The sequence below is a fragment of the Carettochelys insculpta genome, chromosome 8, assembly GCF_033958435.1.
Source record: "Carettochelys insculpta isolate YL-2023 chromosome 8, ASM3395843v1, whole genome shotgun sequence".
NCBI lineage: Eukaryota > Metazoa > Chordata > Testudines > Carettochelyidae > Carettochelys > Carettochelys insculpta.
Genome location: NC_134144.1, coordinates 45,939,239 through 46,083,417, shown reverse-complemented (window position 1 = coordinate 46,083,417; position 144,179 = coordinate 45,939,239). Strand labels below are relative to the sequence as shown.

The 144,179-nt window shown below is 40.7% G+C and overlaps 1 long non-coding RNA gene across 3 annotated transcripts; it reads left to right on the top strand.

The window, feature by feature from the left end:
- Positions 1 to 78,948: 78,948 nt before the first annotated feature.
- Positions 78,949 to 136,502, top strand: LOC142017089 (uncharacterized). 3 transcript variants are annotated; one of them, XR_012646435.1, is made up of 7 exons: positions 78,952 to 78,998; positions 85,935 to 86,002; positions 103,299 to 103,406; positions 130,996 to 131,129; positions 133,408 to 133,467; positions 135,683 to 135,720; positions 135,856 to 136,502. It is a non-coding gene; the product is annotated as an uncharacterized LOC142017089 (long non-coding RNA). The 3 variants fall into 3 exon arrangements; XR_012646434.1 differs by lacking the exon at positions 135,683 to 135,720; XR_012646436.1 differs by lacking the exons at positions 85,935 to 86,002; positions 135,683 to 135,720 and having other exon boundaries at positions 78,949 to 78,998.
- The last annotated feature ends 7,677 nt before the right edge of the window (positions 136,503 to 144,179 follow it).

The following is a 144,179-nucleotide window of genomic DNA, read 5'->3' as shown; positions in this document are numbered from 1 at the left end:
GTGTTGACAGGAGTTTTGTCTACAGAAGCCTGTGGTCTAGACACAGCCCTGGAAACAGCCAGCATATCTCTGCAGCCCCTATGAGAGATGCAACCAGGCAGCTTTGCACACTGCTTTATCCACTGTCCCCACCCCCATGGCTCCCTTTGGCCATAGTTCCTGGCAAATGATAGCTGCAGAGCCAGCAACATTCACAGTAAGGCTCAAAGCAGCACATGGATCCTCCAGGGCTACAGAGACATGCCAGCTGCTTCTGGGAGCCATGCAGAGGCAGGGCAGGCAGGGAAGCTGCCTTAGCTCCACTGCACTTCTGACCAGACTTTTAACATCCCATTCAGTGGTGCTGACCAGATCTGCAAGGGGCCCTTTTGACCTGGAACAACATCTGGCAACCTTAAGGGAAAGTCTGTTCTAGTTTGTTCAATAACAGACATGTATTAAACGGGAAGAGTCACCTTATGTTGCTTAGCCACTAGTCATTGATATCTTACTTCTACTGCCTACTGGTTTGAATTTTACAGTGTTTTCATAGTTTATGCCTTCTGCCCATTGACTCTTTCCTTTATATCTTTATGGCCTTGCCCCCATCCCTGGATGGAACTCATGTGGTAACTTCACTCTCATGGGTAAGCAAGGTAGTTCCTGTGGACAAAGCCAACTTCATCATGTGGAGGTACCTGCTAAGCTCTGTCTAACAAGTTATGGCAATGTCAAGCCAGACCCACATGTGGGGTTAATAGGAGACAGCAAATGCTGTGGTGAGTGACCTAAAAGTCAAACTGGACAGTGAAGGGGCCTGTAGAAAGGACAGCAGTCCCTCCAGAAGACTTGGTGATATTCTGCCATGGAAGTAGCAGTGCCACACATCTGCAAGACCAGAATCCTCAAGCACATAGCTTAATTCCTGTGAAGGAACAGAACTGCCACAAAGGGACCCATCATTGCTGATTTCACTACAGTACTCGGCCAGGATTGCCTGAATAGGGACATTATTATATGCTGTCGCTGTATAAATAAAGTTGTGACCATTTAAATGTCAAAACACATTTGTCCTTCCACTCTACTTTGGCACTTTGCAAGGAACAAGAATTTTAGCCAGACTAGGGTGAAAATAATCCAAGTCTGGACTGCTTTGGGGTAGTAGTAACTGGCTTGTCATGTTCCTATTATATGTGGTGTTCATCAAGAATAGTGCCTTTTTAGCATCTTAGCAAATTTGAGTATCCAGTACACATGGTATATTCTGTCCATTCTTTTGATGCACACATTGCCTTCTCAAAAACACACAAGTGAATGAATGTCATATGAATTTCTTTATTTTACATAATATTCAAGCTAAATATATTCATTTACCAAATAGCTGTACAAAATGACAGAATGCAAGGCACAAATTGTTTAAATGCTGGAAAATGTCCTCAGGGTACCCTCATACTGTGAAACCGAGATAAGAACATCTCTTCATGACAACCCTCTTGCCCACCCTGTTGTGAAGACTATGATTTGCAAACAAATGATGTGACTTATAAAATACTACAATTTTAAGATGTATATTAGTTAGTTAATATCTTCCAAGTTCCAAATTCTAAATTATTATTCTAACCTGGTCTAAAGATCAACTACCTGTACATGGGTAATATCTAGACCCTCTTTGCTAGATATTCAAAAAAAAAAGCTTAAATATTTATGGATTGAGAGGCGAGATCGCGTTACTTGAAAACATTTCTTAATGGAGCTTCTCCCTCCTATCTCACACATAAAATAATTGAGATTGTCATTTTTCTACTGTTTTGTTTTTTGAGAAAGAAACAATCAAGCACTTCTGCACATCATTTTCTCACTGCCATATTTTAAATGTTTCCTTAGAGTCCTTCCTGGCATAATGGCATAAAATTTCAGTTCATGCAGGCTGCATGAGGAAAACACAAAAACAAAAATAACCAACCCTAGAACAAGCTGGCATTCTGCATAAGACATTGAAAACTATGTAAATAAAGGAGTTGCACAATATCACTTTAAAATCATATAGGATTTAAGGATCTCAAAAAAGGAAAGTTTAATGAACACATACTCATTACTACTTCTGCCACACAGTAGTAGATCATTAATTAAATCACAAATCTGGAAACAGAGAGATATAAAGATCAAGGGACAGATGGTGACTGGGCCTACGTGAGTGGAGAAGGTTGGAGGAGGATGTAGAGAGCACTGCAGGGATTTTCCACTGTAATTTCTCTTGTTGAATCAGAGCAGGTCCTATATTTTGGTCTCCTTCCTACCAGCAGCACCACCTTTCATGTGCACATGCAGCAGCTCTAGAAATCAGGGCTTAGATGTCTCATAGTGTTACCAGGCATCCAGTTTTTGACCAGGCATCCAGTCCAGCTGGGCAGCACAGTGGGAGCCTGGAGGTAAAGCAGGCTCCCCGCTTGCCCTGGGTCTGTGAGGCTCCCAGAATATCCACCAGTAACCTGTGACCCCTAGGTACAGCGGAAGCTATGCCTGCAACAGCCCCAACCCTGAGTGCTGGCTCCACACCTTTCATTGGCCAGGAAAAACGACCAATGGGAGCTGCAGGCCAACATCCAGGCCTGCCAAATGGTGGTGAAGAAAAGGGGACAACAAAGGGGGCAACTGCCTTTGCGCCTGGAGCTTCAGTGTCCTTTGAAATCCTGCCAGAATGCTGTGCCGGGTGTTCCATGTGGCTCATAGGGCTGGGAGTGGTGAGACTGTACCACAGGCTGGGCGGTGCTGTCCCCAGCTCTGCCACTTCCACTTAAGGCCTGCCCCTTCCACTTGAGGCCCTGCCCCTTTGGGGGCCATGGAGCCACCCCCATCTGGCCCTGGGGTGCATGGTGGCTGATGGCTTCACTGCCCATGCCAGTGGGTATCAGAGTGTGTTGACATTCCTGGGCTGCAAACATGCCTAGAAGCTGCTGGGACATGGCTGCCACTTTCTGGGAGCCCTGGTAAGTGCCAGTCAGTCCCAGCAGCCCCTCGCATTCTCCCCACGCCCCCCACCAGCCTGGATTCTCCTTCCACATCCAAACTCTCTTTTGGATCCCAAATCCTACACACAACCCCATATCCAAACCTTGCGCCCTAGCGGGGAGCTTCCTGCTGCACCCTAAACCCCTCATCCCCAGTACTACCCCAGAACCCACACCCCCAGCCAAAGTCCTTACTTCTCTCCCGCTACCCAACCCTCTGCCCAAGCCCTATGAAAGTGAGGTAGGGAGGTGCAGAGTCAGACACAGAGGGAGTGGGAATGGAGCAGGCAGGAGTGTTCAGTTCAGTTAGAAAGTTTGCAACCCTAGTGTCTCTAGCTGATAATCTAAACCACAGGGCTCCAAAATTAGCAAACATTTAAAAATCTGGGCTTAGTTCAAGTTACTCTCATAATCTTACTCTGCCTTTGCCTTACACAGAATGCCATTTTCCCCCCTACACTCCGCTGGAAGAAATACAAATAGTTATAATTGGTACTGATAACTCATGTGAAGCTAGTATGGACACTATTCACTAGAAGTCTTAATGCAATGGCTGGCACATATACTATGTACAAACAGAAAAGGGCTAGATTTGAGCTGGTGCTGAGCATAAACACATAGAAAATCCCAAAGAAAGCAGCAAGAACGTGGAACAAGGGTTAGTCATTACCTATAGTTCCTCTACAACAGAAGTCACAGATATTAATGATGAGAAGACATCAATGTTTGTGTTTAGGTGCACACAATCAGTAATACAACAATGGCTTCTACAGAGAGCAAATTACTCCAACTCTCAAGTAGTATTTGATTATGAAACAAAGCTGTATGAGCTCTTGCATTATTTATCGTGGGGTATGTCTAGAAATAAAGTCAAAATTGTAACACTGGATTTTATAAAGTCCAAGTTGAGTGTCTGCAACTGCCCACAAAGTCAGCTCAGTGTGTCCCCACTAATCGCCGAAGTTTGACAGTTGCAGCAGTGCACTGTGGGAACCTATCCCACAGTCCACTGAGCCCCATTGCATTCTAGGTGTTTTGCTGCTACATTATGTGAAAAAATCTCTGCAACTGATTGTAGGAGTATTATGTTATCTTCCCACACTGCACTGCCCTCAAAACAAGTCAGTCAATCTCACCTGTTCAAGTGTCTGTGCCATGCTAACAGGAACCTAAGTGAACCCCTCTGGTGAAAGAACACCTTTCATGGAGCAGGGCAACAAGTCAAGGAGCTGTCAGTCCCACATATTAGGGTGTCTGTTCTCCAAGTGTCTGTGCCATGCTCACAGGAACCTCAGTCCACCAAGGAAAAGAACACCGATACATTTTCTGTGTTCAGTATGGCTGTGCACCTGTGTTCCCTCCTCAAGGAATATTTTCCCTGCAAATAGGAACGATGCCTTTCCCTGTTCTGACTGTGCCATGCTAACAGGAACCTCACTGGTCCCCTGTGGAAAGAACACCAATGTGTTGTGATGTGTTGAGTAGCTGCCTTGAATTCAGGTCAGCACCCAAACAGACCGGCAAAGGGGCTCAGGCTACAATAATCTATGAGCCCTCCCCAGTTCTCACTGTGCCATGCTAACAGGTACCTCATTCTCCCCTGAGAAAAGAACACATTTCACAGGGCAGGGCAGCAGGTTTCAACCTGTGAAAACGCGGCAAACAGGACATTGCAAAGACTGTGCAGCTCTCCCGAACCACACTTTTTGGGAAGTGGGGAGGGGCAGGCCACAAAATGACTATTTGTGGGGCCAGCCCCCCAAACCTTGGGAACCAGGGGCCCTTCAGAGGCTCCCGTTAGCATGGTACAGACACCATTATGAAGGGGAGTTAGCCCACAATGTATCTATGGCCAGAGCCAGCCCTCCAAACTATGGGAATTAGGGGTCCTTCAGAGGCTCCTATTAGCATGGTGCAGGCACCAGGGTCTAGGGGAGCCAGCCCACAATTCCATATTGGCCAGGGCCAGCCCCCAAACCTACAGAGCCATGGGGATTAAGAGGGTTGCAAGGGAGTCTCCCATTAGCACGGTGCAGGCACCAGGGTCTAGGGGCCCCCAACAACAGCCAGCCCTCAAAAATCTTTGATGAGTCGGGAAACTTCCCTCAGTGACAGCCAGCCCCTGAAAATCTCTGCTGCATGGGGAGACTTCCCCCAGTGACACCCAGCCCCAAAATCTTTCCCACCTTTGAAGCCTTCATCATGCACAAGCTAGGACATGCTGCTGTCTGGCAGCATGGACTACAATGCACAGCAGACACATGTTTTTATTGGGTGGAGGGCTAGCCACATGGTGTGGTTGGGCAAGGGATAGACCCCAGACTGCATGGCATCTGTGGGGGAGAGCAAGCTGCCCCCGTACAAACATGACCCACAGAAAAGAAGTTTCTTGGCCTCTCATACAAGCATGACCCCCATAGCCAAGCCTCCACTTGCTGCAATGGGGTTGGGGATAGTCTGCAAGAAAAAAAATGAGCCCCTGGCTCTCCTGATGGCTCTATGCTGGAACTCTCTAAAGTAGCTACATGTGATCAACACACTGATGATAAACAAATGAATTCAAAACACTGGGCTTCTCATTTCCTACTTCCTGCTTACCTGGAATGATGACGTGAAAGGACACCTCAAAGGATACTGTGGGACAGTGTCTGGGGCTAATAGGACTTTTAACCATCATTAATCTACACTACTTTAGCTCATTGTAAATTCGATTTTTTTAGTAACTTTGTTGGGAAGTCAGCAGTACAGAAGACGGCATTACAGCTGCTTAGAATTGACTTATGGACCACTGGGATAGAGATGAAGAGTTTATAAAATAGACCACAGACCCTTAAATTCAACTTTATCGCCTGCTATAGACAAGGCCTTTGAATCTGCCTGTGGTGTACATTGTACCTTTTTCAGATACCAGGCAGAGTGTCCCTCCATGCATTATAGAGGACAATAAAGCAATCACATTGTAATTATAATAATTATATTAATAATTATGCATTTCAAAATTTCTATGTGCAAGTTATATTTTGAATTATCTCTGTAATCACTGGGGTGAGGGGAAAGACTTAGCAAGTGGTCCTACGGAGCTGGTAGAGTGTGGTCAAAACAGCAGGTCTGAGGTGGGGGAATCACAAATATTTTCCAGCTTCTCATAGTAAAAATTGCTTGAAGAGAAAAAATTTCTCACTGGTGTTCAGCATCATCACTAATTAGCATAGATCCACTTTAAAAGATTTGGTCCAGAATCTATGAGTATGAGCTCGGTTGGGGTCACTGAAAACTGTTGCAAAGGCCCTGAAAAAGAGGTCTCCAGTTGACCAGCATGGCATGATCCTGATTCGGAAGAGGATATCCCCTTCAGGGCTTTACCTGTTAGAAAGCTGATGACCTTTCCCACCTTTGCCTGGTCAATCTGGTATGTGTTCATCTATAGCGGGAAGGAGAGACTACACTTTTTCATGAAACTGGCTATGAGTTCTATTGTGGCTCTCTGGTAAATATACAGTGGACATTGACAAAGATTGTGAAGCTACATAAGATTTTTCATTTGGTAAGTTCTTGCAAGGTGTGGTTTTCTGCCTGAATCTGATCCATGGTGGCTTGTATGGCTTGGTTTTCTTCCCACAAGCAAATGATCTGCTGCCGAAGTCTAAAGGGTTCTGAAGCCAATGAAAAGACTCATATTGTCTTCAAAAAGTTTTGTATCAGATCTTTAGATTGTAAACTCTTCAAAAAAGATTATCAAAATACATATATAACAGAGTAAGATTAAGATGCATATTATGAAATTTTCACAACGTGACCCCACCCTTGTTGGGGCCTCTAGATGCTAGCAGAAGACAAATAAATAAGAGTAACTAACGGAAAGAAATTTGAATTAATAATAAATTAGTTCCATTTAGGGAAAAAATTGAAAAAATGCATCTGCTCCAAATTTTTTTCCAAATATATTTTAAGTGCATATTGCCTCAAGTAGCCTCAATAAGAAAAAAATCAACTCTGTCTCGATAAAGTACACAACAAATCTTAAATACGGCTGCACTTATCAACTCTTTAGCAAAAGTTCAGGCAAATCATAAAAAATGATTTTGACATGTCTGTATGTCTCTCACTCTCTGACAGTCATGTTTTTTAAGAAATGATACTGCAGCATTTCTCATTGCACCTTCTGAAAATCCCCCACATTCTAAACACAATTATATTTAACCTGTTTATCAAAAATTCATTACATGTAAATTTGATGGATAGTACTCAATCTAGCAATGAAAGAGCTAAGGTAAATTAACAACCCAGTAAGATTTGATGTAAATTATATAATCATTCAAAGTAAAAATTACATGCAGAACACGTTTTCTTTTTAAAAATTTGATGTGGATTAGATTGCAGATAGATAAGACTGGACAAACTGTAATCCTGATGTATTGTATAAAAATAGGAGGAGGAGGAGAACTTATGCGATAGTAAGTAATATTAGGGAGCGGCCATAACTCAGAATGTAAGAAGCACTGAGGAGGGAGGGATAGCTTAGTGGTTTGAGCATTGACCTGCTAAACCCAGGGCTATGAGCTCAATCCTTGAGGGGGCCATTTAGGGGTCTGGGGCAAATTGTTTTGTTTGTGTGTTTTGTTTTTAATCTATCTGTCAGGGATGGTGATAGGTCCTGCTATGAGTGCAGGGGACTGGACTTGATGACCTCTCAAGATCCCTTCCAGTTCTATGAAATAGGTATAGGAATGAACTATAATGACCCCTTGTGCAGCAATCAGTATAAAAATGGTATCTACTACTGACTCTAACAATGTCTGATCCCATCAACTGAGGTTGACATCCATACAGCCCTATGCACATACAAATTTTGTATCTGCAAAAATGAGCCACAGATGCCTATGGCTATAAAGCAGAGAGCCACAAATTTAAAGGGTTCTAGATACAAAATCTGCATTCACACCTGAACCCATATCCACAAAAGGAGCTGTGAATATCCACATCCGCTGATGTGGACACCTGTGGATATAAAGCGGACATCCATGGATTTGCAAAGCTCTAGACATCCTTGTTTAAAATAAGTAGAGAGCTCTGGAGAAGGAGAAAGGATAAACTCTCAAGGAAATCTGGTCAACCTTTCACTATCTGAATTGCCATTGTTTTGTACCTGTAATTGTGAAATCAACCAATTAGTTGACAATCAGAATGGGGGAAATCAGAAAGTAATGATGCACTGTTGGGTCCAGAGGATGGTTTCAGGGGTGCTCAAACATTCCCTCTCATACATAGGGTGCCACCAGAAGTGGAGATGACTAGACAGAGGAGAATTTAGCCTCTAGTTCCCCTTCATGCCACTGCTACAGACCCCAGGGCAGCTCATAGGTGTTCCCAGTATTGTGCATGGTATTGCTTTACTGGTGACCTGAACCTTTGTCTTTAGAATGTTCATATTCAGTTATTACTTTGTTATGCTGCCAACATTTGCCAAGCTAGAGAAGGGAAACAGTAATGTTTAAGTATATAACTCAGCCAAACCTAAACAGAATTTCACGAGACACAAAAGTCAGTTCTCTGTTCCGTAAATTCTATCCTTTCTAAATTCCAAAAGCCGGCTACAAAAGGGGCAGCAAGAATTACTTGTGACAAAAATTGTTAGAGATCTTAAATACAGTGGTTGCTATTTCTACAGTGGCTTTTATCCAAAGCTTACGGGTGCTTAACAGACAGTGAATTAATCCACAACTGAAAGGAAGGCAGGAAAGTATTAATCATGCTCATTTTTCTGGGGAAATCAGGAGACAAAGAAAGTCTTTGCAACTGTCCAAAGTCACACAAATGGTGTGAAAGCACAACTCAGATGAGATAAAAATGATGCTTGTTGTCACAGTAAGCAAATAGAGAAATAATATTCTACCCTCTTTTGAATTCGCCCAAGTATTTCTGGACTGGTCTACACTAATACTCTAAGTAAACCAATGTTATGTTACTGCAGTTATGTAATGAAGTCAAGTTAACTTAGGTCAACTTACAGCACTGTCCACGCTGCATTCAGCAGCCAGGAGATGCGCTCTCCTCAACTGACGGGGAGGGTGGAGTACAGACATCAATAGGAGAATGCTGTGCCATTGACTTAGTTTGTCTTCGACAGACCACTAAATCAATTGCAGCACTGCTGATTTCTCAAGAACATGTACAGTTCCTCAGCCTCAGGACCTTAAGGGAATCCCAGACTGTTAAGATGGGCAACAGAAAATTTTATCAGCAAAAAGAATGGACTTCGACACTACAAATAATCACCTCTTTCGCAGATTTCTTAGCATTCATCCATGCCTTTGTCAGCCCCCTGATAAACTACTAAAAGACGTTTGTGAGGTAGTACACTTAAACTGCTCCTGCACTCCATGCAGCATATGAAGATTATTATTTCCAGGGTCATTCATTTTAGGTGTGCCTCTGTGAGCATAAAAAGCCTAAAACTCAAAGGTTTGCAACAGTCACTTCCACAATCTTCAGGTCAAATTCTTCTCTCATTTCCTCCCATTTACACCCATTTAACACCATTTAACCACTCTGACATCAGAGGAAATTACGCATGTCTGGATCTTCATGCTCAAGGCTCTCCTTAACAGTTTGCTGCTCCTGTAACATAACCAAGCTTCAGAGCTTAATGACATATATATTTTAATGTGCCATCTATTACATGGACAAGAGCACTTATTCATTGACCATGATATACAATGGCACAGAAAAGCATTCCTAGTGTATATTCCACTGTGAATTGGCAAAAATGTCTTACTAACTGAATGACTATGGAAAGCTTACATATTCTATCTTTCTGTTTTTGATAATTTTCAGTTGCAGCCATTTTTCATTTGCGTCTGGATGTGAATAATGCTGAAAATCTCTCTCAAAATGTATGCAAATACATTATTTTCAGAATATGCTAGCTAGACAAAACTAATCTGCACTTTTCAGGGAATTTTCATGATCATATCCTTTGTTACTAAATGCTTACTCTTCCCCTGAAAATACTTATCTACTACATGCAAAATATTCTTAAAATAGTTCAATAGATTTGCCTTCGAGACATACTCAAGCTCATGGTCCAATCTTCATGATGATACCTACAGTACTTTGTAAAATTCAAATCTCTCTTCTTCATATGCTAAATATTCACTTTTATTTTACCTGTACATGTATTATGCAAAACTAGACAAAAGATAATAAATCTCATTGTGTCAATATATTTGCACTTACTCTTCTTGGTCAGCCTCAGTCCAGACTGATATTTACAGAACTCAATCCCATGCAGCTGCAGTATACCTAATATAACTAAATTGTCAACTACTGGTGTTTTTAACAAGAAAGCTGCAATGTTGCCTGAATTCTAGTGAAATGTGTCAATATTCTAGCTGTTGGGATGATATTTGCCAGCTGAAAAAAAACAAATGCATGAAAGAGCCAAAATGAAATCATACGCACCGGCACTGGTCCTCCCTCAGTGCTATCCACAATCACAGTAAACAAGTAAGTAAATGTCCTAAAGCAATGATTCTCAAGCAGGAATAGGCATGTCACAGGGGTATCCATGAGTCTTGCAGAACACACATCAACTTATCTAGATTTGCCTAGTTTTATAACGTTACATAAAAGCCTTAGTGAAGACAGTACAAACTAAAATTTCATACGACTTGTTTTTGCTACTTTCTGTAATATACTCTGGAATGTAAGTATAAAATTTATTTTTCAACTGACTTACTTTACAATTATAATGGTAAAAGGAGAAAGTAAGCAATTTTTCAGTAATCATGTACTGTGACATTTGTATTTTTCTTTCTAATTTTTCAGAAAAGTGGTTTTTAAATAAGGTTTTTAAATAATGCAACACAAATCGGATTCCTGAACAGGATGATGTAGTCTGGTAAGATTAAGTGCCACTGTCTTAGCAAGCTAGACCCCTTCTCACATCCAACAAAAGTGAAGTCTCTTCCCATCTCTGTGAGCATGAGCTTTAGAATGGAAGTTGGCAGATTGCCTGATTAATGTGAAAATTAGAGACAAGAGAAACTTTGAGTGAGGGTGAATATAACCTTTATCTCTTTGGAAAACTGCATAATGGGGAATCTAAAAGTAGGGCTTCAAAATGCCCATCCCTCTGGCCACTGAAATGGCCACTGAAAAGGCTACAATCCTAAGGAGGTGAAGCAGAACTGAGATGCAAAGTGTTTGAAGGATAATCCCATCAATTTTTTCCTAGAACTGAGTTCATATCCCAGGGAGTGATGGGATCTCGTATGTGTGAATGCATCCTGACCAAATCCTTTAAGGATCTGGTGATGATGGGATTGGAAAAACGGTCATGGCAAGTCAAAACAGCTGCCAGATGCACTCTTACAGAGTGACTAGACAAACTGTTTTAGTTATAGAAGATGGCTCAGTAAAAGGCCCAGGAGAGCCTTGTGTGAAACTGTATCTTTCTGATGGAGCCAAATGATGAAGTGTTTCCACTTAGCCAGGTAGGTGATCTTGGCTCAAAATTCTCTTCTAATCAGAAGCATTTTTTGGATGATGTTCAAACGTGATCTTTTGAGGGGGCGTATAAGCCATGAAATATCCACACTGTCAGATGATGTGTTCAGAGATTGAGTAGGAGAAGGCAGCCATAGTACTAGTAAATCACATCTGGGCTAAATATGTGAGAGAGTGAAGGCTCACTTAGTAGAGCTGAGTACCAATGTTGACAGAGTCATGCTGGTGCTCAAAGGAAGAGACAAGCTTGCATGGGCAAGATCTCAAATACTCTGAAAGGGATGTATGTTCTTCATTCTGAATGCAACACAAACTCACTTTCAAGCCCAAAGAAGAATATGACACTTCTGACAATAAAAGGATATGTGCAGCTGAAGCCCAGAGATGGCAGTACTGAGGAAGAATCAGGGATGGCTCCACTCTCTTATTCCAGCATCCAGTTGGCAAGTCAACAGATACAACTGAGGGAAAAATTCTACAACTGTGCAGAAAGTCCCCCCCCGTCCCCCCCCCCCACACACACACAGAGTGGAATGAATATGAGCAAGTACCCAAAGGAATACCAAAGTTCTGATATTCATATGACCTAGCCACAATCCTGGAGCAATTCGCACCAATAAGGAAATCTGACGAGTTCAGTGTCAGAATGAGATTTCCTGTGTGTTCTGCTCAATATTATGCCAGAACTACTACCAAATGAGTTCAATTCACAGTATCCAAGTGTAACCCCAGAGGCACTGAGACCATTGATAATGTAGAGTGTTGCAGAAGTACAGAAGGCCAAATAACAACTTGTCTGATATACAATGCAAATATTCATGGCCCAAGTTATTTGCAACAAATAACTAGTCATCTCTGTCTGCTAGGAGCACTTAAAATGCTACTACAGGTTGAATCTCTCTAGTCTGGCACACACTCATCTGGTAACTTCCATAATCCAGCATGATTTTAGTTAGCCGGACAACCACTTATGTGTGGTCAGATTTCCCACAAAGTTTCTTTACAGCTACCAGTCCTGGATCTCAGTGTTTGGTGATGTTATTTAGCTGTAGCTTACCCTTTGTAAGAGCCCAGAAAGCAGTTTAAGTATTGGTAATGCTGCTAGACAATGTTGACCTCCCATAGTCCGGCAAATTCTCTCATTCAGCAGTGGTCAGGTCCCATGGGTGTCAGACGAGAGAGGTTCAACCTGTAACAATCCTTGACCTTCATATTTATGCTAACAAACCCTGCAAAGAACAACTTTCCACAGCATGAAGCTACAGAAAAGAAATATATGCTTATTTCTCATATATACAAATACATTAAACACTATACTGGGGCTTCCTTTGGGGCTACAATTACTGCCACACATCCCTAGGAATAAAGTATTCTCTCTGTTGTCTTCCAAGGACCGCTCTTTATCTTACTGGCTGCCACTGTCTTACTCAAAGCCTGTGTGTTCAGTTCCCATGCCTCCCTATTGTCTTCAGCTCAGTCAACTTCCCACAATTTCTGTTTCTACTTACCAAACTTACTCATCTCCAAAACCTACCTGAAACTGTCTCCGCCTTTCCCATACCCTGCTTGCTCACCAACTGTTATCTGACTGGGGAAGGAAGACCGAATGACAAGTCAAACTTTCTCACTTTACCCGAACAATAAAAGGCACGGAAAAGCAAAATACCTAGTGGCACACTTGCATCAAACAATGCTGAAAGAGAGCTCATGTTTGTTAGTTTGGTGAGCCAAGAAGGAGTATTTCAAAGCATCCAAAGAATGGGGAGAAACCGAGTTGCAAAAAAAAAAAAAAAAAAAAAAAAGAAAGAAAAAGAAAAAAGTCCAAGGAGAAATCAGAGGGTCATCAATGATACACGTGATGAGATACATGAAGCATAGGAAATGACACATCCTGCTCATCCATTCCTTTAATGCACTAGAAATGGACTATTCACATTTCAACATCTGCTGCTCACTATTGGCAAGAAACAACAAAATATTGTCCGAAGTACTGATACTGGATGTGTCCAATAACATTTCCACCCTTCAATTCTGCCCCTTTTGTGCTACCTAAAGCACACTTTTTAAAAAAATAAAATCTCCTAGTTCCTATTTTCACCTTCCTTGCAACAAATAGTTTACATCATGAAATGGGACAGGTAGTATCTTAGGCATACCGACAAGGAAATGGGGCTATCACCCTAATGTAGGCCTGCAGGTATTAAGACAATACCAAAAGATAATATTAATAAATAAATAAATAAATAAATACAGCAGTTCATCTTATTGTTAAAGGGCTCAATCACATGCAAGTTACTTTAATATAATTACTTCATGAGTAGTTGCACAGAAAGATTTTTTCCTCAGAAAGGAAAGTGGTGGGGAGAGAGGCAAGTGAAGATTGCTGTTGGTATTTCATATACCATAGGCTTTGCAATAACAGGAGAGGGTTCCATGTTTCTAAAACTAATGGGTGTTTACTAAGAAAAATCTTTACAGAGGTGCTACAAATAAAGCTCTTCCCTCTTGCAACCTGTGCTCCTCTCTTTAGGTTCCACGGAGGTTACCACAACTGGTACCTTTCAAAAAATATCACTGACAGATTATGTCAAAAGGGCATTTATCAATCCTAGCAAATTGGGAAAGTCTTCTTTCCTTTTGCTTTAAAGCAAAATGAGTGATGCTGTGAAAGAAGGCCACTGAAATACCAAAGGATTTCATGACAGAGATGGTTCTGTCCTTGGATAGCTAGAATAGAATAGTTTGTATCAATAAGTGATTTAGCAGCTCTAAAGAGGATATTCACTAAATAACAAGATAAAGCAAGGTTAATTAATGCCATATGGTCTCCCTCCATAGATCACTAAGACTAACTGTTAATTAATTTGACCACTGTCATGGCGATACTTCAGTGCAGGATGTAAAAATCTGTATGTGTAGTTTTGCATGTCTGTAAAAGCACTTTTAGATCTTTCAAGAGAGAGACACAATATAAAGGTAAGATATTTATTAAATGTGATATATTACTAAACATTCCCAACCAATTCTATTCACATGTACTCAGACAAATAACAGTAATTCTGATAAATCTGGATAGATATTACTTAAAATATATATTCTTTACAGCTCATAGTAAATACAATTGTATCTACAACACATACACATAGCATAAATATACATGTATGCCTGTCCCTTTAAGATTGCAGCATACTATAACTTTTCATTCTTTATACAGTATAGCCTCAAAAATGATTCTGAGATGTTATCCAATCCCCCATTTATCTAAAGTTTGAATCAGAGTGTAACGGTGTTGCACTCACTTTTCATGAGTACCCCCTGGCTGAGTGTGTGCACCAGCACTCTCACTTATGATGGCTCTCTGGTGACTAATTTTTCTGGAAGAGTAACACACAGCCTATGTACAAAATACAACAAAGCCTCACTGGAGTAGAAATCTAACAGGAGCATCTCTTGGCATCCTCTGTAATATGTCTCAAATTTTCTCTCTCTGGAACAGAGTGGTACCTCAGCGTTAAGCAGGCCTGCTGACGGGGAGACAGGAGCAAGAGGCAACTGCCCCCAAAACCTGGCATTTCAAAGGGGCTCCTGTGGCTAATAGGAGTTGGAACAGCCCCACTTTTTACTCTGGGCCACAGACCAGGGACCCTGTAGGTAGCAGCTGTCTGTCTGTTGTGCCCTTTACAATGCTTCTCTAATTCCCTGGGCCAATTCCCCATAGCCCTGAACCATTATTGACCTTACCTCAGGGCTCTGTCCTCTTTTTTGTGAGCTCTTTCAGCCAGCCACTCAGTCTTCACTCCTTGAGCTCCACACAGCAAATAATTGCTGCTTTGTTCTGCAGCTCCTTTTATATGGCGCTCTTGGGCCTCTGATTGGCTGTTTGCTCTGCAGCCACCCTAGCCTGCTTGAAGAACCACTCTACTGCCCTGTTTCTGGGTTGGGGTGTGGCAGTACCACAAGACCTCCATCAGTAAGGACTCATGGCCTAGTCCCCTCCATCACACAGGGGAAGCAACATGGTAAACATTTCAAGAAAAAAGTGGATTAGCCGTAATTCAGATGAGAGGGAGTATTGATTAAGTGAAAGCTAAATGAACAGAATAATACTGAGGTATGTTTTCTACAATGTTGTAGCTATGAAATGCAAAGATGTTTAACAAAAATTAAATCATAAAAACATAAGCTGATATGCCTACTGGGTTTTGCAACTTCACCTCACATTAATTAAAAAACACCAAAGAACCCTTCCTCCCTCCTTCAATTCACACACATTCTAATATATTGCCATGGGCACACCTGGCCAAATTAATCCCTCGTATAACTCCAGCAAGGTCAATGAAGTTACACAAGTGATGACTTCATTTGATCACCTCTACAAAGGTGTTTTGATCTTTTTGAAAATTAGAGGGTCAAAAATTCTCAGTGGTTTCATTGCTCTCCCTTCTGCATTTTATGGAAAACAAAAACACAGCTCTCTATTACTTTCAGCTTCATAAATTAAACCACCTTCCATCTACACCTCCCTGTCAAACTGTGATCTTAGCTAGAAGAACTCTGACATAAATCCAAAATGATATCCGATAAATGACTGATGTCAATGAAGCTAGTCCAGATTTATGCAGTGTAAATGAAAGCAACATTTGACCTTTTTCCTCTCTCTGCCCTTAGTCATCTTAATGATTTTTGAATGAAAGGAATACCATAGAAAAAACAAACTTCAAATATCACAGAGTTTTATCTCCTATTTTTTCCAAGATTCTTGAAACCACGTGGTGTCCCTTTGAACTCTAGTTCTGTGCATTACTCCTCATCCTATCCTCTCTGTCTCACAGAGGCAGTCACCCAAGTTCACCTCACGAAATATCCCCCCCTCTACGACAAAAGCCCATATTCAGAACAAGATTAAGACCTATGGATCTCTCTCACTATCTGACTTTACATTTCATCGGTTCTCTTCATGCTAGCGTTGTCTGGACATACCGAAAGGAGAGCTGACATAGATTTAATCAGGCCTCAACTTTATTAGTAGAGCCACTTGCAGACAATAGTGCATAGTGCAGGAAACCCCCATGTTTATTCCATAATTACTTGTGGAACTTTTACAAGCTCCCCCTCTTTTCAATCCCTGTCTTTCCAGCAAATGCATTACCAAGTTCATACCATACCTGGAGTGAGGGGCTTTCACCCAGTGTCCTTTTTCCATCCTAGTCACTCCAGAAGATGTTGCTTGGACTGTTATCATCCACTCCCACTTTTTAGGAGGGGTTAAGATGGGCTATAAAAATGAGGGGCTTCCTGCCATATCAGTCAGAGGAGTCCCCCACTGCAAATCATTCACTCCTTTACTGAACACAATTTTTAGCTCCTTTTCTGAGGCATTTATCTGGTCACTGTGCACCTTTCCTATGGAGTACCTGCATTGGACATACACCCTACACTTAAATAATGAGCTGTGACAGATGGCCTACCATACATTACACCATGCGCGAACAAAGCCCTTCCTTTAATATGTTGGGGGAAATGTGAAAAAACTACAACCCAGACAATATGGCAGTAACGGAAAAATTCCTTTCCAGTCCCCCTCAAAAGGGGCAGATAACATAATGCCCACACCAGGTGTTGACCAAACCTGGTATTTTACCATCTAAAAAGGGGGGAGGAGGTGGGTCCTGCATCAGCCTTAGTCTGTGTAAAATGGAGGCTCCACTCCCTGAGGTAAGAACCCCAAAGACAACCCAATAAATAAGGTGCCAGGCCAGATTTATCGTCAATGAAGCACAGTTCTAATTCCCTGTATCAGATGTTACACATGTATACCCACCATTGTGATGGACCAGCTCAGTCAGTGGCAGGTCTTTCCACTGCCCTCCCTGTAGACCAGACAAAAGGTGACGTTGAAGTTTCCCAATATTTATAGACTGAGACAACCAATATGGGATGAATAATTTATATATCATTTTGTTTGTTTCATGACATGTTTGTTGCCTCCCCTTGAATTGTCCTCCTGATACTTCAGACTAAACATTCCTATTCACCACCTTAATTGTACTTTTACTCCAGCCATTTCAGACAAAACATCACTTTTGTCAAACAATAATGAATTGGAGTTGTTCTTGTGCAGTCCTATTGGAATGTGTTTACATGTCCCGTGTGTGTTTTAGCAGTGCTAGCAGTACTGGTAGAGTCTGTATTCCAGACACTGACTTACAAGCAAGCATCTGCTTTTAATAGGGCCTGACTGTTACTCACAGTATAACTTTTGCTTACACCAGACCAAAGCTTCAGATTGTCTTTACCATACAAACCACTTGGCATTTTCATTATCAACATAAAGAGCTAGGAGGAAAAAGGTGGGAAGTTAATGTTAATGAACTCAAAGGGGCTTGTTCACATGAGGTCAAATTACGCACTGTGACTCTAGCTTTGGTTAAAATTTGAGTCCAAACACCACAGCCATTGTGCTTTGTTTTTACTCACAGTTAACTTTGTTCAAATTAAACTCCTGTTCTTAAGTCAGTATGGTGCATGTACCTCTTCATTCAGATTATCTCCAATTCTGCCAGAATTTCATGGGGGGATTTTTTTAATCAATGTATTAATTGTATTGGTATAGTTTTAGATTTAATTGTTATATATTTTTCAAAGATCCACTTCTTTTGATATTTAAGTAGCAAACAAAACTCTTCTCAAGAGAGAAGAAAATAACAATAAGGATTTTATTTTTACTTTCTAGCCTTGCATCAAGTGTTTCTGCTGAAGCAAAAAAAAAAAAAAAGACCACTTTTTATTTGGATTTTTTTATAAACTGGTAAGCAACAAAAAACAGCATTACTAACTTTTGAGTCATCTACAGCACAAACAAAGCTTTCATGGCTTGCAATACTTTCTCATTACATTGATGCAGCCCACCCAACTGTCCAGAAACCAGATTAACACTCCACAATGACATTCATTGAAAAAGAAAAAGGCTGCAGCTTTCTTACAGCATATTTGTGAGGACAAGAAGGGACTCAGGGGGAAGGCTTTTTTAAAAATTACAACTAATACAGTATACCAGGATACAACGGGTCATTCTAGAAAGCTTTCCTACTCTGTATCTATCTCTGGATAGATACAGCACAGAATAGCCTCAGCAAAAGCTCCATAAGTAACAGAGAAGAGCAACCATGTAGTCTGAGTCATATAGCTATCCAAAGCTGTCTTCTCCTCAGGACAGGGTCTGTGGCTCCATTCCATTGGACATTTTAAACATGTATATGGTTCTGCTATGCATGCGCACATATAGCTCTTCTGACTCATCCTGGCAGTCTGACCAAGAGGGCCTCAATAGTTCCAAGCTCAGGTAAAGAAAAGTGGTTTTTGTGTCTCAAAGGACTTGGTGACAACACAGGAAACCTGGCAAAGTAAATCCCTATAAACAGCCATACCAGAAAGAAAGTTCAGGCTAATGTTTATGATGTCTTGTTCTTAAATTAAAAACTAAGGAGAACCTGAATGTGACATGAATTTGGATACTAAACCTGTATGCTCTCGTTTGAGGCAGCGTGATGTGTCTGCATGACATCTTGGTAGCAGCCCTGAAAAACCAGGGACTATTGTGGAGTGGCATTTCCAGGTGCCCAGTTTTCTACCATACAGGCCAGTCAAAATGGGGAATTGACCATGTCCAATCCAAAATACTGACTGCACACCAAAAGCCTGGTAATTGCAGAGCAGTGGGAGGCCCTGAGTCATTAAACCACACTAGCCCTACTAAGCCAAACATGCTCCTTGTCAGTCTGCAACAGCTCCCATCCCAGTTCCAGAGCACAGGGAGCCCAGCAGGGCTGGGAGGAAAAAAGGAGACAGAAATGATCCCATGAGTGACAGGGAGAGGAATGAAAGACAGGTTAGGGCCTTGGGACAAGAGACAGGGCTGAGGTGTAGCCTTGGGCATCCTGTTACCACCATTTAGAAAGGTAGCAATCCTAATGCTCTCTAGCTCAGAGATGGGGGAGCAGAAAATGGGTGGTTCTCCACACGACAATCTTCAAGGAACTGTATAGTCCAAAATGAGCCTCCCTCGCTGAAAGGGGGAGAATGTATTTGGGGCCGAAAGCAATGGCAAGCAGGGGAAAGCTGAAGAGGGTGCCCTTTGCACTTTCTGGCAGTGATGAGTGCACCTCTTCCCTTACTACCAGAGCATTTTGGGCAAAAACTGATACTTAGTCATGAGTGTACTGGGTGGGAGAGGTCACCCAACAACAGTATGCACCTGCCACATCAACCATATGCAAATGGAGACTGACATTCATGATTCCCAGGGAACCCTTAATGGACCTTTTTAAACTGAGGGAGGAATTTCCCTGAACACGTCATTCAAAACAAACCAAGAAATGCCAGCCCTGTTTCTTTTTCCCTTCCACTAAAAATACCCATAAAATTTAATAAGTGTGCCTACTTCATACGCTTGTGTAACCACAGCAAATTAGGAAGCGTACAGCACAGAAAACAGAGTAGGGCTGCTCTGAAAGTAACGAGCTTTTTAAATTGGACTCCTTGCCATCAGAGCCTTTCAGCTACTTTTACCATGGAGTAAACCTATATTGTTTGTTGGTTTGTCTTTGCCTACCACACCAAATTGATCTTGTCCCTGAATAGGTCATCCTCAACCTATTTTTATTAGGATTTACTGAGCCACATATGCCTTAAAGCAGTCTCGTATATCTACTAGCTAATGCCCAATTACTTGTAAGTACCCCACTTGTAAAAATAATCCAAGTAGCCAGCAGCAAACATACATGAATAACCTACATCCACAACAATTTCTAAATTATTCTGCCTTGAATGGGGTTTCTTAAATTCATCTATTTACCAACCCACTTGTTGATCATTACTTGACCCACAGATATTGGCATGAAAACTACAGTAAAGACATAGATTCTTCAATAAATCAATTTTCACAGAATAAGGATTCTGCAAAGTTTAACTGTTTACTTTCCATCCACCCCAACTTTATTACAAGACTGACAGAATTTGATTTTTACATAATTTTGATGAATAACATTGACCTTTAAGCATTTTATTTATCAATTTGAATTTTTACAACTAAGCAAAATTATGGGTTTAAAGATATTTTTTAAAATTTATCTATTTAAATTTTCACAGTTGTGGCAAATTCTGGAAGACTGGACAATAATTAGGCAATGACAATAGATGCTGAGATTCAAAAAAGCAGAAGTGATAGAACTGTTAAAACACAAATTATCAACACCACACGTCAAAATAGACAACATAAATATCCCTAAATCAAACTCTAAGAAGTCCTCAAGCAGAATTTTTCCTTACTTTGCCAATCTGTAAATTTCAGTGATTATTGACGGAAATACTTTTTCATCCATTTGTGTGTGTACGGTGAAATCGATGTTTACTGACATTTACCAATAAAAATCTAATCCTTCCAAGCCTAGTTATTGGCTAGTTATTGCAAGTCACTCAACAAAAACTGTCATGTACATATGTAGCTCCCCAATACCGACAAGTCCTCCATCCCAACACAATTAGACACTAAAATGAAGTCTAATGGTGACGATTTGCAGACTATAAGCTGTTTGCACTAATAGCTGGCTATTCTGTTATTTGCCTCTAGCTGATAATGCTTCCCAACGCTGGACACTTGATAGCTCTGCTCCTACTAGTGTGTGAAAAATATTAGTGGCCATGGTTGTATAAGTGGCTGCCTGGGTCACCACCTAAGTACAATGGAATCTTCAACCTCGCCTGGTGTTCATAGGTGTGATAATTAATTAATTAATTGGTCTTACTATATATTTTAGAAATGTGTTTCTGTCTGCCTGTCCACCTGTGACTTCTTTGTTCAAGAACTCCTCCTAAACAATAAGAGCTAGGACCACCAAATGTAGTATGCAGCTTCCTCTTCCCATAACTTCAAGCAAGGTTAAGGTTGTGCCAGAATAATGGAATGTGCCTGGAATGTTATTGTTTCTCATTAAATTGAAAGGGAGGGGTTCTGGTAGCTGGGACAGTTATGCTCTGCATGACCACAAGGGAGCAGCAAGAACAGGGGACAGTTGTACTGCAGCATGACCCTGGGTGGTGGCGGGGTGGCAGCCCCCATCAGACAGTGGCCAACTGGGGCCAGGGCTCTGCATGTTGCAGGCAATTAGGTATAGGTAAGTGCCCCTGTACTCCAAAGCTGCAGCCCAAACCACTCCTTCCCCACAGCTCTTTGGCCCCAGTGCCAGATATGGAGGAGGAGTCCCACCAGACAGCAGCTGTACCACTGTCTGTCTACCAGTGTTTGGAAGCATTATTCCAGCTGCTATATGTCTTTGAAATCTTGACTCCCCTATCTCTGATCTCAGTTGCTTAACAACCCAAGGAGCTTGGCTGGACCCAATAAAACCCTCATTTAAGTGACTGTCTTCCTGATTTTTCAGAAGAGTCAACAGATCACCATTTAAGCCCTGTAGCACAGCAGCACAATGGCTGCTCAATTCATTCTATGCCTGCCTCATCAGTTCCTTGCTCCCATTTGCACGTGCTCCACTCCAGCCCCAGGGCAGGTCTACACTGCAGGGGAAGGTCAAATTAAGGCACTCAATTTCATCTGCATTAATTACATAGCTGGAGTCGTCATTCTTTAATTCAGGTTTCTGCACTGTCTCCACTAAGGGATGTTGATGGGCGCATTCTCTCCCATAGGCAGGAACGCAGACACAGGCACGGGTGCCTTATAAGTTCAACTGAGTGCATCCCCACTAGGGGCGCTAAATTGCATTCTGGAAAATTGGCTGCAGCAGGGTTGATCTTCCCTCTAGTGAAGACGTACCACCAGTCTCTGCCTACCCCAGAGCTCCTGATTCCTGAATCCTGTCTCTAACCACGTGTCTGTCTGCATTCAGCAACTCTGGCTCTGTCGTCTGATTCTGCTGACTCCTGTATTGTACCGCCTACACCCTGGTGTGTGACTAAAGCCTCAGGTTCTCAATTCATAAAACAAGATCGCAGAACTGACTTGTGAGTGTCACTCTGAAGCCTCAAATGTTTAATGTGAAGCAATGGAAGCATCTATAAGCAGAATATCAGCAGGCTTAATAATCACTATTTTTTGCAGTTTGGTACTGCGCAATTTTTAGGTTCTCGGCCATTTCATTTTATCAATTACATCCATATGGTGTACAGCTACGGGAAGGCATTTATTTCTGTCTCATGAAGAGTATTAGATCTTTGTGATATCGGGGTGGCGCCACTAACCACCATCCTAACGCTGTAGATAATTTTGCATGTAACAGCTTCATTTGTTGCACGAGGGAGCTTGCACACATACTAGGCTATGTGGCCCAATGACAGATCAGTGCACCCAACTCTCTCTCCTACAAATCATAACAGTTATCCACACAATACACAACCAGTGTAGAGGCTCCAGATACACACAGCCCCTCACCAGCCCCCATTCACCACATGCATAAATCAACACATCTTCTGGGATAGCTTTACTACGTGCTGCTCTGGAGCCTCAGGAGTCTATTGAGCCAGTTTAAAGGGGTAGAAGCAGCTGCAGAATATCACCAGGTTCAGTCATCACTGTATCTGAGGAGAACCAAATGGAATGTTGGAGTCTACAGGTTTTATGGCAGTTGGAATGTGACAGTTGACCAGAGACGGTAGAAGTAACAGATATGTGGAGTAACAAAGAAAACGATTTTGCCTGCAATCAAGGGGCAGCTTTGTCAACAACATTGGGGGAACGTATACAAACAGCAACACTGCTCACTATAACATAGACTACAGAACAAGAATCCCAATTATTGGCTACTCTTAATTTTTTTAAATGAACAAATGATTTTATATATTACATGCATGGAATAACAACAGTTTTCAGGTACTAGTTCAAACTTAAATGTCACACAAGCTTTCTCCTGGCTGCATGTTGGATTTTATTCACTCTCTAGACTGGGAGTTGGCTCCAATCTGGGCTTTGTGTCATCATAACAGGACACATATATCAAATACAGTGTGTCATTTTAAATTTCAAGTCCAACCAATTATTCAAATATTGGGTAGGTGGCAGAATTAGTGGCACTGGAAATGGTTGGATAACCAAAGACAGCAGAAGGAATTCCCAATGGGAACACGATCCCATTTCAGATAACAGATCACCAAAGCTCAGATAATCAAAGCTCTGCTATATATTGGTAGCTCTTGCTAAATATTAGATACCATACTGGTTGTTGAATATTGTTAAGCTTAGCTTTATCCACAGGACCATACTAGTTGCAAATCTAGCAATTTGTTCCCTTGTTATTTTTCCATGGATGTTTTATGGCTAACATCTCTCATGCTTTTGGATGGAGTCACCTATATGCATGCACCACTCAGTTAACTAGGTTTCAGAAGTTAATTTTTAATCCCTTAGTTTAGCTCTTATCCAGTGCTTTTCAATGGTACTTTAAACAGTACCACTATCCCAATGTTAAAGATTGTGAAACCAATACACAGAGCAAGAAAGCAATTTATGCAGTGACAGCAGCAGAGCAGAAAGAAGCTCTCATGACTTGCAGGCCAGTGCTTTTATCACTTGACATTGTACCCATAGTATCTACTTTGAAGTGTCATGCTGTGGGGCTATTTCAAACATGCAGCTATGATATGCAAATTTACTCCCCACAGAATCCAGAAGCACAGGTACTAATCTGCCTTACTCCAGTGCACAAAATTCCTGTAAACTACCTTGTACAATTATTCTGACACAGGGGGCATTTTTCCCACACACAGCTGCTTCTGGGGATTTTATAGCATTCCAAGCTTACCTGCTCTGAAGAGAATTATCCAAGCTGAAAATTCGCAACCTGCTTCCTTTCTTCTACAGAAAGACCAGAACAGCTAATGGTTGTGCACACACAGATTTGTTTGGCTAGATATTTTAAAACACACAGTTACACTCTTCTTTATGACAAGCTTCCATCATTGCTCAACTGCTGCTCCCAACTTTTGATACACTTTCTCATTTTTTGCATGGCCTAAATTCTTCTGGAAACAATGGTGCTGGAGTCCAGGATGATCATAAGATACTGCTGATTCCATGAAGTGATCCAGAGAAAAGGCAGATTTGTCATTAACATGTGATGGATATTTTTAAATGACCTACTTAAAAATTATACCAAGCCCATCACTGTGGTATGTGAAAATGGTACAGGGAGAGCATTTTCAAAAGGCTTTCAAAATGCTACCATTAGTTTGAACATGCAATAGTGTAGGTTCCAGTCTTGCAAATACTCACTTGCTGAACTTTAAAATCATGTATGTACATTGTTGCAGGATTATTCCCTTAGGGAGCAATTTTGTGAGCCAGATTTGAAGATTTGGCACGATAAGGGCAATTTAAAATGAAAGAATACAGGAAGAGTAGTGATGGCATGTAAATCCTAACACATCACACAATGTTCTGGTAATTCCCCTGCAACTACATTTAGGCTGCGTCTACACTACCTCCCTACTTCGAAGCGGGGATGGTAAGTAGGGTGTTGGGAGTTTACTAATGAAGTGTCACGCTGCGTATGCTGCACTTCATTAAGCAAATTACCCCCCACGACAATTTCAAAGTGTTAAACTTTGAAGTGCCGGCTCACATGTAGCCACGACTCACCCACCGGTAGTTGGAAGTGCCGGGGCAACTTCGAAATCCCCACTTCAAAGTTGCCCGGGGGGGCGGGGGGGAATTTGCTTAATGAAGTGCTGCATACGCAGCATGGCACTTCATTAATAAACTCCCATCACCCTACTTACCACACATTTTGCAATAAATTATGCTCCCAAGGGGCATGCGGTAGGGATGTAAAAGGTTACCCAGTTAACCAGTAAGCATTTGGCTTACCAGAATGCTCACCAGGTAACCAGACCTTGTCCAGCCCCAGGAAGATGACCAGCCGTGGCAGAGCAGAGCAGCTCTAACTCCAATGAGTTGGCCTCAGCTGCATGCATGTTAGGCCAGCCAGCTGGACCCCAGTCATGTTGGGCAACAGACAGGGCCAAGTCAGGCAGATGAGGTTCTAACTGTACAGGAAGCAAGTATTACTCCAACCACTGCCATGCCATCTGGTGGGACTCCAACCATGGCCACCCCAGAGCAGCCATGAGGACTCTTTCCACAGCAGCACCTGAGTGGCCCCAGCTCCATCCACATGGGCAGGCTGGCTGGGAGCAACCCCTGCCATGCCTGACAGCCAGGACCACTGCCCCACAGATCCAATGGGATTGCAGCCTGGGGAGACCCCAGCCACAGCTGCCTTGCACCTGCCCACTAATGGTTAACAGGTTAAACCATATAATTTTAATTATTTAACCAGTTAACTGTTTCCATTGATATTTATATCCCTAGCAAGGAGTGTATTTTATATTTAATCTCCTAGGATACATAACATAAAGGTGGTGTAGTCTGGGTCAACTACACAATATTTAGTCTCTATTTCCATGACACATTAGTTAGTCCATACTTTCAATGGTACTGCTCAACTCTGTTCCTCTAATCCACTCTTCATGTTTTTGGATGTTGGACTATTTAGATTTTTTAAAATCTATCTACTTACTCTGCTTCTCCACCCTAGGTCTTTCCTGTGCTCCTTCTTTACAACTTTCCCGGAGTGGAGGTCCCCACATTTTGTTGGGCTGCTTTGTCTAGAACTTTCCAATTATTTTCATCATAACACAAATGATTCATCTCTACTATCCCACACATAGGTATTTTTGATATATATAGAATGTGTGCAGTATTCACTAGTTTCAAATTATTGATATTCTTTACTGGGATAGAACAGTGCTGGACGAACACTGATCTGAGGTAAGAGCTACTGTTAAACATTGATTCAAAGCCCTATAACAGATCATTAGATTTCTTTGTGAAAATTACAATGCATCTATATTTCTGTGGTTGAGATGTTTATTTCTGCTTTCCTATTAGCACAATTTAAAACATGAGGTATTTTTATATGCTAGAAAAGTATATCTTTGTATTCAAATGAACATTATTTTACACTCCAAGTCTAAAATTTCACCATATCCAGAAGAAAAATTTTCACATGTGATCTAAAATATAGATGAAAATGGTCTATTTTTAACATGGTTTACATTGCTGTAGGTCCAAACACAACAGCACTGTGGTAGCATATGAAGTACAAGAAAGGAAACTGTCTATAAAAGGAAAGTAAAATAAACAAGGCCGTTTATTTTCACTATCTAGAATGAGAGAATTGAAGAAGATAAACATCAGCGGTTCAAAATAAATTAGACTCTTAGAATTATTTTAGTATTAACCATTTCAGGTATTAATACCAAGGTTTAAGAATTTTTAATTATTATTTTACTTGACAATATTGCTTTAACAATTAATATAGATTCCAACAATCTACAATCATATATAGAACTAAAAATCCTAAGAAACATTCAGTTTTCAATCAACGTTAATGAAGTTTTCAAAGTGTTAATTATGAGAATAAGTTAAAGCAGGAGGAATCCAGATGTGTAAATAGATTGGGATGAATTCTTCCTAAACATTAATTCCACAGACCTCCCCTAACATCCTCCAAACACAAACCAAATTTCTTTTGTGAGAGTTTTCCAAATCTGTATATGAGATATTGTTAGAGATTGTTCTCAGTTGTTCCAAACACAACACTGATGTTCTGTTTGATGTCCTAGATTTTATTCTCAATCTACACAAGAGGATCTTCTAAAAGCAAAGCTAACAAATAAAGGTTTATATATACACACCGTACTGTAGATTCTCAATAGCTCACAGTAATTTTGCACACTGGTGAGTAAATGTCTACACACAACTAAAAGCAAGCAATATGCACTGCAAAATGAACTTTGCTCATTTACACAGTGATGGTTTAGTTTTACGTAAGCTAACACTTCACATTATACTAGCAGATAGGCTTGCTTGCAAATGGTTGCTGGGGGATGGACACTAACTACCAGTTTTTTTATGCACTTCAGTGAAATCCTACTGTATATTTAGAAATATTCTTTTTCTTTGTGTGTAAGTCTACAAAATACTAATGTATATGCATGTATACACAACATATGTATAGACAACATACAATGTATATGTAGTCCAAAGTCTTTACAAATGTCTCAAATTAGAAATTTTTACAAATAATATGGCTCAAAACCTTACCCAGGTTCTGCACAAACATAGATATTAAATTGCTTTTAATACCAGACAAATGAAATAAACTTAAAGAAAAGCATTATCACCTTTAAATTCCAATCTCTATTTTTTCTTCACATACATCAGTTGTCGGGAGCACAGGCAGTGACATACAGACAGGGAAGGGGTATGACATACATAAAGCAAACAGAAACTGAACAAAATACAAGACAACAGCATTTACAATCTAGCTGACAAAGGAAGTCACTTCATTTTAAATAATGTGGCAGGCAGCAAAAATATAGTAATTATGAGAATTTCATTTTCATTAACTAATAAAATGAAGGAAAATAATTTAAGTATTTGAATGTCATTTTTCAGAAGAAAATAAAGTGTAAACATTTGAATAACATCACAGCAGGGATAATATACCTAAGGAAACCTACTGAAATATGCTAGTGAATTCATCCTCTTCTATCACATTAAAACTGCAATTGACTGTAAACCTCCTACCACTCTCCACTGAGACTTTAATTGTAAAGATTCCTGTTACATATCATATTAGAATTTAGTTAAAATTGTAGAACACATTATTTCCAATCAGACAGCCAACCATCACTCATAAAGATTTTTAAAAAGGTGATTAATAATTCATCTCAGATAAGGAAAAGATCTATATTTATACCATCTTCTCAGCCACCATAAACTACCTGACAATTGTTCAGTAATGATGCCCAGTAAATTCTTTAAAATGGTAATTTGTCATTCTGTCACTTCATTTGTGACCTAAAATTCCTCACTTGAGGCATCATCAAATAAATTAATCACTTTCCAGGATCCATTTCTCTGTTCTGCACGTTATTATGCCCAGGCTCTCTTGTGTTTCTCTTCATTTACATATATTTAATGGCTCAGCAGTGGTTCACTATGGCACATAACGCACACATCTCATTACAGGTGAAATATTCTAACTGCCACTATCACTGGGAAAGAAAATAACTCTCCCAATTTAATTTTCCTGATGTAACAAAACCATGATTCTTCACTGTGAAATGTTGATGCCATCCATCAGTCACAATCAATAAAATCATCATAGAAGTACGCCTTCTTTAGCATCATTCCTTCATGCCGGTATTATTTGAGAGAGGTAATTAAACTCATAATATGTAATGAATGTAAATGAAGAAAAAACCCTCATGTTCTCCCTTTAACTACGCTTATTTTACTACTTTGATTTGAAGTATTTTTACACCTTACAATCTGTGAAATACACAAAGCCCTGAAGGAAAGCCATCAAAAGTACAGTGGGCATCAATCATTATATAATGACTAATTAAAAAGGAACATATTTTAACATTAAAAATATCAAATACTGTTATTTATAGATTTTTTCACTTAAAATGATGCACTCCCTTTGGGCTAATATATTTTCTATCTAAGTAAAATATAGATTATAGAAAATGAGTTTTTGATACTGTTGTTACGTATGTCAAAAAGGTGATTTTGTCTTCAATGCGGACCACCACATTTGCAATGTGTAATCTGCTCTAATTCTAAAACAAGATACAGCAATATTTTCAACCTAGCATTTATATGCCTCTTATGCTGGTGTCATTTAGCTAAATAATAAAATAGTTTAGTAGACATACTAACCTCTATGTTTAGAAATCCTTAGATACCTATGGAAGCCTATTAAAATATGCAGCACTGCAAAATGCATTTCTATAAACAGCAAAGGATATTATCTGTTTAAGCTGCTTCTACCAGCTACAAATATCCACGCAAAATTGCTTTTAACTTACATTTAAAAAGGTCAGTGGAGACCGGCTATTTTTTGGTTTGGTTTTGTTTTTTGCCTTTTTTTACGTAAACCTGAATGATATAAATATTGTCCATCTGAGCCTACAGCCCACTGACTACCCGCCCTTCCCATCTTTGGAGCCAGCCCTTATTCATATAGAGCTCAAATGATTATTCTGATTGTTTTATGGCATGCTGCTGCATGTCTACAGGGCGTGAGGTGCCCCTTCGCTGGATGTACATTATGTCCTACCCATCACTATGACAATTTTCTCTGAATGAGAAATAGTCTCTATCAGCCTTTCAAAATGATTCATTTTAGGTACTGTTTAAATATAAAAGAAAACACAACAAAAACATTAACTCAGACGGTCAAAAGTAGGTGGGGGAAGAAAATAATTGAATATAATTGTGGTACAAGATGACCAATATATCTAAGTTACTGACAGACCAACCACGCTACTCTATCTTCCTACCAATAACTGTTATACTATGATTTTTAATGGAAGCTTCCTTTGAAAAGAGGTTTGGTGGTGGCTGTTTTTTCAATACAGCTGCAGCTGGCCGTTAATCTAGAGCAATTCCAAAATGAAAACCAAGCCCTGCAACTTTCCCTAAAATACATGTATACCACTCAGTTTACAATTAGGATTACACGTGAAACAGCTTATCTCAGTTACTGAGATGAAATTTATACAAAGATGTGATAGTTTGGATGAGATTCAGTGGCTACAGCATGCATAAGATTGCTCTGAGATGAGACTGAAATGAAGAATAAGATATGAGAAAGAGAGAGAAAGGGAAGGCAAAGGGAAAAAACTATATTTATTTTACTTTTGTGGGTCTAAAAAGGACTGGATGATATTCTCCAAGGTGCGGAAGGAGCAGAGAGAGGCTTTTTATTTTGAAGGCAGTTTGCTATCAGAAAGGTTGTGTCAAACAGCTCTGGGATGGAATTCCAAAACTGGGAGGTGTGAATGCAAAGAAGCATGAAACCAAACAAGCTGGTGTGAATGTCTCATTGTAGAAGTAGAATTCTCTCCTGCCTGGACACACTGAAATAAGCAACAGAGGCCTCTTGAAGCAGCAGTGAAGTAAGAGTGAGTGTCTTTTAAAGTGAAAGCAAATCACTTTAATTATTTGTAGGCTTGAAAATTTCAGAACATCTTTACAAAACAGGGTGTGTTTTTAATGAGTTCTGTTTGACAGCCTAAATAAGATTCTATTCGGCATTTGTACAGCCCGATAATGTACAAGGCACCATATTCCAAAATACCTATCCTGGCTTTTCTTTCCCCCTCTTTCTCACCCACATCTTTTGATTTTGTTTTTTGTTCTTGTCTAACTGCATCCCCATTATGTGTAATTAGTGTACAGCAGACCCCTCCCTGAGTACTATATTCTCTTTGTGGAAATTTACAAAAGGAAGGAAACTGTCTGCTGTGAATGCCATTTTAGTTCATCTGGTCAGTCAGCTATGTGTGCTTCAGCATTTTTCTTCTGAGCAGTGTCCAGTAAATGTATGAGCATTGTACCACCTCTGTATATTTTGCCAAAAATGGATTGAGTGGAACTGACAAGCACAACTAACTCATTTTCGATTTCCTCAATATTTAGCAATACTAGCATTGCTGAAAAAGACAAAACCTTGAAATACTTTTCTTACCTGGATTTATTGTGCAATCAAATTTGTTTATTAAAATACAATTTGAATATTACTCAGCAGTCTTTTCTAAGCAAGATGATTGCTAGTTGATCTTGAGTTACTCTCATTAACTCCTTGAAGCTGGATGCTTTCATTACACATTCTATTCTCAGCTATGGGTCACAGCACAAGCACTCAGGAATAAAATAAGGTATGAGCTATGTTAAAAGAAAGGCAAATATAATATTCTATTGGGTAACGGCAATCTTTCTTCCTAAAATTCTCCTATAGTTATCACCTGATAAGTCATCCTATACTTTCTGTTCTTAACTCATATTATTTTGCTGCATGTTGTTACAAAGCTGTCACATTTCTCTCCAGAGGTGGGTGTATTTTGCAGGGTGAAGGGAACCCTTGTATATCTAGGTGCCTTCTGCAAAGGTAGAAACCAAGTTTACAAGCTAGACAAGAGCTAAACCCAACCCATACCCCTACCCCCTGATATAACACAAGACCTGACTATGGCCACAAAACCCATCTGTGGAGTCCCTTCTGTGCACAGCTGTTCCCACTCATGAGTTCCCACTCACCAGGGCTGCAGTGGCCGTATTCTCTCAGACCCTTCTGCTCTCTACAGGTCTGACAATCCATGAGTAAGTAGCAGGAGGGTGAGCGGCTCAGGAAGAGTGAATGTTAATCCATGATCACAACATAGTGCTCAGATTTCTATGGCGACGGTTGGTCATTTAAAATCCTAAAATAGACGGAAGCCTGGACTGGACTGGACTTCTGCAACCGCTCCCTGAGGTGGTGATCTCTCCTTACAAGTGTGGAAGCTAAGAGAGATCCTAGTGGCTGCTACTAACTGCATAAAATCTATTGGTGTAGTTTCACACAGCATGCAGATAGAAAAGGGGAAAAGCCCTAGAGTCAGTCAATGGCCCTGGTCACAGAGAAACCATACGACTAATACTTGACTCTCATAACAGGTACATCACAAGGTTATGCCCCTAGCTCTGACACTCACTGCTCTGTGGACTTGGGCAAGTTACTTAGGCCCAAATTTTCCAATGCATCCTCTAATTTTTACACCCAATTTGAGATATAAGTTTGACCTCTGTGGTCCAGGCTGCTATAGCCTGGCACTACCTATGGCCCAGCATCTCCATGGGTGTTCCTGGGCTGGAGCGTTCATGGTGAAAAGTTAGTCTCTGTTCAGCAACTCCTCCCTTGACTTTACAGAGCTTCTGGTGTGCTGCAAGCACAGGGAGGGAAAAAGGGAGCCATGATAGAAGCAGGGAAAAGGGACTCTCAGGGAAAGAGGCAGGATGGCTGTGCAGCCCCACCACTAGAGGCCAGGAGTGCAGCTCTGCAGCTGGTGATGAGGACTATGCAGGTCTCTGCTCCCCAGTCAGGCTGCACTCCTGGGGCTCCACACCCATCCTGCCTCTTTTTCTGGGTGCCACCACCCATTCACACCTTGGTCAATGATGGCATCTCTGCTGCCACTAGAGTGGAGCCCACAGCCTGGTGGCAGCAGGAGGGACCTACCCTTAAGTGCAGCAAAATTCCTGCTTCAGGATCAGTCATGGCCTGAGGGTGCCAGACCAGGGAGGTACAACTTGTATGTAGTAGCTAATGTTTAGAGGTATTAACTCAAGTAATATAAAGCTGAGAATGCTCACCTCTAGAGTTCACTATCTCAAAATGTAAGCACTCAAAATATTTAAAACATTTTGATAATGTGCCTAACCTCCCTTCACCTTTTTCTTCACAGACTGGATTGCATAGACATCAAGGTAGGATTCAGAATGCCTGAATTCAGTGGTTGGTTGTCTGACTATTTTGATAGTGAAGTCAAGGGATCTTCAGCGCTTGTTTATATACAGGCTTGTAGCACAGTGGAAGTCAAGTTGCCTAGTCATGCCAGAATAAAGAGTGGGACTGTGGTATGGAGTTTTGTGAGTCTGCAACTTTATTCACTTAGGCTATGTCTACACTAGCGTGATCTGTCAACAGAAGTTTCTGTCAGAAAATGTCTTCCAACAAAACTTCTGTTGATAAATCACAGCCTGAGCGGATCGAAAGAGCGATCCACTCTGTTGACAGAGAGCAGCTGGACTGGCTGGATGCTCTCTCAACAGAACAGCCAACCAACCAGAAGCACAGCAGATAGGGCTGCCGATGACTTGGAAGCCCTGTCTGTCAACAGATAGCCCCCCAGAATGTCCAGACCGGCTTTCTGATGACAGAGGCATTCCGCCTCATGGGGGAGCGGCAGAACGCTGCTGACAGAAGTGCTACTTTCGGTCAATTTACTGAACACATTGGGAATGCGGATGCTCTGTGGGTTTTGTCGGGACTAAGCTATAGTGTAGACATAGCCTTAGAACAGATGGAAGCACATGGCAAGAAAACTGTACACTGAAGGTCATCATTTCTCTAATTGCTTCCCCCCACTTGAGACAGCTGCTTCAGCCTTTCCAGTTCACATTCTGGTTCCAGCCAGCCCATGCTACCTTCCCCCTTGTACGAGAGATAAGGAAGCTGGCTCCCTACTACAGCAGAGATTAGGAGCCCCAAACCCTGCTCCTCCAGTTTCTTCAAAACTTCTCTAAACTCCCACTCAATCCATTTACCAGATCACACCACAAGAAGGCACCTGCAACTACCTTAGATGAATCCTTCCCAACACCCGCCAGATTCCCAGATCTTCACTGAGTTCTTCCCTAATATCAGACAAAAATATCCGCCCTTCATATGGACCATGTACACGATCCTCCCTTATGCGTAATAATATATTTCCAGATTAGTAATTACCAGCCCACTTCTCTATTCACATACCTCCTAGCCTTATTGACCAACCAAGGCTTCCCATTTCTTCACTATACCCTGCAGGGTAACATTGCAGGCCAAACAATAATCACTCCCAGAAAAAAATCCATTGTCTACCCAAAATCTCTCTTTGCTCTAATCATCCAGTTGGTCCCCCTTCACATTCCTAAATTATTTTCATTCATGTAAAAAATAATCATAGCCAGTACCTCCTCCCAATCTGCCAGAGCATACAAGAGCAGCAGCTCTTGCCAGAAATTCTCTTCCTTATATGTGAGCTCAAATCTATTGACGACTTAACAGACTGCCTCTGAATGCATCCAGCGTATAATACAGAGTCCACAGACTCACGCTATCACTTGCTTGACTTACTTGCATGATCCTGAAATTGGAAAAGGTAAAATTAGCTCTGATCCTCTACCTGGGATCTCGTGTACATCCTACATGCATATGAATGCCATCATCCAATTGCTTGAATTGTCTTTGCTATAGTTGGGACCTGATACTCCAGCAATGGTAACTGACTGGCACACAATGCCCACTTTAGGGGTTCAGCTTAGCATGCAAAGTCAAGACTACTACTACTATGTTGCAGCTCCCACACTTTAATGTTGATACTCGAGCCCTACCAGCTTCTGCAGTTTATCCTCAGGAAGTCTAAATATGCCACCCTGACTCTAACTCACTCTGTGGGTAAGTCGCCTTACTAGATTGCGCCCTTTGTGTTTCCATCTCTCAGGAGATACTACTAACCTAGCAGACACTCCTTAGCATCTGCCTTTCCTCCAATCAAGATGACATCCAAACAGCACACTGCCTGCTGTGAAACAGGTTCATGCACCAATGCACGTTCCAGCATTGTGCTGAATTTTTGAAATGCTGAGTGCACAATGTTAAAGTTTTGCTGCCGTGAAACTCGTGGTCTTAATCACTCACCAACGTTAAACCAAACAATGTTCCTGAATGTAGCATCTGCCTGCTGGATTTGAACAATGCTGGGCCTCTCTTTGGGTATTTCTGTGAAATCATAACCTCAGATTAAAAAATAAAAAGACTTCAAAGTTTTCCCAGATTCCAGCCAACCCTGTTGTTTTGGATTTCTCAGTCCCTTGCTTTTTCTGTCTTGGCTCACTTTTGTCAGCGCTTCCCTGCGCAGCAGTGATAATACATCTTTATATTCACATCTCCATATCTAATCCTTAGAAGTATAAATAAATGCACTACCATTGGGTCTGACACATCTGCATATTATAATCATACTCCTGACTAACAGCCCTGGAGTCCTTAATCCCCTGAGGCTCCCCTTGAGCACATCCCCCAGACATTGACCCTATCCCATGGATTCACATTTGCTGATGGGGAGGGGCTGCACTGAAAATAAAAGCACCTCCTGACTCATACACAGAGAAATATCTAGGTTCTCGAGCTTCACTCACCTCATCAATTCTCTTCACATGTATAATACGTAAACTAACAGTAGGAAACAAAGACCAGTTCTGATGCACTAAAGTTGGAGGGAAGCTGATTCTAGCAACAAGCGGTCTCTACTGAGAACATATTGCCTCCAACAGTTCCTCACACAAATCACTGGGGATTTTAGTTTAAGTTTCCTGCATGAATTTGCAAATACCAGGATAACGCATGCATAGAGCACTGCACCTGCTACACAACAGCGACATTATTGGGGACTTCACAGCTCAAAACCAACATTCTGAACTGTACCCAGAAACCAGTATAAACCAGGAGTCAGTATAAACTCTGGAGTATTCATGTAAAATAGTCTATAAAACAAAATAGCTAAGTATATGGGAAGTTGCATTCTGCAAGGTGTGAAATCTTTGATTGGTCGTCAGGTGTATTCCTGAGTAGACCACATGACAGCAATCCTGTTAACAAGTCAATGACACAGCACTCAAAAGAGGTCTTGCTAAAAAGACCTTTGTAGTCCTCTGAACGTGGGAGATCTCACAATAATCCAACAGCTGCCAAATTCTATCCCCTTCTTGGTCCTCTCATGGGTCAGAAAGATGTCACACAAACACAGCTGTGCAACACCATGTTGTCAATGGTAACAAGCTTCAGACAGACAGCCAGGGGATCACCAGATAGCCTAGATACCAAAAAGGTAGCCTAATAGTGAAACCTCTTATTGCATCCTAGCTCTTCCCATTATAAGTCCCTGTTTACAGTTGCTTACCATATCACCAACATTCAACTGCTCGGTCTGAAACTTTTCATGTTTGTTCTCTGCTACAGACTGAAGATGATTTGGTGGGTTCATTGTTTCATGTGTGTTTGTTTTGTTCTAGTTTTCTTGCTGATTCTTTCCTTGTTTTTTTTAAATTCCAGGAAAAAAAAAGGCCAGTGTAGTCATTTATTAAAATAACACAAGGGGAAAATGGGCAGTTTTAGTAAAGCTAAGTATTTTTTCCAGTTATTTTGAAGAGCTCTAGTGCCTGCAAAGTATGGACCAAGAGCATGAATTCAGACAGCAGACCATCCTGTCTTTTCTGCTCCTGAAAGTCCACTGATATTACCATTTACACGTTCTCTTTAACAGATCTTGTTAAAGGCTTGCTGCTAAAATCTCTAAACCTGCACTCACAATGAACTTGCTCCCAAACACAGAGCTCGGACTTTTGATCGGGAGATGATACAGCTGGAATAGCTTCCCCTTAAACCTAGGCAAAGTTTATCCAGGTGCCATAAGCCTAGACTCAGGTCTTCCACTGCCTAGTGCTAACAATTGTGTTCTGTGTGCCACTCCCGTACAAGGGCCATCACTGGTATTCAGTCCAAGTCTTATCTGTTTAATCATACTGCCTTTCAGAATGAACATGTAAAATATATGCTTTGCAATCAGCAATCATCAAACCACAATTCCCTCTCCTCTCTCAATAGCCAGGAAAAGAACTCAAGATTACTAATTTCCTATATTCCTCTGCTGTGTTGTAAATACTTGTGGTTATTCAAGACACAAAGGAGATATATTAATGTTACTCCAGCAGCTTAATTCTGAAATTTCCATACATTTAAGTGTGACTTTGCACCTTTGAGAGTCTTTCAATAATGTAGTGTGATACATAGGATTTGCTAGAATATGTAACTGTCTGACCCAGCACGATAAGTTGTACATTTCTAAGTATATTAGAAGGTGACTTCCTCTAAAATGTTGGCAACATCAACATCTAATCGATATGCATGTTCACTAGCAAAGCTGACTAGTACATCTGTTCCATGAAAAAAATACATATTGCCTCTAGTACACTCAGTGTAATTAAAAATTAACATGCATTAATTGTTAGAGCTGAGGTAAATAGCTGATGTTCCACTTAGCCCTGTCTTCTGTACATATCATTAGGCAAAGCCAAATATTGTTAAGTAAACAAGCAACTCTTACAAAAAGAAATAGAAAACTAACTCCAAGTAAATAAATTGACAATATAATTCAAGTTGTATTAAAACAGTTGAGATAATCATTAGGCCTAACAGAGGGAAAATGATACAAGACAATTCCTTGAATGTCATTCTGTAAATGTATTTAGGCATTGTATGAAATATAATTTGATTTGTGTGTGTTTGTTTGGCTACACCAAAAGAAGAGGAGGAGACATTTGATATGGGTGTAACCAAGCTGCAATTTTATTACTGGATATCTGGGACTACCTGGCAGATAACATGTACACATGTACAGTGCATGTAACCCTCCTTTGTCTTCTCCCATAATTAACCAGGGGAGGGGCATGCTTATACTAGCTTCCCCACCCCACTTTTTCCACCCAATCGCTCAACAGCAGATCCATTGTCGGGACTTTACAATCCTGGGGGGTGGGAGGGAGCTTCAACCAACTCCTCCCACACACACCCTTCCTACTTAGACTCCTCAGCAACTCCATTGTCAGGGCCTTACCAACACAGGAGGGGTAAGGTGGACTGAAATGATGGGAGTTGGCTCCCTGCTGTATCAATCACAGGTGTCTCCAACCACCCCTGATCACTCACTGGACTCTGGGGAACTCTTGGCAAAAGATATGCAAATTGCACACTGCAATTTGCATATCTGTTGCCAAAAGTTCTGTTGGGAGAGACTTTTCTGACATTTGGCCTTGTGTGGATGGGCCTAATATCAGAAAAAGCCCCTCCGTCAAGACATTCCTTCTTCCTCGTGGAACAAGGGGTCGATGGAATGCTCCCATCTGGCAGATCTCTTCAGAAAGATCTGCAGTCTGGATGTGTGCTCTCTTGACAAAACTTCTGCTGACATAACCCTTCTGTCTAGACACAGCCTGAGGTACTGGGCACCCTTCCATTAACTCCTTTTCCCAACACATTTATCCATTATTGTATGCCTTCTTTTATGGAGTATCTGCACTGGTCATCCACTATACACTTAAAAAATGAGTCTTATCACTTGTCATGGTCTGCATGAACACGGCTCATCTGAACCTGCTGTGAGGAAGGTGAAAAAACCCCACCTGCACCTGGGCCAATCGGTGATAAGGGAAAAATTCCTTCCTAGCCCTCCTCAACAGGGCAGGTAGCATGATGCTCACAGCAGATATAGCCAATAACCTAGTACATTTATCACCAGAATAGGGAAGGAGGGTCCCATCACAGAGTGACCTTTGTAAACCCCTCACTCCTGGGTGATGAGTCAGCCATCATTCTGGCCTCTCTTCCAGAAGTTTTATGTCTCCCTGCCCCTCCCCCTAAGCCATCAAGAATCACTCTCTTCTTCAGGCCAGTGTGACAAACAGCCCCCTCCCACCAAGCTTAAAATGCAGAGCTAGGTGGATTGTAAACTACACTTCCAGAAGTGGAAAGGGCAGCGCAATAGAGCTGAAATAAAAGTATAAATAAAAGTTTGTTATACAGGTGAAGCAAATGACTTTTAATACACATCACTCTCCGCCAAATTCCAGGGGATCCTCAGGAGAAATCCTGACACGATATGTTATGTGAAGAGATTTATTCTTCCCCAGATGTGTCTGCATAATTCCTGTTAATACCAGCAAGAGTTATATGCCCACAACAAGGGGAGAATATATTACTTAGGAGTTAAATTCTACTTTCTTTCATCATTGTTATTTAAATGTCATAGCAAAATGATTTCTCCATTTTGTATACAAAACAGCAAATCTGCTCAGTACTGTACATTTCAAAGTTGTTGTTTCAGATCACAGAGGTGTAGCCACAGATTGCCTGGGGGTTGTCAGCTGCCTGTACCCCCAGGCTCTTCTTCCCTCTGTTGAGACATGCGGTGCTTAGTGCTTCGACTGTCAATCTAATACTTCCTTCCTGAAACTAACTGAAAACTGAAGTTTGTGGACTTTCCCAGGTAAGTGCTGGGTACTCTGAAAGCACTGTCTAATGACCAGGCCCTACTAACTCTGCTATACTGCCATTTAATTTTTTAAAAAATATACTTGTGCCATTCAGGGGAGGAGGGAAGGAAGAAAGAAGAGCACTATATACAAAGGAAGATTCGTCAGCAAGAGGAGGTAGAGGACCTCTCAAATTTCTGTTAAGGAACTGTATAGAATGAAAGTAATTAACCTTTTTTAAAAGAGATGTTGCAGTGTCACTTTACAGTACAGGAGATAAACAAACAACTTCTAATTCTATAACCACAAAATAAGTATATATGAATCACATGAATCTTTTATATCTTTCAATGACATAGTAAATTATTGCTGAGAGTAATTACAGGTTCCTTGGTAGTTTCTTGTCATCTAAATCAGTGATAAATTAGTCAAATTAATTTAGGTTCTAAATTCAGGCTTGATATCAATTTTTTTTCAAAATGTAGTATGAGATTTAATTTTCTAAAGAAGAAAAATAATTTTCTCTGTGGGTTATTACTGCTTACAGATCATGAAATCCTCCCTATATGAACATGTTTCTGCATGACTCCTCCGATAGAAAAGCTGGGATTCTCCTCCACCTTAGCGAAAAGGGTAAAGAGTTTGCTCCCTTAAGTCTTAAATCTTTTGAGATATCTTGGGAGCCCCAGACTTCTGCTTCATAGTTCAAACCTGGCTTCCACCGCAGTGTGACTTGACCTGTATTGCCATGGGATCTTTCAGCACCTAGTGACCTTGAAGGAAAGTAATGCACACTGGAAAACAAACCCAAGTATCTATTTGGACTCATTGTCAATAGTTCTCTGAAAACATCCACTCAGTGAGTAGCAGCAGTCAAAAAAGCCAACAGAATGTTAGGAATCATTAGGAAAGGACAGATAAGATAGAAAATATCATATTGGTTCTATGATAAACCCATGGTATGCCCACATCCTGAATACAACATGAAGATTTGGTTGCCCCAGTTCATATTACACACACACACACAGATATTGGAACTGGGAAAAGTACAAAAAAGAACAGAAAGGATTAGGAGTATGAAACAGCTTCCTTAAGAGGAGAGATTAATAAAACTGGGAGTTTGCAGATAGGAAAAGACAATAAAGGAGAGATATGACTGAAGTCTATAAAATCATGACTGCTGATGGAGAAAGTGAAAAAGGGAGTCACCAAATGAAAGTAATGGATGTAGATTTAAAACAAAAGGGAGCATTTCTTCATACAAGGTACAGTAAATCTGTGGAACTCTTTGGCAGAGAATGTTGCAAAGGCCAGGACTATAAAGGGTTCAAACAAGAACTAGATAAGCTCACGTAGGATAGATCCAGCAGTGGCTATTAGCCAGGATGAGCAGGGATGCAAAAATATTCTCTGAATTGTCCCTAGCCTCTGTTTGTCAGATGCTGGATATGGATGGCAGGATGGTTCACCCAATAATTATCTGTTCTGTTCATTCCTCTGAATCACCTGCCACTGGCCATTGTCAAAAGACAAGATACTGGGTAGAGGGATCATTGGTCTGACCATTCTTTCTTCAGGAAGTTTTTCAGAATACTATTCTGCAACTATTCTTGGAACTTTGAAGTAATCCCAAGAGATATCTGTACTATCTGCTATTTACCAAATTACCATTTGTGAAAATATTTTAGAGGCAAGGACAACTCATCATCAATTTCAGTCATGTCTGTGGTAAAATTATTTGTGAAGATTTCTGAAGCAAATGTACAAATTTGCTAGCAGCACCTGTACGTTAGAGAACTACAAATGATATGAGTTAAATTACACAATAAATTTCATTTAGGTTTTGTTTTGAATGAACATTAACTTTAAAATCAACCAGCATAAGATATAGAACACAGGCTGAAGATGATGGAGATTCATGTCCAAACTATATTTTAGCTTTCAAAAAGTATGCTGTTTGGTCTGGGTTTGGAGATTTTACATGCAGTACATCCACATCGGCACTCAACCTAATAAAAGTGTGGGACATTAATAAATGACCTGGAGAGTTTATGGCACCACTGTTTTAACTTAGACCTGCTTTAATTAGACTGAAGTCATCTGAATCATTATAATTTTAAAGAACAGAACACCTCGGAGAGGAAAGTTGCTGTCTGACTCTATTCCTTCAGAATTCCAATAAAGGCTCACAAGCACTGCTCAGCTGTTTCATAACAATATCAGTCTAGCAATGAACAAAATGAGTTCTGATTTGTGCTATTTCATATCCTAATGGCTTGACTAGTTAGCTAGATAATTACAGCGTATGATTTATCCAACTCATTTATAAATATTTATAATAATGGATAAATTAACCTTTGGGATTTCTTTCCTGCAATCCCATTGGGTAAAGCAGGATCACTTGACAAAGAGAGTCCAGTGACCCAAACAGTGCCTGCTGTTGCTTGCAAACAAACAATAGAGCATGTAGCAGAAACATTATTCAGCTCTGGGCAACAATGGTGATGTCCACAGTGGACAATTGACGGGGGCTCTCCTGCCAGCTTCTCACTAGGTTCTCCTCAACAATTAATGAGGCTAATCCTCTCACTTTGCCAAAGCCAATTCCTCCAGGAGGAAAATGGCTCTCTCCTTATTTGTTACTTCCTACTTATGAACCCAGAAAAATTGAAAACATCAGCCTTTCAGAACCGCAGCACTTCCAAGTCCAACTGAAAAAAAAAAGATACACAAAAACAACAAAAAAGGGGAAACTGAAAATTCATTTAAAGTTTCCACATCTCCAAAAATGTTGAGGATTCACTGAAGATTTTCATGCAGGTTTGGGTTAGCCCAAGATTTGTCTGAATAAGGTGTTCATCCCAGCCAGAAGACAGTCACAACTTGAAGAAAATTTGCACCTTGCTATAGGTCTAGAAATGTCTCCTATGCATGACTGTGTCTGAAAAATGCCCAGCATTCGAGTACACATAAGCAATGCACTGGGGTCAGCAATATATTTAATCATTGCCTATACAGACCAAGATTTAGGGAGTCTGGGAGGCACAGAAAACTACTACATCAGTATTTCTGCCTACCTCAACATGTGAGTGTCATATTTACATATATTTTGATTAAGATTAAGCTCCTCATGATATGCAGATTTTATATCCCAATAGTATAAGGGAAAAAATGAGTGTTCTAACCAATGATCTGTTCTAGTGAAAAATCTCTGAAAATCAGGCATTAGCTCACTGTATATTTGTAGCTATTTTTGGAAATTTCACCCACCATCACTACAGTGCTTTTAAACTGATGTTTATTAAGTCCTATAGCAGCTAAATTCCTTTATTAATATCTCCATTGGACCTGCGTGAAAGCATTATGTTTAGCAAGATTAGAACATATTTATTTTCTTCTTTTATTATATTAAATACATTCTCATACAACTACTGTTTGTTACACAAAAGAAAATGTGTAACAATATCAATTTTAACACAACAAAGAATTTTAGCTCTAAAAATGTCATGTTTTCCAAGTAAAAGAAAAGTGCTTCTATTTTCCAAGAATAAATCATGTCACTTAAATTCAGGTTTGTTTCCAATTCTGTACTTATTGTAAGTGGATCTGCACTGAAGTAATGCATGAACATTTCATTCTAATGTCTGCTTATCCATCTAATGATACTTATTATCTCAAAACCTATGTTGCCACCCTTTTCCATTCAAGTGGTTCCATGTTCTGTGAAAATTTTCAATTTTGGTAAAGAAATCAAAAATGAACATTTTCTGCCAAAAATGAAAGTTTCTTTTTGGAAATTTAGTGCCCTTCAAATCTGATGAGCACAATCCCACCTCTTGCTGAGTTGCTACAGTACATGCTGAGAGCAAATCACACTGCAAAGCTTTCTGTGTTAGGGTGGTTGGTGTTTTGACAAAAAGTTGGATGTTTTCTGCAGAAATAAGGAATTTCCTACAAAACGTTTTCTGTTAAGTCAAAATCTCAGCAGTAACTTAGAGAGAAAATAATATGTTGTGGCTAATTATTCTTCTAGTGGGAGAGCTTCTAAGGAGACACTCAGAAAAGTCTAGCACACCCCAAAGTTTCAAGGTAGCCTGTTTGATAAACTACAAGTTTGTTTACATTTTTTCCTTCAGTTACTTCAGTAATCTACCAACCTTAATGAACTAGTTGAAGCTTGTAAAACAAAGTGTCATATTATCCAGTATAATGAAGCTCCTCAACATAAATATTGTCTTATTCCTTGAGACTACGCTTAATTGGCAAGTAAGTGTGTACATGTGTATATAATTCTTCCTTCTATTGGTTGGAATCAGAACTGCTCAGCTGTGCCATTGGCCCCATTGTTCTAAGAGCTAAGGCTGGTTCCCTTGTAGCCTAAAAAGCTTTGATGCAAAAGGGCACACCCCCACTTGTAATGGAGTTGAGCGATCATGGCCTCCAAAATAATGACAACCAGGAGGTTCCTATCTAGCCATTGATTTGTCATAATGAAACAGTCTGCTGCATCAGTTCTATATGACAATTTTAGAATTACTTATGTTGCACAGTTATTTGTTATAAAATGATGTTCTTACCATTTTGCATAGGTTCCCCTCACCACTATAGTATTTCATTAACTCACAATGGGATCCCACAAATACCTCTGCATTTATGTTAACTTTGGATTAAGTACAACAGGAATTCACATATTTAGCCTTCATGGAATCAGTTCAGATCCTGAAAACAAAAATCATCAGCACATAAAATCCAGCTCTCATAATTTATAATGCTTCCAGCTCTGCACATTCGCTCAGTCTAGGCACCTCATGAGTCGGAGTAACAATGTGAGGAGATCTACATATAAATGAACAAGTCTGTTATAACACAATTCTGCCTGAATGCAATATATAGGGTGTGTATCAAGAATAACACAGAACTGGTTTGTTTTTTTTTTAAATCTCCTATTGCTCTGTCTCTGCACACTGGCAGCCTTAACATACATCATAATTTTTCAGGCTGCTCATGATGTTGGAATCGGGTAAGGACATGTACAGTGATCCTGAAGCAATCTTTGCGGTTTCCATTGCACAGCTACCAGGTACACTAACCTCTAGGCTCGGCATCATTACTGTGACATTACTTGTACACCAAAGACAGGCTCAACCCCTAGGGACAGTAGAGATGGAATAGACTTACAAATGAGCCTTTCGAGACCTCAGCCAGCTGTACTGAACATTTGCAAGGGTAGATCGTGTATTGCTCTGAATTGCTGCTTCTGATTTGTTGAGACTGCTCTAGGCAAAAGTGCACTCTCAGGTATCAGAATCAGGAGAGATAGAAGTGTGACTGAGTAAAGGAAGTAGTGACTGTGGAAAGAAGTTAATTCAAAAATTGATCCTTAAGCACATTAATGCAAAACTGTGCATCTGGACCAGCCTAAAGCATACATTTACCAAAAAATGGATATTAATCAAGTGTGCACTGTGCCACTACTCCCATCGTAAACCTTGTTACTGTTCTACCCCCAACAAAGTGATTAAACCACTATAAAGTGGAAGCATTACTATTTGAAAAAAAAAAACCAAACATATGTAGGTGTTTGTTAGCTGTCTACTGTCAAACAGGGAGGAAACAGCTAGTGGGGTTCCATAAAAGTCTGTCTAGGTATTAATACTATTCATTGTCGCCACTAACGACTTGAAGATTAGAGTGGAGAGCGTGCTTTTAAAATCTGCAGATGACACCAAGCTGGGAGGTAGTGCAAGGAGTTTGTAGCAGAGGATTGGAATCCACAGGGACCTTGGTAAATTGGAAAAATGGCCTGAAATCTAAGAAAGAGAAGTGCAAAATACTACAGTCAGGAAGGAAAAAATAAACACACATCTACAGAAAACTGAATAGGAGCCAACATGGTACAGTTGAAGATAAGGCTAATGTAATTCTGGGATGTATTAGCAGGAGTGTTGTATATAAAACAGAGGAGGTAAATGTTCTGCTCTACTCAGCACTGGAGTTAGCTTTGTCTAGAATAGCATGTCCAGTTTTGTGCAACTCCCTTAGAAATACGCAGACAAAATGGAAGAGTCCAGAGGAAGGCAGCAAAAATGACTGAAGGTTTAGCAACTTGGGGAAAAGAAAAAAAAATGGCAGATCATCTTGAGAAAATAAGATGGAGAGGGAACCTGATAATCTTCAAATATATGAAGGGCTGTTTTAAAGAGGACACTGATCAATTGTACTCCATAAATATTGATAATATGACAAGCAGCTTATTTTATATTCGATATTAGGCAAATCTTTCTAAATATAACGTTAGATAAATATTTGAATAGGTTGCCAAGGAAGGTTGTGAAATTACCATCCTTTGAGATTTTTTAATAGCAGGTTAAACAAGCATCAGGGATGGTCCTGCAATTCGGTGGAGAGGGATGGACTGAATGAATTCTTGAGGCCCCTTCCAACCCTATATTTCTACGATTTGTATGAAAATGTGGCAGCAGTTGAACGATAGACGAACTAAATTATACTGAATTCCTATATATTATTCATGCATTGAGAACGTAGTGCACCTGTTAACTAACACCCCAACTCTAAAAGCCATACAAACAGTTAAAGATCACTCTAAAATCCCTTCAGGAAGCATTCAAAGAATACTGCAAAGAGAGGTTTTTCCCTCACATACTTGTAAGAACGCAGGTCATACAGTTAGGGCACATCTCCACTACGGGCTGTACCGAGGGGCAGTGATTCATCCAACAAAAGTTGATTTATTGTATCTAGTACACAGATGTGATAAACTGACCACCAAACACTCTTCTGTTAACTCCTGTATTCCATCAGAACAAGAACAGCGAGAGGAGTCAATGGGGAAGCCTTAGCTGTCAACTTATTATGATGAAGATACCACAATAAGCAAACCTAGGTACGTTGACTTCAGCGACTTCATTCACATAGCTGAAATTGGGTAACTTAAGTCAATGGCCGTACTGTGAACAGTGCCTTAAAGATGTTCCTTTGAACTATTCTCAATCACCAACAACATGGCTGCATCGAGTATCATGCTGCTGTCCCATGGCAACTACACGTACATTTCCTGCCAGGTGCTGATGATGATTTGAAGAGCATTAACTTCTGCTACTTATTCTGGCAAATATCATTGAAATCAGAGAGGTGCACATAGCACATATTTCCTCTCTCTCCCACAGACACACACACAAAGCCCAACAGTCATGAGTTAGTGTAGACAGACTTCTGTGCGCTCTTAGAAAGGAGAAACCATTATGCAGAGCTGCTCATCCACGCCTCCACAAAGCTTTGATGAAAATTTACATCCCTTTTAACTGCATTTGCTCTCCACGGAATGGAAGGGAGAATATAAGACTTAAATGAGATCTGTGGCCTTTTAAAATAAATAAATCCTTGAAAATGTAATAGCCTCCAATGTGGCTATATTCGCAGGTAAAACATTTAATGAAATATGCCATTCCCAGTACAAATAATTGTCTTTGTTTTCATCATTTTGCTAGCAGGCTACAGCAGAGTAAAAGATTTTTTTGATCTATCAGACAGTTCATAAAATCCTAATGGAAATGAAGATTTTTGCTATTTGGAATGGTCAAATTTCCATTTTCAAACATATCACATTTTAAAACTGAGGGTGGCATTTTGGTTTGCTCTGAGTTTTAGGATAATAGCAAATTACACAGAAAATCTACCAATTCTTTGTCAAGTGAACTATGCAAAAAAGAACTATTAGTTCATAGTTCATCGCTGAGAGGGGAAAGACATCCTGAATAATAATTTTTTTAGACTACAAGGACCATTTATTTGCAAACATCTCTACTATTATTAGATTTAAGTATATCACAGTTATTTAATTAATTGTTGTTCTTGCAATTAAAGATGTTGCTGTTTGTGTTTTCCTTAACATATCCATCATTTCTACAGAGAAAAAAATTTAGAGCTCCAGTACACAACATGTACTTTAACTTATAAGAATGGCTTTACTATCTGAAGTCAAAGGAGATGAAGACTGTGGAGACAGATTCTCTTCTCATTTACACTGGTGTAACTCTATTCAAACCAATGGAATTCCCATAGGAACAAGATCAGAATTTGGCCTCACTGAGCACATAAAATGCTTAGTTTTTGTTTGCAACTCTTTGTAATTAGTTGTAATTGATGTCAGGATTCCTGCTTCCAACCTTGTACTTACAGATGAAGACTTAAAATCTGTTTTTTTCTTGATAAAGGTCCTAATCTTATTATATACACTAATATGTATGAATTGCTCCCACCTCTCCCCAAAACATAATTTTACATTTTTTAAAATTATTTTAAATATATTTCTTGTTACGTTGTTGTTTTATTTTTCTTTTGTTGAGATGATAGTTGGTAGAGGAAGTTTCTTTATTTTGTGGGGCGGGGGGGTTTGTAGGAAAGTAAACACTTAATCGTATTAAGTTGCACTGAAAGGCAGAGTTTCAGGCATTGTTGTTTAGAGGCTGAAGTCCGTCAGGCACATATATATAGTGAAAAAAAAATGCATTAAGCAAAGATTGGTTGGCTAAATTAATCTACTATTCCATTTTTTAATGCCAAGGCCCTGAGGCGTAACCCATACAGGAAATTATCTGTGAATCAAGCTTTGAATCAAATGAGGAAAAGAAATTCCATTGAGAATTCACCACATTGGTTACAGCAAAAGGACATACCCATCCGTAAATAAATGTATTTTGGCTTTTGAGTCCTGCTTACATTATGTTAAATTTGGTGTTTGCAATGATGCATAAAGCCGTGTGTACTTCTATAATACAACACTATTAATCATTTCCTATTATAATTTTTTTGAAAAGATGGAATTATCTCCTGTATATACGCCTTATCTTTAAATTTTGTTTTGTTTCAATGACGATCTGGAATCTGTTTTTGCTATTTAAATTCTGAATAAAATTGTGGTTTGCAGTGACTAATCAAAAGTATTGGCATCAGCTAATTGCAGTCAGATATTGCGGAAGCTTCTTCCCAAAACTCACCCAATATATTTTGCTAACCTATGCTTCCAGGCCCACGTGGAGAACACAGTTGTCCATTGTGATTAATTATACTAAATTATGCGATGATGTTGTGATGTTCATAAACAGAAGCTAGTGGAAGACCTATTCATTATCAAGTGTAATGCTAGCAATTTAAATTCTCGGAAGTGAAAGTCTATTATACTAATCCAGAAAACAACCCAGACCCCTCTTCTGGCCTTGTCACTTTGGGGACTTGTCTGTTTATTTCAGGGATGGGCTCACACCAAAACACAAAGCACAGCATACCAAATTTTGTAGGCTGAGTTGTAAAGATCATAATCCAAATCAAAATTTTTGCAGACAGGCGCTCTTTCTAGGTCATTTTTAATGGAAAATACAATTATAGGTACAATTCTGAATGGAATTTGGATTGAGTGAAACGAAAAAAGATAACCATGGATGCCTCCATGACTAGCCCAGAAATAGGGTGACCAGATGTCCCAATTTGAGGGGAGCAGTCCTGATATTTGGAAGTTTGTCTTATACAGGTGCCTATTACTCCTCATGATGTGTCCTGATTTTTCACACTTGCTATCTGGGCACCCTACCCAGGAAGCAAGCGTATTTTTGTACCCACACTAGAGTACAGTCTCCTATAGGGCCAAATCCTCAGTGCTGCTGATTGTCAACTTATGTTAATTTCAATGGCTGACAAGAGCACTCAAAATTTCCCATAAAGCCCACACCACCCCCGGAGTACATCATCCCTAAAAGCCCTCTGGAAAATGGAAGATGCCATATGAGCATCCAGTAAAATGATTTATTAGAAGATGGAGTCTTGTGTTACTACAAGGCCAGTATTAGCTCATAGAATCCTAGGTCTGGAAGGGACCTCAGGAGGTTATCGAGTCCAGCTTCCTGCCCAAAAGCAGGATCAACCTTAACAAAATGATTCCAACCAGGACTTTGTCAAGCCTGGTCTTGAAAACCCTTAGGGATGGAGACTCCACCACCTCTCCAGGTAATACATTCCAGTGCTTCATCACCCTCCTACTGAAACAGTTTTTCCTAATATTCAACCTACACCACTTGTTTTTTAACTTGAGATCACTGCCCCTTGTTCTGCCATCCATCACTACTAACAGCTTCTCTCCATCCTTCTTAGAGCCCTCCTTCAGGAAGGTGACGGCTGCTATCAAATTGCACCTCACTCTTCTCTTCTGCAAACTAAGTAAATCCAAATCCCTCAGTCTCTTCTCATCAGTCATGTGCTCCAGCCCCCTAATTATTTTGATCGCCCTCCGCTAGACCCTGTCTAATGCATTCACATCCTTTTTATACTGGAGCCCCAGAATTCTCCTAATAGAGGGAAATAATAACTACTCTAGATCTGCTGGAAATGCTTCTCCCAATGCACCCCAATATACCATTAGCCTTCTTGGCTACAAGGGCACACGGTTAATTCATATCCAGCCTCTCATCCACTGTTGTCCTTAAGTCCTTTTCTGCTGCACTGCTACGTAGCCTGTCAGTCTCCAGCCTGTAACAATGCTTGGGATTCTTCCGTTCTAAGTTCAGGACTCTGCACTTGTCTTTGTTGAACTTTATCAGATTTATTTTGGCCCAATCCTCCAGTTTATCTAGGTCACTCTGGACCCTATCCCTACCCTTCAACATATCTACCTTTCTCCATTGCTTAGTTTCATCCACAAATTTGCTGAGAATGCAATCCATTCTATCGTTGAGGTCATTAGTAAAGCTGTTGAACAATACGGGCCCTAGAACCAATCCTTGCGGCACTCCAGTTGAAACCGACCACCAATCAGACATCAAGCCATTGACCTCTACCCATTGTGCCCGACCATCTAGCCATGTTTCTATACACCTTTACAGTCCATTTATCCAATCTATAGGTCTTTAATCTCCTTAATTCAGAAATTCAACTTCCGTAATACAGACCTAAAAGGCACGTTTTGTAAAACAGAGCAAGCTAGCATACCTAAAGTATCCATCAACACAGTAATTGGTTTTCACAAAACACACAATTTAAAGAACTGTGTCATTCATTTAAATTTGTTTTATAAGAACAAGTTCATAGATATTAAATAATAAAATAATGATAATAAGAGTCAGCACAGAGCAAGTATCTCACAAAATTCATTACAATTTACAAAGATGGCTGAACCTCATTATTCCCGTTCTACCAATGGTGAAACAGGGACATATTTTATGGTTTGCTTAAGATTAGTTAGTAAGACAATAGCACAATGAGAAAAACAAACCACAGCTCATCAGCTCATCTTTCTCTAAGCAACCTTTTATCTATTTCACAGTAGTCAAAGTAAAACCAATATGAAAGTGATTTCTCTCTTTTACTTAGTTAAAGCTGAATGAAACAGAGGATTTAAACAGCGTCAGTTTTAAATATTAGATTTTTATTTTTTCCATTTTAATAAAGAATATCTAATTAAAATAAAAGTTTTAAATCAACAGTACCTTTTTAAAAAATAGAACTGTGAACAACCCAGAGATGTTTTATGAAAAAATATCATCTGTCATCATTCAGACAAATCTGTACAGAACAGCTACTTCCTGACATTTCTTACAGTTGCCACTACTTTTGCCTCTGTGAGGGTCATTCAGCTGCTCCCTAGAAATCAGAGGCATTTATCTCAAGGATCAGTAGTAAATTGGACCTGATACCTCACATGCACAGATTTAGCAAAACAAGGGTGCAAAGAAAGCAGGAAGGAACTTCCAGATCTTATAGATCTGCCTTTCCCATAAGAAAACATAGCAACTTCACTGACATGCATTGATACCTCAGTGAAATATTTTCAAGCTTTTATAAGGTTTAGAAATAGTGACACTAACTGCTCACTTTAGACTGAGATCCATTAAGCAGGGTCTTTTATATTGCACATACACATCTGTAAATCACCAAAATCACATCTGGCGACATATGTCTAGTTATCATAAATCATCCTCCTAGATTTTATTTTGCAACATAAAGGAAACTTCCACCACTACTCAGAAAGAGTTTTTGACCTAGATTCCAATGAACCAAAGCTTTAAAATGATACGCCATTCTCATGGGCAGGGAGTACCCACTTCTATTTGCAGAAGATAACTAGGACAATATTTCTCTTTTTTGCAATGTGACCCTAGCTGAAGCAAATCCTTTAACAATTACACATAATACGATGAATAAATACTAACACATAAGAAGCCAAATTATGACCCACTGCAATAACCATTAAGGAATAAGATCACCTTTGCCAAGGCAAAATCCAGTGCCAAAGTGTTATGCCAGCGGGCTTGGGTAGGGGCTTGCTGAATCTTTTATCTTCTTAAATTTGTTATGACTCTGTGTTTTACATATTCCATTAAACAATCTGCACTATATTTTATTATAAATAAAGCTGTGACATTTGGAGGTTTTTCATTTCCAAATGGTCAAAACTATCAGTGGTAGGAATGTGAAAGTCTCAAGACAATAGTTTCTTTCAGCTAGGTAAAGGGATTCTGTAAACACGGTTTATATCTTGCATTCATTTATTAGAATTAATTCTAAAATAGGCACATTACTTATTTCACAGTCATCTCATCTGGTTCTGCACTAAATTTTGGTCCCAGTTATCTAAAAGTTAACTTGCCCCCCAAACCATTGCAAATCCTGTATCTTGATTTGTGACCAGGTCAACATATGGTCAAGACTTCATCTGTAAATTGTTCTCTCTCTCTCTCTCTTTCTTCCTTAAGTGAACTTACTACGCATGAAGCATGTTGGAAGGTGCACCCTGGAGACTGAAGCTCTTCATTTATGCACAGAACAGCTACAGCATAGGCAGCAGCAGTGCAAATTTCTCTGTACTGATCTAAGTATAAGAGGGCAGTTCGGTATCCAAGTTTATTTTAACTCTAGTCTCTTTGATGAGATTGCTAATTACTGACACTTATAAAAGATGACTGTTCCCGGGGACCTGGACTAAGACCACCAGACCTCATTCTACAGGACCACAAAACAACCTTCAGATGATTAAAAACTTCAAAGCCTTCTCTACAATGGGATTTCAGTCACTTGCATGACCGCAAGCTTGTGCAAATCGGGTACAGTAAAAGTCCAGAGCCTTCTCATCTATCCCCTTGAATTAAATATTCATCCACCTTGCATTAAATTAACCTGTTTTGCTGGTAGATACTTGCTGGTTTTTAGGCTTTAAATGATACCATTACTATCATTTATAAGGATAACATCACAATTAAGAATGTATGAATAATTTAAAAATGAGTAACAGTTAGCTTCACACTCTGCCTGATGAAGAGATTTTAAAATGCAAGGTCTTTATTTTATTACAAAACGCCAGCTTGTCTTGGTAAAGGGAGATGAAAAGTTACTAATTTCAGGCTTTAGTTCAAACCCTTTAATCTTACAAATAAGTGCCTTCAGTGAGCACTTTGTTATCTCCTAAAACCACGATAGAGTTGTTCATATCTTTGTCTTATTCTCAGATTCCTACCTGATCCTAGGTGAACCAAATGAGACAAGGGGAATGTCACTTGAGAAAATCATTATTTAATGGAGCTGTTCTTTTCAAATCCTAACTTGTACTGTTGGCAAATATTATGAAACATGCTCATTTTGTTGTACTAAACAATGGTATATAATTAAATTTCCATTCTGTTGTTGAGAACAGTGTGATAAACTGTTTGTGAACTGGTAATTCTATTGATTAAAAACAGAGGCATGAATTTTGACACACTGAATTATAGTGCAGACAAACAGATCTTGCATTTTAATTAAATGCTTCTATTTGATGAGAGTTTTTTAATATTAAGATTTAATACCAGATTCTTCAATTCATGCATTATGTGGTGGGGTATAATTTCAGCAGGAAGCCCAGGGATTTAGGCTCATAACTCCTTTTTGTATTCATCAGGGTAATCAGCAGAATGCCCCATGCACCCACTAAATGGGTATCCCCTTTGCTTGTCAAAGAGGGATGAAACCGACCTTGTTCTACCAGTCCCTTCACCTGATTCTCATTCTTTTCCAATGCTTAGGTGATATTTTTAGTTAGCTGCTGCATTTTTAGTTGCTAATGCTAAAGCAGAGATGAATATTAAAAAAAATAAAAAATAAACAACCATACTGCTTTGAGCTTTCTTTCACATTAAGCTACATTTAATATTCATTTCACATTTTTTTTCTATTAATTAAAAGTAAACCGTGTATTGTATGGTACATTATCCCTCTAACAGCCCCATGTGGAGATCATGAAGTGGAAGACTAATGGTGTAGACTTTAGCATTTAGTTTTAACCAGAATAATTTACATATCTGTGAGAAGAGTCCAAGGCATGTGTAAATAAGCAGAACTCTAAGATATCAAGACCCTTGCTTAGTTTACTATGGACTGGAGAGCCATAGGCTGTGTATTTATTCCATCAGTCAGCTAATTTAATGAGACTTTATACAGCATCTATTTCTGCAGAAAAGACAAAACTTATTATTAAGGAGAGGCATGTGGCAGTAAGAAAAATGTGTTTGTTTGCTTTTTTATTCTATTACCCCAAGTAGTAAAGGTGATCCTATTCACTGTTCATTAAAGTTTACCTTTATAATTCATCAAATGAGACCCATATCAACAGTTCTATGCTGAGATTTCAAAATTCAAGACTGATTAAAATTCAATACAAAAGGCCAAGGATTTGGGGTGGATTTTCCAGAAAAATAGCTTCACAACTTCAAGCTATGTATTTCATTACTGTACATCTCTATTAGAAAGCACTATCAACTACATTAAGAGGCAAGACATTAGCACTGAAATGGCATTTTCACATCAAAGTCTTTTAGCACAACTTCAGTTAAAAAAAATACATTGTTTGAGAATGGAGAAAATTACAGAATAATAAACTGTGCTGGCAAATCCATAGCCCAGACTCTCCTCTCATTTACACCTGTGCAATCCCACTGATCTTAGTAGGTATAATTGAAGACAGAAAATTTTCTTAGCTATCTCACGTTTGTACTTCTTATCATATGGGGCCCAATCCAAAGCCCACTGAAGTCAAGGGGTATATAGCCACTGGCTTTGGATTGGGCCCCTACTGCACACAGAGTGTAACCTTGCAGTGCTTACGCAAAATCTGACAAGGGGAGCTATCCAATGGGAGTTTATATTACATAGATATCACGGCTTGTTCTTATCCAGCAAACATGCATGCACTTGCTCTGAGCAGGGCTACTTGGATGTGTAAAGGTATAGTCATGCATGTGTGTTTATAGGACCTGGGCCTAAGAGATGAATGATACCAACTAGACTACACTTTTGGACAAAATATTGTAATTACTACAGAACCTAAAAATTATGAGCTTCATGGGAATTGTTTGGAACTCTGAAATGTTTGTAATGCTGAACAAAATATTATGATGGTTCTTTCAAAAGTTTAAACACAGCTTTGAAAATTTACTATGTGGAAGAAAAATTCTGCTCTCTCTTTAGTTTGTTACTATTTTACATTTAACCACCGTACAATTTTTTTTCCTCTGCTGCTGCCTTCTAGTTCCAAATGAGGTGTATTACTGCCTTGTCAGTTCGTAACTCTGATGTATGTAATTCTAAGGGTCTACTGTAAATGAAAACATACCCTCCTGCACACATTGTGACAGACACATTAACATATATACAGCCCGAATCTTATGCTTACAAAGTACAGCCTACTTTCTTCTTGTAACAAAGTTGCCCTCAAAAATGTTGGCCAAAGCCCTCAGCAGCACAGCAGCAACTACAAACAGCTAACTTGAGGGAAGGGAAAACTCCAGAGGCTGAATAACTGCCAAAGCAGGGAAAATAATTTCTCACAGAAATTCACATGGAGGAGAAGGATGAGCAGATAACCTGCAAGGCTAAGAGGCAGAGAACACAAATAAAGGTGGAAACTTCCAGTCCTGAGCTTCTCCACCACACAAGAGAATCAGAGTGCTGAAAAGTTGGAAATGCTACCTCTGCCACAGCCCTGAGCCACAACCCTGCCCCAAAAGGAAATGGGAGGAGACAGCACAGTGTGGATCAGAATTGACTAAAACAACCACTGCAGGAACTAATAATAAAATTTAAAAACACAAAGAATTCTGACCACCTAAGCATACACTCTTCTTTTTAAGACTGCCATACCTGCAGGCACAGCTAGGGCATAGCTACATCTTTTCAGAACCCTTTGCTGTGTCCCCGTAAATCAGGCGTGTCCAACCCGCGGCCCGTGGGCCACATGCGGCCCTGGACAGCTAGTAATGCGGCCCCACTAGATCGTAAACTTTTAACATTATTATGTGATTTATATACATTAACTATATTATATTATATATTTTATATGCGGCCCAAGACAATTCCTCTTCACCCAGTGCGGCCCAGGCAAGCCAAAAGGTTGGATACCCATGCTGTAAATAGACTCCAGATGCAAAATTAGAATATCCAGTTCCATGCGATTTCTATATCTCTTTATCCTTGTCTTCGTATGGCCAGCTGAATTTGTGACAAATCCATAGAAGCCTCAGATTCTTGTGACATTTTATTCTCTTTTCATAGAGAAAAGTCACAAATCTTCATAGACCTAAATCAAATGCTTCTGCAGCCAAATTCAGAAAAATGTCACCCACAAACATTAATGGATGGTGGGAACTGATGGGGCCAGCAGTGAAAGGGGAACAGTCTCAGCAGCAAGGAAGGGACACGGTCACTAAAGGTAATAGGTAGTACCTCCTCCTGGAAGAAGTGCTGACAGGCCAGTACTTCCCAAATCCCCAGACTTAACCCAGCACAGAAACCATGTGGAACTTCTTTCATCTCTCTTCCAGCAGCTCACCCTACCTACCTGAACTAGGAATGTGAACCTGGCCTGACAGATGTTGCTGGATTTAGCCAATCACCTGTTAGAGAATCAGGAAGGATTTTTGATTCCGTGGGCCACCTGATTGAGGAACTTCAGGGTCAAGCAGGAATGTGAATGGTGTGTAATTTAGGTTCTGGTCATGTTGTTTACCCATAGTAACTTGCACGCAGCTTCCAGTGAGGTTAAGAGATTAAAATTAACAGTCCTGAGTGGTAAAAGATGGTGATAGGTCTTAGGCTCATGTGAGAGGGTGACACGTGTTTGACCGAGATCAGACCCCATAGCCCTCATCAACTGAGGTTCCCTCCTACTATAGCTTCTGTCCCCCCAGGGGGCGGGAGAAAAGTACAAGGACTCAGATTTGAGAGAGCTGAGTCTTACAGGATAGACTGAGGAGAGTCTATTCTGTGTTATGGATTATATGATGAAGAGATTTGTAACCTCCACACTGGAATCACTTAAATACCTAATATAGGACAATATAGGAATGGGAAGATAACGTCCTTCCCTGTTGTTAAATTTTAATAAAAGTTGTGCCTGCCATTTAATCCCATACTTGTGTCTGTCCACATTTTGCCACTGTGCCAAAAGCAAATCCCTTTTACCTGTGACTTAGAAAAGCAGAACATGTACAACAGGCCCATGCTCCCCAAAGACTGGTTTAAGAACAAGCAGATCTTTCTTCTTTGCATTTACCCTAAAAAGAATGAATCCGTCTATACTCAGGCTGATTTTTTGATTATTTGTTTACTTGCCAGACCATTTTCTGTGCTAGAAGTTCAAGGTGAGTAAGTCTGAAAAACAAGAGGAGAGGAAAGCCCTTGAATAACTGAAAACTTCCAACATATGAAATTCTATTAGTTTACCTTAATGCTGTTCTCAGCAGAGTTTTTTCCCCTTATTCTCCCATATATTTAAACAATGTAACAGATGCCGTACAGAAAGTATATTTTAGTCAATAATTTCCACCAACCAAAAATATAAAGTAATCTTGGATTGAAGAATGAGAGAGAGAGAGATGACAATTTGTCATCAGAGTAAGGACTGATCAGATATGAGAGGTCACTTTAATTCTGCTTCCCAGATCAAACTGATTATTATATACCAGTGATGGCGGCAGGGCTGAACTGACACTTCTGGGGTCCCTGGGTTACTAGATATGATGGGAACTCCCAAGACTTTCGGGTGGGCCCAAAATTAGGGGATCAGTGTGCAGGAGACAGCTGCAGAATGAGGCAGGAGGGTGGGCAGGGTGAGAGAGGGGATTAGGGCTCCAACTGGGGTGGGGATGAAGCATTCTGGGTGCAAGGGGCTCTAGGCTGCAGCCAAGGGATTGGATAGTGGAAGGGGGCTCAGGGTAGAAAGTTGGGGTGAGGGTGCAGGATCTGGGCAGGAGTCTGGGTGTAGGAAGGGGCTCCAGGCTGGAGTGTGGATCTGGGAAGGATTTAGGTGATTTAGGATGTGGAGGGCTGGGGGTGCAGGGTCTGGGCAGGAGGTAGGTAAGGTGAGGAGCTGGGGCAGTGAGTTGGGGTGTAGGGCACTGAACTGGAAATTAACCAGTCTGTTAGTAATAGCGCGTTGTTACACTTCTGTATTGTTGTGTCTGGTTCTGTAAGCCAGTAGTCTTTAAGTGAGGCAAAATTTGGAGGGTGAAAGACAAATTAAGACTCCTGAGAAGGATACTGTAGTGTGGACAGTTGAGAGCCACTGCTCTTCAAGAGACAAAGAGGGGTGAATGAATGCTGACTGCTTAAAAGGGCACCATCCACACTGTCTTACAGTCATGAGTGGACATAATTACTGTGCATGCCTTTTTCCCTTTCAGTTTTGTACAGCTAGCAACACGCAGTCCACAGGCAGCACTGGAGACATTTTTAAGTGTGTATGTTAGTACATATTAGATACTCACATAGGACCAATTGTTTTACCAAATATATAATAGAAATAAATCTGATGTATCGAATGCAGTAATACTTTTCTTCATGTAAGAACACAGAAATCATCCCACTGGATCAGATCGGAAGTCCACTTAAGTCAGGAGTTCCTTCTCCAATAGCAGCCAACACCAGCGGCTTCAGAGAAAGACATCAGAACGTTTCCATAAGTAGATGCGTAAGAAAATCTTCCCCATGTTAAGTCTCATACTAATCTTTAGTAAATCGAGATCAACTTCTACCCTGAAGCATGAGGTTCAATTTCCTTTCCCTTAAGTTTGGTAGTATTAATTGTGACAACTCTGGACATCCTTGTTATCTGTATAACTATCTAATCTTTTTTGAATCCTGCTAAATGATTTGCCTCAATGGTTTCCTGTGTTAATGAGTTCCACAGTCAAACTCCACAGTGTGCAAAAAAGCATTTCTTTTCAGCAGTTTTGAATTTCCCGCTTTTCCATTTCATTCAAAGCAATTTTGTTCTCATGGTAAGAGATGCTCCCAAACTACCTTCATTATTTGATTAGCCCTTCACATCTATTACCATAAAAACACTGGCTGTATTTTCAAACATATGGCTTCAATGAGCATTCTCCTGAGAGATAAGTGAAGAAGGCGTGCAGAACCTATCCTGTTTGTCAAATGTGACCACCAGAGCCTTTTTTTTGCAGCCACAGCCTCTTGGGGGGATCGCTAGGGCAAAACAGTGGAGACACGAATGTTGGAAGAATGGCAGCACGTGAGTGCCTCACCTTTGCAGAGATAGTGAGTTAGACATCAGCCCTAAGGCAGTGGGCAGCAGGTTCCAGTTGTGGGGCTCAGGCTCTGACTGTGCAGTGGCAGGCTCTGTCCCCAGCCACAGAGCTTTGGGCTCAGGTCCTGGGCTACAGACTATGATCCCTTGAGGCTTTGGGCTTTATTCCCTTTATCCATACCCCATCACACCCGGCCTCTGCTTCCTGCCTACCCACCTCCCCATCTGGAGCGGACATGAAAAGTGGTATATGCACGTTTATTAATATCATGTTTTACAGCAGATTTAAAAGTTAGCTTGGAGACTGTGAAAAGTATTAACATACAAGTATCATGTTTCTTAACAGCAGGACTTACTAGCTAGAAGTCTTTAAAAAAAAAAAACACATCCAAAGAGCAAAAGAAACAACAAAGAGTACAAGATTGTGCAAAATGCCTTGTGTTTCTATTCTGGTTGTGTTCAGTAAATTATAATAGAGACAACTATACATTATTTTTATTACTCAGTCTGTAAAAAACACATAAGCAAATTACAATTCGAACATATGTATGCAGATATTTGTTTGATTTTCTTAACATTAATTATTTTAGGGAAAATGTTCAGAGTGCCAACCAACAAGTGTTGGTGGCCACACTCTGAAGACAACAAAAATTTGCTATGAGAATTCCTAGTGTAGGCAATGACTATAATGAAGAGTCAGACCCTACACGTGTTGCTCACACAAGAATTCCACTGACGTGAATAGAACCATTTCAATGGGGAAAAAAACAAGCAGAAGTAGACTCTATGGTCCAAACACTTACTAAGGCACTCGCTGATCCAACAGGAATTTTCATTGTTAAAGGACATAGGCTGTTAAAATGTAATTATTCTTTTATACGTACTATAAACATAGATAATTTAAAACAGCTCAGGACATAGATTTTATAAACGTTTTCTAAGAATAACAAAATATGCTAATTTATTAATTAATTACTAATTAATGTTCCTACCCAGCATGTACCCCAGATACAGTCCCCTCCCCAAAGAGTTTAAAATCTAAATAACCCAGAACAAACAAGACATGGGATAAATTTGGGAGACAAAAGATATTCTACTGAATGACAAGAAAAAGTTCAAATTTCATTAACAGATACAAAGCTACTGATAATTTAAAAAAAAAAAGCGAGAAACTAACAGTGATATTATTTATGATCTTTGGAGACAAGACAATGGTACAACATCATCTACTGCATTTCTCTGTTTACTTATAACAGCTTCTGAGTATGTTTTTTCAATTTCAGATTTTTAAGCAATTAATTTGAAGATGTCACTAAATAAATGGCATTCATTCCTTAAGCAGGAACCATACCTGTTAACCATCTCAGCGTATTCTAGCTTTAAAGCCAGGCTTGATGTGCACAGCATGCTCAAAAACTGTACTCACAGTTCAAATGAGCTGGATTACAGACCATGACCACTGAGACCCTCACATGACAAAGCCTTTGTGTAATTAATATGCAGGGTAAAATGCTCCCTGGACGGCTGCTAAAGCGATTTAAATCATGCACATAAAAAATGTAATCACAAATTTAGCATGGTGGACATTGTAGTCACACTGTGCTTGATTGCATAGAAGGTTCCAAGTGTGTTTTAAATGTCCTTTAAGATTGAGATTAGGACTTGTACTTACAAGATGCATATTAATCTAAAACTCAACATTTTTCAGTGTGGGATCACAGTAGGAGAACATTATAGGCAATAGAGGTTCATTCTAATCCCAGTAGGTAATTACACTTTGAAATAATATTCTTTAATTAAATCTTGTTTGCAGTTGATTGATTTAAACACTAAATCTAAAAACCTAAATTTGAGTTTTTTATCAATTTTTGATGCTTATTGCACAGGACTTGGACTTTAATTGATGTTTCTGAAGTTTTTAAAGCTCTTGTCCACCGTATCCTAGCTGAATTTAGTGTAATTACCAATATCATTCTTTCTCACTGTAGACAAATTCTATTAGGATTACAATACTTTTAAATACTTTTGAAACTATAGTATGTACAATATATATTTGTGATGTATGAATGCAGTATTTTACTGGGGTTCTTTTGCGAAGTATACGAAGTGCAGAATGTGAACAGTTTGGGGAGGTCTTGAACACAATACTCTATTTTCTTGAGTGCACCATAGTACAACATTGAAGTTACACAGCTAACAAAATAGTAAAAGTGAACATAACAAAACAAAAATATTTTGCTTAAAATGTTTAGGTGCAATACAAAGTATCCACATATATATGGCACCTAAACAGATCAGCTCATGCTCTCAGAAATACTCATACTAGCCCCAATTGGCCCAAATTAAAACCCGACAGACAAATCCCCAGTAAGTGTAGCCGGTTACAGATGGGTAAACCAAGACTCAAAAAAGGTATGTGATTTGTCTGGGATCACAAAGCATATGAATATAGACCTGGGAATAGAATGCTAGGATACCTGGCTCTCAGTTCCTTACTGTAATCACTAAACAACTTTGTCCACAAGGACAAAAATGATAGCTTCACCTCTCCTGGCTTCCTACAATAACTATTGAGAGGGTTTTTTTTCCTCTCACTTCCTCCCATTCCCTTCTTTTGGCCCTTTCTAGCTGATTTGTCAGTTTTTTCTTCCATTTTTTTCTCTCTCTCAATTATCAGCATTCTCCAGATCTGAAGAAGTGTGTCTGTCCCAAGAAAGCTCATCACCTAACAAATAATATTGTTAGTCTATAAGGTGCTATAGGACTGGTTTTTTTTTTCTTTTTTGTGAAGATACAGACTAACATGGCTACCTCAGACTACTGAGAGAGGGGGGTTAGGTTAGCTCTTGCCAGCAAGCCAGAAATTTAAATATCAGGGAGCTGGAGGCCTGGAGTTCTCAGAAATCAGAACTCTGTTCTAGAATTCACTCTGCATTGTCCCACCAATGCCTGAATTTGTCATCTTTCAGGATAGAGTGTATCTATCTCTTCAGGCTTTGTTCACACAGGGTGAGTTTGAGGAAAGTACATGGGTACGTTCTGTCACGGCGTTTATCTATGAATATGGTTGTCAATATGTTGTGTACTGTATATTATGCTATATGTTTGTAAATGCACTCAGTCACCGTGAGATGGCAACATTTTGTTGTCTGTAAACAAACTAATTCCATGACTAATGAGAAGGTGTTGTACTGTGTCTTCAATCAGGTGTTTATTGTAATATGAGCAGTAGTGACATATATTGCATTTTACTGGGGTAATGTTCTTGCCCTGTGACATACTTTACTAACACAGTATTTTAAAGAAAGCTATTACATTTTAATACAGATGTACTTAATATTATAGTAAACTACTGAAAAGGTAGCAAATATGTTTAAAATATGCTTAAAAACTACAGAGGGGCCCAGAAATATAGTCTCTCAATATATTGGTCATGAATTGAGAGCAGCATTCAGATGACCAACACAAAGCCTATGCAAATTTAAGTCGTACCTAACCCTAACATTAAAGGGATGCATAAGCTTTCAGAACAGGGGTGGATTTCACACTTAAGGCTTGATAATCAGCTGTGAGTGCTCAGCACCCTGAGGATCAGGCATTTACAACAGGACTTTCACTGTGTAATATAATCGTCAATACACAATTCAAAAAGCTACACTCATCTGAGAGTAGCAGCCTAATTTCCACTTCACCTCTCATTATACTGTGTTTGTTTTATTTACAAACATGTACAATTGAATTCTGTTCTTCCACTTTCAATTCCACATATTACAAATTTCTTATAAATGAAAAAGTCGTATGAATAGGTACACGGCCAGTACAAATACAAACCTGTTACTAAACAAAACAGAAAATAAGAATAAAGTGCTGAAAATCTGTACATCATTACTACCTGGCAGGGATGATCAAGTAATTACACATATCCTATTTAAAATTTCATGTTTGTAATTTGCAATACCTCTACAAAGCTGAACCTTTTGCACAGTTTACAATTTCATATCCAAAGATACAGAATTATTATTCTGAAAACTGAACTTTAAATGTACTGTTTTGCCACAATCTACTTTTCAACACTCACAAGCTAGAAGAAATGGGTTTGTATTCAGATTTGTACAATTTGTATGCTGTATAATGTTATCATGTACATGCAGTATCGTAAATTCTATTTATGATGCTATATATTTAACAATAGAAATTTCACATCTTACTACAGTTGCATTTGTCATTTGTGGAAAAACAAACTGATATGTGGAATGTTTTATTAAGATGAGTTTGCAGCTGTGAGAAATGATTAAGTCACTATAAGAGCAAAGTAGGACCACAAGATCTCATTCACTTTAACACTAATATTAATCACACAAATAATATAGGTGTCTTGCCATAACCCACATTCTCTTAAAATATATATTACATATCCTGGGGGGCAAAAAATAGCACAACTGACTTTCCACATATCCCTCAAGTTATGGTGGCCAGAAGAAAATCATTTATATACTGACAGATCAATGTACATTTTTGTTATACTTAATAGATGAAAAAACATTTACAACAATATCAGAGAGATAAAATTAAAATTAAATCTCATTAATCAACCTGCTCCAACAAGGATTTTAAATTTCTGTACAAATTTTTGTGTCATCAAAATTCTTGGCAAAAACAGACATTTTTCCATACATTCAACTACGGCAACTCATCATTCTATATGTTTCTAAATTATCTGATGTCAGCTACAATAAAATCACCCTCTTGGTATGTAGGTGAAAAAGAAGCAAATCTGCTAGGCTTAGTCTTGGACAATCAAATGTTTTCTGGACTGAGCAAACTGATCAAAAAGGCACATGGGAAAAGCAACCAGTCTGGAAATTGGGACACATGATCTCAGCCTATAGCATGACACAGTTTAGTGCCCCGGCTCAAATACAGAACTTTTGTTTGTGAACACTAATATACTAAGGGGGTGATGCTCTTGATTTTTAAAAGTGTGTGTAGAGGCAGGTTCCTGATTGTCTGATGTCAGACAATCCATTTCGCTAACCAAGTAATGTAACAGTGAAAATGTCCGCTTGACTTTAAACCAACATAGCAGGAATGTTACCCCAATATCAAATACAGATCAATGGTCAGCTGAAATAGCAGAAACATAAAAATATTTTCATCTTATATTAGTATTCTTAGGGAACCTGAGAGCACTGGTTGTAAAGTCAAGTTCTACAACAATGCAGTTAATAAATAACTGCATAAGTACCCAGTGACAAAATTAAACAGCACATTTTGCTACCAACTGTGGGCCTAATCCTGAATTCTCTGTTCATAAAAAACCCAGATTTCTATATGCAGGGAGCAGAGGCACAGGTTCTTTTGCAGCATGTTACAGGTATATTTCAGAATATGGGTTCTTTCTCTCACCTGATGCCCATTCACAAAGACATCATTTAGCACAATATGTGACAGTGGACAGACAAAACATTTTTGTATTCATTATATGATCAATTTGCGACTTTCTAACATTCCGCTATGTTTCATACTCCTGTCTCGGAAATGTTTCAGTCGATATCAAGAGGTACAGATATGTGCATGCACTATTTTTTTTAAAAAGAGATGTATTAATTCAAGCACCACTCTGAGTCTTCTATTTACAAGCCCCTTTTTCCCTTTTCTGGTAGATCTACACGGTAGAATTGGCACATACTATGCATGTCACTCAGACTTTGGTCACAGAAAATACCTAAAAGTATTCTGACATACTGTAAAATTTAGACAGCTGTGTAAAAAAACAGGAACACGTTGTATTAGGCAAAAATAATGCTAGTGAAAAAGCACAAGGTTCACTGCAGTATTTAGCACTAAACAAGCAGACTCCACTTTTGAATAATGCATGGAGATTGTTTAGGTACCTAGGCAAATGGCAGTAGAGGCAATCACCCCCTGCCCCCTAAAATTGATTTTTGATGCTGACTCTTCTGTCTCCAAAGCTGCTGTTTTCACATTTGTTCCTAATATCTGCACACACAGATGGCTGAAAGATGAGACATGGGGAGTTTGGGATGGGCATCAGTGGGCAGGATGACATGCCGGATACTGGGACTGCTGGCTGGGATCCCAGCTCTGAAGGAAATTCAGAAGCGAAGGTAGGCTCTGAAAGCGGCGTAGTTGCAGTAAGTTCTGCAGCTGCAAGAGGTTTGCAGAGATGGATCTGATTGCCACTGCAAGTAGCTCTGCAGGAAAAGAGGAAGTCCTGTCCCTCCCTACTCAGCCAGAACTAGCAGCTGGAGCCCAGTATATAGTAGGAGCCTCCCTGTCCAATGACCAGATTACACAAGGGAGGTCAGATTTCACTGTCTGTGACATGATTTTCATAGCTGTGAATGATGTTAAGGCCCCACTTATCTGTCTTCTCACTGAAGAGGTAAGATCTGTCAAAAGTAGTAACACTCCCTCAGCAGTTTGGACACTGAAAGTTCTAACCCAGACCATGCAGCACTTTGAAGGAACCATCAAGTGAGTCAGGGCACATGCCTGGGAACCATTTTCAAACTCTCCAACTCTGGGTGCTTGTGGCAAGTGTAACCCCAACAGAATGCAAGAGGGAATATCACTTGACATATGCCTGGTTTTAGCAAGCAAACGTCAGAATAATCACCTTTTTTTTTTTTTTTTTTATAACACATCCCTGCTTCAAAAAGAAGAAAAAATACAATGAAAACATATAACAAATACATACCACCAGTTTGTTCTACGGCATTAGAGGCCTGTAGAGATTCTCCGCAATAAGGTAGGAACCGCTCCATGTAAGAGAAGTATGAAAACATTCACAAATGGAAAATGGAACTCTTGGCAACTGAGGTCAAATTCAGCTCCCTTTGAAGTAAATGGCTCAGGTCTTCAATTAAGGAAAGAAAGGCAGTAAACACACATTAAAGCATTTTTGTGTCTTCTGTGTTGGGTGGTTGCCTAAGTGAAAGTTGAGTCAGAATTTTGCCCCTTATCAGGACACATTTGTAGACTGTACTTCAAAACGATATGGATAAATTGGAGAAATGGTCTGAGGTAAACAGGATGAAGTTTAATAAGGACAAATGCAAAGTGTTCCACTTGGGAAGGAACAATCAATCAGTTTCACACATACAGAATGGCAAGAGACTGTCTAGGAACGACTACACCAAAAAGGGATCTAGGGATTATAGTGAACCACAAGCTAAATATGAGTCAACAGTGTGATGCTGTTGCAAAAAAAGCGAACATGATTCTGGGATGCATTAAGAGGTGTGTTGTGAACAAGACATGAGAAGTCATTCTTCCACTCTACTCTGCACTGGTTAGGCCTCAGCTGGATTATTGTGTCCAGTTCTGGGCACCGCACTTCAAAAAAGATGTGGAGAAACTAGAGAGGGTCCAGAAAAGAGCGACAAGAGTGATTAAAGGTCTAGAGAATGCAACCTATGAAAAAAGGTTGAAAGAATTGGGCTTGTTTAGTTTGGGAAAAGAGAAGATTGAGGGGAGACATGATTGTGGTTTTCAGGTATCTAAAAGGGAGCCATAAGGAGGAAGGAGAAAACTTGTTCTTCTTGGCCTCTGAGGATAGAACAAGAGGCAATGAGCTTAAACTGCAGCAAGAGAGGTTTAGGTTGGACATTAGGAAAAAGTTCCAAACTGTCAGGGCGGTCAAACAGTGGAATAAATTGCCAAGGGAGGTTGTGGAATCTCCATCGCTGGAGATATTTAAGAATAGGTTAGACAGACATCTATCGGGGATGGTTTAGATAGTACTTGGTCCTGCCATTGGGGCAGGTGGCTGGACTCGATGGCCTCTCGAGGTCCCTTCCAGTCCTAGTGTTCTATGATACTCTCAATTCAATACTCTTTTAGCATTTCACATTCCTTTTGATTCAGAACTTTTGCATGTCTTCACTCATTTTCTCTTTGATTCAGTAACACAGGAAGAAGGACAAGATACAATCATTGTAAGTTAATTATGCCACACTTTATCTTCACTGGGAACATTCAGTCCAGGCCATCTTTCTTTTCTTAATCATTTTCAATTATTTGGGAGGGCCACTGTCATCCCTCCCCTTCCCAATTCAGTGCTAGGATCCCACCATTTTTCTTTACTGTGATGATTAAGGGGAAGGTGGATAAAAAGGGGTCTGTCTCTGCTACGCCAGGCATTAGGAATCACAGCCTTTTCACAGCTTCCTTAAAGCATGCCTTGCTCTAAGATCACTTCCACCTCTGCTTGTCAGGGAACAATATCACCTTTGTAACAAATATCTGCACCAGATACCTGTGACAAGAAAGTGCCTGCGATTAAATTGGCTGCCTCTCCCACCCCGCAGCTGAGTTCCCAGGTAATTAAGAGTTCCCTACTAAATCATCCAGGAATATATCTAATCTCTGACAGTCCCTGGATAGCAAGTATCAAATACAATTTTTTGGTGAATAAATACCAGTCCTCTCCATTCCAGATACTTCTTACATCTTCTGGCCTTTGTAGTCCAGGGAGGACTGGTGGTTTCCTGCCATATGCTCCACAACACCATTTCAGGTAGCTTACACTCACCCCAGGGCAAAAGTCCTGGATCTGTCCTAAGCACCTCTGTGCCACGATGATTACACCAACCCACTAACAAAATTCAAATAGCTGTACACCATTTCAGGTGGCAGTTTCCTGGGTGAATAACAGGGGCATCAGAGGGTACTCCAGCACGCTCCTCTTGTCATGCCAACTCAGATTCACCTCACTCCTGAGGCTCAGCTGTGACCTTCCAGAGGAATTTGCTACTCATGTAAGAACTCAGTGCCTGGAGTTTCAAACAACTACCCTCATGACCTGTTTCTTTGATTCCTTTAGAATGCTCCTCATCTATACCAAGTCAAAGCTGCCTCACCTTTAAGCCCCAGCAATTACCTTCCACAGGGAACTCACCAGCTGTCTATATGTCAACTCTTCCAGTTATCAGTAGGACCTTTAAAGGAGCCTCAACCCCTTTCAGTCCAGCTAGCCAGATGCAGACCCTCTCAAAGCTTCTTTATATCAAACGTGCATATTAGCTGAGTGGCAAAGGTGAGCATTTAAAGAATGCTCAACACTGACCTAACTCTGATCCCATTGAAGTCAATGTGAGGTTTATCATTGACTTTAATGGGATTAGATTTAGGCCAAATTAAAAACACTTCTGAAAATCCTGCACATTCTATCCTCTCCCCTATTATAGATCTGGCAAAAACTTAGAGAGTTATTACTGTAAGTTCCACTACACTTGGAGAAGCACCAATTAACCAATAAAGCAGTGTTATCATGGTACCATGTGCTTCATGTTCCTGCCCACATCCCAATATAAAAATCCCTTTTCTCTTTTTTCTCTGCTTTTAGGCCCATTTTGTGCTTACATGCCATTTTCTCTTCCCACCCCAGCTCACCCATTTAACTCCACATTAGTCTTTCTGAATCCATGCACACAAGTTCTCACATAGTATTTCTGATGCCAGCTAACAACATAGAAGTACATAAGTGGGGCTAATGGAGCCCTGCCTTTATATGACAGTGAAGCTCAGCATGATTGGATGAAAAAATTATCAATCAAAGATGTTTAAACAAGTATGATTTTTTTCTAAACAAGTTCTGCCATCCCTTGCACTTTGGATTCCCAAAAAGCTGGTGTTCAATATCCTCTATATTATGTGCAGCTCCTAAATTTTCAGTATTCATTATAAATGTTGACAGTCTGCTTGTAACTCATACATAAGAGTTACTAAATGATTCATCATTTTTAAAGAAAATCACACAGGAAAGCTGCCAAACTTACTGAGACTTTTTTCATTGATTAAGTGTCACTGTCATGACTTTCAGGTGCACAAAGGCAGATTTCACTGTTTGTGTCTATAACTTTTTAAAACGTTGCCTGACATAATTGGTCGTGTACTACAGCTTGCCATGTCTATTATGTTTCTCTCTGGCTATGTCTGCACTTGCCCCCTTTGAATCAGGATGATGGAAGATTACTAACGAAGTGCTGTGATGCATATGCAGCACTTTATCAGGCAAACTGTCCCCCGCAACAACTTCAAAGTGTCAGACTTCAAAGTGCCAGCATGCTGTGTAGCCGCGGGAACTTCAAAGTGCCTACACTACGTCAAAGTGACTTTACTCCCCAAGTCAAGTCACTTGGAAGTGCCTGTGGCTACACGGCATGCCGGCACTTCGAAGTTTGACACTTCAAAGTTGTTGTAAGGGAGAATTTGCCTAATGAAGTGTTACATATGCACCGCAGCACTTTATTACTAATCTCCCATCAACCTGACTACCATGCCCCCTACGAAGGAGGGGCCAAGTGTAGACATGGACTCTGTGTCCCAAGTCATCAAGTCAGGACTAAGGCTTTGAAGAATGTGATATACTTTTTTACTGGTTTAATATTGTTAAATTAAATAGAAACTTGTCCAAATGAGTTATATGATGACAAGTTATGTGGAGCTCTTCGAATTGTTAAACTTCTTTCACATTTTCCTATGGTTTATTTTTCCCATTCTTAGAAAAGATGCAGAATGCATTACACTTCTTGTAGCTAAGTTGACCTAATGCAGGAATATTTTCTAGCTTTTCTGGCACACGTATCCCTATGATGAATGCTATGACAGCTCAAAATTCCATACAGAAAACGTTGAGATATTTTGCTACATGAATAACAAGGCGATAACAAAAAGGTACCCTTTGTCACACGGGATATAAATCTTAAGGACTGCCTCATATTCATAGCACCAGTAAAGCAAAAAGATGAATTTTTAAAATAAGCATAATATCTACACAAGGCAGTCATCTCCATAACCTTTTGCCAACAAAAAAAAAAGCAGATTTTAACCCAGCACTGTGAAGTTGGAGCTAATTTTGATGCTGCTTTAAAGAATCACTTGGTGATGGTCAGACACATGAAGCCATACAGAAATGTTTGCTAAGAAAGATTGACCTGACATATTCCCAAGATACAGACACTTCATAGAGAATGCAACACAGCACACACAGCAACTGTCCCAAAGTGAGGATGATGCACATTAAATTAATGTTACGTTCAGCAAATACTGGACTGAGCAAACAAATTTTAAATATTCTCACTCCAGGCAGACAAACCTATAACCACACCACTACTGTTTCAAGGGAAGACTGCATCTAAAGTCCTGTAAAACAGGACATGTATATATGTTGTATGTGAAAATCTGTGATAATTTCATCAGAAAGAACAAAAGAATTAAAATTTCGAATCAAGATCCTGCGAAAGTCACTATAAATATCCAAGGATATCATTTGGGGTGAACTTCAAATGGCTGAGAACTCTTTGCAACTGGAACAGGACATGATCTGCAGTTGCCATTACCTTCTTCAGGATTACTGAGTTATTCAGAGCCATGCTAAATATTAGAGTATCTTCAGATGTACAGACAGAAGAAAGAGTTGATGGCAATCTTGCATGCTGACATTGGAAAAAGCATAATCTGTTTATGGCTATTTGCTATAGTGGTGGGTTGTCATTCACTATGCATGACACTAAAAAATGAGTACAACTTACACTTGCCAATCATGGAAATGACTTAACTAAGACTCCCAGGAAAAGCTGTTAGAGATTTAAATGGTTGTGTGGATCAGTTAGTAACATTAGAAGTTGTGTGCCAGCTAAACTTTAAGACAGCCCATCCATTTCAACACGCTCTCAGGTCAAAAGGTGAAACACCAATAGAGAAGTTAGAGCTCGAAAGAACCAGCAACAAAGAAAATCACAGTTAATGTGTTTGTCAATTGCAGCTATGCCCAAGAAGAAAGGGGCTGTAGAGATCTGTGCTTCTCCCAAATTAATGTTTGATTCTATTTTAAAAGTAGGCAAATACTTCTTATCACATAGAGAGAGAGGTATTTTTCCCATAAATTGTATGTTAGCAGGTGGGTAGCCATGGACTTGGTTCATGTTAATTTACAGATCAAATTAAATCTGAATCTCAAGCATGCCTAATGTGTACACCCATAATAGAGGCTTTCTATCTAATAAAATGCTTCAGAGTAGCAGTAGCTTCTGTGTTATAACAAAAATCCACTGCTAGGGATCCCTAGAACTTTTTTTGTTGCTGAGGCTAGTCGTGCTATGGGGTTAGAGTGAATAAGTTTAAATGTAAAGAAAATTGAGAACTATTGCCAGGCGGTCGATCAAAAGGGCCTGTTCAATTTACATGATAAAATTATTGTTCTCAACAATGTCCCATGGCCTACAAACACTGCATAGTTCCATTTCCATGAAATAATGAATTCCAGGCCTTATTTGCCGAAACTCACAACAGTACTGGATGCTCTGTTTCCAAAAGATTAAACATAGCAGCAGCTAACCTGTGCAGCACTATTTAAGGAAGATACGAATTCTACTGACCTAGTTTTTCTCCAGAGATTGGCTTGTGATGCCTCACCCCAATGCACAGGAGCACTCATATAACATGTTCTGCCTGACAGCTGTGAAAGACCAGTTAGTTGTATTTGCATCTTGTTTGTTAACATCAGCTGGAAACAATTATATGCAAACAGACAAAGAGACCCTCCCTTTGGTTTGAGGGATATTAAGAAGTTTCACTGGTATTTATGTAGTTGACCTTTTACCTTAATAACAGACTATCAGACTGACATCTTTATTCAGTCCCAGAAAAGGTATTCCCACAATGACTTCTGTATGTTTGCAATGCTGGGCTTTGTTCTTCAACAAGTACCAATATGAAGTTGGCTACAGGAGAGGAAAGCATTCAAATGCCTGTAGAATGCCCTAACCACCACTAGCCTAGTATCAGTTTGCAGAGTATGGTTAATGCATTTAATTTATGCATCTTAAATTATCTTAATTTAGCATGAGTATATAAGCATGAACATGTGGTGGTCAGAACACAGTTGTATTATCACCCAGTCTACTGCTTGAGGGTCAAGTTTTCTAAATCCTATGAGGGAGAGCAGTCAACTGGAACAAGCTGCAACAAATGCTGAAAATGCTTCATATAAGACAGCTATGGGATAGCTAAACTGAAAACTTCAGCAAAAACCCATGTTTGCTGGCCATATACAAACAGACTAATTGAAAAGTTGTCCAAATATGTCCTGTGTAGCAAATATTAGAGAACGTACCAGACAAGGCAACACCCCTTTGCTGGGAATAGTCAAGGATATATAGGGGTTTCATGACAATGTATATCATAGACTTGATGGGACAGTTTTAGAGCTAAATAACACATTCCTATGGCTACGTCTACACTAGCCCCAAACTTTGAAATGGCCACGCAAATGGCCATTTCAAAGTTTACTAATGAAGCACTGAAATGCATATTCAGCGCTTTATTAGCATGCGGGCGGCCGCGGCGCTTCAAAATTGATGCAGCTCGCTGCCGCGCAGCTCATCCCAACAGGGCTCCTTTTCGAAAGGACCCTGCCTACTTCGAAGTCCCCTTATTCCCATGAGCCGCGTCAATTTCGAAGCACCGCGGCTGCCCGCATGCTAATGAAGCGCTGAATATGCATTTCAGCACTTCATTAGTAAACTTCGAAATGGCCATTTGCGTGGCCATTTCAAAGTTTGGGGCTAGTGTAGACACGGCCTATAACTGATACCTGCTCAAAATGGCTGCGTATATTTCCATGCACATCCATGCATTAACTGAAGTCCTATTCATTTTGTTTGCTGGGGGCAGGGGAAAACCTCAAAGCAGGTTGCTTGTGATAATGTTCAATCATTTGCTTCATCAGAACTCCAAGATTTCATGAAGTTAAGTGAAATCACACATGGTCAATTACATTCCAATCCATCCCACAATGACTTGACTAAACAGTTTATTCAAAAGTTCAGAGAGAGAATTTGAGCCTACAAAGGCAAAAGAAAACAACCAGAAAAACAGCCTGGTCAACTATATTAAAAATAAAAAAGCTTCCTGTGGTGGTGCTGGACAGGAACCACCTGTTTTATTAGAAGCAAACTCCCAGTAAACAGTATGCCATCTTACAAGAAGATCATGGGAAAGAGACCTTCATGGAGACATTTATCATTCAGAATTCTCAGATAACCAGCATTAAGTTATATTTTCCATAAATAGAGTATAGTGAAAGTAAATACAAAGAAATACAACAAATACAGTGTAAGTTTACAGTTTACAATACTACAGTTGTTGGTAAATAAAGTACTCTGCACCCATTTTTGTTTGTTTCTTAATATCTAATGTTGTTTTTCTTTAGGCATTGCTAGGTATACCCTCATCCCACACTATACGAGCACAATTCGTTCCCAACTTTCCGCTCGTAGGCGCAAACTCGTAAGTGGGACAATAAATTCCTATTAAAATACATGTAAAAGTCTCTGATTGGTTCCTAGGGCTCCTGACTCGGGGAAGGCGTGGCAACATGTGGTGCTGCTTTTGAAGGGTAAGTGAACCTTGGGTTGGGAGGGTTAAAGGCTGCGGGTAGTGTGGGGCCATGAATGGGAGGGAGGGTTAAAATCTGGTGAGGGGTTGGGTCTGGGGGGGAGGGGTTCTGGCTGCCATGGTTTGGGGCCATAGGGGCTAGTGGGGGGTCAGGCTGTGGGGCCACGGGGGGTACAGGCAGCGGGGGATCAGGCTGTCGGGCAGTTGGGGGGGGGGTCAGGCTGTAGTGCTGCAGGGGATACAGGTGGCAGGGGGGTCTGGCCGCAGGGCCAGCAGGGGTGTCAGGTTGCCGCAGTTTGGGGCCATGTAGGGGGATCAGGCTGCAGGGCCGCAGGGGATACAGAAGGCGGGGGTGTGTGTGGCAGATGGGCTATGGGGGGTTCAGAATGCAGGGGGGTCTGGCAGTGTAGCCATGGGGGTACAGGTGGCAGGGGGATCATGATGCAGGGCCACAGGGGGTACAGATGGCGGGGGGGGGGGTCTGGACGCAGGGCCGGCAGGGGTGTCAGGCTGCTGTGGTTTGAGCCCCCGGGAGGGTCAAGCTGTGGGACCATGGGGGGTACAGGCGGCAGGGGGGTCTGGCTGCCACAGTTTGGGGCTGCAGAACTAGTGGGGGGGTCAGGCTATGGGGGTTACGCTCCTATTCACGGGGGAGTTCACTCGTCAGGTGAACTAAGGAAGGTATGTGTCCCTCGTTTAAACGAATACTCGTAAATAAAGTACTTGTTCAAGGAGGTATGAGTGTACTTTTGTTATTCAGAATATTTGAATATCCAGCAGCCTCCCAGTACTGGGGCTGCTGGATATGAAAGAGTTTACTGTATTTAGTCTAGCTCTTCTTGCGTTATCCCTTGATGGAGGGGATGATCTTGGCTAAGGGGGCTCATTGCTGGGTTTCAGGTGGCTGGGGAGTCCAATTTGAGCCCTGCAGATTTTTCCACAGAAGTAACAGGTATAATCTTGGAAGAGACATAGTTACTGGCTGGAGTGTTATGCCCTTTCCTTTCTCCTTTGTTTTTAGTATTTAATATTATTAGTATTTAGTAGGAAAACGGAGCAAGACCCAACTACAGACATATTGATTTGATTACAATATCACAGTTCACCAAAGTCCACCCCAAGAATCACAAACAAATCATCCAGTGACTTTTTCTAGCACTACCCATTTAGAGAGATACATATGCCAGTCTATTATATAGATAATTCATCATTCAATTAATTGAGATTATACTTAAAAATGTTGTTATATTTCAGGTATGTGCAGTATTAAATATACACGTTTGTGATGCAAGGCTACTTACACATGACATCACTGAGGCAGGACAGTGTTGAAGTAAAAACAAGGAAAGTTAGTGATTTTAGGTGAAGGAAAGTAAGCTATTGGAGTAAGTAATAGAACTCACCCAATGATACAGCTAGAGTTATAGCAAGTCATGGGGCACCTTCTCTTCATTAATAAAGCTTGACACTGACTCTGAGAATGATCATTTGTTGTGTGTGCATGTGCACACGCAATTCTCATTGCAGAATCTCACTAACAACATCTTACGGTTGCCTTAGGGTTCAAGATTCTGTTGCTTTTGGATTTTTTTTATGGAGAAGTCAGTTAAAAGAGAAATTTAGAATTTGGGGAGTACATAACTGATCGAAGTGCTCAGTTTTTAATTTGCTTACTTGCTCTCAGTACTGCATAGTGCTCCATCCACACAACTATAAGACTACGTCTAAACTTCAGCTGGGGGTGTAGCTTCCATCTTGAGGAGACGCGCACACATACACAGTTTCCACAAGCTGGAATAGTGGACATACACTAAAAAAACTACAGTGCTTTACAAAGGCAAGTGAGCAAAAGCATGCGGCCCATTTTGGCTTACAGTGGAAGTTAGTTTGTTAGAGGCAAGTGGATGGCTGAATGGCTTGACTACAGTCCAACAGCAACTCAGTGATAAAAATCTCCTTATTGCTGTGCTAGCTGCACTGCACCAACCTGCTTCTATGAAGTGAAAGTGACAGTCAGTTTTAATTATCCAAGTGACCCTGGCTGCACCATGTAATTCTGAATTTTACTATTCAGATGTACTGAGTCGAAAGCAAAGATGAAAAGGCATCAATAAAGAATAATGCTGTGACAGACACCACAAAAGCCAATATGAAACTTCTCTAAACCTCCATATACTTAACCACCTTCCAGTCTCTCCTCCTTTTGTCTTGCTCAATTTAGCAACAGCAGATTTTGGTTTAGCATATGTGGGTGAATATGAAGGTCCTCTCAAGACTCAGTTAAAAAGTTGCATTCACTTTGAGCTTTTGCTCTCTTGCCTGCTGCACTGCTCACCAATACTTAGGCAAAAGGTTCCAAAATGCTCCTTCACTACAGATAATAGTGTAGAGGGGAAAAAACCCAACCTCTGCCAGCTCCTCTTCCTGCTGACTTCAATCAAGGAGTGTTGACATATACCAGGTGTGGATCTGTACCTCTGTATGTAGAGCCCTGCAAATACACTGCTATCTGCTCTATATCCACAGATATCTGCACCCGCAGATTTGGATGCAGATATCCATGGCTCATTTTTGTGCCTACGGATGCAAATTTCATACCTACAATGTTGCATATTTATGAATATCCACTTTGTATCCATAAGTATCTGCATCTGTGGATGTTAGTGCAGATTTCCATAACTCATTTTTGAGGATATAAATTTTGTATCCATGCAGGGCTCTATCTGTATATTGTTTCTAACGACAGCAATAGGATGCTAGTGACGCTGAAGCAAAATTTACAGAATGTTATTGAAATTCTATCAAATAGCAAAGTAACCACAGGATAAAAGTAGGGAAATAGGAGAGGTTTTATGTCTAAAACACTTCCTGGCATGAGGAGAGTAAATCTTAAAGCAAAAGGAAGGTCCAGTCTTCTGCACTCATTTTGCACATCTTCATTTGCATCTACGTACTCTCTTTGTTTTCTTTAAGCCTCACCCTCCTCCAAGTCTTTATGTTTTGATATTTTTATTTTTGCATTTCCATCACTGCTGCAATTCCCTACCCTTTGTCAGGAAAGCAACTGCAACTATTTCTGCTTGGCCATATCAGAACAGTTCATCTTTTCACTTTCCTACTTTTTTACTCTCCTCCTCTGATTTTTTTAACCCAGCTACTACCTCCTAAAGAGTTCCTGAACAACCTCTTTGGAAAAACAACTCTAGATTACATGAGAGTTAATGACAAACAGGAAGCCTCAAACAAAACTCCACCTGCAAAAGAAGGAAATGGTTTTCATCATGGAGAGAAGGAGCAGTGCAGCTTATATGAAACTGACACTAATGGTTCCCCTTAGCTATCAATGATTATTCCAAAAGGACTCCCTCCAGACCAATCTTGACCAGGTAAGTCAAAACAAAAAAACAGTCATGTAGCACTTTAAAGACTAACAAAATAATGTATTAAGTGATGAGCTTTTGTGGGGCAGACCCACTTCAGATCTGGAGTAACAGTGCTTTACTGGAAATAGCACTGAAAGTGAATCGGCATGATGCTTATATAACAGAGATACCAACAAAAAAACTGAAATGAAAACTGAAAGTCTACTTCCAGACATGGATCAACTGTGCAAAGCAAGTTTAAAATTTTAAAGTGCAATCTAGTAATTTTGGAGTCTAGAAGTCAAGATACCTGGATTTGATAGCTGGTCATCCCTGCGTCACCTTGGGTAAATCACTTAACCTCTTTCTACTTCTGCTCAGCTTTCTGTAGATTGAGGCATTATTATCCCCATTTTACAAAATGGTCACCTGAGGCATGGAATGTGGCTTCCCATTATTTTTCGTATTGCTTTAACTTGCATTACTTCTTTAAACTCCACGACTGGAGGACTGAAATCCAGACTTATGACACTTTTGCAACTTTTGTTGGTCTTGTTTTCATTCATTTTTAATTTTACCTTTTTGAAATGGCACCACATTTGCTAGTTACATATTTTGTACCATGTCACAAAAAAACTAGGCCTGAATTTCACCAGCTCCATAAATACAGAGGCATAGACCTAAATGAGCCTCCCACACCAGCATGCACCGTACTTACTCATTGTTTTACATATCTTTGTATTTCACGTAGCTCTTTTATTATCACCATTTGCCCAGTTTGCTTGTTTGTTTGTTTGATGTAGGCTTTCAGTTAGTTAACTATGCATCAGTCTCTTCATATTGATCTTATTAAAAAGGCTTTCCAATAAGCAATATTTTCCTGAGGGTGTAGTACCTCTCTGAGTCATCTGTTCCAGATTGAGATTTTTGGAACAAATTGATAAATTAAACAGTCATAAATCCCTAAGACCACATGGTATTCATCCAAGAGTTCCAAAGGAACTTGTGACAAAGTGCTGACTAGGGCAGATCAGTTGCCTTCACCTGGTGGGGTAAAGGGCACAGCTAGCTCTGAGGCACACACTTTGCCAGTAGAGGGTGGGAGAAGGAACCATGTGGGAAGAAGCTGAGCCTGCCAATTAGAATTGTGGCCAGCTTTGACCAAAGATGCTCCACCCCTTTCTGATTGCTGCAGGCCTAAGTTTACATGGTAATTTAGAGTCCTTGTGAACATTTAGAGAACAGCTCCTACTTACATTCATGCCTGAATTAGAACTTTTGTTCAGTACCTTCATAATATGGCTCCTGTCAACAGCAGCAGCGGTATGACCCTAAAGACAACTTACATTTTTGTCTTACGCTGTAGTTTGCAAGGCAGCATGATATGGTGGAATGAGCCCAGGGTTGGGAGCTCTACTCCTGTCACTGACTTGCGTAGTCTCAGGCACAAACTTTCTGGCTCAAACTTCCCATCTGTAACATGGGGTGAAATGGGAGAGGCACTCACTTCGAGAGGCTCCTTGCAGCTGGGTAAGATATTACTATTCTTTCCCCCCCGGCACTCCTGCAGGCTGCTGGTCAATGTTGGTGGGTCTTCTCTGACTTGGCCCTTCAGTCACGTCACAAAGTTCAAATGAACCCCCATCCAGGGTAGTAAAGAATTCAGTAAAAAGTCCCATTGCCCACATTAATAACGATCAGTCCTGTGGCACCTTACAGACTAACAGATTTTTTGGAGCAAAGCTTTCGTGGGCAAAGACCCGCTTCATCAGATGCATTGGAATGGAAGTTCCAGGGCAGATCACATTAGTGTCTTCAGCCTCAGCTTTGGACCCTTGAAATTCATTGATTTTTCTCAGGCTGTCAGATAAGCCTTGTCCCCTTCTTGGAGTTCACATCACTGTGGCCAATATGGAAACATGAGTCCAGCCGCTACTCCAGGTTAAAATCTGAGGACTCTCTAAAAACAGTAGCTACAAACTGCTTGATTTTTATGTTCAATCATTGCTGCTGCTGCTTCTCTGGGCCTCTTCCTACTCTGCCCCTTTTAGCATCTCCCTTATCTTGGGGTTAAGGTTCTCTCTCCCTGAAAATCCAGCTTCAGCAAACGTACCCAGTAACAAACTGTGACTGTCCCTTGAGCTGTTTAGCAAGAGGGGAGAATCTTTCCTTACCCCTCTCGTTGCAGCCAGGAACTGACCAGCTGAACCCCTGCAGCCCCTTTTACCTGAGCTTGCTGGGCTCTGATTGGCTGCTTTCATGCAGCATTTCTAGGCAGGCCTGCAGGGCCCAGCCTTCACTGCTCTTTTCCTGTTAGTCTGCTGCTTCCTGGAGCAGGGAGTAAGCAGTAAGGCTGTGGCGGCTAATATCCAGAGCTGCAGAAGGTAGGTATACCATGTCATAACCAGATTACTAATATTAACCCATCTACTTCACAGGGGTATCGTACTGAAAATACTCTGAACATAGTAGGCATTATTTCAATGCTAAGCGTTATTAATATTTGTAGATGCTGCCAGACATCTTACACTCCTTGAATTCACTCAGCATGCAGTACTCATATTGTTAATTAAAAACACAGGTTTACACATTTTCTCAGAACAGATCAAACTAAGTGCCTCAAAATATAAGTATAAAGTACTAATAAGGAAGACAAACGGCTCATTTTTCAAATAGATTTTGTTTTAGGGATACAAAATTGCATATGCTTTCCTGCACATGTTCCCTGCAGTTTTTAAACAAAGAAGAACACATTATTAAGCTACTAATCACCTATTTCAATTAACTGCTCTAAAACTGCGGGCTTTAGGAGTTGTGTTGCAACTAAAAAGCTCACTGATATTTTTACAAGGTAAAGTTACAGACAGTAGTAATTTGAGACAGTTGGCTATTAGCTGCCGTTTTAACTCTCAATTATGCTAAATATGGATAATTACAAATAAAACAAACTTGTGATCTTACACAGTAAGTACATTTCTATTTTATGTGATGAAATTTACAAGCAGATTTTCAGCCACTGGATTTAATTTCCACATGAAAAATTGACTTTAACAGTATGAAGTATGGCTACAAGTAAAAACTGTGTTTTCAATGAAGAAAATAAATGCATTTCCTGAACACTGGCTGTTAAAGCTAATTGATTTATTGGCTTTCTGGATAGTGTACTATTGTCTTTATACTCATGGGACAAGTGAGCTCTTCAGAAGAAAACTAAATTCTGCCACACTAGCATGACAGCTGAAAGGGTTTTTAATATGTGTGGGTTACTTGGAGCTAAAAGAAATCTTTCTATGATTGGTGGAAATGAACTAGATGCACCTGTTGGCTTATTGGATGTGTATTTTTAATACCTTAATATTCTTCGAGAGTTAATAGTGTTGGCACTCAGGTACTTTCTTTTAATCAGATTCCTTCCATAGGACAATATTTATTCAAGCAAATGTAAAATACTTTTCAAAAGAAGAGAAATATGAAATTCCCATTTTTTAATTTTACAGGAGCTGGTTTAAAACTCAGGAAAAATACAAAGTTTAAGCAAAAACATTATTCCTATTAGAGAAAACAGTTCTAAAATTCATGGACTAGCCAAACGTTTACCATCCCCTATACAAATTTAGGTTACTATGCAAATTAGCATCTGGAAGATGAAAGAAAATGGCTACAGGTGGATTCAAGCCCACATAATAATATAAATAAAAAACTATGAAGAAAAAGAAAATGAAAATCAATTCAAGGATGTTGTTCTCTAGATTCACTATTAAAATGTATTCCAGAGGTCCAGCAGTGTCTCCAAGGTAGAGATACAGATAACTGATTTTTTTTTTTCTTTTACTCTAAGGCGTGTTAAGGGACAAGTTCTGCTCTCCATTATGTAGGTACAGGTTCCTTTAATCCCAGTGGAACTCCTGTGCATATATGAGAAAGTAAAACAGCAGTAAAGTTGAGAGTGTTTAAATATGTCATTTACTCCTTCCACTTTCTAAGCAAGTGGGAAGGGGTTTTTTTAAATCGGCCACTGGAAGTTTGAGTGGGTGATAGCTCTTTTAATGTCAGTTAACATCATCCTAAGTTTTTCAAAGGTTTACTTTTGTTTGGAAAGTTAAAATTTCCAAGTCCAGCAAAATACATCAGGCCAGAAATCTCATTGTACTACTCACTGGACTTCCTTAGTATGGTTCTGGGGAAAGGGATGGGGGGGCAGGTCAGGAAAGAAACAGCACAGGAGACGCATCATAGAGCACAAAGCACCAATCTCGCCCAACAAGCACTGTTGCATGATTCTGATGAGAGGTCTAGAAAGTTTTTGGGGGTCCTGGCAAAAGAAGCTTGGTGCAGTGTAATTCATTTGATTCCTCCTATGTTCAAGAAAACAGGACATTCAACATTTAATCTTGGAAATAAACAGAAGTGAATCAAAGAAACCTGACCCACGCATCAATGTCTGTTAGCAGAAATAACTTACAAGACCCCAATTTTTGGCTAACTGCCCAGGCAAAAAGAACTAATCATATTTTTCTAGCTGGACAGAATGGAAGCAGATAGAGTAGTACAGATGGTTTTCCCCATTTTTAATTACTACTTTAACAGTCCCACCAAAGATAATAAGTCTCTAAAATTCTGTGGACTAAAGAAAATGAGAAAGTCTCTAAGGAGATAAGTGGTTCTGTTAATTTGCCATTTATCAGAGGCCAGATTTTGTGATACTAGTCTCATCTCTGTAACTGGGAAGAGGCAATGTGGTAAACCAAGAATTCACTGTCTTTCAGATATCTCCAAGAGAATAAAAACACTCCCAAGCCATTAAACAGACTATTGAAAATTATAACCTCCTGGAGCAAGAAATCAGTGTGGCCACAAACTATCTTCTCCCACTGAATTAACAATAGAAACAACTTTCCTCTCTGCCCCACAAAAAATACCAAAAATTACTATGTTTTAATTATTGCTGCAGACAGCCAGCTACGGAACAGACTTCCTGGTTTTGCGTGGAATGAAGAAGACTACTGAAATTTGCAAAAGCAGGCTCCACCAGCTCGGGAAGCATAAGCATGCACTACCATCAGTGGGAGCGGGGGGACAGACTTGCCAGACTGCTAAGCAAGGTGAGGGTAGAAGCCAGCTCTTTGCTCAGGAAATGGCGGGGCTTCAGGCAGAAGGGACAGGGCTGCAGGCAGCCCTCAGAGCTGCCCAGAGGGTGTCGAGCAGGGCTTCAGCAGGTGATCTAATGGGGCTCTAGCCAGTGCCACTGCCTCTACAGCAGCAGCCAGCAGCCTCCAGCTCTTTTAAATTGTCAGGCCCCAGTGTAATTGCCCCTTTTGCCTTCTGATCCCCATCATGGGCCTGCTAACATCAGAAATATGGAACATGTGAGAAAGCCAATGGAAAAAAATTACCAGCTCTAGCAGGACAGGTAAAACCAACAACTGGATACAAATGGTTTCTTAAGTGAGCTGTTCCAGTGAGCTATTAGTACAGTGTACGCTGGAAAAGGCCCTGTTTGCAAAGATGAATCCAAATTGAATAGTTTAGTGGTGACCAGGCAACTAGTATGACTGCAGTTCCGGTTAGTACTGGTAAAAAGAACTACCCACCCTCTCTCAAGGCCAGAGATTTGGATATGCATACTACACCCTGAGACAGTCATAACAAAAGTCTGCTTTGTTCCTTTTTCCAACATATCTTGGACCATTTATTTCTGTCTTCAGTTGTGTTGTTTTACTATGTTTATAGAGTGAACATTTCTATTTCTTTTTTAGAACATCTTCTGCTTATACTGTAAGTGAAGCACAACCACCACCACATCCATGCAGACAAAGCTTAATTTGTCCAAGCTTACTTAGTCCATTGGGGGGGCGCTATGCTTCCCCTCATTAAATAAGATCCTCTTTTGCACACCTTGTCCATGAGACTCCCCATCACAGAACCAGACTCCTGTATTAGTATGCTGGAAACCAGACACAAGAACTAATTCTTCCACATTACTCCATGATGATAAGACCTCAGCTAGAGTACTGTGTCCAGTTCTGGACATCTCATTTCAGGAAAATGCAGACAAATTTGAGACACTCCAGAAGAGCGCAACAAAATTATTAAAGGCCTAGAAAACATGGCCAATGCAGAAAGATTTCAGAAATAAATTTAGTCTGGAAAAGAGAAAACTAAAGGGGGATATAACAGTTTTCAAGAACATAAAAAGTTATTAGGAAGCGAACGGTGAAAAATTGTCCTTGTTAACCTCTGAGCTTAGTCCAAGAAGCAATGGACTTAAATTGCTGCAAGGAATTTTCCAATTTTCCTACTTCTGCTTTTCAGTTAGGGTCAAATCTATGGTGTTGGTTTTTTGTTTGTTTTTGTTTTTGTTGTTTTTTGCTTCTCACTTGCATGTGGCCCCCAACTGATTTTTCTGTAGGTCTGTGGTTCTTATCCAAAAAAAGGTTCCCCTGCTCCCACCCACCCACAGAGTAACAGTGGTGGGCAACCTAGGTTTGGTTTGGCTATTAGGAGAAAGTTCTTAACAATCAGGATAAATAAGCACTGGAACAAATTGCCTACGGAAGTTGTGGAGTCTCCATCTCTGTAGGTTTTTAAGTACAGGTTCCAAACACCTGTCAGAAATGGTCTAGTTATTTTATGGTCCTTGAATACAGGAGACTGAACTACTGACCTAATGAGATCCCTTCCAATTCTACACATCTGTAACGCTATGAAAATAATTTCCTTTCCAGACAGGTAGAAATGGTTATGCTTCCAGAATGCAATAGGCAACCCAGAAAGTGACATTTCTGTAATAGCAAAATGAAGCGGGTCAGAACTAGAGCCTTTTATCTGAACCATCCAGAATGTTGGTGGCTTGGATCAAATGGAAGTTGGATCTGAATTACCCTTGGTTTTGATTTTGCAAAACATCCCAGAACAAAACTTTTAATCAATGTGCGTATCGACACCAGCAGACATTCACTTAAAATGGAACCCAGATCTGAACTTGGGGTGAGCCCAGAGTAACAGTGGTGGGCAACCTACGCTAGTGAGTGCCCCTCAAGATTGTCGTAACCAAGACAGTCTCCCAGGATTTACCATCTCCCAATTTTACTACAATATCTGCACTAGTGTACCTCGACTTTGCAGGATGTGATGAGTGAACCATAGCAGTTCTATGACTGGATGCGGAAAGAGTGCATGATTCTCACAGTCAATGTTGTGTGCAATCAGCATGCATCTTGATTTACATGCATGTTGCTTTAGTGAGATTGGTAGGAAAAAAAATACATAGACTGAAACCAGAGGAATCTGGCAACATTGCACATGGGCAAGAGTAAACAAAATGTCTTGTGGGCCACACATGGAAGCCTGATGGGCTACATGTGGCCAGCAGACTGCAAGTTGCCTGCCACTGTTCTATATCCTCCTATCTGAATAGAGAAGTTTTGAACACTGTAGCTGACAGGGTAACCCATGGAGCTTTGTTGCCACACAATGGGAACGAGCCAGGAGACAACTTAGAGGCACAGGGCCTTCAGAGAAGTTAGGGCTCACCCACAGGAAAATCCTGCTGTTTAGTGGGCTACACCTCCTGCCAGTTCTGCATAGGCGCAAACTCTACTTACACACAATGAAGTGAAGTAAGTTCTGCAAGTTCCAACTGCAGTTTTGTAATCAACACCTCACCCTTCTGAATATACCTTCTCCCACTCCCTAAATAGCTCTTCCTGTTACAGCAAACTAGTAGTTACAGTCCTAAGTACAAATGGTTTATCTGTATTTGATTTCATTACAGTAACATGGGATATTTCCACTTATTAACTATTCATTCTTTCAACAGTTAATTCCTTAAATCATTAACATTTAATCAAAACCAAGTTTTAAAACCCTGACTCTTATCACAGTTAGTCCCTATAATCCTTTTTTCCAGACTAGATGTTTCCAAATCATGTTAAATCTTTCACCTTCCTTCTAGTCAATTTCAAGGTTTTTACTGAATCAAATAAAACATTCTTTAAACCTGTCTACTGGTTTTTCAAGCTTTAGTCATTTCCACTAGCCTTGATCAAGCTATCAAAATTAGGCAAACATTCTGCATTTAGCCACATTATTAACTCTTATTTTTATAAGAATATCATGACAGCTGTCATCTTATTATTTTAATGCATGTAATATTTTAAATTGAAAGAACTGCAAAAATAGGGCTATTTTGTTTTACGGACTATCAACAGCCTTATGACCTTGAAAATAGTTAAGCAGACTCACTGATTTTTACAGTTTTTAAAAAAAGCACATAGCTATCATATTTTTATCAACTTTGACTAGTCTTGTGAAAAATCAGTTCTGCCTATACAGATAAATGCATGCTTCTGATATACTTTGGAATAAACTTTCTTCCTAGTATAAAGAGTGCATTATTTGAGCGTAGCATAAAAATAATGCTGCTGAGCTGCTACTATGGTAAGTTAAAAACTTTTTTAAAGGATTTGTTTTGCTTTAATGATAAATGAAGTTCCTGAAAATACAAATGACAGAACAGCAACACATAGTTAAATCTTTCTTAAAATATGAGACCAAAGGAAAGGTAAAGAGGAAGAACAGTTAACCTCTGGTGACCAAAGGTGCACTTGATCTGTTATTTTGTATTCTATACTCTTCAAAAGAGCAATATAAACAGAATTATTTATGCCCAGCAAAATGTTGCTTAATTACTTATGCACCACTGTTTGCCTGTATTTTAAGCTCTCTCTACCACCCACAGGCAGACGTTAAACAGCTGCTAAAAGCTAGCTTTAGTCTTGTCTGTTTGAAATTAGCATACTTGAGCTTTGAAAAAACTTTGTTGCCAATTTACATATGCATAGAGACTGATATTTAGAATCACCATATGATATGTCCCTCAAGAGCTTTTCTTATTGCCTCCATCCTCAGGTCTCAACCTAGAGACTGTAAATCTAGCAGGTGATTAATTCTATACCCTTGAGAAACTAGCAATTAGCACTTGCAACCAGTAAAAAATTGTCATTTCAAAACCCTGTTTACTATGCCCATGTATTTTCTATGAACTCATAGTTAACTCAGAATAGATATACATGGCAATAGATTTGAAGTCATTTCTGTCTCTTTATGTAAAATATAATATAGCTCCCAGCTAATCAACCTATTAAATATACTGAAAGGAATTAAATAACTGACATTTCTCTTTTATATGAAATAGCGAGATGTAGCAAGCATGAAAACACTATACATGATGCTTTATGTTACCAAACCTTAATCAGCTCATTTCAACATGACGACTTTGTAGGGTTTACCTGTTCTGTGTCAATTCTTATCTCTGATAGCTGAAATTACCGTACTTCCAGATGTTCTTATGCATTATTGAGGTCTTCTGCAGTAGATGCTGGAAAAGGTAAGATAAGGTTTTATTTCTTTGTAGTAGTCACAACATTGAGATCAAAGGCAGTAAAGTGCAGTGCTTAGTATTGAAAAGTATGATGAACTTAACATTTATTTTCAAGTAGCAAATCCATCATAAAAATGCTCATCAATCTTCAGTTAACTATTTCAAATGTAATCTATTGGGCTAACACTGAGCATTTTAAGGTGATGGGGGAGTTTAATAATAAAAGAACATTTTAGTGCTCATTAAATGTGTGCTAATCATCAGTGTACATAACAAAAATATAACACATTGTAAAGGAACACTATGAAAACTTGCATTGAAGAAAAAACTATGTAGTAAAATAATTTTGGAGGTTAACTGAGAGTTAATTTTTTTTTTTTTTTAGTTGAGGGGCCAGGTTTCAGACATTGCAAAATAAAATCCTATGTCATGTACAACTGTGATTTAAAAGGAAAACACAACTGCTGCTTCAAATAGTAGTTAGTTCCATGATGTACTCATGAAGTGAAGTGAAAACGTTAGTTCCTTTTACAGCATATTTCATAAGCCAGGTAGAAGTTTAGTGAACATAATTACCATTTCCATAATATTACCTATATGCATACTTGTGTGCGTACATTCATGAACACTCATGCTCACACAGAGAAATCATAGTTGCAACTTTCATATAACCCCGTACTTTTACAGAACACATACATTTATTGCACAGATCTATTAAATTGTTTTTATTAGTGATCATCACTTAATAAATATCACTGCCTTCCATAAAAATCCAAAAAAGTAGAATTTATAGACAAAGAAAAGCCTTAGTTTAAGGAGTCTGAAATCCACTTATTTCTAAACTCTTGCTTTTGTCTAAAAACAAGAAAGCAGTAGTTAATGTAGAAGTGGGCCCTAATGCAAATACTCATTTTTTTCTAGTTGCACAATCATTAGGCAGCCTGCTGCAGAAGCCTGCTAGACTTACTTTCCACTAATTACATCATCAGATCATCACACTGTTAAAATCAGTTGCAGAGTACTTGTACACAACTAAATCCTTGCTTCTAATTACTATTTTAGTCTCTTCTTCTTTGTGACATGTTGGTGATAGATCATTATTTTTTCAGCAATTTGTTCGCATTTATATGCAATATAATTGGATCTGATTAATTATTATGATTAATGACTGCAGAATTTCCTTGCGAAGCTATTAATACTGGTAGTATCAAAAGAAAGACATGGACAAATTAAAGCCAATGGAGTCCTGTTGCTTGTACTTACAATGCCTAAGCTAGATAACCCTTTGCTGTTCAGAGCTCTGTAACAAATACAGAGATCTTATTTGGATTTCCCTAAAAATTGTATGTTTTTGTTATATTGAATCATAACTAATATGGGAGAGGTTCAAAACTACTGTACTATAAATTATACTTTCATCGCTATGTTTTTAGACGAGTTCAGTAGAACTACTATAGTAGTGTTGATTTAAAGCATTGGAACTATAGAAAAAGAGGGAAAAAACTGAGAAATGCTTTGGAATAATCAAGTACATATATCAATCGTTCAGGTTTGTTTTTTGTTATGGCTTGGTTTGGGAGAGGGAGAGGTTTAGAACAAACATGATAATCATTGCAATTAATTTCTATTAAATGTCATATTACAAAATTTCCAAAGGACATATTTATGTAGTGCATGTTGTATTTTAAATTACACTCTGGCTTAGAAATAGGATATTACATGTAAAAAAAAAAGCAAACAATGACTGAGTAGCTTAGGGGATCGACTTTCCTGTTACCGCTGGGACCTGACTTTAAATCTGGCTTTGAACAAACTGAAGAAAAATCATTTCAGTCTAATGGCCGTTGTGTGTGTGCGCGTGTGCACACGCACATGCACACACACACATAAAAATCAGATAGCATGAGTTCCATGCAGGTGGCAAAACGCTTTAGTGTCCAGAATCAGATATGCTTTGAAAGCGTTCTGATCTGGAAGAAGTCAGTGATTTTGCTTCAGTGTAAATCTCCAAATGTAAAGACTCTGAATGTGTTTTAAATCTATAATAAATGGCAGAAACCCTAATCGCACTCTGAGCCAAAATAAGAACTTGGCGATTCTGGCTGCAGTGATACTGAGACTTTGCAAAAGAATCTCTTTCAGTACAGAATCAGAAATACAGACACTTAAATGAGGAACTACAAGAAAACCACTTTTTAAAAAATCTGAGGGGTCTGAGGGAATACAAAAAGATGTAAGAATACCTAAAGGCAATGTTATGATCAATAAAATAAAATGTTCCACAACCAAAAGGAGAGGAACATCAAAAGTGCATCATAAAATTAGTGTCACAAAAATGAGCAATCCTGTAGCACCTGAAAGACGTTAAGGTGCTACAGGATTGCTCATTTTTTGTGAAACCACAGACTAACACAGCTACACTCTGAGACTATAAAATTAGCAAGATTTCAAATATAAAGAAAGCACCCTCTCTATTAATTTAACAGAGTACCTTATCAAAACATATCCTAAAAGAAGATGACTAGATACATGGCACCTTTGTGGCCAGGTATATAAAGATGCCAATTTGTCAAAGATCATATTAGTCAAAACCACAACAGTTAAGTGTCTAGGGAACCCAGGTGATTTCTCTTTGGCTACAGTTACACTAGCAAGTTTTGCTGACAAAACCACAGTTTTGCCGGCAAAACTGGTGGAACATCCACACACAAAATGCATTTTGTCAACTGTTCGTCGACAAAACTCAGGACTTTCGCCCACAACATTCTGCCTCTCAGCCATGAGACATAACACGACTGTTGACAGATTCTGTCAAAGGAAAAGCTGTGTGGACGCTCTGCGGGGCCTTCTCACTACAAACAGGGCATCCAGAACAATGGGCAGCCCTGTCTGCTGTGCTTTCAGATGCCTGTTTTGCCGAGACAGCAGGCGGGCAGTCCAGCTGCTCTGCTGACTGAGCCGAGAGGTTTTCCGATTGGCTTTTGTGTATCGCCACACTCTGTCAACAGAAATTTTGTTGGGAAATCTCTTCAGAAAGTGACTTCTGTCGACAGAGCACTGTACTGTAGCCATAGCCTGTTTTAAAGTCATGTTACAGTTACTTGTAACATATGTGTTTTCTCGTGTAAGTGCTTATTTTGCAGCTTATGATATGGGTAGTGTACATTTTAAAGTATTTCAAATTTCCGCTTTGCTTCTTAGGATCAACAGAATTAACTCATATCAGAAACATCTTAAAAGCCCTACATTCACGGAACATATCCATGCTAGGTCTTTATGTCAGAGGGTTACAATTCTCTTTAACTGCAAATGGGGAATACACCAAGCGTCCATCTCAGTTTCCTATCATTGTCCTCCTCAAGTTTTAGAGAGGTAGCTGTGTTAGTCTGTAGCTTCAAGAACAACTAGAAGTCTTGTGGCACCTTATAGACTTACAGATATTTTGGAGCATAAGCTTTTGTGGGCAAAGACCCGCTTCATCAGATGCATGAGTGGTGGGATGGTTTCAGAGGGGTATTTAAAGAGTGAAAACTACAATCCATTGGTGACCTTCCTGAAAAAACCGTCCTGGCCACTATGGATGTAGAGACCCTTTACACCAATATCCCACAGGAAAATGGACTCCAAGCTGTTAGGAACATTATTCCTGATCAGACTGAGGCACAAATGGTGGCGGAGCTTTGTGACTTTGTCCTCACCCACAACTATTTCAGATTTGGGGACAAATTATACCTTCAAATCAGTGGTACTGCTATGGGCACCCACATGGCTCCACAGTATGCCAACATTTTTATGGCTGACCTGAAACAACGCTTTCTCAGTTCTCATCCCCTAGCGCCCCTCCTCTACCTGCACTACATTGATGACATCTTCATCATCTGGACCCATGGGAAGGAGGCTCTTGAAGAGTTCCACTATGATTTCAACAGTTTCCACCCCACCATCAACCTTAGCCTGGACCAGTCCACACAAGAAATTCACTTCCTGGACACTACTGTACAGATAAGCGATGGTCACATCACCACCACCCTATACCGAAAACCCACAGACCACTATGCTTATCTACACGTCTCCAGCTTCCATATAGTGCATACTACACGGTCCATCATTTACAGCTAGGCACTAAGATACAACCGTATTTGCTCTGATCCGTCAGACAGAGACAAACATCTACAAGACTTTTACCAAGCTTTCCTCAAACTACAATACCCACCTAAGGAAGTGAGGAAACAGACTGATAGAGCCAGACGGGTACCCAGAAGCCACCTACTACAAGACAGGCCTTGCAAGGAAAACAAGAGAACACCACTGACTATCACATACAGCCCCCACCTAAGGCCTCTCCAGTGCATCATCAGTGGTCTGCAACCCATCCTGAACAATGATCTTTCACTCTCACAGACCTTGGGAGGCCGGCCTGTCCTCGCCTACAAACAGCCTGCCAACCTTAAATAAATCCTTACCAGCCACTACAAATCATAAACCAGTGATTCTAGGCCTGGAACCAGCCCCTAGAACAGTCCTCGCTGCCAACTCTGCTCACATATCTATACCAGTGACATTATCACAGGACCTAACACCAACTATACCATCGGGGCTCCTTCACCTGCATATCTACTAATATAATATATGCCATCATGTGCCAGCAATGCCCCACTGCAATTTACATTGGCCAAACTGGACAGTCTCTCCGTAAAAGAATAAATGGGCATAAATCAGACATCAGGAATGGTAACGTACAGAAGCCTGTGGGAGAACACTTCAATCTCCCTGGACACTCAGTGGCAGATTTAAGGGTGGCAGTCCTGAAACAAAAAAATTTCAAAAATCAAATGGAGAGCGAAATCTCTGAGCTGCAATTTATTTGCAAATTTGTCTGCATTAACCAAGGATTAAACAGAGACTGGGAGTGGCTGGAAGCTTACAAAGGCAGCTTCTCTGCCCTGGGTGTTAAGAGCTCCCCATTAGACTCTGACAATGGCTCATATCCCCCTGTCTGATCTGACTTGCTTTTTCCTCTTTCGATAAGTACTGTTGATACTGGGCCATTTCCACCTTGCTGAACAGACCTTGTCAGCTCTGGCCCTCCCTCTATCTGGGACCCCACTCTTTAAATACCCCTCTGAAACCACCCCTCCCTCATGCATCTGATGAAGCGGGTCTTTGCCCACGAAAGCTTATGCTCCAAAATATCTGTTAGTCCATAAGGTGCCACAATACTTCTTGTTGTTCTCCTCACGTTTTGTCACTCAGACCCTGGGACACAGTAATAGGAATTATTCAGACTTCCTTTTACAAGAAAAATTAAACAATCAGTGACAAACTAATTAGTAATGTCATAAAATGTATGTTTGAAATAACATAAGGAAAATTAATTCTGTGCTACACATTTCATCCAAGATATGTAACATATAAAGTAAAATAATTTAATTTGCAAACAGGGACAATTAGTGAAGCAGAATCAACACAAAGATTGACCATGAACATTGAGGCTTCCAAAGTTATTAAACAAATTCAGAGGTTGAAATCAAGTAATTTGGGTTCATATGGTTTCCTTAATATTTATATTTTTCCCCATCTGTGCTTCCTATTATCATCAGTGTTTACTTAATGGGCCAGATATTCAACTGGTGTAAACTAGTTTATTTTCATGGAAAAAATTAAAAACTATGTCAATGAGGGTTTTGCCAAAATGAAGATACAACGTAAACATCACTTTTCATTTTGTTAAATACAATAGAGGCTCTTCCACTAAACAGGTGGAAAATCTCAGTAAGTTGATATCATGAAGGGACATTCATTTATTAACCCATCTGAAATTGAATTAAGCACATTTATACTTTCAATAGCACCAAGGCAAATCATTGTATTTGCATAATTATGGAAGAACATTACCCTGAATTTCAATTTGTTACATCATCATATTTGGATCTAAGTTAAAGATGGAAAAGGCCTTACTTCATCTCAGTTTCTTATCAGCGCCCTCCTCAAGTTTTTCCAGGAACAAGGTTATGGTAGGTATTCAGACTTTGTTTTATAGGAAAAATGAAATGAAAAAAATCGTTTCCCTCTTTAGATTGTTCTCTAGCTTTTCTAGCTTTCTGGTTTTTCTAGTATTTTCTAGTTTTCTTCCCAGTTTTATTTTGAAAGGCCTGGTCAATGAATTTCCATCATTCCCCATGGAACAGTTCAACAATACACTGCACCTCACTGTCAAAAAAATAGGCTGCTCAAGCTAAACTTTTCCCTTTTCAATTTCATCCCATTACTTCTAGTTATAACTCCTGGACAATGTCAAATAATTTCTCTACAGCGTCATTGTTTACGCCTTTTAATATTTGGCAATTATCATCACACTGATGGTTCTGTGGCTGCCTAAGCAAGCTATACAGATGTCAATATTTCAATTTTTCCTTATAAACCAGCCCTTTTAGTTCCTGATGAATACTGCTAAAGTGAAGAAAGGCCAGCAGATAATTTCTGGTATTGGAGATGTACATAAACAAATGCAATATTTTAGGTGTTATATAATTTCAGGCAAATATGAGGGATGATAAATATAAATCTGCTTTGTAAGATGCAGCCTAAAATGTATTGATTTTTTGCAGCCATAATTGCAAACTCATGTCTAATTTGCAATCCACCATCGCTCCAAGTTTTTTTCCATCATTGCTTTTTCTCAGGTTTCCTCCCTCAGTTGAAAATCACTGTTTGAAATTATTTTTCCTACACAGACTTGCTTTCTTATTTCATTTTGGTATTTCCTATCTGTCTGGGTCCCCCTACATCAGTTCTATGCTTTCCTAATCTCTTCCTAGTATAGCTTCCTGTGAGAATTTCATTAGTGAGTCATTAAGTTACTCTTTCAGGTGTTAAACAAAATCAGTCCTCTAGTCCCTGAACTAACCCTTAAACACTTCCTCTCCAACTCAATACATTCCAATTAGTTAGGGACCCAGTGTTTACAGCAACATTGCTACTGGAGGAAATAGCCTCTAGTGAAGTGCTAAATGCTCAACAGTATTTTGCTAACTCAGTTACAGCAGAGGTCTGTTTGTGAAGCACTGTCAGAAAGCATCAGTGCTAAGGACTCTGCCACCAAAAGGAAGGTTAAGGGAAAAGCAGAATGGGTAGGGGACAAACTACAGCCATCAGTGAATAAAAGGCAAAATGATGAAGTATTTGGATTGTGTCTCTCATAGCAACACAAGTGAGTAGTTCTGTTATGTGGCTTGTCAAACGAGATCATATGGTCTCTGATCAGAAAGCTCATTAACAAAGTTTACTTTTTTCCAAGGCTGCATCATACATCCAAGCTGTGCAGTCTGAAGACTTCACTTGAACATGTTCATGTGTTTTAATACAAAGATGTGTCTATTTTGCACCTAAGTTTTAATGCATCCTTGAGACCTACCCAGAATAAACAACGGAGCATTTATAGTTAAAACCAAACACTGATAGTTTCCCCACCCTTCTAGACATGTACAACATTTTATTAACTTGCACAACATAGGAATACTAGCAAATTTCAAGAATTTCCAGCTAAGCCATTTCATCATCACTTTTTCAGAATTGCAGGAAATTCTTGTGTTCAGCTGAAAAAAAAATGTGGGGGTGATTCTGATCTCAGTTACATCAGTGCAATTTAGGAGTAATTCCACTGAAGTCAGTGTTGTTACAATGGTAAAAAAACAGTTCAAGTGGTGAAAAGGACAAACAGATTGCCTATGTAGTGTCATTGCTCTACAGCTTAATGCCAGAAACATTCTTACCAAAACATTCTGTAAGCAGAAGATACATTCCCACAGCAAGCAGCTGGGTGGGCATGCTTCAATCAGTTTTGTTACACACCGTACAAAAGGTGCGGCTGAGCAGGTGATATTAAAATTTTGACTTTACTTTATGTGTGTGTTAAACATCAAGGAAATGTGATTTTTTTCCAGGAAAAAAGCTGGTTCTACTATAATATACTTAATAGGTAAACAAAAAGCAGTCAAGTAGCACTTTAAAGACTAAAAAAATAATTTATTAGGTGATGAGCTTTCGTGGGACAGACCCACTTCTTCAGACCATAGCCATACCAGAACAGACGCAATATTTAAGGCACAGAAAACTAAAAACAGTAATCAAGGAGGACAAATCAGAAAAAAATGATCAAGATGAGCAAATCAGAGAGTGGAAGTGGGGGGGGGAAGGTCAAGAATTAGATTAAGCCAAGTACGCATAGTGGTATGGTTAGGGTCTGAAGAAGTGGGTCTGTCCCACAAAAGCTCACCTAATAAATTATTTTGCTAGTCTTTAAAGTGCTACTTGACTGCTTTTTGTTTTGATAGTATATAGACTAGCACAGCTCCCTCTCTGTTACTATTCAATACTTAATATGTGTCTCCATGCAGATTTCCACCTGAGCAGCTGTGTGGAAACCTTAAGATTTGTTCCTCCACTCTTTTTAAGCACAAAGGACCACGTGAGTGGAAGTGGTAACATTCTACCTATGATTAACTCACTAAAGTCTCATAAATGCACATGGAAACCTGTGTTCACACGTAAATATTTGTGAAACAGAAAATTAGAGTTTTGATAGCTCTAATCTCTAACAATTAATATATTTTAAAAGGAAACATGGGTTTACACTTGTAAAGACATTTTTCAGTTTCTTGATTTTTTAGGCACATCACAGTGGCAATAATTCGCCAACATTTTGCCAAGGTTAATTTGTGTCATGGATATTAAATGGCCCACTATGTTTACTCTCAGGAATTAGTAATGATTCTGTGCTAAAAGAGTTACCAAAGGTTTGTTCTTGACTATGGATTCACTCATTATAATTATTACTACTTCTATTAACAATCTGTTTTCTGTCAGAGCCTAAAGGTCTAAAGAACTGCTGTGGTGGCACTCTGCTAGGCATTGTGTTCATGCAGGACTGAAGACAACCCTATCCCCCAAAGACCTGCTAAATCTAAAATACAAGACAAATACACACAGATACAGACAAGCAACACAAAAACAACTGATCAAAGATACAGTAGGGTTTTTTTTCCAGTTTCCCTTCCCCAGCATAACAACCCTTCTTTCCCACCAACGTTCTCCCTATCCAGTTGTGCTGGACTTTTTCCACAGTCTTGGTTGAACCTAGCTGTCCACCTTGCCCCTCAACTCCTACCCCACAGGAAAACACTTGTCATTTTTTGAGACATAAACAAAAATATAAACCTCTAAAATGTGAAAAGCATCTTAAAACTACTTTATTTGTTGAAACTTCAATACAATTATCTTATTAATAAGGCCATAAAAATCCAAAATTACGGCACTAACAGTATACTGATTTTATGACAGCCAAGTAAATCTAACTAAACTCAACATGTACCAGATGTCAAAGGAAACAACACATCCAAATGCAAATAAGTGCAATGGACATTAAATCCTATTTATTCATCCTTGATCCATGTGTACATGGACACTCATACACTGAGACAGGACACAATACTTAGCATTTTATCATTTTTTATCTTCAAAGTGAGAGAGTGTGAAATAATTTAAAGGCACACCACCCTGAGGTTACCTACTGGATGCAGGGCTGGCCTTTTGATTTGCAAGACACCACATAAGAATGTGGCCTCGCACTGCTGCAATACAGAATTAGGCTGGGCATTGTCTTCCTTTCTCTGCAGGAGTAAGAGACTATCCCAGCACATAAGCTACCAAGTAAGCAATATTTTTTTTAAAATGTTCTCCAGTAACCTTAAAGGGACATCCTGTCAGGGTGTCATCATTATTTGCTGTAGTCTATACAGACTCAACCTCTATAGTCTGGAATCCTAATCCAGCAACCTCAGTAGTCCAGCATGATTTCAGGTAGCTGAATATCCACTTATCATGGGTGTGGCCAAGTTTCCTGTGGTCCCATAAAGTTTTACAGCCATCGGTCCTGGCTCTCAGTGTTCTGTGCTGTTATTTAGCTGTAATTTACCCCAAAACATCTTCTAAGAACCTGGTAAGCAATGGGAGTGTTGGCAATGCTGCTAGACAACATCGACCTCTTGTAGTTTGGCAAATTCTCTTGTTCAGCACCAGTCAGATCCTGAAGGTGCCAAATGAGAGAGGGTTAACCTGTAGTAGTCTCTTGAATCTTCAATCAGCTTCCTTACTGATTCTCATCCCTATTTTGTCACACGCCATAGCATATGAGATCACAAGGTTTTCAAAATTTAGTGAAGTCTCTAAAACTATTGGTTTGTAGGAAGAGGCCACTGGTAAGATGAGAGAAGAGAGGGATATGAAAAAACAGAGATAAACTATGTTAAAGACAGAAGGTGAGGGGAAAGGGAGGAGAGGTTCAACCTTGCAATCACAACTAGGTGCTCACTACCTCACCTACTAATCCCATACATATTCTCTTGTATCAGATGTCCCACAGTGCAGTAGAAACTATGTTAACTTAAAATTGTATCATATATGAGATAAAAGGAAATTGTCTGTACTTTATTGGACAAAGACCAGAAAGAACACAAGCTATTGAGTGCACAAAGACACAAAGCTGTTGACTCCTGGATGGAAGCTCCATCCAGGCAGCTCAGCTGAAACTCTGTACAGAGTTCAATTTGAAGGATCGTCTTTGGCTGGTTCCAGAGGATAGCGGAAGCATGATCACAGAGAGGATGGGCAAGCTAAATTGTGTTAAGGAAGGAAAGCATTGGCAAGATATTATAAAATTAGGCTGCCCCTCTTTGAGTAAGAAGTTAGAAAGGTTACTGAAAGCTACTGTGACATATATTATGTTTCATCTAGTTAAATAAAAACTTAGTGGTTTGTCAAACCCTAAGGTTAGAGATATAGTCATTCATTGTTTTATGAGATCTGCCAGGTTTCAAAATGGAATAAGAAAAGACAACCATGACTGCCCAATATTTATAGGCAAGTGTCCTGAGAAAAAGTTTAAGAGGAATCAAAACAATGTACTAGTGACGCAGAGAAATGGTGCTGAACAAGATGTGTGCTCAGGAAGGCACAGGTTCTGATACCATTCCCACATCAACAACAGACAGTAGAAAGAACTTAAAATGAGGGATGATGAAGACTTATTTAAAAAGTTAATTCCTCTGCATGTTAAAGCCTGTTTTTATTTCAATGTTGCAAAGTCCACAATTAATGCATGAAAAATAAGTTCCAGATAAAGTTTTTTACACTCCATTTCTTACAGCTTACCAAAAACCTGTTGCTCATATTTAAAATCTATGCTAACACTTTTTACTGAACCCTGTACCAAAAGAAATTGATAGGCAATTATTCCTTATGCCTTATTCAAAGTATTTTAGAATTTTATTGTGATTATGTTATGTCTCTGCATATTTTAAATCTCTCCTTTTTTAATCTTTTTGGTAGCATTGGCTTATCAAGTGTGCAAAAATGATGTGAATAAGAAGAATCTTTAATCTGAAGATGAAAAATAACATCTTCAGAACCCTTTAAAAAAGATCTTGGAATAAATGATAGTGAAATTCTTTTGTGTTTCTATTTTTAGTAGGGATTTTTCTTCATTTTTATAATAAAGATAGTTGAGTGTAAGATCAGTTCAGAAGCTGGAAAGGAAACAAAATTTAAATCACATTATCAGAATGGGTAAGTCTGAGCTTCATAATCTCTTAGTGCATTTTGCATTGTATTAGAAAAATACCATGTCATCAATCTCCTAATGTTTTTGTTTGACTCTGACACCTTTTGGCATGCACACCCTGAGGATCATAATTATAGCCACAAAACATATGCATTGCAAGTTTGAAAAGTAGGGAATAAAAATGAGTTTGATAAATAAATCACTCTTGATTTAAATTATTTTAGTGGGCATATGAGCCTAGACCTATTTTTGTTTGTTATAACTTTTTGAAACTTTTACATAGTCTTTTTGTACAATTTTAAATTTGTAAAAGCATCAGGGTTTCGTAACATGAAATGTCAGTTTATAATAGGCATGTTTTCAAAATCTGAACCCATTACATATTTTCCTCTAACTGTTCAGAACTACTGAATAATAACTTGTTAGCAAAGAAAGGCAAATTTTTCTTTATATTTGATGGGTTTTTTAAAATATTTTAAAAATCTGCTTTCACTGTAAAAGGGACTTGTTTGTATTAAATCTACAAACTATGAAAACCTATCAATCAATATATTAATTTAAGGAACATGGATTTCTTTTCTTTTCTTTTTTTTTTAACCTTTCAAATTTTTAAGCCATGAAAGATAACAGCATGACTGGTCAGTAAGAACAGAAGTAAAACAAGAAATAAGTATTCTAGAATGCTGAAGAAATCTGAACCAGACATCCACTATTTCCAAAAAGCTAACATAAATAGAAGTCTTAGACCTTAATCTTATCCTAATTTAAGATAAGGGAAGCTTGCAGAACATCATTTTGGCTGTAATTATTATCATCTAAAAAGCAGTGGAGCATTCTCTAGGGTATGTGCAACTAAGGAATATTAGAGTTCACTAAGAGGCTTCATTTATTTCCGCCTACCAATTTAAGTATGGATAACATATTACAGTTCTGGAAAGGAAAAATAACTAGAACATATTAACATAGTCGTGTCTCTTTTCTTCTCCTTCTCAGGTTCTAACTGCACTGACTGCAATTCATTCATTCATTAGAAACTGAGGCTATATGCTTATTTTATTCGTTCTCTCCAGATTACTTTAAAATGCAGAAGAGGTTCACATTCTTGCTTTAAAATGAAACCAAAAATAAAAGTAAAACAAAACACATGGTCCTGGTAAAAGGGAAAGAAAAAATGATAAAATTAATTTGATTTTATAATCAGCATGTTATTTACATTCCTTCATCATCATCATCATCATCATCAATAACCGTGGGTTCAGCGCCCATTGGTGTCTGATGCTTCTCTCGCTGTTTCCTTCCATCTTTCCATATCCAGTGCAGAGTGGCTTAGTGTCTGTAGATTTGTTCCGCACCAATCTACTATATCTTCTATCCATTCTCTGTGGTGTCTGCCTCTCCTATTCGAACCATACATTATGCCAAATACCAGGGTCTTGATTTTTCGTTCGTCGTTAATTCTGCAAATATGTCCAAACAGTTGTAGCTTCCATTTTATAGCCTTCTGCAGCATGTTCACTTTCGGCTGTATCTTCCTATATAATTCCTCATTGGTGACCTTCTGCATCCATCCTATTCTCAGAATATTTCTATAACAATTCCTTTCAAACGCCAACATTCTTCTTTTCGAATCTTTCATGATCACTCATGTCTCAAATCTGTACAACATGCTGCTGAATACACACGTTTTCAAGACGCCCAGCTTCATTCTTAAGCTAATTGCTTTGCTTTTCCAGATCTTATCCATCGCCTTCAAACTTGTTCTTGCTTTCGCTATTCCAGTCGCTATTTCCTTCTTACAGTCTAGATCATACGTTATGTTGCTCCCCAGATATGTGAACTTCTCTACATTTTCTAGTTCAATGCCATTCACACTGATCTTCCTTCCTATTTCCTTGTCTCCAAATAGCATTGTTTTTGTTTTATCAATGTTCATAATCAGTCCGTACTGCTTCCCTTCTTCATGTAACACCCATACCATTTTTGCTAGCTTCTCCTCACCTTCCTCAATGATAACTATATCATCCGCGAACCTCAAGTTGTCAATTCTCTTCCCGTGCACAGATATCCCTTCTGCCTCTTCCTTGATCTTGTCCATCTCTCTCTCTAGATGTGCGATGAAGATACTTGGCAATATTGGATCTCCTTGTCTCATACCTCTACTTGTTTTAAACCAGCTTCCCAGCTCCCCGCACATTCTCACTGCTGCCTCCACATCATCATTGATATCTTTCAACAACCATATTAGTCTGCTATCCACTTCGTGTGACTCCAACATTACCCAAGTCACTTTCTGATCTATGCTGTCAAATGCCTTTTGAAAATCAACAAAGCAAGTGCATACATTTTTGTTCCTTCATCAAGCTTTCTCTGCTATCAATCTTAGTGCCAATATCTGCTGTACGGTACTTCTATCTTTTCTGAACCCTGCTTTCTCGTCTGCTATATGTTATTCTATCTGCAATCTTAATCTCTCAGGCAGTATCATCATCAGCACCTTACCTAGATGACTTGTTAGGGCAATCGTTCTGTAGTTCTTGCACTCCAATGTACTTCCTTTCTTGGGTATTGTCACTAGCACAGATCTTGTCCATTCTTTAGGCACCTTCCCTTCTTTCCATGCTATATTACATAGTCGGTGTATTTCCTGAATCATGCTTTCTCCGCCATATTTGATCATCTCTCCTGTGATCTTATCATTTCACGGGCAATAAAACCATCATACCCATATTCCCAAGGATGGCTACATTCCAGTGGACACTGTTACCATCTAAAAATGGGAAGGAAAAATTTAAACATAAAGGTTCATGCAGACTCAATTTACAGCAACATGGAAAGATTTAATGTATTTTTATTAAACACAAGGTAGACCTCTGCCTACTCTCCAGTTTCAACTGCAATTTTTCAATCCCAAAGCTGTTGACGTTGATTTCTGCAGCACCGAAAAGAAACTGTCAATTGTTTTTCAATATCTGAGTAAATTGTAATGGGCAGCATGATATGTCAGACTAATGTGTTAACTAAAAGTTCAAAGTGCTGGATGGGACACTGAGCTGTCTTTGTGCTTTCTTCCACTGCAATTTATCTAAGGAATTTCTTTCTTCAATTAAAGCTTAATGCCATTACTCAAGACTCATTTTGTTAGTAAAATCTACAAGCTATTAGCCAAATAATAGTGGCCAGATACTAGAGAATATTTCTATTTTTAAATGTGTATATTTGGCTGCATCACCCTCCTCCATCCTTCATACATTGCTTGTCAATTTAGATTGTAAGTTCGTAAGGCAATGACCTTGTCCTTCTTCCATACTGTAAGTGAAAGAACACAAGAATATAAGAATACAAATTAATACATTATATACAGTACTAACCATCAATTTTAACATTACTAATAAGTTAACCATGCTGCACAGACACTGAAATAGCTACAAATGTGTTGATTTCAGGCTCAAAGGACAACCGTTAACATATTATTTTGTCTTAGAAGTTACTCAGTAACACATAGGATGTCTTCATGTCACCCTGCTATTTGTGAGTCTATTGATGGATGATCAGCCCAGTTCTTCAACCACAGGTCTTAGCACAGAAGGGGCAGGTGTTACAAGCTGTTGGAGGGGAGCTTTGTCTTGAGATAGATGTCTCAGTTCTCCAAGACCCCTTGTCTCAAGCAGGAGAAAGCAGAGCTTACTTGCTCAGACAATGCTGGATTTCCACATCAATGTTGACTATAGTGGAAAAATGACTTCCAAGATATGGGAAGTGTTCCACATTTTCCAGCACTTCTCCGTTGACTTTAATAGAAGGTACATGAGATTGTTGTGTCAGCAAGGGTTGGTGGAGCACCTTAGTCTTTCTGATGATCAGTGCAAGGCCAAGATTCTCAGATGCTTCATTGAAAGCACTTAAGATGGTCTAAAAGGCTGCAAGAGAAAGAGCAGCAACCATGTTGTCATCCATGTACTGGAACTCCATGATAGAGGTTCTGAAAATCTTGCTTTTAGCCTTCAGTCTCCACACATCCACGTGGACTCTTCACTGCTGGCAGTCCTCTCATCCAAGAGTGAAATGACGTGCGGCTATGTTAATTAGCCACATAAGTATGCAAATTGGAAGCCATGTGCAATTTCCAGAAATCTGCTTCACACAGCTTTGCTGGCAGCAGAGCTGAGGACTGAGGCCATGTAGACATGGCCTGTTAGAAGTGTTGGAGGAAACACACAGAATAGACTCTTATTCATAGGTAGAATGAAGGCATGCCCCAGAAGGAGACTCAGCACCCTGCTTTGAACAGGGGGGTGGATACTTCCCATTCTCAGAGGTGGTAGAAAGATTTCTCTCTGGCAGTCCCTGCCTCTACAGCATTTTCAGAATGGAGAGGGGTAATTAGTGGCATTCCCCAAGGGTCAATCCTAGGACAAATCCTATTCAACTAATTCATAAATGATCTGGAGAAAGGGGTAAAATGTGAGATGGCAAAGTTTGCAGATGATACTAAACTGCTCAGTATAGTTAAGACCAAAGCAGACTGTGAAAAACTTCAAAAAGATCTCGCAAAACTGAGTGACTGGGCAACAAAATGGCAAATGAAATTTAATGTGGATGAACAAAGTAATGCACTTTGGAAAAAATAACCACAATTATACAACTAATTTAACTATAACTAGTTAGGAAACAGATCTTGGAGTCATCGTGAATCGTTCTCTAAAAACATCCACTCAGTGTGCAGTGGCAGTCAAAAAAAAGCAAACAGGATGTTAGGAATCATTTTAAAAAGGGACAGAGAATAAGACAGAGAATATCTTACTGCCCTTACATAAAACCATGGTATGTCCACATCTTGAATAGTGCGTGTAGATGTGGTCTCATCTCAAAAAAAGATATATTGGCATTAGAAAAAGTTCAGAAAAGGGCAACTAAGATGATTAAGGTTTTGGAACAGGTCCCATATGAAAAGAGATTAAAGACACTAGGACTTTTCATCTTAGAAAAGAGGAGACTAAGAGGGGATATGATAGAGGTATATAAAATCATGAGTGGTGCGGAGAAAGTGAACAAGGAAAAGTTATTTACTTGTTCCCATAATAAAAGAGTGAGGGGACCCCAAACGAAATTAATGGGCAGAAGGTTTAAAACAAATAAAAGGAAGTTCTTCACATAGCGCACAACCAACCTGTGGAACTAATTGCCAGAGGAGGTTGTGAAGGGTAGGACTATACTAGGGTTTGAAAAAGAGCTAGATAAATTCATGGAGGTTAGGTCCATTAAGGGCTATTAGCCAGGATGAGTAAGGAATAGTGTTCCTCACCTCTATTTGTCAGAGGCCAAAGATGGATGGCAAGAGAGAGTTCACTTGATTGTTACCTGCTCAGCCACCTCCTCTGGGGCACCTGGCATTGGCCACTGTTGGCAGACAGGATACTAGGCTGGATGGAAGTTTGATCTGACCCAGCATGGCCATTCTTATATTCTTATGCCATGAAGAACCTGAGTGTCCCTGGAAAATTGCATTTAGCATTCCAGGTATCTAGTAGGAAATCTGCTAAGATCTGGATACAATAGTTATGCACCAGTTTAAAGATTTAGTGAACAAGAAAGGGGGTCTTGCTCATCCCTGCTTGTTGTGAAACAGGTAAAACAAGTTGTCCATCATTACCATGATTTTTTTTTTTTTTTTGCCTTGGATGAAAGACAAGAAACAGAAGCAAGCATTCCTGACTGCCCTGAGCTCCAAACAGTTGACGGGGAGACTGGTTTCATGGAGATTGTCCATCTGCCCTAAACCATGAGGGTGTCAAGGTGAGCTCCCTATCCTAACACAAATTAATTGCTTATGAGGGTCAGTGATGGGGTTTGGAGACAGAAAGGGATACCTGCATGGATGTAGAGTTGCTCCTTTTACAGATTTAGAGATTTTTTTACATCCAAGGAAATCATAATCCACTTGTCACAGGTGTTCCTGGCTGGAGAACAGGCCATTCATAGCCTACTCTGGAAGTAGCAGAGATGTAGCCTTGTGTCATTGTCACAAAGGCGCACATTGCCTGTAGTTGGAGAGAATTCCTTCCAGTGATCTATGGGCTTCCCTGAACTATCTCTACCAGTACTTCAAGGTCACAAATCTGTCTAATGACAGGTAAGTTCTGGCTGTCATGAAGTCTGAATACAGCCCTATAAACTGCATTCTTTGTGACAGTACTTTACATTCAGCTGTAGGACAGTTTTTGAAACAGAAAAAGGGCCTTCTGGGTGTAAGGTAACACTGCCTCTAAAGAGCAGCCTTTGAGTCGCCAGTAATCAAGGTACAAGAAGACAAGAACTGCTTCCTGCTAAAGGCAAGCCACCACCATATCTAGAAACATCTAGAAAGTTGCTGAACCTTTGGCCATTATCTTTGAAGACTCTTGGAGATCAGGGGAGATACCAGATGCCTGGAAAAAGGCAAACGTAGTGCCCATCTTTAAAGAAGGAAAGAAGGCCAATCCAGGGAACTATAGACCGGTCAGCCTTACCTCTATCCCTGGGAAAATAATGGAGGGAATCCTCAAGGAATCCATTTTCGATCACTTGGAAGAGGGGAAAGTGATCAAAAGTAGCCAACATGGATTTACCAGGGGCAAGTCCTGCCTGACCAATCTGAATAGCTTCTATGACAAGGTAACAAGCTCTGTGGACATGGGGAAGTCAGTGGATGTGATATACCTTGACTTCAGCAAAGCTTTTGATACGATAGCCCACATTCTTGTCCATAAGTTAAGAAAATATGGATTGGATCCTTGGACTATAAGATGGAAAGAAAGCTGGCTTGATGGTCGTGCCCAACAGGTAGTGGTCAATGGCTCAATATCTGCATGGCAGTCGGTTTCAAGCAGAGTCCCACAAGGTTCAGTTCTGGGGCCAGTGTTATTCAACATCTTTATTAATGACCTGGATGAGGGACTGGATTGCACCCTCAGCAAGTCTGTGGATGACACAAAACTAGAGGGAGAGGTAGATATATTGGAGGGTAGAGAGCGAATCCAGAGTGGCCTGGATAAATTGGAGGACTGGGCCAAAAAAAATCTGATGAGGTTCAACAAAGAGAAGTGTAGAGTCCTGCACCTGGGGTGGAAGAATTCCAAGCATTGTTATAGGCTGAGGACTGACTGGCTCAGCAGCAGTACAATGGAAAGGGTCCTAGGAGTTATGGTGGATGAAAGGCTGGATATGAGTAAACAGTGTGCCCTTGTAGCCAAGAAGGCCAACGGCACACTAGGGTGCATTAGGAAGAGCATTTCAAGCAAATCTAGAGAAGTAGTTATTCCCTCAATTCGGCACTGGTGAGGCCACATTTTGAATACTGTGTCCAGTTTTGGGCCCCCCAGTATAAAAAGGATGTGGATTTGCTGGAACAGGTTCAGCGGAGGGCAACAAAAATGGTTAAGGGGCTGAAGCACAAGACCTATGAGGATATGCTGAGGGATTTGGGCTTGTTTAGTTTACAGAAGAGAAGACTTAGGGGTGATTTAATAGCAGCCTTCAACTTACTGAAGGGGAGCTCTAAAGAGGAGGGTGAGAAACTGTTCTCAGTGATGTCAGACGGCATAACAAGAGTAATGGTCTGAAGTTGAAGAGGGAGAGGTGTAGATTAGCTATGAGGAAAAACTAGCTCATCAGGAGGGTGGTGAAGTACTGGAATGCATTGCCTGGAGATGTGGTGGAATCTCCATCCCTTGAGGTTTTTAAGTTTGGGCTTGACAAGGTCCTGGCCAGGATGACTTAGTGGGGGTTGATCCTAGTTGAAGCAGGGGACTGGACTGGATGACCTCCTGAGGTCCCTTCCAGCCCTATGATTCTGTGAAACTTCAAAGCACCCTCAGTGCCCAAAATAGCTTGAAGAGGAGCACTCAGTGTGGGAAATTATCGACTTTCAGTAAGCCATAGGTGTTACCTGTAAAATGGCTACAAATCTACATGGAACTAGGTGTCTTTTAGGATGAGGGTTGAAAACCAATCGTTTTCCTCTGATGAAGGAATTATTGTTGCCAGAATCATTATTCTCAACTTTTGAGACTTCATGAACTTGTTCAGCTATCTTAGGTCCAAGTTTGAAGCCAAACTTCTGTCCTGTATCAGTTTGAGGAAGCACTTTGAGTAAAACCCTATGCCCTTGTAACAGAAAAGAACCTGTTCTGTTGTTGCTAGTCAGAGGAGAGAGTCCATATCTTGCCTTAGTAGAAGTTCCTGAGACGGACCCCGAAGAGAGTCATGGAAGGGAAAAGTAAGGAGAGGAGTGACAAAAACTGCATAAAGGAGCCGCATGTTATGACAGCCAAAACCCACTCTCCTAAGCCTGATGAAAGTGGATGAGGGAGAGCGATGAACTAACAAGCATCACTGTAAATTCAGAGGAAGATTTGAATCCTCAATCAACCCCCAAAACTATTTTAGAAGACACTTAAATGGTTGTTGAGGACAGTTAGGCAACCGTCTTCCTCTAGGGCTATGTCTACACTAGACGCATCTGTTGACAGAGAAAACTCATCAGAACCTCCGTCACCAGATTGTGTCCACACACAACTTGCTCTGTCGACAGAGAACTGCCAGACTGTACTGCCCTCTGGTGACAGCAAGTGGAATGGCAGCTCTGCAAAGAGGGCTGCCCTGCAACAGAAAGTCTTGTGGCACATTATAGACTAACAGATATTTTGGAGCCTAAGCTTTCGTGGGCAAAGACCCGCTTCATCAGATGCATGATGAAGTCAGTCTTTGCCCATGAAAGCTTAGGCTCCAAAATATCTGTTAGTCTACCAGATGCTGCAAGACTTCTTGTTGTTCTCAAAGCTACAGAGTAATGTGGCTACCTCTCTGATACTTGCCCTGCAACAGGAAGCCCTTTCTGTTGACAGATGTGTCTACATTACACTTCTGTCGCTAGAGTGTTACGCCTCAAATTTTTGAGGGATAACACTGTTGAGGCAGATGCAGAGTTCTGTTGGGACAGTTATTTCAACAGAACTCCTCTATCAACAAAACTCTCTACTGTAGACACAGCCTAGAACTTTTGGTTCTTTCTCAGTAGGAGACTTAATGGTGGGGGCCTGGTGAACCAGGTCCACACCATTAGGAGGAGACAAGTCTCCTTGTACAACAGAGAGGATAAAACAATCCTCTCACCTAAAATCTAATTATATTAAATATTAGCCCATAATCTGTAAGTATAAACTAACTAACTTTGTAGAAAGTATAAAATGCTGTTGACTGTAGGCAAACATACTGGGCATTCTCAGCAGAGAGCTTCCATCTCAGGCTGAGACGGTAGAGAAGGAACAGTGGGGCTGCGAGTTTGCCTGTGCACCTGTACATAATCTCAAGGCCAGCCGTGGGCTGAACAGACACTTCTAGCCACAAATTTCCAGCCAAGGGTTCAAGAGATGCATATGCACCTGATGTAGAGCACCCATAAGTATAGTACTCAAAGAAAAGAGGAGAATTTGTATGGCTTGTTAAAATTTTAGGAGAATTTGTATTATCAAGTTTTGAATTAATTTGAAAAAGTACAAATATATATTTGTAGATCCATTTTATAATAGTATAAACTGTCATGATTTATAGGGCTTTATTTCTACCATAGCCAATACAATCTGCTGGGTTGCTTTTGTTGCTGGTGCTCAGATGTACAACTGGGCATTCTCAATGGAGAGCGCAAATCTCTGGAATCTGCTCCAGTCATGGCCCAAATCTTTCAAGAGTCTATGGAGTATATGTGCAGCTGGGCTTTTGGTGTTTTTGCTTTGTTTTTATACTGGGTGCTATTTAAATTCAAGACTCTTATGCCATCTCCAACATGCTCCAGCCTGCTAGGCAGGAATATTGTATGGCTTTACTAGGTGTTTATGCATGCACTGGATTGTAAACTGTTTGGGACAGCACCATATCTGATTTATCTGTAAAGTGATCAGTAAATGATTAAAAATGAAGTATAAGAAGATTTCAAATTCTGCATAGTAAAATTATCTTTCTTTCCTATTAACAGTTAATTTCTATTCTGATGTAACAAACAGACAGGAATTGTCAATTAGAATGATAATTTACACATAAAGAATAAAAAGTATTTTCAGGCAACTCACTTGCGCCAATAAGCCATTGGAATTCGTGGTACCAGGGTAGTCAGCAAACACTTCCAGTTCTTGTGTTTTTCATGGAGGTTATACACATTCCATTATTTCCAGACAAAAAAAGACAACCACTCTGATGGGTTAGTGCTGCAGTTGAAGCATCCTGCTTTGGAATTTCTTTGTAAATAAGTATATATGTGAAAGTCGAGAGCAAGAAGTGCCTCAACATATCCCTTGAGCATGGTTCATAGCCCCCAACATGCTGTCCTGGTTTTATAAATTAGAAATCTTGTCATCTTACCATAGAAACCAAGAAAATAGTAGCAAACTTTATCTGTTAAGTGAACCTTAATAACCCCAACTTTAACTTCAGGAAAATTACACTTGGAAACATTTCACAGTCTTGCAGGTTGCAGAAGAGACAAAATCAGTTCTTTCCCCCACCCCTCAAGAGTTATTAACCCTTCCTACTAAGTCTCAGAGACTTCAAGCAATTGTAGTTTACTGATCATATTTCCATTTATTTTGGCAAAATATTTCAGAAGAATTTATGTCACAAACAAATCTGTGGGATTGAAACCTTTAACAGTTAATTGGCAGAAGCTTTAATTCTAAACAATGATAGACTTTTATTTTAAAAAAGGTGACATAACCACAGAGCAGGCATTGGGCTTCTATAAAATAATTCACAGAGGCTCAATCCTGATTAAAACAGACAATGTTCTATATTTCAATATCCAAATACCCTATCCTCTTGAAAGGGAAAACAATAGCTATTGGGTTTCACCATAAGAGCCTGTCCTGTTGAGCTGTTCGCTGCCAGGGTTTGTGTTGAATTTGAACCTTTTTGAACCTTTGCATAGAACAGCAGTTTTCAAGAGCAAATAGCTCTGATGTAACACCAGTCATAAATGTGTCTTAATGGTTTCAGCATTGCCATATCTTATGATTATCTCACAAATTTCATAACAGCTGGTATTGGAGAGGTAGCCGTGTTGGTCTGCAGCTTCAAGAACAAGAAGTCTTGTGGCACCTTATAGACTAACAGATATTCTGGAGCATAAGCTTTCGTGGGCAAAGACCAGCTTCATCAGATGCATGAATGCGGGGGATGGTTTCAGAGGGGTATTTAAAGAATGGGGTCCCAGAAAAAGGAAGGGCCAGAGCTGACAAGGTCTATTCAGCAAGGTGGAAATGGCCGATTATCCATAGTAGGTACCAAAAGAGGAAAAAACAAGTCCTCTGGATCTCTGGGGTAGTTGACCGGTGAAGTTCCGAATGACTCCTTACTCTTGTGGGCTTCTACAGGTGGCGAGATATAAATAAATATTACAGAACAAAAAACCATTTGAGAGATATTAAGATAAATCAGCATCTAGTAGTAGTAGTAGTAGTAATACCTAACTTGAATTTATTGCTTTCCATCAATAGTTCTCAACGCATTTGACTATGGAACACTCTCTTTTGCCTAAACTTATGAAAGCAGTCCACCCCTGCGGTATGCTTTGTGATGGCCAATGCTTGGGATTAGCGGGGAGAAATAGGCAGCAGCTTCTACAAGGCTACTGCATCTGCTTGTACACAGAAGGTAGACAGGTAAGAGGGAGGTAACAGACCACGTCTTGGCTCTGCCTCCCCAGTACACTGCAGCACAGCTGCAGTGATGAAGGAGGATATAATCTGCTACTGATATAAGCCAGTAGTAGCCCCTAGAGCTGCTAAAGATCTGTGATTGAGAGCTCTAAGTACTCTCTAGTCTGCTGCTGCAGCAGGACAGCTATGCGCTTTTCCTTTATTTAAGGCAGATTACAAATGTATAATCTAGCTCTTAGCAAATACTCTTTAGTATTCTTGTGGTCAGTGCACTAACACATTGCATTGGATTGTCAAACTCCAGTAAAAGATAGCAATTCTATAAAACTATTTCAAACAATAATTCTCCGTGATCACCACAGTTGCTGAGGTACATTTCCCCAACTTAATCTTCTGAAATCTCAATCTGTGGAATTACAGATCTACTGTACGCAGAGTATAATAGAAATACACTTACCTGAAAATAATAATAAGCCATTAAATGCACAAAAATTAGATGTATAAATATACATTAAAATATATTAAATGTGCATTAACTTTGAATTAGGAAGTCAAAAGCAATGAATGAATTCATATATCCTGACTGTACCAGTACTATGGAACACAGCTCACACATGTGCAGAAGGAGTTATTCTCTTTAGAGAGTGGAATTTCAAAATTTAAAAACATATGTTTAATATAAAACAAATACTCCAGGTTTATTCAAGTTATTAAATTTTCAATAAATGCTCTGTAAACATCAGTGGAGACTATTTAGGTTGTTACCATAAATATTTGATGAGGAAATAACTGTCTTCATGATTACATACCACAAATGACTTCACAGAATACAGGAGTTCACTTTATTTCAGATCACAACATCACAGGGGTCATATTTCATACGGTTTGGTGGGAGGGCAGAAACTAACAATGCATTCCAAAAGTTTAATCTCTAAAATAATTTTATTATAATGAATGTATTCAGTGTTGTATATGTCTCCATGATGATATTGTCATAATTTGTTGTGGTAGACATCAATAGTTGTTTTGTCCTTAAATACGAATAAGGATGCCGTGTCCAGTATTGTGAACACCGAAGTATATAGGTAATGCATTTTCCCCTCAGAAACAAATGACTGAGAATTCACAGTACAAAGACCTTCTCCGTATACACAAATGGTTTGAAATTAGCCTTCAATCCACACAAAGCTGCTATACTGACTATGGCTTGAGAGGATCCATTATTAAAACAGGGATCAAGATAGGCTCCAATTATGCCAGTTAATCCCCTCAAAACAGTGAGGTATTTCTCCCTCATAGTAATCATTTGTACAGGAGTAAAAATAACCACCATACAGAACAAATTAAACCTTTGCCTTCGGATGCTACTACAATTGTTACGCAGATTTCATCATGCTCATTCAGTAAACAGCAAAAGAAAAAAGCAGTAACCAGCTTTTTTTTAACCTTTCAAATAATCAAAACAGAACTGTGATATAACTCCTAAAGAGGTTATAACTTTTTTTAAACATATGTTGTGTTTATTTTACTGCATATATTTTAAATGTGTTTGAAAAAGAAGTGACATAAAATATCTCTGTACTAAAAGGGTAAGCAATACATCAAGCATCCTTGGAATTTCTGTAGGCCAGTGTTTCCAAAACTTAAAACATCCGTGTACCCCTTTTGGGATTTTGACCTTATCAGCAAACCCCCTCTCACAGTGTTTATCTCCTGATTTTTAGTCATTTATTTTCTGACATATACCCCTTGAAATCCTTCCATGTACTACTGGTGGTACACATACCACACTTCGGGAAACACTGTTGTATGCTGTACGTGAATGCATGTGCACAAGCACTTCAAGTGACCAGTGCAGTATACAAAATGCTTGTTGAGGCTTCTTTAAACACAACCATCACCCATTTAAATGTCATGCTGGGATTTAGTTAACTAAGGTGGCGGGATGTTAAAACGTAGAATTTATTAGGTTGAAATTTCCTAAATACAAGCCTGAAAAAAGGAAAAAATATGTCAACTTTTATTTATTTCCTATATAAATATAGGCAATTTAGTTGTTCCCCAAAATACAGGCAGATTAGATGAGTCAGACAGTAGTCAATTCATTTTCAATAGGAATAGCTCATTAAAGAAAGAGCCCCACATTTGTATTACGCTCCTATTGGACAGTGCACAAAATGAATTTACAGTGTCACTCAGAGATGTAGCAGGACTAATGAGGGAGGGAGAGTATGGTAGTGTGGGTAAATCTAAGTATATTCATTCTTTTAGCTGGTAAAGCTCATGAAAGGGAGGTGTCCCTCATTATGTATGTGTCTCAGGAGCTTTCTTTAATATTTTAATAAATAACAACATCAGCCCAACAAGAAATTAATGAATAGTATCATTAATAATGAGCTAGAGTCTTGTAGTGATAGGACAGATATTAAATTGAACCACTGTGGTGCTATCTCTAGAGACTTGGGATTTTTCCAGCGGCAAACAAGGCCACTGAATGAAGCAGCCATCGCTCTGTGCCAACAGCTTTTACAACAGGTTGGGAGTAATAAAAGAGGATTTTCTGCACGATAAAGTTAAGCCTTAGAAAATCTGCTGGTGTAGATCGGTGTGAAAAGTACTGCCAAATGTGATCCTTAATTAAACTTTAATTAAGATAAAGCTTTTTAAAAAAAAAAAAACAGGGGAAGTAGCAGCAGAAAGGGTGTCAGCTATTTTCCTACCAGTTTCTACCCTCAAATAATTCAATATTAAACCACAGAAAACTGTGTTCAAACAAAGTTAAATCCACAAAAGCCAAGAAATTCAGAGTTAAGGCTGAAACTCCATCCTTAACTCACCCCATTGTGTCTAGGTATTTTAAAGCTTCTGATGCCTGTAATCATCCCCAGTTAGGAGCCTTTGAAACAATGGAGACAAGTCTGCAACTCTGGACAGCGAAGTCTCTGCTTTCCTACTTTGGGGAGTTTAAATTGGACCCTTGGAACGTTTCCATGCATTCTTCCTGAGGTTAAGGGCTTTTGTTTTAAAAAAGAAATAACAAATGCTCTGCCATATTTGTACATGAAAAGCTAAATATATTCACTCAGAGAGAGAGAGAGAGATGCATGCACAACTTTAGGGCCCAATTCTAAATGCCTTCAGTCATGTGAGTAGCCTTTACTCAACTCAGGAGTAAATGGGACCATTCATGTGAGTAAAGACTGCTAAGACATATGAAGAAACGCAGGAACTGGCCTTTATTCTTTCTAGCATCTTTGATACAAACTGAATGTCAAATGCTTTCAATAACCAACTAACAAATAGAAAAATTACTCTATCTTTTAAAACATTCAAGGCCAGATTTTCAGCCGCATTAGAGCTCCAGTCAGTGTAGTTATGGAGGGGGATATGAAGGCTTTCTGTTCTCAGAGCTCTTATAAATTATGCCAAGCTGCTCTGACCCATCTGGCCATTCTGAGGTCATAGACAGTCTAAGTACAGCAGCACCATTCTTGCCACACCTCCCACACGACCCCTAAGAATGTGGTTGGGCACAGGACTAGCTCTGCTCGTGCTAAGGAAATCCATATGTTGTTGGATAAACCAACTTAAAAGGTGCTTTGGACCATCCCAGATATAAAAACATCTTATCCAGGTCAAGATTTTAGGTCATCAATCATAGTAGGGTCATCAATCATATTAGCTCCAAATACAACAGAGCAGAATATCCATTCTTCATATGCTATGCAGACCTGGCCCAGCTATGCCCAAGACAGGGCCCAAGGTGGCACCCTGACAGCAGGGCCTACCCAGTGGGCAGTGGATGCTATAGTCAATTGGAACACAGGGCCCTTAAGGTGCACAGTACAAGTCAACTGCCTTGCCCTAGGGCCAGGCCTGATGGCACATTAAAATCATGTCTTTTCTATCTGTGCCTCCATTTCCGGTCACTTTGCAAAAAACACAGGTGATCATCCAAGTACTTCAGCCAGCCTTCTCTCTCTTTCTCTCCTAGAAATATACACTCACATCTAAGGACTTGTCCATAAGGGAGTTCCTGGGGATATAATTGTGGAATAGCTATTCCACACTAACTCCCTCCTTGGAGACACTGATTCCACACTGAGTGCCTTTGTGTGCAGCTTCAGTTAATCCACTCCTAAACCACATAAAAGCTAAGTCATCACTGCCACTTTACTGCCCTGCAACCATCTGGCTCAGGAATGTGATCTTCTCCCTGCTCCTGAGTACAGCAAGTTACAGCACTGTAAAGCACCAGGGTAACCAGGCTCCCAGCTCTTTTAGCTACTTCCCTCATGAAAGTGACTTACACAGGGTGCTGACAGAGCTCTCTCCCAGTACTCCTGTCGTAGCCACACTTCCCATTTAAAGCGCTGCTGTCGCCGCACTTTAAGTTTAGAAGTGTAGAGAAAGCCAGAGTCAGTCAATGAATAGTAAGAGGTCCACACTGGGAGATAGCGCAACATAGCTATTTAGTAAGGGGTATCCCACCACAGCTATTCGGCACATATTCCTATGCCTCCGTTCTTTCTAACACTTCACCATATAATAGTAACAACCTTAGTATGGGGAATTTCCTTCAGAAGTAATAGTCCTAACAGTAGCCTCACACTAGGAGCTCCTCCCAGACAGTCATTAATCCCCATCAGAGGTCCAGTGCCTTAAAATGGTATGCTTATTCCCAAATTCTTCAGGGCCTACCTGTTCAACACACAAGATTTCCAGCTACCACCAATGGCATGTCCACTAAGGTGCAATAGTCCTATGTTTGCACTACAGAAATTTCCATTGTAGGTCACACTGCACACAAATGGATGGGACCCCATACAGAGGCTTGTCATTTAAAACAGAGAATCTATAGCACCAAGCATTATACTAAGCAATTACAAACTGGCTAATATAAATGGTGACTGTTTCGGGGGAAATGTTCTAAAAGTCTCAAACTTCACACTTATTTCTTCACAATTAATGGGTTCAGTATCCCTAAAGTTACAAGTAAATAGAATAAAAAGATATTATAGATATTATAATAACTGTGTTCTAATAAGAACATCCAAATTTAATTCAAACATTATCAATAAATTCAGTGTAAAGCTGAGTTTTTTTAAAATCTCATAATAATTCTAGAGTTACAGTTAATGGACCTGTCCATACTCCCACAGAGGACAACAGTTAAATGGGAGCAGGACTGAGCCCTAGTATTTTAATTAATCATCTAATGTATTGGTATTCCCTGACTTGCTTATTATGCAAGAGGAGAGAAGAGCACTAAAAAGCTGAAAACATAGTCAGACACAGTTAATGTAAGACCACTCCAACTCTGCGGAACAAATGACTCTATTGCAAACTTCTTATCTTTACTATGGAAACTTGGCCTAGTCAACTGACTAAGTAGCTGACAGAGCATTGTATTCTATAACTGAAAGCCTCCACTGGCACACTACTACATTTAAACCAAATCCATCCATAAAAAACATCACCTAACTCACAAACTACACTGAGCCAGTGAAACACAACTCAGCCATTTTGGGGACAAATGAAGAAAGACCCAGATTACTTCCCTCCTACAGTCTTGTTGCTAAACCTAATGAATTATCAGCCTTGGACCTACACAGTTTAGCACGCAGCCGTTATTTAGCTATTTCAGTTTTCAGGAAAAACCAATGGGTTTGTCTATTTATTTGTTGCGAAGGGCACCCTATTTTGTTGAATACATATACTCAAGGTTACAAAATGCTCAGCTTTTCAAAGGAGCGTAAAATAGTTAGGTGTCAGTATTCACTCAAAGTCAACAGGAGGTAGGCCCTTTGAAAGTCCCAGCCAACACATTTAGAGAATCGAGTTTCTCTTTTTAAAGGAAGCATCACATATTCACTATGTACAATAGTCCCTGATACAGGGGGGTCCTCATTATAAGTCCAGGTTACGTTTCTAAACATGCAACTTATAGTGAAATAACTTAAAAAGGGATTTTACATTACATTTACATTACATTTTACTATAAGGAATAATGTAATAAGTTTGAGATATGTTCCCAACACATACAGTTCACACACGGTACATATAACATACCTATAACCCACAAACAAAACAATAAATAGAAATAGAATAGAAATAAATAGAACAAACAAACAGATAAATAATAAATAATAAAATGAATGAATAAATGGAAAAAAGTAAGCCGGTTCCCCACCAGTCACCATCAGCTCCCCGCAGCTTGCTGGCTCCCCATCTGTCCCCAGTAGCTCCGTGCCAGCTCACTGCAGCTTGCAGGCTCCCTGCCTATCCCTGCCAGCTCCCCACTGATCCCCCGCCCAGCTCCCTGCTTGCTCCCCAAAGCTCCCCCAGCTACCTGACAGCTCCCCACCAGTTCCCGCCAGTCTTCCATAACTTCAGCTCTCATTTTCAGGGCCCCTGCACTACAGTGCCTGCTGCCTGGCCACCACAAAGCTCAGCTATGTTCCTGGCTTTTATTCCCTTGACCCCTAACCGATGTAAGTGCAGATCAGTGCAACTTACAATGAATCTGCTTTCATGAATTAACAACATATATGTGAAATGACTTTCAGCATAGCAACTTACAATGAGGGGCCCCCATACAAAACACATATTAGGTAAAGATAATGAAATTTAACTTAAATGGAGATTTAAAACATTTGAAGTAATGCCTGTATTTGTTAAATCCCACTTGTTAACAATGGTGAAACTGACTTGAAATGTTTTTTATCTAGTGAAATATAGTTTATTAAAACAAATGATCAGCTTCACCAAGGACTAATTACTATGTGATCACTGAACATATTTGGAATCTTAACTGCATGCAGGTCCCTGCCCTGTAGTTCAGATGCTCCCAAAGTGTCTAAAAGCTTCTGTGGAAATTGCGTGCACAAGAAATGCAGGACTCTTCCCTGCTTAGCAGAGCATGATGTACATGACGTAAAATCTTAGGATGTTCACATTACCTAGACATTCATTCTTTTGTCAGCTGTCTGTTGAGAATAAATTTAACTTACCTTTGTGTGACAGCCCCAGGAATTATATATGCCTTCTCTGTCGCCTGGGCATTTGAAAGATTGTCTCCTTGATGGGTTGTTAGGGATGAATGAGGTCACACACAGTGGGGTAACAGGGAATCCTGCCTCAATAGCACTGATGGACAGCAATCATTATTCCCACCCATAATCTAGAGCCACAGCTAGACAAGGTTTCTACTATAGATCAGTGACCTCACCTATGATTAGAATGGGTGTGGATTCTATTTCCCAAAACTATACCGTCTCCCACACACGCCTGCAGGCAGTGCTCCGCAGCGGGAACCAATGTTATTCTTAAGGGGAGCTCCACTTTACAGAACAGCGACACAAATGGGCACATACTATATTCATTTACCAAATTCTCCCCAACCTTCGAAATGGATTTTTGACTGGCATGGTTGTTTTTAATTTTAAATATTAATTTAGCACATCTTGTATTCACAACCTCTTTATTTCTCTATCTGGCATGTTTTTAAATTGACTTTATTAACAATAAAATGCTGTAAAACTGCAACAGTGAAGGTGTAAGTTAGGGAGACTGTAGTAGACAGTTCATTCCACTAAGTAATATACTTCCTTGTAAGCATGAAGAATGGTGCTTCATGGCAGCCACAAGCTATCTAAAATTAAATCTAATGGTATCATTTATGACATTCTGCCAAATATTTTAGCAGCCTCAATTAACTCATGAACCCCAACAAAAACAACAGGTGCAACAGAGCAGAATTTGACTCACAGGATACCACTTCATAGATCTCTTTCATCTATTAACAGTGTTTTGTGTAAGTGGAGTCAGAGTTGGATCCTAACAAACGCCTTCTATTTTTTACATGCCCTCCACTTTGAATGGTAGATCTTGATCTGTGTGTTTAGTTCCCATTGACATTTTCAAGAGATAAACAACTGACACAAGAGCAGACTAGAATCACATAGTAGAAAAAAACAGAAGATAGTGCTCAGTTTTCAACTGTAGTACAGGAAAACTCTTAAACTATCATTTTATTTTGTTCAGTTACCTGATGGCCAGTACTCTGAGTACATACCTCTTCTATCATCATTTACATAAAACTTTTCATCATCACAGAAGCATGTTTATAAGCAATTCATTCATACAAGTAAACCTCATAAAACCCATCTGAGGTAGTTACTACATTGTAACAGTCTTCCCACCACATAAGCATAAACAAGGTAAATAATACATGAAAAGTAGAGTAGATCAGAAACAGAGACCCAGACATCCCAATTACCATTTCCATGCTGCAACCTCTGGACCACATTATCTTCCATTTGTAAATTAGTCTTTATTTCAAATGATGAACAGAAAGTGCCTACAAAGCTTTCCGGATTACACATTTGAGGAACTGGTATCCTTTGTGAGGCCTTTGATAGAGCTTTTTCTCTAGGCCTAAGTAAGCATATCTGCATTTGGCCACCACAGCAATATCAATTCTGCACGTCAGACTTTTAGTTCAGACACTTAACTTTTAAATCAAAGATGGACTAGAATCAGTCTTTTTTGTAAAATAATAAAATAATAATAAAAAAGAGAGGTGCCAGTATTCAGCCAGCTCACCACTCCTTCTCCCCAGACAATCCCATGGCTAGTTGCTGAGGCACCAGTACTCAGTACTGACAAGTACCGGCACAAAAAAAGCACCAACTAGTATAGTTATAATAATATAAACCTTGTATTTTGAGGGAGGAAGGATGCATTTACCAGGAGAATTGAAATGCTGGTGCATCATGTAGTGATTGCATTAATATTTTTATTGAGGTGCTTATTAGTTAGAATATAATGAAACCACTCGGTGGCCTTTTATGACCGATATGAGTCAAAATTCCAATGAGCTGTTTATTTCTGTTATACAAGTAGTCTCGCGATTGTCAGGATTTGGGTTTGACAGAGAGGATGGAGCTCAAAACTTTTAAATGGCAATGGTACCAATACCAAACTTGGCTATTTACTACTGTCAAATTCCTGCCCTCATCATTTCTCAGAGCTTAATTTTTGGGCTTACACCTTATTTAGTCATGTACAGGGGTTCACTCACATGAGTGTGAGATCAGAATCTCTCCCTGTTGAGGAAAGACATTCTGGAGCATTTCTTTACATTTGTGCTGCAGGATATTCCTCAATACAACAGAAAATCTCAGATACCTGGTGAAAATCTCACACTAAATCTGAAGACCTGGATCCACAAAGGGATTTACTCACTGCAATGCCAAACTCATAGGTACTGTAAAAAAAAAAAAAAACCACTGGAATCCACAAACAGAGAATTAGGTGCCCAGACTTCCTGTATGGTAGTGAGAAACAAGCATCTGAAAAAGGAATCCACAAAAACCAAAAAAGCAGTCATGTAGCACTTTAAAGACTAACAAAATAATTTAGTAGGTGATAAGTTTTCATGCTGCAGACTTGCTTCTCCAGATCTGAAGAAGTCAATCTGCCCCCACGAAAACTCATCACCTAATAAATTATTTTGTTAGACTTTAAAGTGCTACATGACTGCTTTTTTGTTTTGTTAGGATACAGACTAACACATCCACTTCTCTGTTACTACCACAAAAGCCAGTATGCAGGGCAGGGAGCCATCTGATCCAGTCACTAGCAGATGCTAATGAGAGGGATGTCCTAAACTCTGACCCTCTCACTGCGATAGAACAACTCAACTGTGATGTGGGAAGCCTGGGTTCTGATCCCTCCTCTGCCTGATAAAGACCATTTGAACAGGGTTTTTCCCACCGCAAAGGCTATGTCCACACTAGAGCACAATCTGTTGACAGAAGTTACTGTCGGAAGATATCTTCCAACAAAACTTCTGTTGACAGATTGAAGCCAGACTGCAAAGCAGATCAAAAGAGCAATCCACTCTGTTGACAGAGAGTGGCTGGACTACCTGGCCTTTGTCGACAGAACGGCCAACCACAGCAGACAGCTTCGCGTCCTGGAAGCCCTGTCTGTTGACAGAAGGTCCCATGGACTGTCCAGACTTGCTTTCTCATGGGGGAGCAGCAGAACACTGTAAACAAAAATGCCAAGTTCTGTCAATTTACTGTTGACAGAATGCCTTGGAAATGTGGATGCTCCCCAGATTTTGTCAACAAAACACCAGTTTTGCCAACAAAACTCTCTAGTATAGACATAGCCTTAGATTATAACCCTCATTTCTTCCACCTCAGCCTCTCTGTTTGGAATTAGACATGATCTGTGCACAATTATCATACTGAGCCCCACAGCAAAGATTGTTATTGCCCCTCCCATTTCCACGCACACCAAGGCTTACATGTCAGATAAGAGCCTGGACACCTGCCTCATGCAGCAGTACACAAGCCCAGAGGTATAAATTTACATCCTGAGGGAGCTTTACAGAAGAAATGTAGGAATCAGGTGTGTTTAGGCACCAATAGGTGACAATGGAGCAGTGAGATTTTGGATCCTCAGTGGTACCTAAATCTGGGATTTAAGTACCTGAACCTATGGAGAAAGCACATACTCCCTTTGTGGTTCCAGACCCTGTATCTCAAACATGGGCTGTACACCTAACACTTTGTGAGGGTCTAATGAAGCAAGGTTCCTTAAGGATGCTCTTACCTATGCCTGGTAACCCCTTAGTCCAGAGAGAACTCAGAAGTAATGGCACACCTTTATGTACTGCCCCTTCCCAGGTTATGCTAGATTTTCTTTGGCTGCATCTAATGTTTTGTGCCCTTTTGTCCATTTTCACAAAACTACAGACAACACCACACAAACTGACTGAAGCACTGAACACTTGCTTTAATTTACTTTTTACATGGAAAAAGCACCATAATATTTTTATAAACAACTGCACAGTTCATCACTATAAATTATCTGTCCCTTAATTTTTCCAGTATACTACCCCATTGTGAGAAAACTGTTCAATTTTAGACTTTTACATGTGAGATTTTAAGGTTTCCTCCTCAGTGATTACATTTAGCAACTCCCTTCCGCTGTATGAAAGCACAGGCAATTTTTCCATAATAAAAACTGGATTAACATGTATCAGGAAGAGACACCACCAGCTGTCACTTTGAAATCAGACTACTCTATCCTATGTTTGAGATAATGGATAAACCAATAAATGGCGAGCAGTTTTCTTGTATTTATCTAGTAAGTGACTAACACAGGGTAGCATCTTCTATAATAAAGTGATATAAAAAGAAGAAGAAATAAGCTAAACTCTAATAGAATAAGATATGAACTCAGCAATATTGGCACATGAAAATACAGCATGGCAAATTGTATTATCCCATTTATTTTTCACCTGTTGCTGCCGTCTGGTTTGATTAGATCCAGAATTATATTTCATTTTCATGCACAACTCCCAAAGGCAGCCAAGGATGATTTTTTAATTGGATCACATTTAAGGTCCTCTGAAACCCACTGCACTTCTCTTTCATCAAAGCTGCTGATTTTTAAACGGCTACTCTTCATGTCCATAAATGAACTGCGTCTGGGTCTACATTAAAGAGCTGAGTGATATGCTGTTCAAAATAACTATTGTATTCTACCACTAATAGGCAGTTCTCACAAAAGAATTATTGGACATATTTCATTGGTGGAACATTAAGAAACACATTTTAACCATTATTTTTCCTATTTCTCAGAGTCTGATTCACTAACCACAATTTTATATTTTTACAACAGTGTAACAATTAATGAGTTACACTGGTGTAGAATTACAGTGGTGTTGGCTGTATCTCATGGGCCGTGTCTACACTAGCCAAAAACTTCGAAATGGCCATGCAAATGGCCTTTTCAAAGTTTACTAATGAAGCTCTGAAATACATATTCAGAGCCTCATTAGCATGCGGGCGACCGCAGCACTTCAAAATTGACACGGCTCGCCACCGCGTGGCTCGTCCAGACAGGGGCTCCTTTTTGAAAGGACCCCGCCTACTTTGAAGTCACCTTATTCCCATCTGCTCATAGGAATAAGGGGACTTCGAAGTAGCCGGGGTCCTTTCGAAAAGGAGCCCGGTCTGGACAAGCCACATCAATTTCAAAGTGCCGCAGTCGCCCGCATGCTAACGAGGCGCTGAATATGTATTTCAGCGCTTCATTAGTAAACTTTGAAATGGCCATTTGCATGGCAATTTCGACGTTTTTGGCTGGTGTAGGTGTAGCCATGATGTGTGAACTGAGAGTATTTTCTACACAACCATCAAGGAGCATACCTGAGTTAGTTTTGATCTAGATAGCTCACTACAAAGAGCAAAGAAGCCATAGCAAAGCAGGCAGCAGCACAAGCTAGTGACTCAAATACAACTCTGCTGGGTACTCTATGCCACCACACCTGCTACCTCCGCTTCACTGAGCAATTTTATCATGCTAGTCAGAAGCAAGCTACCTCAGATAGGCCGACACATACTGCAACACCACTTTCCAGTTACAAGACAGACACACCCAAGCTCGCTGTGACAGCAACACAATTCTGGAATCACATCAGATGTCTGGTTTTATTTTATTTGTAATATGATTAGAAAAAAAACAGTTTACACACACGCACACACACACACACACACACACAGAGTTAAAAAAAGCTTAAAAATAGAACTTTATCACTAAAATTCAAAAACAAATATCTGGTCTGGCACCCATGGGATCTGAGCAGCCCCGAAAGAGAAGTTACTCACCGTAGTAACAGTGGTTCTTCGAGATGTGTCCCCGTGGGTGCTCCACAATAGGTGACGGCTTGGTCGGCGCCGCAGATCGGATCTTCCAAGCAGTTTCTGCCGGACCGCGCATGTGCCGGCGCGCGCCGCTCCCTGGCGCACTCCTGGCCATGTGCGCGATCCGGTCCCCGCCAGTTCCTCGACCAACCGCCTCGGGTGCCCCTGCAAAACACTAACAGAGATCCGAAGCGGGGAGGATGGGCGGGAAGTGGAGCACCCACGGGGACACATCTCGAAGAACCACCGTTACTACGGTGAGTAACTTCTCTTTCTTCTTCGAGTGTCCCCGTGGGTGCTCCACAATAGGTGACTACCCAGCAGTAACCCAAGATAGGTGGTGGGTAATCGGATTAAGTGCAGCTGGTCCCCGAGAGGACCGCTGCGGAGAGACGGGTATCCTCTTGGAATACCCTGTAAAGGGCGTAATGTTTGGCGAAGGTGTCGTAGGATGACCAGGTCGCCGCTCTGCAAATGTCTTTCAATGCAACGCCCTTGAAAAAGGCTGTTGATGCTGCCACCGCCCTGGTGGAATGAGCCCTGGGAGTGGCCGACAAAGGAGTCTTTTTGAGCTCGTAGCACATTTTTATGCAGGATACAATGTGCTTTGAAATTCTCTGCGATGAGAGACCGTCTCCTTTTGATTTGGGAGCGAGGGAGACTAGGAGTCTATCCGTTTTCCGGAAGGACTTGGTCCTGTCTACGTAGAAGGCTAGCGCCCTCCTCACGTCCAGGAGGTGTAGGCGCGCCTCTTCGCTGGAGGTATGAGGCTTTGGATAAAACGAGGGTAGAACAATAGGTTCATTGATGTGAAACTCGGAAGAAACTTTGGGAACAAAGGCTGGATGCAGCCGTATGGTTACCGCCTCCTTGGAAAAGACAGTGCAGGGTGGCGTTGCCATGACTGCCGCAAGCTCGCTCACCCGACGAGCCGACGTAATTGCAAGAAGAAAGGTCGTCTTTATTGTAAGGAGGCGAAGGGGAACCGTGGCCAAGGGCTCGAACGGTGGTCCCATGAGTGTGGTAAGCACCAGGTCCAAGCTCCACGAGGGTGGAATCGGTTTCCGAGGGGGGTAGAGGTTTACCAACCCTTTGAGGAACCTGGTAACCATAGGGTGGGCGAACACCGTGTGCCCCCCATCCTCATGTCTGAACGCCGAGATGGCGGCAAGGTGGACCTTTAACGAGGATAGCGAGAGTCCTGCTCTCTTGAGGTCCAGTAAATACTCTAGAATTGTAGGTATAGGCACCAAAAGGGGGGCCAGCTGCTTGGTAGAACACCAAGCCATGAAGCGAGTCCATTTTTGTTTGTAGGTTTTCCTAGTGGAAGTCCTCCTGCTACTTTCTAGGACTTGCTGTACTTCCACTGTGCATGTGCTCTCTAGGGAGCTGAGCCATGGATTAGCCACGCTTGCAGTCGCAGGCTTTGGGGGTGCGGATGCACTATGGACCCCTGGGCTTGCGTGAGCAGATCCGGCGCCACCGGAAGAGGCATCGGTGGGCGGTCCGACATGCGCAGGAGTAGGGGGAACCATTGTTGGCGATCCCACGTTGGGACTATCAGGATCATCCGAGCCTTTTCTCTCCTGGCTTTTTGCAGAACCTTGTGGATCAGCACTGCGGGGGGAAACGTGTAAAGCAGGGGGCCCCCCCCACGGGATCGCGAACGCGTCCCCCAGGGATCCCCGGCCCAGCCCTGCTCTGGAGGAGAATCGTGGGCACTGTTTGTTGTGCTGAGTGGCAAACAGATCTATTTGGGGAAACCCCCATGTGTGGAAAATCGGCCGTAGTAGATCGGGACGGATCTGCCACTTGTGGGTGAGCGCAAAACGCCTGCTCAACTGGTCTGCCTTCACGTTGTGCGCGCCCGGCAAGTATGAGGCTCTCAGGATTATATCTTGGGCGATGCACCAGTTCCATAGGCGGATTGCTTCCGCGCATAAGGTACAGGATCGAGCTCCTCCTTGCCTGTTTATGTAAAACATGGTGGAGGTATTGTCCGTACTGATCCCGACGACTTTGCCTCGTATACGGTCTCGAAAGTGTTTGCAGGCGTTGAACACTGCTCTGAGCTCTAGAACATTGATATGTAGAGACTGTTCCGTGGGTGACCACAGTCCTTGAGCCACCTCTTCGCCCATGTGCGCTCCCCACCCTATGAGGGAGAAATCCGTAGTGAGGAAAACCGATATTTGCGGCTGATGGAAGGGTACCCCTGTTAGCAAGTTCCCGGGGTTTACCCACCATTGCAGGGATTCGCGCACCCCAGGTGAGGGCGACACCACCCTGTGAACGGTGTGTACTGCCGGCTTGTATACACTTGCCAGCCAGTGTTGCATGCTGCGCATGTGCAACCTGGCGTTCTGTACCACAAACGTCGCCGCTGCCATGTGGCCCAGCAGCTGCAAGCACGTCAAGACCGGCACTGTAGGGCTGAAGGTGATGACCTGCATGAGGGAACCGATGGCTCGAAAGCGAGCCTCTGGTAGGTATACTCTCGCCGAGACCGAGTTTATGCGAGCCCCTATGAACTCTATGTCCTGTGAGGGGTCTATCTTTGATTTTGCCAGATTGATAACCAGGCCAAGTGAGGAGAACGTGTTTGCTGTGACGCGTATCATGCGGAGGACCTCCCTTTTCGAGGTCCCTTTGAGCAGGCAGTCGTCCAGATACGGGAAGATAAACACCCCCTGTCTGTGCAGGTAGGCTGACACCACTGCCAAGGTCTTGGTGAAGACTCTGGGGGCCGAGGAAAGGCCAAACGGTAGGACCTTGTATTGGAAGTGTTCGTTGCCCACCATGAACCGGAGAAAACGCCGGTGAGCCGGATGGATGGTTATGTGGAAGTACGCGTCTTGTAGATCGAGGGCTGCGAACCAGTCTCCATCGTCCAGTGCTGTAAGGATGGAGGCAATCGTGATCATCCGAAAACGTTGCTTGCGTAGATACCTGTTGAGGCCACGAAGGTCTAAGATGGGCCTCCAGCCTCCTGTCTTTTTCTCCGTCAGGAAATACCGAGAGTAGAACCCTTTCCCTTGCAGTTGCTCTGGCACCTTCTCCACCGCCCCTAAGAACTCGAGGTGGGCCACCTCCTGCCTGAGCCTGGCTACATGGGAGGCCTCCTGAGGGTGGGGCTTGGGTGGGGGTCGCGGCGGCGGGAGCGACTGGAAGGGGATGGCGTACCCCGTGGCTATGATCTCCAGCACCCATTTGTCTGTGGTGATCCTTTGCCACTGGTCGTAGAATGGTCGGAGGCAATGGTGAAAAAGCCGTTTCGGATGATCTTGTGCAATGGTGGTGATGGCGCAGCCCTGGATCTGTATGTCAAACTTGTGGCCTTTGGCCCCGCCCCGAGGACGGACGGCCCTGTTGTGAGCGTCGCCTGGGGGTTCTGTACTGCTGGTGCTGCTGATGCCGCCCTTGCTCGTAACCCCTGTGATACTGGGGGCGCTGTTGCTGGTACTGGTACCGCCTTTGCTGTGGGTAGTACCTTTTCTTTGAGTATGGAGGGGTGTAAATCCCCAGGGTCCTGAGTGTGGCTCTTGAATCTTTACTGGAATGAAGGACCGAGTCAGTTGATTCAGCAAACAGCTTCTGCAAGTCGAAGGGAAGGTCGACTATCTTCGCTTGCAGATCTCTCGGTATACCCGAGGTCTGGAGCCAGGACTCCCGTCGCATCACCACTGCAGTTGCTGTGGAACGTGCTGCCGTGTCCGCAACGTCCAAAGCAATCTGAACTTCCATCCTCGCAGCCGCGTAGCCCTCTTGCACTATGGCCTTGAGGACCGGCTTTTTGTCCTCTGGAAGCGAGTCCATGAGGGAAGTTAATCTGGCATAGTTGTCAAAATTATGGTTCGCCAAGTGCGCTGCGTAATTTGCCATGCGCAACGTTAAGGTGGAGGAGGAGTAGACCTTTCTGCCGAACAGCTCTAGCTTCTTGGCATCTCTGTCCATTCCCCCTGTTTTAAATTGAGATGTTTTTAGTCTTTGTTGCGAGGACTCCACCACCAAGGAGTTTGGCTGGGGGTGGCTAAACAAGAACTCCATGCCCTTCGCCGGCACGAAGTATTTCTTATCCGCTCTCTTTTGAACAGGCGGAATAGTTGCAGGGGTCTGCCATATGGTAGTGGCGGACTCCAAGATCGCTTCATCAAGCGGTATTGCTACTCTGGAGGAGGCCGGGGAGCTCAAATTTTTAAGGAGCTTATGATGTTTCTCTTGCACTTGTGCTGTCTGGATGCCTTGCGTGAAAGCTACCCTCTTAAACAGCTCCTGAAACTGTTTGAGATCGTCCTTAAGATGGACGTCCCCTAAGGCCGTGGCCTCATCCGGGGAGGAAAACGAGGAACCGCTGGGGTACATTTCTTTGGACCCTTCCGGTTCTTGATGGTGATGGTGCGCCCTCTCGCTGGAGGTATGCGAGGGAAAATCTCTTGGGTCTACGGCCAGTCCCCCCTGGGACGTTTGAGTCTCTGTCCCCGATTGCGATTGCCCTCGGGGGTACGAGGTAGTATGTGGGGATCTTTCCCTGGTAGATTGCCGATGGTGTCCATGCCCCACGTGGTAGGGATGACCATGGCAGTGTAGGCACTGTTCCTGGGAAGGTGACCTTGACCATTCCCTTTGCACGTACCCTCTGTGTCTGGGAGAGGGGGATCGTCGAGACACTGGAGAGAGCGATTTTGCATAATAGTCCAGCGTTTCAAATCCCAGGAAGGGTGAGGGTGGTGCCAGCCATGGGGAGGCTGATTGCAGGAAAGGAGAAGGGGGCTCCGGGTAGGCTAGGGGGGACCCCTGCCTTCTGGTTGGAGTCTGCAACATGAGCGGAGGGCTGTGAGAAAAGAGCTCCACAGCCCTGTCTGGAGAGGGGCTGCAGTGCCTCCTCTTGTGTGCAGCCTTTCCCCTCCCTAAGGGAGGTAACTCCGCCCCCTGATGGGCGGGGGATCCCGGCCCCGTCGGCACCGTGCTAGGCACGCTCGAAGGCGGTGCCGCACGTGCAGAGTGCTTCTGTGCCTGCAGGCTACGTGCCTGCGCGCTCTGCACCGCCGGTTCCCCGGGGGTCGGTGCCGCTGCCTGTGGTGCCGCCGGTACCAGCGCTTGCTTAGCCGCCGCCCTGCCTGCGGTGCGGGGCGGCTGGCTGATCATCGGAGGCTGAGCCGCTTCCACGTGGCTCTCCGTGCCGCCGCCGATCAGCTGTTGCTGCGGCTGGGGGCTGCTTGCTCCTCCCGTCCCGCTCACCGTTGCTGCCGGCAGGGATCGGGTTGGAGAAACTTTTCTCCGTTTTTGCGCTGATGGAGTGAGGGAGGCAGCTTTTCTTCTAAGGGCCCCAGAGGGTCCCTCCTGCTGCGGCCGCTCCGGCACGTCTGGCTGGAGGGCCTTGTCAAGAAGCAGCAGTTTAATCCTCATCTCCCTGTCTCTCCGTGCTCTTGTTGTTAATTTTGCACAGAAGGCGCATTTTTGTGCCACATGGGACTCCCCCAGGCACCTTATGCAGAGACTGTGCCCATCGGACACTGGCATCGCCTCTCGGCAGGACTCACATTTTTTAAAGCCTGAGGAGGACATTGTTGGTGAGTCTTTGAGTTTGTTTATGGGTACTTAGCACCCTCTTTGTGCTGTTTCCCCGTCCGATGGCCTGCCTCAGCAGGAGGGCTGATGGCCCTAGCTCCCGGCCTCCGGCGCTTGTTACTGGGACTGGCTTGAGCTGTCCCTCCGTAGCTTGTTTGTTGTTTGTTTGTTTTTTTGTTTTTTTTTTCACAAAATAACAACCGGCTACTTATGGTAGCCTAAATAACTGAAAACTTTAAAGAGAAAACAATTAAAGTCGTTGAATACGCTATGTGGCTTTAGCCTAGTCGGATTCCGTCTGCAGCCAACGGCGGTTGAGAGGAACTGGCGGGGACCGGATCGCGCACATGGCCAGGAGCGCGCCAGGGAGCGGCGCGCGCCGGCGCATGCGCGGTCCGGCAGAAACTGCTTGGAAGATCCGATCTGCGGCGCCGACCAAGACGTCACCTATTGTGGAGCACCCACGGGGACACTCGAAGAAGAACAAGGAATTTTGCTAGACCAAGGGAGGTCAATGCTCCCCTGCTGTCTGCAGGCCCCATTCTGAGGCCCTGCTCTTGGGCTCTGCTCCCAGGCACTGGCCCCCAAGCCTCCAGCTTTCTGCCCTGGTGAGGCCCCTGCTCCCCAGCTGCCATTGGCTTCCAAGCCCTGATCCCCAGCTTTCCAGCCCCTGACCACGCAGCCATAGTGGCCCACCCTTGGTGGTCCACCCCCAGACATGGCTCCCCAGAGGCTTTCTGGCCACCACGACCCAGCCCCTGCTGACTTCCTGGATCTAGCTGGGGCTTCTGCCATGGGACCCGCAGCTAGCTCCAGGGCTCTCTGGTCCTACCAGATCACAGATGTTGCCATACCAAAGAGTCAAAGATTTCAGAGGTTGAACCTGTAAATTAAAGATCATGGAAACAAAATTAGTATTCTTTTTCATGTTATTATCTGTTAATCCTTTCATTAGTTTGATCCAACATGACTACATTCAGAAGCTAAAAAGATCAACCGCTGACGGACTATAATGAAAAAGAAAAAAAGGAGCGTTCAGACGCTGTGCCATTTTTTCACTCTGCTCTTCAAATCAAACTTATGAACAGGTGTAAAAGAACAATAAGTGTTTTTTAGGTTATGCTGCAACCTGTAAACTAACTCAACACCAATCATACCCATCTTTGAACACAAAGGAAACGTACTCAAGTTGCCAAGGCCCTGAGCCGTGCATTAGCATGTTAGACATTGCCTGGCTCAAGGAACACTGTTCCCAGAGAGCTAGATTCTGACTGACAATTAGGGCTGTGCACAGGGTGTGGAATGAGGATGCCCTTTTTCACTAGCATTCCTCACTCCCCAGTTCCATCGCTCATGGGGTCAGGCAAAATTGTCATCCCCAGCTCACCAGTAACATTTAGCTGAATTCTTCCTTTCATTTTCTGGCTTTTCCTCAGTTTATAGTTTCCTTCCTACAGCCCCCACTTTCTCATGCCTGCACAATACTGATAAAACAACATCAGATGAAGAAGGCTTTTTCCCCCACTGTATTACAAAAAGTGATGGTTTAAAAAAAAAAAAAAAAAAAAACTTTTTTCCCTGTGTATCTGAAATGTTTCACGCAGCTTTACAGAAGACCAGTCTCATTTTAAAGAAGAATTGCAACATGCTATTTCAGTGCATAATTGTGTGACTCCACTGAAGTTTTAAGTGGAAATAAATTGCAGTGACAGTCTTAGAATATTTTTAAAAAGAGGGATGAGTGGGGTAGGCAGAAGAAAACAGTAGGCCCCAAATTGCTAGTGGCTACCCCCTTCTCCCATTGTAGAAGGTATTCAGTTTCATTGTTTAGTTAAGATTCAAAGCAGAAAGCTCTAACCATTTACCTATCTGTTCCAGATTCTCATGCCTACAGCAGCCAGTAACTGTTGCATTATAAATACAGTAGCCAATTGCATTCTACTTTACATAAGGGATATTTTTTCCTGTTTCTCACCGTCAATCAGTTTATATCTTGAAGCATGAGATTTAATTACCGTTATAATTACTCTATCTTGTATAGCTACAAATTTTATTAGTGGCCATAAAATTATCCAAACCCTTTTTTAAAATCAGTGACTGTATCTGACTTGATGACCCATTGTGCTTGTGAACTCTACAGCTGGATATGCAAAGAAACATTTCCTCTTATCTGTTCTAAATTGACTGCACTTTAATTTCAAATGCCTCTTTGTTCTCATATTATTAGACAGGGTAAGAAAGGTGAGACCAAGTCGCTTTCACTTTGCCCCTCCTAGCTGTAAGTAGCTCAGTCACATGTCCCAGTGACAGAGAAAAAAAATGTGAACAGGAACCACCAGAGATCTAGGTTCAATTCCCAGCACAAGCAAATCACAAAATCTGTCCTGTGCCTCAATCTGTAAAAAGGACTAGTACTTCCTTTTATCCATGAGGTCTTGTGAGGACAGAATCCATTCATGACTGTGAGGCACTCAAATACTACCATGTCAATGGCCATGTGAGTACACAGATAGGTAGAAAACATCATGCATTATTGCATTCCCTGGATTTGTGTGTGTGGTGGGGAATCCTGACTGAGGCTCAAACTTCAGGAGTTCCACACTCATCCTTAATGCACCAGACTGTACACTCCCATTCACAAAGAAAGCCTGGAATGATGTTTTGAGTGGATGTGGGAGAGAAGTTTTTAATCTGAAGTGGGGAAAAGCATATTTTTGTCTTCCCTTTGGTTTCATGAAAAGGAAAGGAGGGAATTTGTCTCTGCTACAGTGTCAAGAGACTTTTCTCTAAGCTAAAAGCAGCTTTCACCAGGGAAAAGGAAAACAAGTGAAAACAATACTTGTTGGTCATAGGCGAGGGGGAGCTAAAAGTCAAAGGGTAAATTCCACTTGCAACATGCAACATATTTTCGTGGGCTGAATCACGATCAGTAGGATTTAGACTCAAGGGGGGGATTTGGAGAGAGAGCAAGCAAGCTCCTGTAGGTGTGGAAGAAAAACTAGCTGGAAATACTGCAAAGAACCATTCGTCGATGAGTAATGAAAATGTTCTACATTGCCTTATTTTCTTTTGGTTCATATTTTTTGTTGTTCTGTCTCGGAAAAGGCAGCTTCTCAAAGTTTTGTCTTTGTTTGGTTGAGCGTGTGGGAAGGGAATCAGGGTGTGATGAAGTGGAGGCCTGTGAAAGGGATTGTTTATTATACTTCTCCTTATTGTTCATGAGAAATGTGGAAAAAACCACAGAAAAGCCACAGAGCAGAAGGAAAAGAATGGAAATGCTGTGAAGAAAAACCAGTTAGTAATATTCGTTACAGTTCTATAGCATCTCTCATCCAAAGTTCTCAGTGCTTCCTAAATGTTAATTATGTCCTTCTGCACCCTTTATATTTGTTTCATAAACAGGTAAGAGCTGAGGCATCAAAAGATTAAATGACTTTCTGGAGGTTACAGAGGTGCAGACCTGAGAACAGCCCATATGAGTCCTAGCAGCAAGTTCCTTGGTCTATGCTTTTGACCATGCTACTTCCTAAACAATGGTAAGTTTGGGGAGAGGAAAACCACCACAGCACTATTTAATTCAATCTCTTACAACTTTAACTTTCCTCTCTAAGCACACCAGAAATATGCTTGAAGAGTATTAAAAAATAAGATAAAGTAATCTCTAGGTATTCACCCAATGTATGTAAATAATTGCTCTGTCCCATCCAGTTGTATCTCTGCAAGCTTATATTTGTGTTTCAATAGAAAACAACAGATGTAAAGAATATTAAAAATAGTTAAACCACACTTTTTCACAGGGCACTAAGCTGATATAAAAGGCTAAGCTTGAAAGGCAGTGAATGTGGCAATGCAACAACATGACTCCTAAGCAAAGGGAACATTTCTGAGAAGCAGGCCACTTGTCTAAATTCCCAAATCTGGATTTGGAACCTAATACCAGATAGTCCAGACTGACAATTTTGTGCCTTTGTGAATTTTAAGGACAAGAGGCACTGTTGCTTATTTCCTCTTCTCTGTCGCACAGTCCATGATAGAATCTTACAATCGTCTTAGCCAAGACCCCTATGGAACACGAAGCCAAATATCTCTTCTAAATTCAAATTTAGCTTAATAACATTGTTGATAAATGTTAAACTCCAAAAACAAAAACAAAATGTACATAAATAAGCAACAATGTCTATAATAATTGTCTTAGTGGGGGAGGGTGTTGAAATAATCCAATTTTGCTACGAAACATGTTTGAAACAAAACATGGTCATTTCCATGCCCAGCTGTACCTCTGCTCTGAGAAAAGGTCTTTAACTGTGTCCCTGTGCAGTAGATAGCTTGCATTCAGACAGTGTTTGACAAAGTTCCACATCAGAGATTAAGGTCTTTGTACAGAGATTGAGGTCTAAAGAAAGAAGCGGAATGGACATAAATGTAACACAAAATGGATTGAACATCGGGTAAAGGGCAGATGGGGGATGAAGTTATAAATAAAAAACTTTTCATGCTGAGAAATGGAGGGAAGGAAGTTACTAGATCAGCAAGAGGTTTCCCTGTATTTGCCATTTAAGGTGAATTTTGTTAAAGAAAAAAAACTAATTTTTCTTTCATTGGTATGAATCAAGAGTAATTATTGAATTCTAAGTAGTTACACTAGTATGAAACTGATGTGAGGTGCATTGGACTTACTTTCTGCAACTAAGGTGAAAAACACTAAGGTTTGTCTACACAGCTAGACAAGGTACAAATCTACAACGCTCTAGTCTGACATTTAGTAAGTAGCACATGGCCTCTGCTGCTATTCACTAAATGTTCTAAATGAAACAACAGTTTGTCAAAGTGCACTACAGAACATTTAGTGTGCTACAGGTTGAACTTCTCTTATCTGGAAGCCTTATGCCTCTGCACAGTCTGCTAGTGTAAGCACACATGGGACTAAAACCTAAAACCTAGGAGGTCCTAGGCCACTGCCACTGCCACACAAACATTGGAAGCTTTGGCCAGATTTAAACTGGAGGACTTCAAAGCTTGGCTCTCGGGGAAATACTGCCAGCAGGGCCTGAGTGGTGGCTCCTCCAAGTCCACTAACTGGTTGATGCTAGTGTTGAAATTAGAAAGTCCTTATATCCAAGAAAGAAGGCAGACTGACTGCCTGGTCCAGACTCTGGCTCCTGACCCTGGTTTGTCCTCACCTTTGCTATTTACTTCCCCAACTCTAACTTGCAGTATCTGAACCACTCTGACCCTAACTCTGCCTGGAACTTGATTCCTGATCTGACTTCCTGGCACAGAGACTCATCTCCTAACCAAAACTTGGCAGCTGACCAGCACACACATGCCACCCATGGCCAGGCCCTGACAGCCTCCTGAAGATTTCCCCTAGAAGAACAGTCCCAGAAATATGTTGACAGGAACTTCTCCGCTGGGCAAGGTATCTCTCCCTAAGTGAACAGCGACTTGCAGTACTGAAGTGCTCTGTAGAAGTGATGCTACTTGCTTAGGCTCCACTACCAACCCAGAAGATTCCTTATGGCGTCAGGGGGATGGTGGGTGCAACAAATATGTCTCCCTGACCCTTTGTAAGCTTACCAAGGCAGGGTAAATCCTAAGTCTTGAATTCAGTACGGCAGTTAAGGAGTAGTCCAAATTTACCATAAAGGCCTTCAAATTCAAAGAGGGAAGTGTGACTTTTTCAAAGTAGCAAAGCACTACTCCAAGTTTCAAGACATCTGAATAACAAACATCAGATAAGGCTAGAGGCACTGATCCTCCTGTATTTATTGGTGCAAACAAATATAATTGTGTAGAATATTTGACCACTGACAGGCAATCATCATCAGAGGGAGTCCACCTGAAGAGAGAGGGTAACAGACTGCTGGAACTGAGGTTGGTGCAACTGACTGAAGGACCTTTAAACTCATTCGGGGAGACAGTTGGGAGAGCCTTGTATAATCTCTGTGCTTGACCTTAAGATCAATTGGATAGAAAATCAAATAAAAAAGAACAGTGCAATGGAGAGAGGAACAATGGAAGACAGGCATATGGCCAACTGGACTATATATGGTGACAAAATCAGTGACAGTAAGAGTCAGGTAAAGCAATACCAGAGTTAAAATGACTATAACCTAATTTGGCAAGGAATCTGGGTAAGGCCAAGCAGAAACAACTCTGACATCCGTACACCAATGCAAGGACCCTAAGTAACAAAATGCAGTTGGCGGATCAAAGGCAAGTGCAGGAGGTGAATCCAAATATTATAGGAGTAATTGAAACATGTTGGGATAGCAGTTTTGATTGGTGTACAGGTATTGAGCAGTGTGTGCTGTTTAGGAAAAACAGAAATGCAAAGCTGATGGAATAACATTGAACATTACCAAAAAGGTCAACAAAAGAAATTAGAAGTGATGAAATGGGAAAAAAAGTAACTGTGTCAAAAACACTTGGGCTGTGACTACATTTGCACTCCTCTTTCAAAAGCGGTATGCAAATGAGGGAAATCAAAAATGCAAATGAGGTACAGATTTGCATATCTGGCACCTCGTGCATATTCTTATTTCGAAATAGCTTCTTTCAAAAGAAAACCACTGTAGATACTGCCCTTTCGAAAGTAAACCCCAACTTTGAAAGAATCTTTCTTCCCATAAAAAAAGAGAAGAAGGATTCTTTCAAAGATGTGGTTTACTTTCAAAAGAGCAGAGTCTACACTGGTTTTCTTCTTTCGAAAGAAGCTATTTTGAAATAAGAATATGCACGTGAGGTGCCAGATATGCAAATCTGCACCTCATTTGTATTGAGGATGTGAGTGACGTAAGAATAAATTTGAATATTGATTAGGCTAAGTCACTCACACCAGAGCAATGGACTGGAGTAAAACTGAGTCCTTACCAATGCTCCCAGGATTTTACCCCGCGACCCTGCTCGCCGTCTACGGTGGGTCTAATCACAATGGGGTTTCAGGGTGTGTGAACTGCACTGCTGCGGTGTGTTTACCCAAGGAAGAAATACGGACAAGGTGTTAGGTTCAAACAGGGAGAAAGGGTTTATTTAACAAAGTAGAAGTGTGGATTATGGTAAGCTAGGTGACACAAAATATATGGACCCTTGTTTTTCTGAAAATAAGCACAGGATTTGAATACTAATTGGCTTATAGCCTTAAACAATAGGTAACTGCTATAACAGCACTGCTATCTAACCCCTTAGCTACTTACTGCGCTTCCGGGACGGGCCGTGCAGCCTTCGATGCGTGCTGTAAAATGCAAAGGATAACTTCAGAGCTGAATATTGTATTTATTTATTCCTGGATCTTCCTGAGGCTCACCAGGTCGCTCAACCCTTGGCCGACTACCGCGGGGAGCAGATCTTACTTAGAATAAGAATTTGCCTGCGCTAAGCTAGGTCAATTCTCTAGTTAAGTGGGTTGCCCTGCTGGCCAAGCAGGGGAGAGCCCAGTATATGCGGGGTTTCCTTCTGAGAGGTTATCCCCTTAGTTAAATGGTGGGGTTTTCCTAGTTAAAGGTTATCCCCTCAAAACGGTACTGCCTATTTCGACCACCTTGTTATGGTAGCCCTTTATTGCAGACCTTCATTACCCTTAAAGGGTTACTAAGAACACCAGGGTTTTCCCTATATAGGGTTATCCCTGACCGCTCTACCCTCCTAAATAGGGGGCAGCTTATAGCTCTGGATTATAATTACAAAGCAGTTTGCCTAACTATTCTTCTGTGTGCATGTAATAGTTTTAGGCTAGACCAATAGCATTGGCCTCCTGTGCCTTTACAAAGAGACAAGGGGTACAAAATATAAGATGCAGATCATGGACTTGGGGAAGTCCCAATCCACTCTCTGTTACAAAACTATATAAAAACATTAACTGCTCACCTAATTACTTATATTAGCCTTAAACCCAGACCACAAATACCTCCTTATTCCTGCTCTGTAATCCAGGCGCTGGGCCTGTAGTTCTCTTCGAGCTAGGAAGTTATGACCCTCACGGCGCGCTTGTACAGCAGCCGTGTCAGGTCGGATAGTAAAGGAGGAAGGAAGAAAAAGAGAGCCAGGAGGAAAACCGGCTTGGTTAACAAAACCTCCTGTGTCTTTTCAGGAACGACCGTGATATTTCAGACACCGGCCCGAGCTAAGGTCGGTAACTGGAAGGGCAGGGTCGCTGCTGCGGTTTCCCTGTGCAGGGCACCGTTGTTCAGGCGGTGCGGTCTGCCGGGCAAACCCTCCGGATAAAAGAACTGGAGCCTTACTAGTGATTTTTGCTCTGTATAGGCTGGAGCTCTTCTGGTCTTCTGGCTGGAACTCTTCTGTTCTTCGTCGGCCCACGGCGGCTAGCGAGTGATGACTGACACGCAGGTCAGCTTCGGCTCTTCCGCCAGCGATGTTCGGCTACAGGCTCAGTCCAGCTCTTAACTCAGTCCTTCTCTGTAGTCTTTTTTCTTCTTCGTCTACTCTCCTCCGAGGTCTGGTCCGGAATGCCCCAAGCAGGGCTGCTCTCCTGAATATATGCTGCCTGGGTGGACCTGTTTGACAACTTCTGCCTGCTAGGTCCTCCTCAGTGCCACAATGTATCAAAGGGGCATTTGACTACTACATATGTATAAGGATTCTAAATTGACCAATCAGTTTGAAACATTTCAAACCATAACTTCATACATATTCATAGCCCGCCGAATATTAATTGCAACTGTCATTTTCCAGCGGCCATTTTGTGTATCTAAACACCATTTTGACAGTAAATATACTTTACAATTTATCTAATTTTGATGTGGTTTGTGAGGGAAATATGTCACCACTGCTGGTAAAGCAGATTATAAATTTTAAATGCTCAGCTTAAAGGCTGTTTGGTCAGGATGCAGGGCAACCACACAGACACCACGGCTCATGGACAGGGACATATAAATCACCTCAGAAGAGGATTTTTCTACAATTTGCATTTTTGATTTCCCTCATTTTCATACCCTTTCGAAAGAGGAATGCAAGTGTAGACACAGCCTTGGGGGAAGAATGGTAACAGAGGCTTAACTGGGGTAGTGTTTGGGGTCTACTATAGACACCCAGGATCCAATCTGGTTATGGAGAGAGTCCTCTAGTATTTTTAATGAAGTAACTTACTATTGAGATTTCTGAATATGGGAGGTAAATGCTATTAACAATGGTAAGGCCCAAATATTCCTAGATAGGATAGCTGGCAGAATACATAAAATAGGTTTACAGCTAGAGTTCTCAATTCAAATGGGCAAAGACTAAAAAATTAAGGAAGAGGACTGGACTGAAGAATTAAAGGAACAGGCAATCTCAGGGGCTGGGGTGTGGGAGAGGGTGAGGGCTCCTGCTAAGAGTGAAAGCTCTAGGGGAAGGGGAGAAGGGATGAAGGGCTCTAGACTGGGACTGAGGAGTCTGGAGGGCAGGAAGCAGATCAAGGTTGGGGCAGTGGGCTGGGGTGTGAGGGCTTTGGATGGGGTGAACAGACTCTGGGTAAGGCTGAGTATGAGGGGTTTGGGATGCAGGAGGGGGCTCAGGGCTGGCACAAAGGGGTTCAGAGGGCAGGGAGGAGCAGGACTGGGACAGCGGGTGGGCCTGAGAAGGAGTCAGAGGTACAAGCTACACACAGCACTTATCTCAAACAGCTCCTAGAAGCAACAGCATGTCCACCCCTCTGGCTCCTAGGCAGAGGTGCAGCTGCGGGCTCCTCACGGTGCCTTGTCCATAGGCATTGCGCCCATTTCTCCCACTGGCTGCAGTTCCTTGCCAACGAGAGCAGCAGAAGTGGTGCTGGGACTGGGGCAAATTGCAGTTTATGAATAGGAGCTAGAGGAGGAACATGCCAGCTACACCCTGGGAACTGAACAGCACAGAGGCTAGCAGGGAACCTGCCACCCCCACTGCCCTGCACCACCAACTGGAGAGTCAACAGCCAAGTCAGCAAGGCTGACCAGAGCCACCATGATGCTTTTTCTAGTGGGTATCACCTCATCACCCTAGATTCTGTGGTTTTCGATGTGCACATCAGACTAGATGATCACGATGGTCCCTGCTGCCTTAAAGTCTGTGAATCTGTGTCCCTGGATTTACCCCAGTGTTAATCCGTTGCAAGTATAATCACACCAAGTCAAACATCATTTAGCTTCTCAACTCCTGATTCAACTGAAACTGCAGAAATCATAGAACACTAGGACCAGAAGGGGCCTCGAGAGGCCATCGAGTCCAGCCCCCTGCCCCAACGGCAGGACCGACCACTATCTACACCATCTCTGATAGACATCTGTCTAATCTGTTCTTAAATATCTCCAGCGAGGGAGATTCCACAACCTCCCTTGGCAACTTATTCCAGTACTTGACCACCCTGACAGTTAGGAACTTTTTCCTAATGTCCAACCTAAACTTCCCTTGCTGCAGCTTAAGTCCATTGCCTCTTGTTCTCTCCTCAGAGGCCAAGAAGAACAAGTTTTCTCCCTCCTCCTTATGACACCCTTTAAGATATCTGAAAACCGCTATCCTGTGCCCCCTCAATCTTCTTTTTTCCAAGCTGAACAAGCCCAATTATTTCAGCCTTTCTTCATAAGTCATGTTCTCCAGATCTTTTATCATTCTAGTTGCTCTTCTCTGGACCTTCTCTAATTTCTCCACATCTTTCTTGAATTGGGGTGCCCTGAACTGGACACAATATTCCAGCTGAGGCCTAACCAGCACAGAGTAGAGCGGTAGAATGATTTCTCATGTCTTGTTCACAACACACCTGCTAATGCATCCCAGAATCATGTTTGCTTTTTTTGCAACAGCATCACACTGTTGACTCATATTTAACTTGTGATCTACTAGAACCCCTAGATCCCTTTCTGCTGTACTCCTTCCTAGACAGTCTTTTCCCATTCTGTATGTGTGAAACAGATTATTCCTTCCTAAGTGCAGCACCTTACATTTATCTTTATTAAACTTCATCCTGTTTACTTCAGACCATTTCTCCAATTTATCTAGATCATTCTGAATTATGACCCTATCCTCCAAGGTAGTTGCAACCCCTCCCAGCTTGGTATCATCTGCAAACTTAATAAGCGTACTTTCTATGCCAATATCCAAATCATTAATGAAGATATTGAACAGAATTGGTCCCAAAACAGACCCCTGCGGAACCCCACTTGTTATGCTTTTCCAGCAGGATTGAGCACCATTAACAACTACTCTCTGGGTACGATTAGCCAGCCAGTTATGCACCCACCTTATTGCAGCCCCATTTAAGTTGGACTTGCCTAGTTTGTCGATAAGAATATTATGCGAGACCGTATCAAATGCTTTACTAAAGTCTAGGTATACCACATCCATTGCTTCTCCCTTATCTACGAGTCTCGTTATTGTGTCAAAAAAAACTATCAGGTTGCAGAAAATAAAAGATGCTGCAGAAAAACAACATGCCCTAAAAGCCCAATCCTACTTCCACCAGACTCTGTGAATTTTGTCACTTAATTTGCGGAGGGCAAGCATCAGACACAGCAATGATGGGCAGCTAATGCACAGCACAGTCATCAGCATAAACCTGTTTAAAACTCAGCCCCAACATATACAGTGGAGCTTGATAGTGGAAAGCAAATGCAGAAAAGTGCTGTTACTGGAAACGAGAAGACTGGGGTGTTAGAAGAGAATGCAAATTTGAAAATGAAATATAGCACTCACATTGAAAAGCATAAAATTATGTTTTATAGGTTGAATAGAGTTTTCTGGGATGGTGATGTTGAAAATTATATTTGCTGAGTCTGGCTAAGAAAATGTACATTAGATTTGCCAGCAGAAGTAGTATAGATTCAGCTTTGACATACTGTGGAACTTAAATCAGAATGAGGAAAAGTGATTTTTTTTTCCTGATGCATTTATTGAAAACACGAAAGGAACCACATAGTGGACTTAACACTTTTTCTTCGGACACTGGTGCTGTTTGCTTTCCCCTATGTTTGCTTCCTCCTATGATGATATGTGATCAACCTAAAAAAAATCTGAAACAGTAAATATGCAAACTTCTTTAAAAATAAACAAACACTTTTAAACATGACCAGTCTCTTAAATACACCATAGATCATTATAATGAAGACATGAATCTTTTACCAACAAACAGAGCATAAACAAGATTTGAATGTGATTAGGGATGGAGAAATACCCTACAAGTATATTGCCTCTGGATATTTTTCTCTTACTTTACTTTATACATATGGACTAATTATCAGAAGAATGTTCCATCTGATTTTCCTGTTTTAACAAAATTATAATTTTCCAGAATTGTTTAAATTTTTCTGGTTTTATATCAATGATTAATGGACTTACTGTGCCTGGCTTCCTCTTCCCTGTTAATTGTTTTATACAAGTGGATGCTAATATAAGCAATAAGGTTTTATTAATGTCCCAATCAAATATATTGAAGCACATATGTGTTAAATACAAGAGTGTTAAAGAGGTGATCTTTCTTAACAGAACATTAGGTTTTAAACATTGATCCTCTGGTTTCTCGAGGAATTCTGTAAACTTGTTCACATTTGTTAAGATTTTATGTAATAAAACAATTCATTTTGTTAACAGTCACATACAATATGCAATACTTACACAGAAAGACTAGAGCTCCCTAACACCACTAGTTGGGGGAGAGGTAAATGCCCACCTAATCTGGCAAATGTTTTATTTAGATACAGCATTGGGTTTTTTTATGATGATTTAAAAATAGTATCTGTACTAACCCCAAGCTTTAGATATACCCCACTCTCGGCCTAAATACTTTTCAAGGATGCAATGAACAGACAAAAATGTGAGTGAAAATGTTTTCCCCTCCCTACTTCTTGACGGTGAAATATTATTGTTAGAGGAGTTTTAACTCTGTATAAGAAGAAGTGAACATGAATTATAGCTACATGGAACTACAGTTGCATGAACTCAGAGACACCCCACGAATACTGAGTTTAGCAGATCATATTAAAGCTTGGCGAGCCCACCAGGCTTTTAATGTTATCAGATTAAGCTCCCTTCTCTGATGCTCTCTGAGAAAATGGTAGTAAAAATAATACTTTGCACTTCTATAGTGTCTTTCATCTGAAGATCTCAAAGTGCTTCACAAATATTGAATAATTAAGTCTTAAAACACCATGTGAGCAAGGTGAAGAATATACAGGGAACTGCATGACAGTAATTTTTGCACTACGCAAAGGAACAGATTAAGACAGGAAGCAAAGAGGCAAGCCATCTGCAACAGAAAACATGGTAGCTTAGGTGGGTAGAATGCACTAGCTTAAATTAGAATTTGACCATAAATGTTTATATTCCTATGGAAAGTGTGTGTGTTATGGTTTGAACATTGGTTTTCCATTTCAACCACCTCCATCAGCACTGAGTACACTATCACCATCTTTAGGCAGAACAGACTCAGAAAGAAGAATATTAGTTACTGAAACAAACACACCACTTCCTGCAGCATTCAGATTTTGCTTGGAGGTCTGTCATTCAACTACTAACCCATCCTAGGCCAACCTTCTTCAGGTGAAAGAATTCAAGGACTAACAGCATGGCTAAAAACTGAGAAAACACATTTCTCAGGTATGTTAAGGTCTCCCTGGCCAATTCTGCCATCAGCCTCTTCAGAAATGAAGACAACCCTCCACCAAACACTAAGAGGGTTTTTGCACAACATTCTGGTAAAGCAGCTACTGAAAATATCTGACGGGACACCCAGAAGCAAGAGGGTGGACCAGATGATAGCCCTCATGCGAGGAGACAGACTAAACTGGGGGCATTGGGAGTGAACGCATTCCTGGAGAGACCAGCAGGAACCAACCACAGGTAAGTTGGTTGAGGATCTTTGAGGTAAGAGACATAACAGTGAGACTTGTATTTGAGAATTTGGCAGAGTTGGTGAGACAGCAACTCAGGTAACATCTCCCAAGGGACCTAGTTATATTCCTGGAATTGTTTCCTTAATGTTTGTTTAAAAATAAAATGGATTGACCAGCTATTAACTCTGTGAAGTGGCTTCAGGAATTCTCTTTTTTAATGTAAAATTTTCCCTAAGCCTAACTACATGTGTAAATGTCAGATTTGAATACCAAGATGGTTGCATTTGCTTGTGCTTATCTTTGTAACCTTTCAGGACCAGATCCTCAGCTGATGTAATTTAATATAGAGCTACTGAAGTCAATGAAGCTGTGCTAATTGTTTCATTGCTGCGCTTAGCTAAGCTAGGAATCTGGCCTTCTGTATTTAACAGTTTGCTAAAACAGTATTTTCGAATATCATGACAAACTACAATTCAACATATATACTGTGTTCCATAAAATTTAGGATCTGTTCTGTTTAAATTATCATATTGAAATTTGAAATGCACTTTCACCTCTGTATTAGCAACTGTCATAATGGGTGTAAGAGACTCTCCGAGTCCTCCCACCTACTCAGAAATTTTCTTTGGATTTGTAACTTGAAAGCACACAGTTTAAAACAGCTCCGCTACCCTCTGCTTTCTCACAAGCATTCCTCTTTAATACTAAGACTTTTGACGTCATATTTTTGAAGAAACCTTGCATCAAACGATGCACCCACACCAAGATTAATAAAAGTGTCCTATCTATCGTTGGTCATCACAAAATTGTAATGCTGTCCTTTGTGTATTTGCTTAATCTCTTATTGTTTAAGGATACCCCTGGTCTGAACAGCATATTTTAAACCTTTTAGAAAAGGTGAAAGAGGATATGGAGATGGTTACAAGCTATTATGTCTGGGTTTTCATGCACTGTCATGGTCCCTATTCACTTTGACATTACTTTAGAAGCCATCTTACAGTCTCTTTGAAGCCTTTTCTTTGCACTCCCTGAAGGAGCAGTATTTGATAATGTGAAATAACTAGAGTGTCTCCAGAAATGTTATGTAAAATGTATTACATATTATATGTTTTACAAAATGTAATTTAATACATTGTAAGATGTTAAGGTATTAATAAAATCTGTGCTTCTTATAATTTATTTCATTACAATTCTACATGCATGTTATTCACAAGCTCTTGAGAAACTCCTTACATCTCAATTGGCCCAGCTGCATCCTTACAACTTCCATGTTGGACCCTGTTTCTTCCTTAACCCTAAAGCTCAATCTCTTGCCCTATAACTCACAGCCACTACATATGTTCTCAATTTAAGGAACCTGACTGACTTCTGACCCACTCCCAGAATCTCCAGACTCATAGGGCACATCTACATGTTCTCCCAGAAGCTCCATGCTAATGAGCAGTCTCGTAATCACAAATGACTGCTCTTTAGCATGATCATGCAACTAATCATCATAGCCGCACAAGATCTCACTCTCTGCAGAGGGGGCTACCAGCAGTAAAGAGGCAGCATGGACGTGCCTCTGCCGGCAAAAACCCACTCTGTCGCCACCCTCCTATGCCTGAAAAAATACTCCACATTTTGTAGAAAAATTCAGAAACATTACTAGAGTCCACTTCTATACATTTCTTACTGGATTTTCGGAAGAAATGAAACTTTATCGATGGCCATCAAAAACTGCATGTCATGAGGAAAAGTAGATCAACAAGACCAGTAATAAATTTTGGGGAATCTGGCTAAATTGTACTCTCAAACAGTATGAATAGGAGTAACTATAAATGAGGTTGCTCCAGATTTCTATGCATACAGCAAATAGGAGAAACTTGGCTCCAGACTTTCAGTGGCTTATCCAAATTGACTCAAACATTAGAATCATTTGTGCTTTGTCACTGTAGCTAATATTTGTCTATCTACCAAATTTAACACTAAGTGAGAAAGTAAAATATTTAAAACTCTGAAAACAAAACCAAATTGAGACATATGTGTTTTAGTGGGCCATAAGGGACATGTGTAAATACTTCTGATTTCATTTTGTCACAGGTCCCATCAGAAAGCTGAATTCCTGAGGAGGCCAATCAGAAATTATGGTACACAGTGTGATAGTCTTTGTGGAACGTGCAAGTCCTAGATTACTTTCGGTGCGTATGGAAGTGTGGTTTCAAGCTTTTGAGACTGAAAAATGTAATTCTACCTAGATTAGTGCCAGAAGTGAAAGTGGTCTGGTATGGCTTACCAATGAGAAGTGGCCACCAGCAGGTGTCTATACACAGCCAACATTAAGCTGCAATTATGCCATGCTGTCCCTCCCCTTTCCGCACCATCAGCTGCCATCACAGTGCTCTAACACTCTGCCCCTCCTTCCTGGGCCACCAGTGGGGGAAGGGCAGCAATGTTAAAGCACTCAGACCCTACTAGCAGGGCCACCACCAATGTATGCATGGGTGTATGAAAGGGGAAGCTTTCACGGTGACCAGCAATTTAAGACCAACATGCTCCTGGCTGCTCCAGCACTGGCCAGAGCCCCAGGCCCTTAATGCTCCACTGGAGCCCTAGATGCCATGTGCCACTCAGTGCTGAAGGGCTGGCTGGGGGAAGCTGGCCCTGCCCCTTCAGCCCAGGGCCTTATTGCTTCCTGTCCCTCTCCCCTCCCCCAGCCCCAGCCCCAGCAATACCTCTAAGATTTTTACATTACTTTCATCCTTGATTACAGTCCTGCTTTACATTAGTATCAAAAGAAATTTGTGTCTG